At 38.1% G+C, this 144,179-nt stretch overlaps 1 protein-coding gene and 1 pseudogene across 1 annotated transcript; both read left to right on the forward strand.

Moving 5' to 3' along the window:
• Positions 1 to 1,522: 1,522 nt before the first annotated feature.
• Positions 1,523 to 54,278, forward strand: LOC128579387 (ankyrin repeat domain-containing protein 26-like). Its single transcript, XM_053581513.1, has 12 exons — positions 1,523 to 1,606; positions 10,201 to 10,244; positions 16,639 to 16,819; positions 17,951 to 18,868; positions 19,767 to 19,919; positions 27,218 to 27,285; positions 27,633 to 27,726; positions 28,841 to 28,914; positions 29,248 to 29,332; positions 41,807 to 42,009; positions 43,308 to 43,394; positions 54,186 to 54,278. The coding sequence occupies exons 3-11, from the start codon at positions 16,655 to 16,657 to the stop codon at positions 43,372 to 43,374; spliced, it is 1,827 nt and encodes a 608-aa protein (XP_053437488.1). The 5' UTR covers positions 1,523 to 1,606; positions 10,201 to 10,244; positions 16,639 to 16,654; the 3' UTR covers positions 43,375 to 43,394; positions 54,186 to 54,278.
• A 6,598-nt stretch (positions 54,279 to 60,876) lies between these two features.
• On the forward strand, positions 60,877 to 62,964 carry LOC128579377 (succinyl-CoA:3-ketoacid coenzyme A transferase 1, mitochondrial-like; annotated as a pseudogene).
• The last annotated feature ends 81,215 nt before the right edge of the window (positions 62,965 to 144,179 follow it).

Below are 144,179 nucleotides of genomic sequence, written 5' to 3' on the forward strand. Positions count from 1 at the left end.
GGGAAAATAACAATAGATGTCACAGAAATACAAGAGATTATCTCTGATTGCTACGAAAATTGCTATGCCCAGAAATTTAACATTGTGGAGGAAATGGACTAATACCTGGAATCATACTACCTACCTAGACTGAACCAGGAAGAATTAGAACTCTTGAACAGACCGATATCAAGCACAGTAATCGCAAAAATAAAGTAGCTTCTAATAACAACAAAAAGTCCTGGACCAGATGATTTTACACCAGAATTTAAACAAACATTCAAAGAAGAGCTCATACCTATGCTGCAGAATCCATTCAAAAACATTGAGAAGGAAAGAACACTCCCAATTCATCCTCTGGAGCAAAAATCTTCCTGATACCAAAACCATAAAAAGGACCCATTAAGAAAAACACACGCACACCCCCCAATTTCACTAATGAATACAATCCAACAATACTCAAAATCCTAGCAAATAGACTACAGGTGTGGGACGGCGCCAGCGCCCGGCGCGCTGCGGCGTTTGTCAACGGTCCCCACATCAGTCTCACCTCACCGGCTGCCGTGGTGACAACCGCTGCGGCTCCCCGGTGCCTGCCGCCTCGGCCTCCAGCAGCCCCGCGTCGCAGCCAAGTCTCCGCCTCCGTCATCCCCGGTGCCTCGCCGCCTCGGCCTCCAGCAGCCCCGCGTCGCAGCCAAGTCTCCGCCTCCGTCATCCCCGGTGCCTCGCCGCCTCGGCCTCCAGCAGCCCCGCGTCGCAGCCAAGTCTCTGCCTCCGTCATCCCCGGTGCCTCGCCGCCTCGGCCTCCAGCGCCCCGCGTCGCAGCCAAGTCTCCGCCTCCGTCAGCCGCGGCGCCAGCCCGACTGCGCGCCACGTGACCGCGTCACGTGACCCAGCGCTGTGAGCTGTGCGTCTGGGACCCGTCCAGCCGGCCTGACCGCGCGCGACGACCGTTCCTGGCGCAGCATCCATCCCCCGCGCCACGCGCTGCCGGCCCGATAGTTTGGCCTCCTCCTCCCGGTGGACCTTCAGTTCCCGAGCCCTCCCGCGAAGCCTCAGCTGGCGGCGCCGGACCCTCCAGCCTCCGCCGCGCCTCGTCCAGATAGGCGGCCTGGGTCAGCGGCTGCAGTCGCTTGGCCTGCTGTAGCCGTGCGCCCGGCCTCCCGCAGGGCCTGGCTCAGGCCGCGCAGCCGCCACACCAGGCACAGTACCGCGCGCACCCGCGCGCGCACTTCGCCTAAGCTGGGCCTGGCGTGAGTGCGCTGCAGCACCCGGCAGGCTCGTCGCGGGGTCCGAACACCGCCTCCAGCCACTGCCGGTCGCGCAGTCTCTGGAGGACCACGTTGGCGTCGGTCCCCGGGAAGGGCCGGCACTGGGGCTGCGGCGAGCACCGCCTCCTGGCCCAGGGCCACTGTGGAGCCCGCGCTGGCTTGAGGCGCCTCGGCCGTCCGACGTGCGCGGTGACGCAGTCTTCCAGCGCCGGGTCACGTGATGCGGTCACGTTGTGCGCAGTCGGGCAGGCGGCGGCTGACGGAGGCGGAGAGTTGGCCTGGACGCGGGGCTGCTGGAGGCAAAGGCGGCGAGGAACGGGGGAGCCGCAGCGGTTGTCACCACGGCAGCCGGTGAGGTGAGACTGACGAGGGGATCGTTGTCACCCGCCGCAGCGTGCTTGGGCGCTGGCGCCGTCCCACACCTGTATTCTATTTGTTAGGATTTTGAGTATTGTTGGATTGTATTCATTAGTGAAATTGGGGTGTGTTTGTGTGTGTGTTTTTCTTAATGGGTCCTTTTAACCAAATGGGTCCAAATAACCAAAGAAGTGGTTATTTGGGGTAAGTAAGTGTTACAGTCTTTCTTGATCAGCATCCATTTTATTGTTTTGTATATCACATGGGCTGTAATGTCCATTCCAACTCAAAAGTTCAAAGATTCCACGGCTAGAAAAGTCCCTGAAAAGAGAGGTATAGAGAGACACAGTGATGTGGTGGAAGGAGTTCAGCTTCGGCAGCAGGAAGACTTGTGTGCTTATCTTGCTCTGCCATTTATCAGCTGTACGCCTTCAGCAAGTTATTGATGCTTTCCAAGCCTCTGTTTCCTCATTTCTAATGTAGAAGTAATACTATTTATATTCCGGAGTTGTAATTATTAAACAAGATAAGAATATAAAGTAGCTGACACACAGTAGATGCTTACTTGAGAGTAGTTATTATCATCTGATACAATCGCCCAACTTGAGCTAGGATGACGTATTAGAGCTGTCCACCCCTGCCTGTTCATCCTATGTCTTGTCAATATGTGGCACACTTCAGGGGAAATTCCAGATTGTGTATGTTGACGAGGGTCACAGAAGTAGCGAAAACAATCAGTGCATCACCAAATAGGTATTATCAGAAAGTGCTTTGCAGCCAAAATAAAGATGTGACTTGCCTACAGTTATAGTTAATTAGTATACCTCCAATCCAACCAAACCTTTTTTTTTCAATTTCAGATTAACATGAGGGTATAGGCGATTAGGTGACAAGGTTTGCATTTGTTAGGTAAGATCACTGTTGTAATTGTGTCTCGCACCCGGGAGATGTGCTGTGTACCCTTACATTGTGCCCATTAGGTGGGAGCACACCAATCTCCCTCCCCCCACAACTTGATTACATTGAGTTTTTCTCATGTGGGCGTGTATTTGTTCATCTACTGGCTTCATATTAGTATTGAGTACATTGATTACTTGCTTTTCCATTTTCGTGATACTTTTTAAGAAGAATGTGTTCCAACTCTATCCAGGTTAGTACAAAGGATGTAAAGTCTCCATCTTCTTTTTTTTTTTATGGTTGAAAAGTATTCCATGGTATACATATACCACAGTTTGTTAATATATTCCTGGATTGATAGGCACTTGGATTGTTTCCACACCTTGGTGACTACAAATAAATTGAGCTGCAATAAACAATCTAGTGCAAATGTCCTTATGATAAAATGTTGTTGTTTTTTTTTCTTCTGGGTAGATGCTTAGTAATGGGATTTCATGATCAAATAGAAAGTCTATTTTGAGTTCTTTGAGGATTCTCCATACTTCTTTCCAAAGAGGCTGTATTAGTTTGCAATCCCACCAGTAGTGTAAAAGCGTTCCCTTTTTTTCCACATTTGCACCAGCTTCTGCAGTTTTGGGATTCTATGATGTGGGCTATTCTCACTGGGGTTAGGTGATGTCTTAGGAGTCCAATCAAAACTCTTGTTGGTTTAGCCACTAAATCAAACTTTACTGTTCCTAAATTGAGTATTTTTCTTTGGTCATAACCAAGGAAATTCACCAAAGTTTTGTGAGTTTAGGTGGTTGTCTAGGAAAGATGCTAAGATAAGTCAAAACAGACATCACTTTATTTTGTCAAATTCTATAATTTGTATGTCTACAACCCTATGTAAAATAATTTTTAAATACAAAACTCTTTCAGCTGAATTAGAACTGAGAGAGATTGATTCTGATGGTAAACCCAGTTTGCCAGGCCCTCAGGGACTGACTGGAGAGATGTGAGTTCACAAGTGTTAGGTGGTGAACTGAAGGTTAGTGTATTTACACTGAAAATGATACTTCTCAAGATAAGGCACTGGCTGGCCAGTGCGTTCTGTCTGTCCCTCTTAGCAAAGGTTATATGGGTAGTCAAGTGACTATTAGTAGATTATTTGGAAACATGGAGTTAGATGATCTCAATGGTAGATTCCAGAATTTGTGGAAGTTTCTCCATCCATCTCCTGTCAGCTGATTTGGTTGGCATCTTCTTACCCAGATAGTGTTGGTAAAAGATTGCCCTGTTTCCACACTCCCTGATGTCTTCTGTTGTGTCATGTATTGATTGTCATCACTGGGACTCCGGTTCTTACTGACTTCGTTCAGGTGGACTGTGTCCAAGCATGCACCTCCTGGCTCCCTTGCAGCTCTGTGAAATTCAGTGATACGAAGGGGAGGTCTGTTGGTTAAGGAAGGTTTTTGATAAATCTTGATAGCAGGGGCTTTCAAGCAAAGACTAGGCAGGCATTTGCTTTTTTCCCTATTCATTCCCATTTCTTTTAGCTAGGAGGTGATACAGCTGTCTTGTGACCTTGAAGGTAATGACCACATGCTAAGTTTGGTGGATTAGAAGTTTAAAGGGAGCCTGGATCCTTATTTATTTTCTTAGGTAGCAATACTATCCCTTGAATAATGTGTAGACTTCTTGTATTGTAAGGAAAATTACTCCTGGTAAGTCATGTTTCTGTAGTCCTAATTGATACATGTTTCATTGAAACACACAGATGGCCCATTTAATGTTCACTTTGACATCTGTCCCAGTTCTGTCTAGCTCTGAACTGTTCTGGTCCTTTCACTGAGTTGCTTTAGGTAACCTTGATGTTTCCTAAGACATATTTTCAAAATACCCCTTACATGTGCTGCTTTTTCAGGTGGTGAAGATAGTGGACTTTATGTTAACTTATCTCGTTATGCTTTGAGCAGGCAAACTGTGCCTGACCGCCAGTTTTTGGAGTTTTTTATATGACAGTGATTTTCAACCTCTGCTCCATGGCACACTGTGAGAGGATCTTAGGTGTGCCATGAAACTTTCAAAGATCATCAATTCCATTGTTTTTGAAAGAAGTTCAAGCACAGTAAATATATTCTTTTTTTTTTTTTTTTACTCTTTTACTCTTTTTGATCAGCAATTTAAGTATTCTGCGGAAGTTTAAGTATAGGTTCAAGTGTGCTGTGAGATAAAAAAGGTTGAAAAACACTGTTATATATTCACAATTTATGCTTGTTAGTTTCCCTCACTGAACTTTATTTCCTGGCACTCCTATCTCTTAAAATGCAGAGTCACCATATGTAAATCCTGTTGACATTTAAAATACCTAGATGTGTGTTCTGATGGTGAATGTGAGCTCTGCTCCAACCTTAACCTTGTTTGTTATGTCTGGCTCAGCATCCAGGACCACATCCAAGCTTGTCGTTTCTTTTGCTTGTTACATGTTGACAGAGGAAACAGACTCCCCAGTCGTTTACCTTCAGGAACATGTAATCTTTTAGCTTAGGCCACATTTGTGATGAATGTTGAGATATCCCATGATCACTGCTCCAGTTTTTTTCCACACTTCCTTTTCTTGCATAAACACTTCCTGCATTCTCATCCTGCAAAAAAACATTACATGTTCAGTGTTTGTGATGGAAGACTACAAGGAAATTAACTGGTGCTAGGCTTTTAGGAAAAGTGGGTTCGCATTCCCATTCTGAACACGGGTACTACCTGAAAAAAGGCAACCTGAGGACTTGTGAGTAAATGAATTACAATTACAGCCACAGTAGCAAACCCTAAAGTAGCCCTTGATAGGTGCCGGGCACTGATGTAAATGTTTTACACGTACTCATGTAATTCCACAAAAATTCATGAGGAAGGTACTCTTGTCCCACGTTTAGGGGTGCAGAAACCACGTCACAGGGAGGTTAAGAGTTTTGCTCAGGATGTTAAGGCTGCTGTGCGCTAGTTCTGTCTGTCTTGCTCCGGAATCCATACATTTAACCGTGCATTTATTTTTAGAAATGACGATTATTTCAGGAATGGAAAAATAATAACTAATAAAGGTCATTTTAAGAGAGAGAAATTAAGGATAAATACAAGCTAATTTTGTTATTTAGAATAAAGACTGCAAAATCACAACAGAAAGCTGATGTCAGCAAGGCTAGAATTTCACAGGGCCGAGTCCATAATTCTTCATCTCGACCCTGTCTTCCACAAGAAGCCCAAAGATACCTGGCACACTACTGACCTGGAAAAGTTAACGTGCCTTCACAATATGATGACAATTAAAAATACAAAAAATGATAAATTTTATTCAGATGTATTTTTGACATATCAGTAATATAATTTTTATGAAGATTTCGAAGAAAATGGTAAATTTGTTTTTTTACTGATAGAACCAAGTAGGAGGAGGAGGGGAATTCAAAATTTAGGTGGAGAGGGACATTTTAAAAGATACATATAATTGTGGAAATTCATCTGTGTAATATATCCCTTTCATTGGGAAATTACTGTGTTACCAGCCTGCAGGTACAACCTGCGGAATTGAGTGATGTGGTTCACAATGAAAGTCCTTAGTGATAACACAGAGCTTTCTGCAGTCTGACCTCACTGCTCAAAGTCCTGATCTTAAGTGATCTCAAAACCAATGGGATAACTTGTGTACTTGCCTTTGTGGAGTTGTTTTCATTACATAGAACGTATCTTTATTACAAAAGTCACATCCTATGGAGAATGAGAGAAAAAGAGCAACCGGTAAGCATCCTCTCTCCTCTTGCCCCAATAATTCCCCTCCTGCATGGAGGATGGGATTTAGGTCTGTATGTGATGGCAGGATTCAGGCAGCCAGGTGAGGAGTGAAGCAGTGGGTGGGGGGCTGTCAGCATCTGGTGGGGAGTGTGCCCTTGTCTCATGCTCTGTCAGGGTACAAATGTTTCCTGATTCGTAACTCTCATAGTTTATTCCAAAGTTCACCATCAATTCTAAGTGAAGATCCACTGACCTGTGATAGGAGTGAAATCAGGGAGCAGAGGACAGTCTGGCTGGGAGCTTCCTGTTGGGTTATCAGAGGGTCTGACAGTAAGCTCATGTTTTCTCTCACTAGGAGAGAAAAATTCGCCTTGTTGGACTTCAACAACTCAAATGACAGTAGCCTTTATAAACATGTAGCAAAAAAATGTAGGGAAGTTCCACATACAGATGTTTTCTTTTCTCAGGCCTAATAAACCTGATCCTTTCTCCCTTTAGCAGTCTCCGCTGGGCTGTGCGAGGCTGACGCTCAAATGAGTAAATCTGTGAGCCTGAAGGGTGGGTGAAGTAGGAAGTCATACGACTGCTTCCCTGGTGGTCTGCCCTGATGCAGGTATTAACATTTTTAGGATATTTCTCACGAATATACATGGTTTATGCTTGACTGTCACCAGAAACTGAAGCAGATACTTCAACTCGAAACAAATTATGAAATACTTTAGACATACAGAAAACTATAAGTGAAGATTCAACATTGGTATCACTGATGAGTACCAGAGAGATAGTCTTCTGTATTCATTGAAATAAAGTACAGACGCAGGGGAGATCAAGCTCTTCACAATTGTTGAAATAATGCTCATTGATTTGACTTGCATCGCTCAATGATTTTTGCTTATCTAAGCAGGTCTGCCGTGTTCTGGCTTACCAGTCATTCTCAAGTGTTTCTGCAGCATAGTGAGCAACACAGAAACCCCACAAGCATCTAGGAATAGGAAACCCTGAATGAAGTGCAGGCTTGGTTGTCATCCTGTGGAAACAGTTATTAATGGAATATTATTTGGCCTTTAAAAAGAAGGAAATCTTGTCATTTGTGACAACATGGATGAGCCCGGAGGACACTAGACTACATGATTATGCTCACGTGTGGAATCAAAAAAATTTGAACTCGCATAAGTAGAGAGTAGAATTGTGGTTATCATTGGCTGGGGAAGTGTAGATCAAAAGATACAAAATCTCATTTAAATAGGAGGAATAAATTGAAGAGATCTGTTGTATAACATGGTGACTGTAGTTAGTAACTGTATTTTATGCTTGGTATAAATTATTTTTTTAATTTTAAGAAGAGATGTTGGTTACTTTCATTAATTAAAGACAAATAATTTTTTTTTTATTTGAATAGTCCTAGTGTTTCCCTTTGGAAATGTTTCTCAGTGAAAGAAATATTTGTAATCAGAATTTAAGGATTGTTATTAATAATCTTTTATTTTGCCATGGTCTTAGACTCTAAATTTTTAGTTTTACTGAACATGGAAAATTTACCTAACTTGGAAAATGATAACTTTTATTAGCTATCAGTTTGGAGAGTGGCAGGTATGCCAGGGTACTCTGGTTGCCGGCAACAGAATCCAGCTCTGGTTAACTTGTACTGATAGAATTTATTATACATTAGAAGGTGATGGGTTAGGATTAATGTTTGGAAGGCAAGTCCAAACATTAGACTCAAAGAGGAGGTGTTTCAAAGAGGAGGGAGTGGACCATTGCTAAAGGAATCTTGGTGATAGAAACCAGTGTTCTCTTTTTTTTTTTTTTTTTTTCTGTAGAGACAGAGTTTCACTTTATGGCCCTCGGTAGAGTGCCGTGGCCTCACACAGCTCACAGTAACCTCCAACTCATGGGCTTAAGCGATTCTCTTGCCTCAGCCTCCCAAGTAGCTGGGACTACAGGCGCCCGCCACAACGCCTGGCTATTTTCTGGTTGTTTTGCATTTTGGCCAGGGCCGGTTTGAACCCGCCACCCTTGGTATATGGGGCCGGCGCCTTACCGACTGAGCCACAGGCGCCACCCCAGTGTTCTCTTTTTGATCCAAGTCCAGAGTTGGACATCCGTGACCCTCAGCAAGGCCTTCCCTGACCATGACCCCTGTTTTCCGAGGACCCAGTTCCCCTTTGAATACTTTATTTTTCCTCACTTCTGACATCATCATGTCTATATTTTGCTGTTTACCTTGTTCCCTTTCTGTTTTCACGAGCATTTCTAACAGTGGCTCAAAGCAGGTGATGGCAGAGGTTACTGTAAGAACACAGAGTGCGGCTCTGCACCCGTAGTTCAGTGGTTAGGGTGCCGAGATACTGCATGTAAGTACAATGCAAAGTATAAATGCCTTACAGCCGCCCAAGGCAGTGGTTTCTGTCTGTTTTGTTTGCTGCCAGTGCTGAGAATGGTGCCTGGCACTCAGAAGGAAGGTGCTTAAACATTTTTATTTAATGAATCAATGACCAAAAATAGCCATTGGGATTCCTGTCTGATATCAGTTATAGATGAAATTGTCTGAAAGTGGTAGTCCAAAATAGTTAAGGTAAACAAGAGGATCATTTATAAAGATAGATTTGCTAGTACAATTTCTGAATTTTTCTTGAAGGCATAATAGTGTTTTCTAAAAAAAATCTGAAAACTGTGTTTCTACTTTCCCACCCTCCAACTTACAAAATTCTCATGTCTTCTGTGAGGCTATGCAAGACTATTTATAGTACTTTGTTGGTTCAGCTTTACTTTAGCTATATGTCAGCATAGCCAAAAAAAGTTCTCATAGCAATTAGTGACTATAATTATTAATAGAAACTATAATCACTTTTAAGTTCTTTTCCCAGAAACGTCTCTGCACCATAAATAAATTTGAAGCAATCTCAATGAATGGGTAGCTAGTTTGTATTTAAATTTTCATCTGAATGGGAATAAGTAATGGGAAGGACAGAGACCAAAATAGCTTGGCTCTTTGCTCCACAGATAGGTGATAACCTTACCGAAAACACACAAAAATGGAATGACAGGGTTAGAGGTTCCAAACTGTGGATAGCAGCATGAATGTTTCCAGGAGTTGTTAATGAGAAGTGCTCAAATTTTATAAAGAAGATAGAAAAAAACTCACTCTATTCACAACATATTTGGTTACTTGAATTTATGAGCCTTTGAATCAGAGGATTTGTGGTGATGGATAGCACACAAGCTCAGGAAACAGCCTGGCTGAGTTTATTTTCAGACTTTGCATTTTTAAGCTATGTGGCTTTGGATAAGTGACCTCACCTCTGTGTGGCTCAGCTGGCTTTTGTGAGAAATTGGAGTGATGATACATGAGGTTGTTTTGAGCGTTCAGTGAGATACTGCATGTAAAGTACAATGCAAAGCCTGGCACAGAACATAATGTCAAATATTATCATTATTGTTACATACATTTTGATGTTTTTTCTGTAAGTAAACGATCTCTATAATGACAGGATTTATAATCTTTTTTTCTCTGCATTTTACAGGCTTGTGATGTTGTCGTTTTTCAAAAATATATTTTTAGAGGCTGCATAATGTTCTTTTGTATGACTGTGGCATCATTTAAAAATTTTTAACTGTTTGACATTTTAGGTGTTTTCATTTACAAACAGTATGATGAGTATCTTTGAATGCGTTTCAAAGTCTGATAAAATTATAAGTTTTGTTGTTTTTTACCCTGAATTTTTATATGCATATCAAGTTAATTTATGAACAGGTATATCTTTGCTTCTTTGTTCTATCAGACTGCTTTTCTGTTCAGAGTCTTAATCAGATACTAGGTAAATTTTCACATAAATATTTTCCCTATCTCATATTTTAAATTGTGGATTATAATAACTCATGAGCACTGTTGATCGGCTGATCTCAATTTGTTTATGTTTCTTTTCTCTTGCAGCAAGGGGTTCCCGTAGGACCACACTGGCTCTCTGTGTTCATACAGTAAGCTCTGCTATTACCTGCTTTGTCTGAGCCGCTGTTGGAAATGCTGTTGAAACAACTGTTTGATGCACCATATGGACTGATTATTCCTACTGATTGCTGTGGTTGCCAGGCGCCTTTACTTAAGCCTTCAGGGGACCTTTGCCTCCTTCAACAGGTTTATACTCTTGCACAGAATTCTTTTTGGGATTCTAATATTCGCAAAATTGTAAAACCCAGCTGGATCAGAGTAACTGCTGACATCATGAACGTACTCTTTTGCCGAAGATACCTCTTTTGTGGTGTCAATCATAAAAGCATTTCTGTCTAATCTTGTGGCATACACACATCAGCTGTGTGTAAAGCATCTATGTTGTTATTAAAGAAAATATTAACAAGCAGAAAGGAAACACGTAGGAAATGCGAACCAGGCAGTTTTTCCTAATTGAGCTCTCAAGCTATGCTGTTCTGAGTTCTCATCTTATTTTTTCCTGAGAGCCTCTGTCTAAGAGTGATGCTGTATCTCATCCTGGTGTTCTCTTTTCCTAAGTCTAGTGATGTCGAACTTCAGGAATCCTCAACAGATGATGGTCCCTCTATTCCAGACAGAAACCAGGTGACCAATACCAGTGTGATCAGCTCATACCTGGGCTGCATTCCAGCCCTGTCTGTGCTGTGCAGAGGGTCGGTGCCATACCTCTTTGCTCTGTAATTCTAAGAAATACTGTAGATTTTGTTTGGAAGATTCTAGAAGTTATGAGATCCAGTGAAATGTTCCGATACAGTCCTCAGGACTGAGCCCTTCCAATGCGAGGGAGGAAACCAATCTCTAAATCTAATCTCTTACTTGTGAGCAGTCTGTGTTTTTATGTGCACACGTACATGCTGACGTGAGTGTAATGAACTATTCAAACTGCCGCAGTTGGCTTTCCTCACTTTGCTATGTCTTCAGTGTCTTTCCTGGCCAATAAATGCAGAGCAACATCTTCACTTAGTGTTATTATACAGTGTATGGATGTACACAGATGGACTTAATCCCTCTAGTATTCAAGTTTTGGATAATATATTCAATATTGCAAGACATTTAAAAATTTATGTTCATTATTCATTTATCGATGCCCAAATACATTCATAGGATAAACTCCTAGAACTGAAATTCCCATTTCAAAATTTATTACTACATTAAGGCTATTGATAAGGCTATTGATTAAGGCCACATTGTCCTTGAAAAAGGTTACATTAGTTTACATTTTGTACAGCAGCATGTTTGCACGTACACAACGAAATTCTGGGCAATATCATTCTTTTTAGTTTTTGATATATCTGTAGTTTTTTATGAGGTATTTTATAACTTTTATTTTTACTGTATTGGTTACTGGAGAGGTTGACTACTTGTGTCTCATTACTGATTTTGTGTGTGTTTATAAATTTTCGGTTCAATCCTTTACTTACAGTTGTCATTGTTGTTTAGCTGGCCAGGGCTGGGTTCGAACCCACCAGTCTCAGTGTATGTGGCTGGCTCCCTACCCCCTGAGCTCCGGGTGCCAGCTGGGAATGCTATTGATTTTTACATATTTTGTATGTAGACATCTTATTGAACTCTCTGGATGTTTTCAAAAATAATATGGGGGGTTAATTTTCTATATTTTTAATAAGTATTTTTAAGGCACAAAATGAATAGGGCAGGAGGGAGAAAAGGGCAGATTGTATACAAACCAGAAAGGGGCCACAACAACTTACTTTTACGTCTTTTTTCTTTTTTTAGAGACAGAGTCTCACTTTGTCACCTTTGGTAGAGTGCTGTGGCATCACAGCTCACAGCAACCTCTAGCTCTTGGGCTTAGGCGATTCTCTTGCCTCAGTCTCCCGAGTAGCTGGGACTACAGGCGCCCACCACAACGCCTGGCTATATCTTTTTGAATAAAATCTTTTTCTAGCAGGTCATAATGGCAAGAAATTTTAGAATAGCTTAACTGGTGGAGTTAAAACCCCCACTAAGGGCTCGGTGTGGTGGCTCGCTCCCATAATCCCAATACTTGGGGAGTTCTGAGTCAGGAGGATGACATGAGCCCAGGAGTTTGAGACCAGCTTGAACAACATAGACCCCATCTCTACAAAATAAGAATTTCAAAAAAACCCTCACCCCAGCTTATTTATCTTGAAAGCGTATCTTTTGTGAATGCAGAAATGCCCTCCATTTTATGGAGAGGAATGCAAAGATGGTAGGAATACTCATTACAGACGTGGTATAACAGCGGCTCAGTTTCTGGTGATTGAGCTTTCACCATGTGTTGGCCCTATCTTTTAACTTCTAAACCCTTTGTGGAATTAACTCATTTTGGGGAGAAACTTGTGAGGGAGGTGTTAGCATTATACTGTCTTTTTGACAGAGTGAGACCATGCCTCACTCTGTCACTCAGGCTGGAGTGCAATGGTGCAATCATAGCTTACTGCAGCTTCGAACTCTTGGGCTCAAGGATCCTTCTGTTTCAGCCTCCTGAGTTGCTGGGAGCATTTACCACCACACTAGGATAATTGTTTTTCATTCTTTTAGAGATGAGAGTCTCATTACGTTGCCCAGGTTGATCTTGAATGCCTGGCCTCAAGTGATCCTCCCAGCTTGGCCTCCCAGAGTGCTAAGATTACAGGTGGGAGCTGCTGCTCAGCCCATATCAAATTCTTTTAAATGTTTTAAAGTTGTATTTATAATTTTTTTGGTGATTATTAGGCAGGGTTAAAAATTTAACATCCTTGAGTATTTTTGCATGATCATTAAAAAAGATACCATTTTTTGTGGGGTGGGGGGACGACAGAGCCATCTCTCACTTGAGCCCAAGAGTTTGATTTTGTGTGAGCTATGATGCCAGGGCACCTTTTGCCTCAGCCTCTCAGGTAGCTGGGACTGTAGGTTCCTTCCACAAAGCCCAGCTATTTTTAGAGACCAGGACTTGCTCTGGCTCAGGCTGATCTTGAACTTAAGAGTTCAGACAGTCCACCCACTTCTGCCTCCCAGAGTGCTAGAATTACCGGTGTGGGCAACTGCACTCGACCATAAAAAGACATCTTTTCATGGGTTCTGTTTCTATCTTTTCTAACTGGCTCCTAGTAGTCTAGTGCCTCTCATTTTTATTTGCAAATAGATTGTAGGAATAGCTCAGAGACAAGAATTGCGAGATGGTTAGATTAGATTTGAATAAGGAGGCAGTAATAGCCTTTGTCTTGTTGGATCTTAAAGAGATTTCTTTTTTGTTCGGGTCTAGGTTTGAACCTACCACCTCCAGCATATGGGGCTGGTGCCCTACTCCTTTGAGCCACAGGCGCTGCCCAAGAGATTTCAGTCTTCATTGAGAAGATTTCATTTCTTTTTCATACTTACCTTTTAAAATTTCTTTCATGCTTTTAGTTTCCCTTTTTTCCCTCTCCTCTCTTCATTATATATTTATTTTAAAGGTGATTCTTCAACTTTTCCTTGTTTTCCATCTTAATAAAACATACAATTTTGGATTAACCGTATTAAGAAAGAAAACTCTATAGATGTAGAGACTTTGTCCAAGTCATCCTATGGCAGTGGTTCCATCTCATCTTGAAGAGCTTTGATTAGTTGTATGAGGAATGTGTTTTTGGTGGCTCTGCCTGCACTGGTTCTCTGCTTGAACTTCTGAGAGTGGGACCATTTGCTCGTTGCTGTCACATTACGGGTTCCTCTGGTCCTCCTTAGTCCTGTCTCACAGGCCATCAACTAGTCTTCAGACTTGGACGTCAAACCAGTTGCTGCAAGGGCACTCAGATTTCCTGGTGTATCTCTGAGATAATCCAATATACTCTTCTTCCAGTTCTATTGTTTCTGAGTTCAAGTTAAATGGAATTTTCTTGTTAATTCATTGGCACAAAACTATAAACGATTTAAAGGAGGGGATAAATTCAACAGTTTTGTTTTTCCATCCTTCATTATGAGAATGGACACTTCCTGGCACTATATGAGCACCGGGCTTGGTTTACCTTGATGTTGTTTAGATAATTTTTCTCTTAGTCTCAAATAATTCCTAGCACACATGCACAGTTGACTACTCTGATAAATACCTGAGAGGGGAATCTCCACACATCTCCAGGATTCTTTCACTATACTGCTTTCTCCTCTTCAGTTGCTATCCTGTGATCACTGTCTGCTTTGGTCTTTTCAGACTCTCCTTACTCAACAACAATTAGGGGAGTCTGGTAGCGTGTAGGTCAGGCTTTTTCTTTTTTTTATTTTTTTTCTCCAGGTGTGCTTTCCTGAAAACTCTGTTAAGGCAGGGATCTAGGGCATTCCCAAGGCTTCCTTCTCTTGTTTTCTATTTTTCAAAGATCTTTGCCTTTGTTGCCTAAATTCTACTGTCTGAATAATAACTATTTAATGTGTTTTGGCTGGGTTTTTTGGGGGGGGGTAAGGGGGAAGATGGAAAATTAACACCTGTTCCTCTGTCTTGGCTAGAAGGAGATTGCAGTAGAACTTCAGCACATGCTATGGACTGGCCAGCATGCTTTTATTCTTGCTTTACTTTACTGCTTGCTTCTCATCCTTCATTTGTCAGTATGGCCATCTCTTCCTCAGAGAAATCTTCCCTGGGCCCAGTATAGATTAAATTCTCTTACATAACAGACTAATTTTCCTACAGAATCTATCTGAATTAATAATTGTCACTGTTTTATCTTTTTTTTTTTTCACTTTACTTCAAGCTAAATAAGAGCAGAGGTCCTGTCTAGTCTGCAGAGCTCAGTATCACATGTCAGCCACTGTACCCACTGGGTTATACATGTATAATGTGTGAGTGAGTGACTGTGAGAATGTGAAGCCCTTTATATATAAAAACTGTTCCTGTATTCTCTTTCTTTTTTTTCATACTGACATAGATTCTTTTAACCAATTGGAAATTCAAAACACAGCTCTTCCCTGTAAGAGCCATGCAGAACGTAATAAAAATTATTATAAAAAACTTACAGATAATATCAAAGCACTGGAAACTATGATTATTTTTCTAAAAATGAAGCTATCTAAAACGAAAGGAATAAACTTACAGTTATACCATCAAAGATGTGAATGGGAACAAAAACTCCACAGTTTGAGGCATGAAATCCTAGCTTTAAAGAAACATTTGAACTATTTATTTAGAACTATTTATTTGAAATATTTATTTATTTATATGTTGGAGAATTTTTGACATTGCTGATATATCATCTGGTATTTAATAGGAGAGAAGTCATCTTAGTCTTCTGCGGTATAAAATTCTTGGAAATAATAAAATAAGTTCTTAATTGTAATTACAATTACTGATAATTAAATGTATATTCTTTTAAATCATAATTCTAATAACTATATTAGAAGTTCACCTTAGGGAAAACTCCTTTTATTTAACAAATTGAATTTGGAATTTTAAATATTTGTATTATAATTAATACTGTTATGAACATTTTTACACAAGTCTTAATTTTCAAATTATATGCCTTTAACATATTCTTCAATATAGAATTCTTGGGTTAAAGTAATCCAATGAAAATGGCTTTGATCAATATTTTGAAATGGTTCTCAGGAATGTTTATGCAAATTTATAACTCAACCAACAGAGTTTCAATTGGCCTTTTTCAACCCAGAAGAAGTTTCTTAAGGAAATTACATACTTTGTTTTCATAATGCAGGGAATGAAAAGGAAAATAGAAAGTGACTACTGATTCGCTTGTTCAACATCTCTCCTACACAGATAAAATTAATTTAAACTTTTGTGTTGAAAACATATATTATTCTTCATTGTTTAATTAAATATTAGACCTTGTCTTTCCCCAAAAGGAATTTCAGAATTGTTTATAATATATACCAGCATCAACAAGTACCTTGAAATTATCACTCAAAACAGAAACACAGAACACGTGGGTAGCAAATATAAAAATAGCAGTCTGCAATTATATGTTGTGTGAGAGACATCGGAATGAGTTCTCTTACACTGCCAGTGACTTTCAGGAATGCTTGTGTTGTTTTGTGGAGATGAACATTTCCCTCCAGTGAATTCATAAACTTATTTATAAATGGTAAATTTTGGTTAGTTTACACTCCATGATCTGTCCCAGTTTGGGAGTAATTATGACTATGTAAAAAAGTAATTTTCAACTTATACATTTGAAAATTTTCAATATCCTTTTCAATAGTAACTAAACTAACAGAAACTTACCAATTAGGAGAATGTTCTTTCACATCTACTTTTCATGTGTACATGTCTTTTGGGAGAAAATGAAGTGAGATATTCAAAACCTTAGAACTAGAAAAAACAAATATTCAAGAAAACAGACATTTTATTAGATAATCAATGAATAGATGAAGAGTCAGGTCTCAAAATGAACTTTTCGCTAACAAAATGAATTTTAAGATAAGTATATTTAACTGCAGATTCACACTAAAAGAAATGGAAGAGATGAGAAAAAATGATTCTATAGCATTTGAACAAATTAAGGAAAAGTTAACAAGAGAAATAGAGCAACATAGAAAAGAAGTTGCGATAAAAGAAGAATTGGAACACAGACTGAGAGCCCAAAATGTGGAGTTGGGGACCCTTAGAAATAATCTGGAGGTAAATTAATCTTTGGTTAACATCACATTTATTATTTTACTTCATCACTATTAGTTGTGATGTCTCTTTGATTCAATGCTTATTGTTTAGTTATAAAACAAACCAAAATCTTGCCTTAAAAATTAACTATGATATTTATAGCTAAAGTTGTTTATTATAAATCTTGGCATCCAAGTAGTATCTTATTTCAATACAAAGAATTTTTTAAAATAATATACCATAATATATACTTAATGATGACTTATTAGGTGTTTTGTTCCTAGTAAAATAGTTCAGTGATTTTTCCCCTATTTCACATTTATTACAACTTCAAACATTATGAAGAGGAAAGAAACAAAATGTATTGTAATCTAAAGTAATCTCATGATTTTCTAAGAAGACCTCTGCAAATTTTATCTTATTTGTCATTTGTGTTTTGAAATATAAGGCTTATTTTGCATTTATCTATTTATTCCAGAGAGGTAACTGTGATTTGGTAGATGAGCCTCATGGGTTAGGATCAGAAGACTGAGGAAAATCCTACAAGGGGCTTATACGTTTAATCTCTCCTTTTCAGAATTGTGATCAGTAACTGAGTTAATTGATATATAGAGAAATGCTTTGCACAGTGCCTAGATTTGTCATTTATCAATAGATATAATTGTAATAACTTGGGATAAAAATGTTAGAAGAGTAGAATATCTATAGAATGCTCTCAGAAAAAAAAAAACTTAAAGAACGTTGGCAAATTTTGCCTGTTCTAGTGTACGCAGAGCTGAGGCTCCTACTATAGAGGGGGATGTAGTTTAGACACCAGAGTGTACACCCAACTTTCTAGTGTGTCACAGTTATTAGAGTTTTGTGCATTTGGATTTGTTGTCATTCAAAGAAAGCCTTTTCCAATTTGGAGATTCATAAAAATTCTTTACTGATTTCATTTTTGCTTTCACAGATTCATTGCATTCATGTAAATTTTTCAACTTTCAGGAATTTATGCTCTATAAGGTTTGAGGTTTGGATCCAGCTTCTTTGCCCAGTTAGCTGCTTTTTACAACCCTTTCATTTCGTAAATGTGCATGTTATTATTTACTTTCTGGGGAAATCGTGATATTTTATTGAGTGATAGATAAAAGTTTCCTTTCTTTTACTTAGAATTGTCAAAGGCATGAACATGAAAGAGATCTCCTGAACAAAGAAATTGTCAGACTAAGATTGAAAGTAGAAAGAATGAAAATGAACAATGAGGAGATAGACAAGAAACACTTGCGGGACTTGGAAATCATCAAAGACAAGACTGATGATCTTCAAAATGCTGTAAAGCTCAGTGAAGAAAGGTTAATGAAAGTAACAGCCCAGTATAATGGCCAGCTCAACATACTACGAGACGAGAATAAAGTGCTACAAGCCAAACTGAAGGAAGCGAAAGAAAACCAGGAAAAACTAGAAGCAGAACTTGAATCCCACCGTCTCAGACTGGCAGATGCTAACCATGAGCGTCACCAAAGTCAGGTCTCCCAAAGAGACCTTGCCTTCATTGTCCAGAGAACAAAAGAAGAATGGTCTGGTACACTGGAGTATATGAACTCTCGTGCCGAAACCCTTTTCCAACAACTCTGTGATGCAGAAGAGAAATTCAGTTGCCTGCAAGCTGAGTTTTGTCACATGAAAGATGCTCTTCGAGAGAAGAGTTTTGCTCTAGAAGGTGCACAGAGAGACCTGATGGAAGCACAGTTTGAAAAGCAGAACATTCAACTGAAGTATCAAAGTGAACAAAGAACAGTGAGTATGTACATTGTAAAGCAGGAGTCTTTAGAGCAGAGACTGTCCGGACTGCAGTGTAAAACTATGTCACTTCAACAACAGCTGGATGATATTCACAAGGATTCTGCAGATAAAGAGAAGGCAAAACACAGCAGAGACAGCCCGTGTGCTGCAGTGGTGAAGGCTCTTGAAGTAGGGCATGAAAGGTACAGTCTGCTTTTGGAAGAGGAAAACAAGAAGTTGCTTGATGAATGCAATCACTTAAAAGAAAGGCAGTACCAATATAAAAAAGAGAAAGTGAAAAGAGAAGTAAGTATCAAGAAATAAACATTTTTCAAACTTCCAAAAAGAAAAGTGAAGTGGTATTTGGTAGTGACTAAGCATCGTATCTGGTTGAATGTGAGACTATCTAGATCTATATTTGTGATATCAGCCTAGAAACATACCTTGTTTCCAGCAAATAAAAGTTAGTGCTGAGAGATGTTTTACCTTGAGTAAAGACAGTGTGTCACTTACAACATTTTAAGAGTTTAAGTTATAAATTGTTAATAGACATAGAGTAAAAATGCTGAAATCATAATTTTAGTGTCTTTATGTTGCCTCATTTTAAGACAGAGCCGAAGCAGAAAAAAGTGAGTAGGAAGCTGAGTAGGGGTAGGACTTGCAGGAGTTGAGATTAGGGAGGGAGGTAGAGGCCAGCTTACTTAGGGCCTGCAGGAGCCATTGGAATTTTACTTTTATTCTAAAATAGGGATTATTGGGAGAGTTTGAGCAGAGGACTGAATTTGTGAGAAACTTTGAGGCTGATCTGAGCTTCTAATCAAAAAGAAAGAAACCATTTTACAGGGTAGAATTTGCCACCACTATCCCATCCACATGCATATGATCTTTTGTTATGCATTTCACATTCCTTTTAAGCCTTCAGTTGGTCCTTATGCATTTCACATTCATGAGGGGAGGAATGAATAGAGGACTGAATCTGTTGTCTGAGCAGTAGAATACTGACTTGGCGGGGAGGTAGCACTTTCCTTAGTGTCCTTAGCCAAATTTAGTGGTCAACAGGAATGTGTACACAGGAGGAAAAGAAGGTGAGTCAATGCAATGTATGTGATGATAATCTTCAAGGTATATATGTTAAAGTTAAATATTATTAACACATCCTAATAATAAAGTGTTTATAATATTTGCAACAAAAATATCTTACCAGGCAGTTTTGAGACAACTTCGCCAAGAACTGTGTGATACCATGCAAAAACTATCCAGATCGGAGACGTTACTAGAAACTACATCACGTTGTCACATTCATTTAGAAGATGAGACCCAACATTCAATGAGAAAAATAAGTCAGATGACAAACCAAGTATGTACATAATTAACATGCCACCCGTTAATCTAGAGCTGATCCAATAAAATAAAGTGTTTTAGAACACTAGCAGCAGGTGACAGCTTTCTTTTTATATTTTCATTATGAGTAGTTTTGTACAATTTTATTATCTTTATCATGTACTTATTTCTTAAATTCTGACTTTCATTCTTCCACTTTTCCTTAAAATTACTTAGAAATATACCATATTTTCTTATAATATATGCCCTTAGGAAAGTCGAGGATTATGCATCATTTTTCACAGAAGTTGTGAGACATTTTTCCTGTTAAGCAGTAGTTTTCAGTGATTTCTCTATTGCCATTGTGAGGCAAGCCAGATTAAATCAGGGTAATGTCTAATGAAATGTTCCAGAACATATCTTCAATTTTGTGAATGGATACAAAATCTGTGTATACTTATTTCACGGATTTCAGGTTAACTCATAGAGAAAGGCCTTTATATTCTTGTCTAAAATGAAAATGCTGCTCGGGAGGCTGAGGCAAGAGAATCGCTTAAGTCCAGAAGTTGGAGGTTGCTGTGAGCTGTGTGAGGCCACAGCACTCTACAGAGGGCCATAAAGTGAGACTCTGTCTCTAAAAAAAAAATAATAAATAAATAAATAAAATGAAAATGTTTTAGGTTAATTTATAAACTCTTTGCAAAGTTAATTGCCTTCATTTCCATTTCACTTTAATTATATTGTAAAAGCACAGAAATATTCAGGTCTTGGATAGGAGGTACATCCAAAATAAAGAATTAAGAAAATTATCCAGATCCTGCCATTGGATTTTTAAAAGCAAATGTATTGAGGTCTCATTCACATACCATGCAGTTCACCACTTAATGTCTCTTAGTATATTCACAGGGTTGTGGAACCATCATCACAATCAATTTCAGAACATTTGCATCAATGTGAAAAGAAACCCCACATCTTATAACCATAACCTCCACCCTAATCTTATCCCTCCACTTTCCCCAGGCCTGGGCAACCACCATCTACCTTTATCTCCATAGATTTGCTTATCTAGACAGTTCATTTTTGGGGTGGCGGGGTGGCGGTGTGGGGGGGGGAAGGAGACTTTATCAATCAAATTTTATTTTATTTTTTTCCAAGGGACATATTATACATCCTCACAATGTGCACAATAGGTGAGATCTTGCCTCGTGCCCTCCCTCACTCTGCCAAACGTTCCCCACCCCGCTTCACTCTACCCACAAACTGGACTATAAGAGTGTTTTATTGTTCTTATGAGCATGTAATTGTTTACATATTGATTTCATATAGGTATGGAGGTATGGATTTCATATTGGATATTTATTTTTCTATTCTTATGGTACTTTACTAAAAAGAATGTATTTCAATTCCATCCAGGTAAATGTAAAAGATGTAAAGTCTCCATCTTTTTAATGGCTGAATAATATCCCATGGTATACATATACCACAGTTTGTTGATCCATTCATAGGTTGATGGACACTTAGGTTGCTCCCATGACTGGGCAATTATGAATTGAGTCACAGTAAACACTCTAGCGCAAATGTCTTTGTGGTAAAATGATTTTTGTTATTCTTGATAGATACCTAGTAATGGGATTGCAGCGTCAAAATGGTAGGTCTACTTTTAGATTTTTGAGGATCCTCCATACTTCTCTCCAAAAAGGCTGTATTATTTTGCAATCCCACCAGCATGGTAGAAGCGTCCCTTCTCTCCATATCCACAATAGCATCTGTAGTTCTGGGATTGCTGGGGTTAGGTGATATCTTAGAGTGGTTTTGATTTGCATTTCACTGGTGATTAAAAGACAATGAGCATTTTTTCAAGTGTTTGATGGACATTCGTCTGTCATCCTCAGAGAAGTTTCTGTTCAAATCTCTTGCCCACTTATAGAGAGGGTTGTTTATACTTTCTTATGGTTCAATTTGAGTTCTGTGTACGTTCTAGTTATCAGGCCTTTGTCAGATTCATAACATGCAAAAACTTTCTCCCATTTGAAGGCTGGCTGTTGGTTTCATTTGCGATAGCCTTAGGTGTGCAAAAGCTTTTAAGCTCGATCAAGTCCCAGGTATTGATTTTTGGTGTTGCTGTAATTGCTAAGAGGGTCTGTCTCACAAAGTTTTTTCCCAGGCCAATGTATTCAAGTGTTTTCCCCCACTCTTTCCTAGAATTTTTATTGTTTTGTGTCTTATAATTAAATCTTTCATCTACGAAGAATCAATTTTTTGTCAATGGTGAGAGGTGCAGGTCCAGTTTCAGTCTTCTACATGTGGATAACCAGTTCTTCCAGCACCATTTGTTAAATAAGGATCTTTTTCCTCATTGCATGCTCTTTGTAGGCTTTTCGAAGATTAAATGGCGATATGTGGCTAGGTTCATCTCTAAACTCTCTATCCAATTTCATAGATCTACATCTTTATTTTTGTGCCAGTACCATGCTGTTTTGTAGACAGTTCTTATAAATGGAGCCATATACTACTTAGTCCTTTGTGACTGGATTCTTTCACAAAGCGTGTTTTCAGGATGAATCCATGTTGTAGTTTGGATCAATACTTCATTTCTTTTCATGGTCTGGTACTGTTCTATTGTGTGGTCCTACTGGTGATCGATTCTTCACTTGCTGGACCTTTAGGTTTGTTTCTACTTTTTGCCACCAATGCATCATAGTCCCATGAACATTAATTTAAATGATATCAAGCGGACGTGTTTTTATTTCCCTGCCATTGACTATCATCCTCAGTTAGTTAGCAGATTTGACCATCTCTCTGCCTTGCTCATGCTGTGCTTCCCGCTTTTTTAGCTTCTGATCATCTAACCTCCTTCAGACCTGAGCACAATTTTTCCTTCTTCATGAAACTTTCTCTGAGTGTTCTGACTTTCGTTGACTTTATTCTTTAGTACTTGTTATCTAATCTGTGCAGAATAAGTTAATCCTTCATTTTGCATTGCTTTTTTTAATTTTTTTATTATTAAATCATAGCTGTGTACATTTGTGCAATCAAGGGGTACAATGTGCTGGTTTCATATACAATCTGAAATATTCTCATCAAACTGTTCAACATAGCCTTCATCGCATTTTCATGCTTATTGTATGTAGACATTTGTATTCTACCTTTAGTAAGTTTCTCCTGTACCCATTCTAAGATGCACCGTGATGTGGCCCCAGCCCTTACCCTCCATCCACCATAACCTCCCCTCTCCCTTCCCTTCCCTTGGTCCTTTCCCCATATTCTTGAGCTATAGTTAGGTTATAGCCTTCATATGAAAGCTATAAATTAGCTTTATAGTAGGGATGAGTACATTGGATACTTTTTCTTCCATTCTTGAGATACTTTGCTAAGAAGAATATGTTCCAGCTCCATCCATGTAAACATGAAAGAGGTAAAGTCTCCATCTTTCTTTAAGGCTGCATAATGTTCCATGTTATACATGTACCACAATTTGCTAGTCCATTCGTGGGTTGATGGGCACTTGGGCTTCTTCCATGACTTAGCAATTATGAATTGGGCTGCAATAAACATCCTGGTACAGATGTTTTTGTTATATTGTCATTTTTGGTCTTCTGGGTATATACCTAGTAAAGGAATTATAGGATCGAATGGCAGGTCTATTTTTAGATCTCTAAGTATTCTCCAAACATCCTTCCAAAGGGAACATATTAGTGTGTATTCCCACCAGCAGTGTAGAATTGTGCTCTTTTCTCCACATCCATGCGAAGATCTCTGGTTTGGGGATTTTGTTATGTGGGCTACTCTTACTCAGGTTAGGTGATATCTCAAAGTAGTTTTGATTGGCATTTCTCTGATGATTAAGAATGATGAGCTTTTCTTCATGTGTCTGTATTCCGTGTGTCTGTCTTCTTTAGAGAAGTTTCTCTTCAAGTTCTTTGCCTACCCTGTGGTTGGATCACTTGTTCTTTTCTTGCTAATACGTTTGAGTTCTCTGTGGATTCTGGTTATTAAACCTTTATCGGAGGTATAACCTGCAAATATTTTCTCCCATTCTGAGGGCTTTTATTTTTTCATGAAGAGTCATCTTGTTCAATTATAAATTTGCTTAAGGTGAGAATAATATCTAAGTTGTATATAAAACGAGCACATTGTACCCTATAATTGCATTAATGTACACAGCTATGATTTAATAGCAAAAGTTGATACGCCTATAAGTTATCCTTATATAAATTGAAAATGTTTTAGATTAACATTTGTTAGAATATAATTAAATACTTTATACTATACTGATAATTGATATAATAAAATTTTATTCTAAATATATTTTAAGCAATAAAATATAAAATTGGAACTTTTTTATTAAAAAAACAGAAAAAAACTCTTTCTTGCTATTGTTACTAATTTTCTCTATTTGGGATATATATTTCAGTGACTTTTCCCAAGTTATTTTATAATTAATAGATGGTATTTAACAGAATTTAGTGAAAAGTATTTTGTAAATATGTCTAGCTGTGATTTATCCATTGCAATATCTTCCCAATGAAGTTTGTAATTGGGGAATTAAGGAAATTATATGGAAAGAAGGTGAAGGGGAGTCTCAGGGAAACTTGCCCTTTTCCCCTAGGTTGATGTGCTGAAAAGATCAACTCACAGTTAGAGTAGATTAATAAGAGAAAGGTTTATTTCCAAATACCATGCACATGGGGGGTATGAATGATTGCCCAATGTTTCAGTGATAGTCAGTGGCTTTTAAAGATGCCTTTTAGAAGTGGGGGGGAGATAAACTGGAAAATATATGTGTAGCAAGTGGTTGCGAGGGATGATGGGTAGATGGAGGGAAACAGACTGAGTTGCAGTTTAACCTGAGAGACAGGTCTCAGTGCTTCAAAGGACATTAGGGCCAGGCCTATGTGATAAGGACTCCAGCAGCCCCTTTTCTGATTCTAAATCAAGTTATTCAGGTTTTATAGAGGAGAGACTAGTGCATTCTAATCAAAAATGGCCTTTACATTGAAAATATTCTCTATACCAAGGAATTATATTTTGATTTCCTTATCTCCTTCAAAGATATACATCTGGAAAGTACTCTATGTCTTTGCTTATCTCCTCATGTAATCTTATTTAATATTGATAAAGTTTGAAATATTTCCTGTAGTTCTTTCTTATTGTTCTTTGCTGTTTCAACAGTAGCAAGAAAATATTTTTCTGTTTTTTTGTTTGTTTCTTTGTTTGTTTTAATGAGTTAGGGCCAAACCAGTCTGCTTCTTTCCTGATAATACTAATTTAATTTCCAAGGAAAGTGTTCAACCAAATAAATAAGTGAATGTAGATGCAACCAGCAGGAAAAAAAATATATTCGTATCATTCTCACTATAGAAAAAAAAATTAAATTAGTACTCCTTCATTACAAAGTCAGAATTGGGACTTGTAGATTGATAATTGCCTTTCCAACTGAAAAGCTCTGGCCTTTCTGATCTACCACAGCACATGACCTTAACTTGATCATCAGAGTGCTTGCTAGTGCAGCCCATCATATCCAGTTGCTGGGAATGAAGTGATCAAGGCACCTTGATTTATCAATGGAGTCCAGTGTTTTCAGGTTGAGGCTATTGCCTGGGGTCATGTAAGTTCCATACAACTCACTCCAGAAGATGCTCTGTGCACTGCAGTGCATGGTCATCCATCCCACTGATTGCTATGGAGACAAGTAAGCCATGAATTCTTATGAGTGGACGAAAACACTGCTGGCTACTGGAGTTGGTGACTGTTATCTACAGAATTTGGGACTGTTGTGGGCATCATGCTATGCATTTATTGCCCATTTCAGTAGTGTGGAGATCAGTTGAGTGCAGCTGTCGGGGACCATTTTCATTGGCATGTCACCTGCCTAAACTATAAAATTAGAACATAAAATACAACAAGATGTTAATAGTAAATATTATATGCCACTCACCATGTGCCTCACGTTTTTCTAAGTGCATTACGTGTATTCCCCAGTTCAGTCTTCCCAACATCCACATGAGGAAATCAGTGCTATTCTGTCCATGTTGTAGATGAAGAAACCAAGTTGCTAATTTGCTAAAGGTCACACAGCTATTACTGGTGGAGCCAGTACTCAAACCCAGATCTTTTGGCCTCTGTAAATGTCCACATCTCAAACTATTCCATGAGACATCTGGTTGTCATCTGAAGCATACACACCACTGAGATGTGAGAGAAAATGGAAAACCTGGTCCCCTTGCTCTGTGGGAAGCTGAAGGGTGCTGTCCCCCGTGTAGCAGTGCACAAAGTTCTAGCCTTTTCTCTATTTTCCCTGTAAATTGGCTCAGAGACTACAATGTGTCTATGAATATGGACAGTTAGTATTTACCAACTTGTGCCTGTCTACTTGCTCATGTTCACAAAAAGAAAAAAAATAAAATAAACATCTGGTCACGATGGTTAGTAAAACATAGCTTTGACGTGACTGGGTAGGTTAAGTGGTAATTTTAACATCATGGCCTCTCCTTTGTCATGTTTAATTGCAAAGTTTAATAGTCATCCTCACAGTTTAAGGCGACACATTTAGATTAAATTCTCTCCTAGTGAAAACTTAAGCCTTGCGACTTAACTTTGGGGTTGACATTCTCTGTTGTACTTTTCTTCCCATTTATTTTTAAAAGTCCTTTTCCTTTTCCTAAAAGAAAAGATGATGGTGAGTGTTAGATGCTGAAAGTATATAAGTTGCCTTGTTACAATAAAATTAAATGTGAATAAAATAAAATAATAAAAGTTGATGTTGTGATCTTAGAATACAAAATATACATGCTTATCATAATGTAATCTTCTCTTTCCCCATTTTATCAATTTTATAAATTTGAGTATCTCATACAATATAGTTTGTAAAATTAAGAATAATGTATTTATTGAGTATTTAATAGTATTTATGTAATACAATATAATTTGTAAAATTAATAATAATACAATATAATTTGTAAAAGCAAGAATAATGTTGTGTTTTCATCCTATAACAGGAGTAGATAACCTTCTCTGTGAAGGGCCAAATAGTATATTTTAGGTTTTATGATCCAGAAGATTCCTGTTGCAACAGCTCCACTGTGCAGTGATGGCAGAAAAGTATCTATAAATAATATGCAGAATGAAGGGGTGTGTCAGGGTTCCAATGAAATTTAGCTAAAAAATCTCTTCAGGTGATGAGCAGATTTGTACCAGATCATTATTATTTTTAATGCAAATAGTGTGTTTGTCTAAAAACCTTGTTTTCTATATGCTACATTTTTTAGCTGTCCATCCAGTGAGGGAAATGTGGGTCATTTCCAAGTGTAAACATTTTTCTAATCTTTGTTTTAGTTTCAAGAAGTAGAGGATCAACTCAGAGGAAGGACACCGTGCCGAGAAGATGCTAGACCAATGGAAAAGTATGCTTTCAAGCAGCAAAAAAGAAAAATAAAAAGACTTGAGTATTATAAAGAAAATGAGTGTTACAGTTTGAGACTAGTGCTAGTTGTAATAGTAACTATATCTGTGTGAATCTTAGGAAAATTTTCAGCTTTAAGCTGTTTTGAAATGCATATTTTTTTTTACTTTGTTTCTAAATTTTGCACATTAAGCATGGACATTGCTAGAAAAATGATATAGTTGTTTAATCATCTACTTTTCAAATATCTAAGGATTCACATAAACATACCTTCAAGTGTTTGTTCAAAAATTGCATGATATTTAAAAAAATTATCTGACATTAATTATTTTAAAAATTATATTTTAGGATCAAAATGGCAAATTCCGAATTAAAACTTACTGTCAAAGACCAAGCCGAAAAACTCAACCAGTATGAGAAAGACTTGTCAAGTGCAAGTTTCGTAAGTTAATCTCTTATTTTAGTTCTGTGGCAGAAGAGGCCGAGTGTATCTTACTCAAAATGCTTTGGACTAGAAATGTTTTGGATTGTGGAATATTTGTACATGCATGTTGAAATATCTTGGGAAGGGAATTCAAGTCTAAACCCAAATTTATTTGTAATATATACACCATATTCACACACCCTGAAGATAATTTTATGTAATGTTCTATAATTTTGTGCATGAAGCAAAGATGTTTTCACTGCAACATGGCACATGAAGTCAGATGTCAAATTTTCCATTTGGAATGTCATTTTGACCCTAAAAGTGATTAGGATTTGGGGGCATTTTGGATTTTAGGTTCTAATATTAAGATGCTCAACCTGTAGTACAGATGCTCACTGACTTTCAATGGGGTTATATCCCAATAAACCCATCCTCACTTAGCCTAGCCTACCTGGAACATGTTCAGAGCACTTACATTAGCCTTCAGTTGAAAAAATAATCTAGTTGGGCGGCGCCTGTGGCTCAAGGAGTAGGGCGCCGGTCCCATATGCCTGAGGTGGTGGGTTCAAACCCAGCCCCGGCCAAAAAAAAAAAAAAGAAAAGAAAAAATAATCTAGTATATGTCTGTCTATAATAAAGCGTTGTATGTCCCTCATACCACATATTGCTAGCCTGGAAAGGATCATGAATCAAAATTCAACATACATTGAAATTGGGGTGTTTCATATCATTTTAAAGTCAAAAAAATTAAGGTGGCCATCATCATTATGTCAAACTTGCAAGGGCTTCACATCATTATGGAGTCAAACAATAGGAAGTTGGAGGATCCCAAGTCAGGGACAACCTGCATAAAAGAATATGGTAGACAATATGAAAAACGTCTCTGATAAAAATATCTATCCCCTTCATAGTGATAGTACTTATTGCAAGTAGTGCCTGTCCCCTTGACTTTACAAAAGAAATTGACTTAATTCCTAAAATTAATGATTTGGGTAGTAAGATTTTAATAAAAACATTGTCATAGCCCAAGAATAATATTTTTATGTATACCACATTTCATTTATCCATTAATCCATTGGTGGACATTTTGTTTTTCCAAGTGTAAATTATTTTTAATCTTTTGTTTTAGGTGCAGAAATCTCTGGAAGATCAGTTAGCAGAGACTATAAAATGTAAAAGGATGATGGAAGACCGCATGCAAAGGTACAGTTAAAAGCAGCACACAAAATAACTTGAGTATTCATAAAGCAAATAGCAGTGTAATATGAGATTGTATCTGTTCAGATAATAAGTATGTTTGTGTGAAGCCAAGGACAGTTTCAACTTTAAGCTATTTTGAAATGCATGTCTTTGTATATTTTTTCAAAATTTTATACATTTTCCAAAAATACACCTAGAAAAATACCTTTGCCAAATCATCTGCTTTGTTAATCTTTGAGAAATTCTCTAATTATGCCTTTAGATATTTGTTCACAAGCTTTATGGCATTTTAAAAATTTATCTGTGATAAGAATTATTTTATAATATGTATTTTAGCCTTGAAAAAGAAAATTCAAAAATGAAAGTAAACTTTGGAAAGGCACTGGACTGCATTGAGAAGTACGTGTCATCTGCAAGTTCAGTAAGTCAATCTCTTACTTTCTATCATACTTAAAAGGAACTTTTTTTCTCTACTAGTACAGGCTGTACATTCTGCACCCCAAATGCCCAGAAGTATTTCAGATTTTAGAATATTTATATATACACAATAAAATATCTTGAGGATGGGATCCAAGTCTAAACACAATATTCATTAATGCGTCATGAGCAACTTATGCACAAAGCCCGAATGTAACTTGATATAATATTTTTAAGTACTAAATTTTGCATGAAACAAAGATGTGTGTTTTCAATGAAACCTGTCACATGAATTCAGATGTGTAATTTTCCACTTGTGCTGTCATCTTTATATGTAAGATGAATAACATTTTGAAGCATTTTGGATTTCAGGTTTTGGAGATTTCAGGATAGATGCTCATCCAGGAGCACAGGGAAGGGCCTAGTCAGTGCCTGCAGGTGGTGCCATCCAGGAGCACAGGGAAGGGCCTAGTCAGTGCCTGCAGGTGGTGCTGAGAGGTAAAGCAAACTAAAACTCAAAGATATGGCCTCGATGACCCTCTTTTTTAATTGGAAGTGTAGGATTGTAAAAGATTTTAGTTTAAAAAAGTGATGAAAAATAGATCTCTGGATGAGACCTTGTATTAAGGAATATTAATACACAGACATGCCATGGAATCCCAGCACTTTATGAGGCCAAAGTAAAAAGGCCAAGGCCAAAAGATCACCTGAAGCCTGGGCCTATCTCTACAAAAACTATAAACCAATTAGCCCATCATGGTGAACTGTAGTCCTAGCTCCTTGGAGGCCCAGTCAGGTGAATCACTTGAGCCCAGGAATTAGAGACTTCATCAAGCTGTGATGGTAGCACTGTACTTGATCTTGGGTGACAAAGTTATACCTAGTCTCAAAAAAAAAAAAAAATAGAGTTCAAAGCAAGGGGAGAAACAGGATGATAGAAAAGCTGTAAGAGGTGATTCATGCCTGTAATCTAAGCACTGAAGAAGGCTTGAAACAAGGAGCTGTAGACAAGCCTAGGTAATGTGAGAACAAAAAGAAAGAAAGAGAGAGAAGAAAGAAAGAGAAGAAAGAAATGAAGAAAGAAAGGTAGGAAGGATGGAAGGAAGAAAGGGAGGGAGGGAAGGGAAAGAGAGAAAATGAAAAAAAGAAAAGAAAAAAGAGAGAGAGGAGAGAGAGACATAGGAAGAAAGGTTGGGAGGGAAGGAAGGAAGGAAAGAAGAAAGGAAGTAAGGAGGAAGGAAGGAAGGAGGGAGGGAGGGAAGGAAGGAAGGAGAGAAGGAAGGAAGGAAGGACGTGCAGGTGGTGCTGAGAGGTAAAGCTAACTAAGACTGAAAGATATGGCCTTGATGACCCTCTTTTTTAATTGAGGAAGGAAGGGAGGGAGAGAGGGAGTAAGGAAGGAAAAGGAAAGAAAGAAAGAAAAAATAATTATCCAGGTGTGGGTGTGGTGATGCTTCCCTATAGTCCCAGCTATTCAAGAGGCTGCAGTGAGAAAGTAACATGAGCCTTCATATTAGAGGTTGCAATGAGCTGTGATCATGGCATTGTACTGAGTCAGAGCAAGACCCTGGCTCAAATAAAAGAAAGTTTAAAACAGAAATAAATAAAATTTAAAATAGAAAGTAAAAATAAAAATAAATGAAAAGCTGCAAGAAACAGGGAAAAGGCATGTTTATTATAGAGAAGTCTTAAACTTTGTGGGGGTTTGTTTTGTTTTGTTTTTGAGTTTGTTAGGGAAAGTCCCTATTAGAATTGTTTCTCACTCTGGGGAGATGTGCCCTATGTTCTTACATGTGCCCATTAGGTGGGACCACACTGATCCCCTTCTCTTCTCCCCCTTTTTCCTCCCCCGTTAGCTCAACTGGAGTTAAATTGACTTTTTGTTTTGTGGGGGCATGTATTAGTTGGTCTACCAGCTTCATATTACTGTTGAATCCATTGGATACTTGCTTTTCCATTCTTGTGATACTTTACTAAAAAGAATGTTTTCTAACTATCCAGATGTACATTCTCCATCTTTTTATGGCTAAGTAGTATTTCATAGTATACATATACCACAGTTTGTTAATCTATTCATGAGTTGGTGGGCACTTGAGTAGTTTCCACATCTTGGTGATTGTAAACCTGAGCAGCAATAATCAAATGCAGATGTCTTTATGATAAGGTGCCATTTTTTTCTTCTGGGTAGATGCCTAGTAGTGGCATTGTGGGATCAAATGGGAGGTATAATTTGAGTTCTTTGAGGACTCTCCCTACTTATTTCCAAAGAGACTCTATTAGTTTGCAATCTCAACAACAGTGTAAAGATGTTCACTTTTCTCCACATTTGCACAAGCATCTCATTTGGGACCCTGTGATGTAAGCTATTCTGAGTGGGGTTAAGTGATATCTAAAAATGATTTTGATTCTATTTCTGTGATGATTAAGACCATTTTTTTCATGTTTGTTAGCCATTCATTTGTCTTCTTCATAGGTTGTGTTCATGACTCTTGCCCAGTGATAGATGGGATTGTTTATTCTTTTTATGTTGATTAATCTGAATTCCCTGTGGATTCTAATTATCAACCCTTTGTCAGATTAATAACCTGCAAATATCTTTTCCCATTCCAAAGGTTCTTTATTTGCTTTAGTTTTTTTTTATTTTTATTAAATCATAGCTGTGTACATTAGTATGATCATGGGGCACCATAAACTTGGTTCATAGACCGTTTGACACATTTTCATTACACTAGTTAACATAGCTTTTGTGGCATTCTCTTAGTTATTTGGCTAAGACCTTTACATTCCACTTTTACTAGGATTCACATATTCCCTTGAAGATTACTCAATCTGTTCCAAAAGGTAGAAAAAGAAGGAAGACTACCCAACACGTTCTATGAAGCAAACATCACCCTGATCCCCAAACCAGGAAAAGACCCAACAAGAAAAGAAAATTGTAGACCAATATCACTAATGAATATAGATGCAAAAATATTCAACAAGATTCTAACAAACAGAATCCAGCAACATATCAAACAAATCATACATCATGACCAAATCGGTTTTATCCCAGGGTCTCAAGGCTGGTTCAATATACGTAAATCTATAAATGTAATTCAGCACATAAACAAATTAAAAAACAAAGACCATATGATTCTCTCAGTCAATGCAGAAAAAGCTTTTGATAACATCCAACATCCCTTCATGATCAGAACACTTGAGAAAATTGGTATAGAAGGGACATTTCTTAAACTAATAGAGGCCATATACAGCAAACCCACAGCCAATATCATTTTGAATGGAGTTAAATTGGAATAATTTCCACTCAGATCTGGAACCAGACAAGGCTGCCCATTGTCTCCATTGCTCTTTAACATTGTAATGGAAGTAGGCTCAGTGCCTGTGGCTCAAGCGGCTAAGGTGCCAGCCACATACACCTGAGCTGGCAGGTTCAAATCCAAAGCAGAGGCCCACCAAACAACAATGACAACTACAACCAAAAAATAGCCAGGTGTTGTGGCCAGCACCTGTGGTCCCAGCTACTTGGGAGGCAGAGGCAGGAGAATAGCTTAAACCCAGGAGTTAGAGGTTGCTGTGAGCTGTGATGCCACTACACTCTACCCAGGGCGACAGCTTAAGACTCCATCTCAAAAAAAAAAAAAAAATTGTAATGGAAGTTTTAGCCAGCAAAATTAGGGAAGAAAAGGCGATCAAGGGTATCCACATAGGGTCAGAAGAGATCAAACTTTCAATCTTCGCAGATGATATGATTGTATATCTGGAAAATACTAGGGACTCTACTACAAAACTCTTAGAGGTGATCAAGGAATACAGCAGCATCTCATGTTACAAAATCAACATTCATAAATCAGTAGCCTTTATATATACCTACAATCGTCAAGTTGAAAAAACAATTAAAGACTCTATTCCATTCACAGTAGTGCCAAAGAAGATGAAATACTTTGGAGTTTATCTAACAAAGGACGTGAAAGATCTATATAAAAAGAATTATGAAACTCTAAGAAAAGAGATAGCTGAGAATGTTAACAAATGGAAAAATATACCATGCCATGGTTGGGAAGAATCAACATTGTTAAAATGTCCATACTACCCAAAGCAATATATAATTTCAACGCAATCCCCATTAAAGCTCCACTGTCATACTTTAAAGATCTTGAAAAAACAATACTTAGTTTTATATGGAATCAGAAAAAACCTCGAATAGCCAAGACATTACTCAGAAATAAAAACAAAGCAGGAGGAATCACTCTACCAGACCTCAGACTATACTACAAATCAATAGTGATCAAAACAGCATGCTGGGCAGTGCCTGTGGCTCAAGGGGATAGGGCGCTGGTCCCATATGCGAGAGGTGGTGGGTTCAAACCCAGTCCTGGCCAAAAACCACAAAAACAAACAAACAAACAAAAAAACCAGCATGGTACTGGCACAAAAAAGAGAAGTAGACGTCTGGAACAGAATAGAGAACCAAGAGATGAATCCAGCTATTTACCGTTATTTAATGTTTGACAAGCCAATTAAAAACATTCAATGGGGAAAAGATTCCCTATTTAACAAATGGTGCTGGGTGAACTGGCTGACAACCTGTAGAAGACTGAAACTGGACCCACACCTCTCAACATTAACCAATATAGCCTCTCACTGGATTAAAGATTTAAATCTAAGACATGAAACTATAAAAATACTAGAAGAGAGTGCAGGGAAAACCCTTGAAGAAATTGGGTTGGGCGAGTTTTTCATGAGAAGGATCCCCCAGGCAATTGAAGCTGCTTGAAAAATACACTACTGGGACTTGATCAAACTAAAAAGCTTCTGCACAGCCAAGAACACAGGAAGTAAAGCAAGCAAACAGCCCTCAGAATGGGAAAAGATATTTGCAGGTTATGTCTCTGACAAAGATTTAATAACCAGAATCCACAGAGAACTCAAACGCATTAGCAAGAAAAGAACAAGGGATCCCATCACAGGCTGGGCAAAGGACTTGAAGAGAAACTTCTCTGAAGAAGACAGGCACATGGCCTTCAGACGTATGAAAAAATGCTCATCATCTTTAATCATCAGATAAATGCAAATCAAAACTACTTTGAGATATCATCTAACTCCAGTGGGACTAGCCTACATCACAAAATCCGAAAACCAGAGATGTTGGCGTGGATGTGGAGAAAAGGGAACACTTTTGCACTGCCGGTGGGAATGTAAATTAATACATTCCTTTTGGAAAGAGATATGGAGAACACTTGAAGATCTAAAAATAGATCTGCCATTCAATCCTGTAATCCCTCTACTGGGCATATACCCAGAAGACCAAAAATCACATCGTAACAAAGATATTTGTATTAGAGTATTTATTGCAGCCCTATTCATAATTGCTAAGTCATGGAAAAAGCCCAAGTGCCCATTGATCCATGAATGGATTAATAAATTGTGGTATATGTACACCATGGAATATTATGCAGCCTTAAAAAAGATGGAGACTTTACCTCTTTCATGTTTACATGGATGGAGCTGGAACATATTTTTCTTAGTAAAATGTCTCAAGAATGGAAGAAAAAGTACCCAATGTACTCACCCTTATTATGAAACTAATGTAGGACCTTCACATGAAAGCTATAACCCAGTTACAATGTAATAATAGGGAGAAGGGGGAAAGAGGAGGGAGGGAGCAGGGAGGGAGGTGGAGGGTGGGGGATTAATGGCATCTTGCTTTAGTTTTTATGTCCTTACCTGTGCAGAGACTTTCCAGCTTAATTAAGTCCCATTTGTTTAATTTTGGTATTGTCGTGGATTGCCAACAGAGTCTTCATAAAATCTTTCCCCGGGTCTACATCATCAAGTTTTCCCCTGCACTTTCTTCTAAGACTTTTATCATTTCATGTCTTAGATTTAAACTTTTATCCATCTTGAATTCAATTTTTGCAAGTTGACGAAAAGTGCAGGTCCACTTTCAGTTTTTATGTGAATTATCCAGTTCTGCCAGTACCATTTATTGAATAGTGATTATTTGTTTGGTTTATCAAAGATCAGATAGCAATAAGAAGCTGGTTTCATCTCGTTTTCTATTCTGTTCTATATGCCTGTATTTCTATTTTTGTGCCTGTACCATGCTGTTCTGATAACTGTGGATTTACAATATAATGTAAAGTCTGGTAGAGTGATACTTCTGGATTTGTTTTTATTATTAATAATTTCCTTGGCTTTATGGTTTTTTTTATTGTTTCCATACAACATGCAGAACTCTTTTCTTCCATTTCTTCAAAGTATGATGTTGGTATTTTAATGGTAATTACATCGAATCCATACATTACTTTGGGTTTTATAAACATTGTAACAATGCAAATCTTCCCAGTCGTGTACATGACATATTCTTCCATATATTCATGTCTCCTGCTATTTCTTTTCTTAGGGTTTCATTATTCTCTTTGTAAAGATCTTTCATGTCCTTGGTTAATTATATTCCCAGGTATTTCACTTTCTTTGAAGCTGCTCTGAAGGGTATTGTGTCCCTGTTTGCCTCTCATCTTAATTGTTATTTGCATGCACAAAGGCTCCTGATTTGAGCACATTGATTTTATACTCCACACCATTACTGTATATCTTGATCACTCCCAGGAGTCGTGTAGTTGAATCAGTTGGGTTCTCTAAGTATAAAATGATAACATTGGCAAAGAGTGAAAGTTTGACCTCCTCGGCCATCATTTGTATCCACTTAATGTCCTTCTCTTTCCTGATTGCATTAGTTAAAACTTCCAGAGCTATGTGGAATACCAGTGGTGATGGTGTACATCCTGTCTAGTTTCAGTTCTAAGTGGAAAACTTTATTCAGTGTGAAATTGGCTGTGAGTTTGTCCCAGAAGGCTTCAACCAATTAAGAAATGTGTCATCTCTGCCTATTTTCTTAAGTGTTCTTGTTAGAAAAAGATGCTGAATATTGCCAAATGCTTTTTCTGCATCTATTGAGAGGATTTTATGGTCTTTGTTTTGACTTCTATTGGTATGGTGAATTATGTTTATGGACTTGTGTAGGTTAAACTAGCTTCATCTTAGCATCCCTGGGATGAAGCCAATTTGATTATGACATATAATTTTTTAAATGTATAGATAAAATCTATTTTCTAGGATTTTGTTGAGTATATTTCTGTCAATATTCATTAGTGAAATTGGTCTGTTGTTCTCTTTTTAGTTTGGTCTTTTCTTGGTATTGGTATCAGGGTGATATTTTCTTCAGAGAACATGCTAGGGAAGGTTTCTTTCTTCTCAGTGTTTTGGAATTCATTCTGCATGGTAGGTATAAGCTCTTCATTGAAGATTTGATCAAATTCTCGTGAAGCCATGTGGTTTAGGGATTTTCTTTTTGTTGTTGGAAGATTTTTTATTGTTATTTAAATTTCAGTGCTTGATATTTGTCTGTTCTAGAGCTCTATTTCTCCCTGGTTAAGTCTAGGGACACAGTGTGATTCCAGGTATTGGTCCATTTCGTCCACATTGTCAAATTTCTGGGCATAGAGTTGCTTGTAGTAGACAGAGATAATCTCTTGTATCTCTGTTGTATCTGTAGTTATTTCCCCTTTTTTGTTACTGATTGAGGCTTTAGAGATTTTAATGCTATCTTTCTATTTAATCTGGCCAAAGGTTTATTGATTTTATTTATCTTTTCAAAGAACGAACTTTCCATTTTATTGATTTTCTGAATGATTCTTTTGTTTACAACTTCATTTATTTCTAATTTAATTTTGGTTATTTCTTTTCTTCTGCTAGGTTTGCAATTGGATTACTCTTCCTTCTCCATTTCTTTGAGATGATTCATTAGGCTGCTGATGTGCTCTCTTTCTATATTTCTTATGTTGGTATCTAATGCAAGAAATTTCCTCTTATGACATCTTTTTCAGTATCCCACAGGTTTTGGGAATCTGTGGCTTCATTGTCATGCTGTTCATGAAATCTAATAATTTCCTTCTTTTATCCTCCTTGATTCAACTGTCGTGTAGCATAAAGTTTGTAGTTTCCAGGACTTTGTGTGTGGATGAAGGTTTTTGTTGCAATCGATTTCTATCTTTATTCCCTGGTGGACTGAAAAGATGCAAAGTATTATTTAAAATTTTCAAAAAAAATTGTTGAGGTTTGATTTGTGTCTGTGGGCTGGAGTATGATCCATGGGCTGATAGAAGAACATATTCTCATTGGCTTTGGGGTTGTGTGTTCTATATATGTCTATTAAGCATACTGATCTAGGGTAGCATTCAAGTTCCTTGTTTCTATGTGTAGTTTCTGTTTAGTGGCTCTGTCCAGTTCTCTTGGAGGAATGTTAAAGTCCCTAGCTACTGTGGTGTTGTAGGATATTATATTGTTCAGACAATTAGTGTTTGCTTCATAAATCTGGGACCATGTAAGTTGGGTGTTATATACTTTTAGAATTGAAATGTCCTCTTGTTCTATTTTTCCCTTGATCCGGGGCGGCGCATGTGGCTCAGTGAGTAGGGTGCTGGCCCCATATACCGAGGGTAGCAGGTTCAAACCCAGCCCCGGCCAAACTGCAACAACAACAACAACAAAAAAAAAAAACAGCATTTTATTTTTCCTTTGATCAGTATATAGTGACCCTCTTTGTTATTACTTACTTTTTTGCTTTAAATACAATTGTCTCTGAAAATAAACTGGCAACCCCTCCTTTTCTGATTTCCTTTTGATTTTTAATATTTTAAATATATTATCCTTCATTAAATCATAACTGTGTACCTTAATGCATTTATGGGGTATAATGTGGTGATTGTACATGTTGAAGGATAAAACAAGACTCAGGATGAAGGACTGGAAAACAATAATTCAGGCAAATGGTAATCATCTCCTCGCTTACTTAACTGCTGGTTCACCCTGAGTCTTCTTTTGTCCTTCAACATTAGGTGTGTTTCTAGAGACAGCATATAGATGGATTGTGCTTTTTTATCCAGTCACCCAGTCTGTGCCTTGTCAGTGGGGAATCCAAGCCATTCATTGAGAGAATTGTTAAGTATTGTGGAGTTCTATTCACCTTATTTTGTGAAGGTCCATTGCTTAATTTTATTTTTTGCACCAATGTGGAAGCTATGTTTTGTTCTTCAGTTTCTGGTGTCTACTTTTCTTGGAGGTCCATTGTGATGGTCAGTATGGAGAATGGGTCTGAGTATTTCTGCAGAGCTGGACGTGTAGTGGCAGATTTCATCAATGTTTGCATGTCAATAAAAGATTTGATTTCTCTGTCAAATTTAAAACCTAGTATACAGAATCCTGGGCTGAAAATTGTTGTATTCAAGAAAGTTAAATGTCAATGACCACCTTCTTCTGGATTACAAAGTTTCAGCTGAAAGGTCCACTGTCACCCTAATGGATTGGCTCTTATAATTCAATTGGTGCTTACTCTTGGTTGCGTGCAGAATTTTCCCTTTAATTTTGACCTTGGACAGGTTCATTACAATGTGTCTGTTGAGATGAACCAGAGTTTGATATGCATCTAAGAGGACTGTGTCAGAATCTTGGTGATGCTTGGGAAATTTTCATTTACAATATGCTCTGGAAGGGCTTCTATACATTTGGGTTATTTTCCTTTCCCCTCAGGGATCACTTTAATTTGTGTATTTGTATGCTTCATGAATTTCCATAATTCTCTAAGCTCTGCTTTTACTCTTTTCTGCCTCTTTAAATGCCTGAGTTAGCTCAAGAGACATATCCCCTAGCTCTGAGATTCTTCTTTCTCCATGGTCTAATCTGTTATTTGTACTTTCTACTGCATCTTCAACTTCCCTGGGTGACTCCTTTATTTCTTTAAGGTCTAGTACCTCTTTCCTATCTTTTATTCACTTCTTAAGTCAATTTTTGGATTTCCCTTCAGTGATTATCCACTTTCCCTTCAATACCCTTCATCATTTTTGCCATCCATACTCTAAATTCCCTTTATGTTACTTCCATAATTTCCTTCTAGGTAGGATCCTCTATGGTAGCTGCCTCATGGTCCCTTGAGTTTAGGGGTGATCTTTTGGTTTTTCGTGTTGCCAAATTTTTTTTCTTGTTGGTTTTTCCTCATATGTGCTTTCTTCTTTATCCATATCCTTCCCCTACTTTTTCCTCTCACGTCCTTCTTCTTAAATGTTCTTGTCTCTGTGCTTGAATGTTGGAGTGGCCTTTTGGTACAGGGACAAAAGGAAGAAAAGAGAAATGAATGAGAAGGGAGAAAAGAAACAGAAAATAAGGGTGAAAGAAAAAGAAAAGAAAGGACAGGAAGAGAAATACGGGAGTAATAGTGGTGTTCAACAGGGTGCATTGACCCATACATGCAATTTCAGGACTCTGAGGGGCCAAGGAAGTTGGGTTCTCCACAGTCAAGAGCTCCTTATCAGCCTGACCAAAAGCAAGACCTTCCCTCCACCATATACAAAAGGAAAACATTTTTGTGTCACTGGGGGGACCTACTAATACTGTCCTTTGGAAGTCTAAAGTGAGAAGGACACCCAAGCCCAGGTTTTAAGGCCTCCTTGAGCCATGCCAATGCCATGGACCCCCAGCCTAGGCCCCAGAGCAAGGCTCTGTCCCATAAATAAAATACAGAATGAAAGAGAACAAAACAGATGAGAATAAAATTAAGAAAATAAATATAATTATAAACTTTGGGGGGAAAAGGAGGGATGGAGGGATACCTTACTTTTCATTTGAAAAATTTATGAAGGAAAGATGAGAAAAATCTAGAAAAAGGAAGGAAAGAAAAAATAGAAAAGTAAGTTTAAAAAGCAAAGAAATGCTAACACAAAATGGAATCCTTATTATACAAGAAATTAAAAATGAAAAAATAAAACACAAGGAAAGAAAAACTTAAAAAAATTAGAAGGAAAAAATTTTAAATATACATACAGATAGCAATATATTACCTGGAATTCAGGTGGCACTCTGGGGGTTGGAGATGCAAAACAAACATGCTGATTCTGCTATATAAGATGGATGTGGGAAGCCACTGTCTAGTTGCTGAGGAAAGCCGCTTCCTTCTTTCTGACTTATTATCCCTCAGTCAGGGCCTGGTGGTTTCATTAACATTCAGGCATAGCAGGGTGGGGGCCTGAAGCTTTTACCAGACTTTTTAGGATACACACCTCAACTTTCCAAACAGTGCCCCTTGGCCACAAAGTGGCTTTTCTGGGATGTGAGAACCATCCACCTCACCCCAAGGATGGCTACCCAGCTCATCAGGTGCACCACAGCCAGTCACGTGCAGGGACCCTGCAGGCTGTTTCTTCCCAGTGGCCCTCCCACAATGACAGCCCTCTGATGCAGCCAACCTAATCAAAGTTACACCCTGCCTGGTAGTTCAATCCCTGCCACTGGGCACCATTCAAGTTCACTCTCTCACTCAGGCTCTCCCAAGGCAGCTGTGGTGAGCACCCAAGTCCAAAAAATCTGCAGGACAGTACTTCCCTATCTTTACCCCTCTGCCAGAGGGTCGGCCAGCCTCTGCAAGCAGGCACCTGCTTTCCATGCTGGTCCTACACTGCTCCTGACCTCCTTGTGAATGTGTAGGTGATTATATACTGATTTCATACTAGTATTGAATACACTGGATACTTTTTTTCCCCATTTTTGAGATACTTTACTAAGAAGAATAACCTAATGTGCATAATGCAATGAGACATTTCTAAACTATTAAGAAAAGCATATGAATGCCCTACCACATCAAATAAGTAAGCGAGGAGATGGTTCTGTTAATCATTTCAATGTAAGCATTCCACATTGTCTATCAAATCACATTTTACTTCATAAATGCATTAGTGTACACAGTTACTATTTGATAAATAAAACAAAAAGAAAATCATTTGATTATTAAGAGAAGTTAACATAGATCTACAGGAAAGAAAAAGCTGTGATTTAGAAATTAGACCACACTCTTGAATTGTTCTTAAGATAAATTATTTAACATTTTTAAAATTTAAATTGATTCTAATATTCTTTGAATTATCATATTACATGAGTTCTAACATAATGATTCCTTTTGTAGAATTATATTTAATATTGAATTATATTAACAGCTTATTTTTTTTGTTGTTTTTATTTTTGAGACAGAGTCTCACTCAATAGAGTAACCTTGTGTCACAGCTCACAGCAACCTCAGACTCTTGGGCTTAAGCAATTCTCTTGCTTTAGCTTCCCAAGTAGCTGGGACCACAGGCACCCACCACAGTGCCCAGCTATTTTTGTGTGTGTGTGTGTTATAGTTGTCCTTGTTTGGCAGGCCTGGGCTGGGTTCAAACTCACCAGCCCCAATGTATGTGGCCAGCACCCTAGCTGCTGAGCTATTGGTGCTTTGCCAACTTAGTTGATCTTGATGATGAACATTTGCAATGTATGCTTTCTCCCCATGTTTATACTTACTCAGGGCATCACTGACTCGACACATTAAAAAAGAAATATACAATAACTATTCATATTATAATTCTTTAAAATGTATCCTTTCAATTTGTTTTAGACTGGAGCATCATCTCAAGGAAAATTAGAGCATATTGTTTCAGCAGGAGCTCAGATGAAATCCTGTATTGCATATCTGGAATCTGAAATCTCTGTAACAGAAACTTCTCAAGAAGAAATCAATGAAACCACATTTCGGAAATACAAGCAACTCTATCTAAAAGAATTGAAAATTAGAAAATTGTCATACAAAAAACTAAGAGAGTAGGTCAAAACACAAAATCATAGAAAATAAATTAAGTTCATTAATTTTCCTCAATGCATAATTTTTTAGGGAGGGAAGCTCATGAAATTATTTGGAAATAAAAACAGGTCTTAGTGAACTTAATTTTGAAATATTCATTCAGAGCAGTTTGTTTTTCTCCCTTTTTATGATTTTATATGAAATGTTTTCATATGAATTATTATAGTGAACCTGATCTCTTATTCCTTCAGCTAGATATTTTTGTAGCTTTATAATTTAGACAGTGATATTGTTAGAAATTTCTTGCCACCATTCCACTAGGTAAAAATATTAATGAGTTTCATTAATCTAATGAAGATTACAACTTAAACCCAAATAGTCAAGTACTACAACTATTCTTTCAGCATCTTCTGGCACCTGGAAAATTAACTTTTCTTGGCTGTGATCTTTGGTCTTGGCACTAGTGGGCACCTTGAGAAAAAATTTCTGGTATAGTTTTTCCACTCAACACAAAGGCATATTTGCAAAACTTGCATACTTGATTAACACAGAGATAAAGGATGGATAACTCACGAAGTTCTTAAAAATAATGCCATGGTCAGCCTGAGGTTTGGAAGACACACAAAAAGGTTAGGCCCCACCACTCATGCCTTGGTAACAGTGTTAGCAGCTAATTTCCACCGGTGCTTGCTGAAGTTCTTCTTGATCACCAACTCAGCCATCTCATTCTCACCGAGAAGTTGTTGCTCTGAATTATCTCTCAGTGCCCAATACTTAACTTTCCCCATATAGTGGGTGAAATGTAAAAGGGTGGCAAAAGCAAGTGCTTGAAGAGGTCTTTGAGGAACTTTTTTTTTTTTTTTTAATCTTTGTACTGGCTTAAGAGAATAAGTTTTTTTCTAACTTTTTTGTTGTGGAATGTTTATTATAGTCAAGCAAATTGATATATTCCCTATTGCACATAGTTGCTCTCTAAACATAAGTATTTCTAATGATACCCTCAAGTGTTTATTATAAAGAGAGCCATTACAGAAGGCAGCGAGCATACCCTGTTGATCTTTGCATCATTGACAGCCATTCCTCTCCCCTTTGCACTTGAACTATTTTCTTATTAGAAACTATTTTCTTATTTAGAATGCTTTTATAACTGGAGTTGCACAGAGTAGGCCTGCCCTGACACATTTTCAGTTACAAAACACTGTTTAAATGGAAATTTTATTTACACTTATGCCAACTTCTTAATATTAAATTGTAAGCCACTTAGGAATGCTTTAGGAAAAATGAAATACTAACCACTCATCTTTTGCAATCTTCATAGAATTCATCAGAATCTAACAGAAGACACTGCTGATTTGCTTGATGAAGAAAAGAGTAACAGATCTTGATGTATCACTCCTGCCATAAGGTCAGTTCTAGATTCACTTGTATTGAAAATATTTAAAAAGTGTACTTTTCAACAGAAAGTTTATTTCAAGGGAACCTTGGTGATCTTCTGCCTCAAGCTCAGAGATTTCAGATAACAGCCTAGTGAACTACCTAACCAAAGTTAGTTATGTTATCTTTTTTTCTTTTGAGTTTCAAATTTCTGACGTAACTCTTCTTTTTAATTTGTTGAAATGCTGAGTTGTTTAATTGACTTAACATGTTAAGCAAAGATCATAATTATCTACCTTAATTAAGAAAAGAAACAGAAATTTTATTTTAAGTCCCTGGTGCTCTCATTTTCAACAGATACCCATTTGTTACCTTGATGGGATAAATATAACTAAACTGATGCATTTTACATTTTTTATTTTTTAATTTTTTATTAAATCATAAAGAGATAGATCTTAACCTGTATGATGTAAGCATTCCAAATTGTGTATGAAATCAGCACACTGTACCCCATAAATGCATTACTGTATGCATTTTACATTTTCTAAAAAGCTACATTTAAGTTACATTTAGGGCATTGAACATTATTGCCTAATAATCGAATGAATACCCATAGGTGCTCTGAGTTACTTTGTAATTGATTTCACTGTGACTGTGTTTCATAACACTTCAAGGTTTCCTGCACCATCTAAAGTGTTCCACCCCTAATCACAAGGGAATGATTGCCATCCAAAACTTTAACCACATTGGATGTTTACTACCTATAGGAATCCAACATAGACACTTTTTATGAATTAAATAAGCCTGTAATACAAAGAAATATTAATTTCTGTTTCTAATTAATTTCTTTTTTTTTTTTTACTTTATTACATAACCATATGTCCTTAATTACCATTGAACTTATGGCGGTTTTGTATCAAGTTTCATAAAATGTATAGATTTCTGGGCAATTTTATTATACTTTTTAAATAGTGAAATCAAGCAACTAATTGAGCTTTTAAAATGAAGTTTACTCATGCCTCTCTATTTGACCATTGCTTGAATGATCGAAGACCAAGATGGCAAAAGTATCAAAGATGTGTAAATAGCAATGACAACCAAAGAGAATCAATTAATTCCTCATACTCAGAATTTCTTGTAAAGGAACACATGGTTCCCATTTCTCTTGGAGATGTAACAAGAACCTGGTATTACAGCCATTTTATTTTATTCATAGTAAGAATTCATTTCTGCAAATCTCAAAATGGATCCGATGATGACAAGCTGTATCAATTGTAGAGGCCATAAAGAAAAAGTTACTTCAACTGTCTTGTCCCAATTTAAATTGCTTATCTAATGTTTGGCCATTTTTACTCTGGGGGACATTACAAAGGCCATTCACAGGAACACATTCCTGTGGGAGTCTGAGGCAGGATGAGCTCTAGAGCCCAAGCAGTTCAAGCTGTGGCGTGCGGTGATCATCCCTGTGTATAGCCACTGCACTCCAACCTGAGCAATATAGCATGGCCCTGTCTCAAAAAGAATTTACAAAAAAACATAAAACATTTGTTTGAACAAAAACAAATAGCAACTAATTTTCATGATGATTTTAATACTTAAATGGCAAAATACTAGCTTACAAATTTTTCTTCATTATTTGGCTTACTTAGTGTTTGTTTTTTTAGAAAAAAAACATGAGATGATCAGGGTCTATGTACTTCCGAGTCATGAAATTGAACTACTGGATATAAAAAGAAAATGAGTGTTAAATACTCTGCAAATAAAAAATGTCCTCATTGGCTCTTACCAGGAAAGTCAGATAATGTATCATTTTATAGAATAATGAGGAAAGAATGTATAAGTACAGATGCAGTGAAAGGGAAGATTTTGGAGGAAATATTCTCTCATAATTTTTCAGAAGGAAAGGAATGTTTATTTTAAATGTGTATAATCCTTGCATTTTCTCTGAGTTATATTTAAAAATCTGTGTGGTTTTATCAATGTGCAGAAAGTAGCTGAAAAAGAACTCCACGTTCAAGAAGGTGACCTAAAGCCCATTCCCTTGCTGAAGCTAATTTCCTTTTTGACTTTAGACAAACTACAATCTCTCTGACCCAGTGTTGCCTCTAATATGAATTTAGGGGGTTGATTACATTAATGAGTTTTATGGGTTTTTGGAATTTTTTTACAAATATAAAGTTTCTTTAAAAAATGCATGAAACCATATTATACAAAACAGAAACACAGTCGTCTGGCTAAAGGAGGCATGGTGCCTCTCTAGGTGTGACTTCCTTGACTCTTAATCCTACAGTGTTCTCTCTGGACACTTAGATTTCCCTGGGACATCGATTGTAAGTTACCAGTTATGAGAGAATCTTCTTAATTAGCTAAAATTTGCTGATACATTTGTGTTCTGTATATAATATTACAATATTCCTATATTTAAGAATGAAAAATTAGAAACAAAGTTGCAAATGTGCTCCTCATATTAATATTGGACTTCAAGCTACCCCTGCCACCTGAAACCTAATCTCCACCTGCAAATAAACAGAAAGAACATGGAGATAGGGGCAGTGCTTTTCCTACAAATAATTGGTGCATTGTACTCCATAGGCAGCTAAGATAGCTTTTGACTTAGTATTATGTATGAAAATATTAGCAGTTCATTAAGCTTTTTTATTTCCTCTGGCAGTCATCAGTTTTTCCTAAGATATTGCTCCACTCACTTCACAAACCATTGGTGGTACCTTGTCAGTGATCAATGTCACCGAGATATTTTTCTCCCCCTTTTGCTTTTGTCATCTGTACCAGGCACTGTATTAAATAATTCACATGGGGACAATGATTCTGCATTTCTATTAAGAGAAGTATGAGGAAAAATACATGACTTAATAGGAACATAAATATAAAGTTAGAGAGGGCAGCGCCTGTGGCTCAGTGAGTAAGGCGCCAGCCCCATATACCGAGGGTGGTGGGTTCAAACCCAGCCCCAGCCAAACAGCAACCAAAAATAGCCGGGTGTTGTGGCGGGCGCCTGTAGTCCCAGCTGCTCGGGAGGCTGAGGCAAGAGAATCGCTTAAGCCCAAGAGCTAGAGGTTGCTGTGAGTCCTGTGGTGTCATGGCACTCTACTGAGGGCGGTACAGTGAGACTCTGTCTCTACAAAAAAATAAATAAATAAATAAATTGAGAGAGACTTTTTAAAAGTCCTTTAATATTTGACAATTTTCACTTGTGAATACAGACAAAATAACTGCAGCCTCCCATCATCTAGTGCAAGACTGGAGTCATCATAGATCAAGATCTTATTCCATAACGTACATATACCACAATTTGTTAATCTGTTCCTGGGTTAATGGGCATTTGGGTTGCTTCCATGACTTGGAAATTATGAATTGGACTGACAATTTATAATTGAGGTGATGGTTATGTTAATCAGTATGATGTAAGCATTCCATATTTTTATATCAAATTAGCACACTGTGCCCCATAAATGTACATAGTTATGATTTAATAAAAAAATAAATAAAATATGAAAAAATCAAGATCTTTCTTGAAGCTTTTAGTTGCCCTCCCAGAGATGCTCCTTCCCTTTGGCCTGGGTCTGTCTCTTTCCCTGTGAGCTCTCACATCTGACCTGGTGTCTCTTTCCCAAGGACAGTTGCCCTTGCCATCACTTATGTGGGAAAGTATTCAAAAGCCAATGAGAGGCAGGAAGAGAACTGATTCCAGGGTTGGAATAAGAGCAACTACTTCGACCACGTGCTAAGAGTTAGGAGGAAAGATGACCTCTCCTTAAATATGTTATATAAAAAGTATTCTCCATCTAGAGAAAACACTCCTTTAGCACAGAAGTAAGCAATCTGTTGAGAAGAGTATTTCATTTTTATATGAGTAAAATGTATATAAAACAGTTTGTGAATCAGGCATAAAGGAGTTAAAAAAAAAATCCACACATAAGTAGTGAATATTTAAAAGAAGAGCTCCCTGGGGAAAGATAATAAGATTACACTAGTAGTTCCTTAATTCAAGTCATGTAAGGATGTACATTTTACATAGTATTTATTGATGGTAATGTGAGTATTCATTCTGTAAAAGCTTCTCTTTATATTTGGTATTAAAGTTTTACTTTTATAAGACCTAGTTAGTATGGTTTGATTATGTATTTTATAATCCTGTCAATATTATCACAGAAATGTTATAGAAAACAATCTATGAAAATATTAGGAAACCATTTTAACTTATCTCGTGTGGGCAAAGTGGCCTGTGATTCCAACACTTTTGGAAGCCAAGGTGGGTTGATCACTTGAGGCCAGGAGATTGAGTCTAGTTTGCGCAAGATAGTGAGACCCCCAATCTCTACAAAATGTTTTATAACATTTCAAAAAAATTGACTTTATATCTATAATTTATAAATCCCTTGGATATTATGTTATCAACACAAAACCTATATTCAGTAGAGTATTTGAGATCCTATTTTTGGCACTTAGTAAGAGAACACATTTTATACAAGAGTTAAATAAGAATACTCAAGATGGAGACACTTGCAATATAGTTTGTTTCACACATTTAATAATTTACCTAACAACTGTAATAAATCTAATATTAAAAAATGGTAGTTATTTCTGAAAAAACCAAAGTTATGATTAACAAGTTATTTATACTTTTGCGTCTAATCCTGTTACACAAAGTCTTGAATCAAAGAAACTAAGTTTGAAAATGAGCTTTAACCTGTAATTATTCTTTTCTTCAAGCAAATTTTTTGAAGTGTTTTTATCTGTATGAATAAGGAAAGGTTAATAATAGCACAGATGGCATAATATTTACACTTAATCTTTTGTCAGTAGAATTTGGATAGGACATTACGACAATGCCACTTCATGTGTATGTTTAAGATTCTGAGATGAAAAGTTATTAGCTTTGAACATACCTAAAAATTCTAATTTTCTAAAACTGGAGAGTGCAAAGATCATTTTTAAGAGAAAATCAACTAAAGTGAAAAAACTGATTGAACTTTTATAAATAACAGAGTTTTGCTCAGAATTAACAAAAAAAAATACATAGATTACAAAATATGACTTGAGTTGTTTGACCTTTATATTAATAAATAGAAAAATCAGGGCTCTGAAATGATGTATATTCAATAGTAAACCTATGGTAACTGTATTTTATCAGATTATTATAAATAGCATTACATTTTGATGTTCTCTAGTATGTAAACTTAAAATAAGCTGGAATTTATTTTCACTCATGTGATTATTCTTTTATTTAAAAATGCTAGTTAGATCTAGTTTCTAAATTTTTTGTTTAAAGGACGCATTTTGTAATAAATATGTCATTCCCATGATAATATCTCTTGTTTAAATTAAACATTATAAATAATATTTGTCTTATTTCAGATCTAGGATTTGTTGCCAAAATTTATGAATTAAGTTAAGATTAATTATTGATTTCTGAAATGAACTTGATAGAGCAAGTGGCACCACTCTTTATTGTGTGGTCAAAGGATACTACATTACATTTTTTTTTTTTTCTCACACACATCTACTGAAAACTGTGAACACATAGACACTCATCATGAAGAGTGTACACATGCTTCGTTTAATGCATCATGTTTCACAGCTTTAAACATCTCGGGAGGGAAGGCTATGCATCTTTTTCTCTGGCTCTACACTTCCTTCACTTCTGCCATTTCTGAGGGATTCTCAGCACACCGAAGCTATTCCTGGAAAGCAAAGGACTCACCAACTCAGGTTTTTTAAGGCCAAAGTCCCCAGACACATGTAGTAACACTTAGTCAAGCCATTATAGCTCATTAGCAGTCACTTGACAGGTGACATTTTCAATGTCTGGTCATTTACTTGTCATTAGTTTTCTTTTGCCCTTAGGAAAAGTACCAAATTCCTTAGCATGGGAATAAAAATACTTAAATCAATTTGGTTTATGTGAAGTTATTCAGCTTTATCTCTTAGGACTTACTGTGCTCTGCCCCTGTGTTCTAGCAACTGGCTCAACTAAACCACTTAGGATTCCCCATGTTCTTTCCCCACCCCATCAGCTGCGTGCGTTAGCTTCTTCCTCTCCCTTATCCTTCAGGCAACCTACATATTGTCTCCACCAAAAAGCCTGTGATGCTGACACAAAACTAGGATGGCTTCTGTGTGCATGTTTCAGTACTGTCCTGATTTGTGCCTGTCATGGTGTCTGTGACTCTGGAAATGGCCTGTCTCTTTTTTCAGGTTATTTATTGTAGACATTTGTTGAGGGATGGACTATATTATATCTTGTAATTTCAATGCTTGCCACAGTACCTTAGCATAGGACTATAGCACAGATGAATGAAGAATGAGAAAAGGAGAAACTGACAATTTAACCACTGTGATAATCAATTTATAATTAATATGTAGCATTAGGCATATTATTCTTAATAATTTTTCATTATTAACATAACTGTGCAGATATAGTTTTAATCCTCTGTAATATTGGATAACTTCTTAATTCTTCTTTACTGACTTATACTCAGTTAATTATGAAATCTTTTAGTCAAAAATTCTTTTTTATTTCCTAGCTGCTTCTGAATATGCATCTGGATTCGACATATCTTCTCCTTTAATCATATGATGTGTTAAATGTAAACCAAGTTCTAGTTGGAAAAGCACATGAGAATATATACATATTTTACAGAAAAAAGTTCCATAATCAGAAAGATAATAAAATGTTCTTACTGGGCTGTTTAAATGGTGTACTGTTTTTCATTCAATGTATCACATGGGAGAATCTTTGCGAAAAGAAAATAATTAATACCATATCTTTATAATAAAAATTTATTTATGCTTTAAATAATGTTTCTTGGCCTATTAACTATTCTGTGAATTTTGCCGTTGAAGCCAGTATTATTGCTGCGTTTCCATATACAAACTGCCCTCATGCCAGCTGCTTAGCAACCAAACCACCAAGTTGTCATTGATATTTCAATGGAGTTGAGAGTTAGGTTATTTGTATTTTATAGCTAGTATAATAATATGTAGTAATAGATTCAAATTTATTTTTTTTAATTCTTTATTAAATCATAACTGTCTACATTAATGCATTTACAGGGTACATTGTGCTGATTTGATATACAATTTGGAATGCTTACATCTAACTGATTAACATAACTGTCTCCTTGCTTACTTATTTGTTGTGGCAAAAACATTCATACTCTATTCTTAATAGTATAGAAATGTATCATTGCTTTATGCACATTAGGTTGGATCCCCCAAAAACCCTTCTTCCTCCCAGCCTCCTCACCCCTCCCCTCTCTTTCCTCTTCCCTCCTTCTTTCTGGACTATAGTTATGTTTTACCAATCCTACATGTTGGAGCCCAAGATGCCGTGTCTTCATCCCAACCTAGGGCTTCATAGAAGCCGGGACCCTAGGTCTCTGGCCAGCCCACTTCAGTGTCTGGATGTGGGTTGCTGTGCCAGTTTACTCACGGTAGGTCTTGTTCAGGTCTCGAGTGCCAAAGCACCTTAGAAGTCACAGTCAATATTAGCAGAAGTGAGCATCTCAGTAGCAGTCTTAGTAGGAGAGCACCGATCAGCCATCCTCTGAGCAAGAATAGGAGCCAAAGGACGAGCCCTTGCTAACTTCTCCTGAAGCTATTTATAGAAGTAATCCTATGGTCGCCTATGCACATCTAACCAATGATGTGCATTCTTTCATGCTCTCGTGCATCTCACTAATGAGACCCAATGATGTTAAATCCTTCCCCAATCTCTTATTGCCAAAGTATTTCTCACAGGTGCCTTCTATATCTATGAATGTGTAGGTTATTATATATTGATTTCATAGTAATATTGAATACATTGGATACCTTTTTTCCATTCTTGAGATACTTTAGTAAGATGAGTATGTTCCAGCTCCATCAGGTAAACATAAAACATGTGATGTCTCCATCTTTTTATGGCTGCATGGTATTCCATGGCCAAATGTTTATTGCAGCCCAATTCATAATTGCCAAGTCAAGGGAGTAACCAAGTGCCCATGATAGATTCAAATTTAAACAGACATTATTTTGGTTTACCAGTACTGTGGCCATTGTCGATGTTTTGATTTATTACAATCATTACAGTATCATCAAACAAATATATATATATTTTTTATTTTATGCACTGACTTATATAGCTCTTCCTACTGGAAGAGCTGGAAAAGACTGTTAGTAGGATTATTACCTCATTTCACAATTTATGTTTATGAATAGATTTTTGATATCTGAAGTCCTTTATGAAACAATGTTAATTATGAGATATATAGCATGAAGGAAGAAATAATAATGTATCATGAGCAGGGTTTGGATGATAACCCTTTGACTCCAGGGTTCCAAATGGAGAAAATAATTCCAGTGATATCAGTTGAGAAATTATGACTGGTATGTATCCATTTTCTTATTAATCCTTATAATAACCTGGTCCGTTATGAATTAGATATCCATTTAACATGTTATATCAATAATATTCAGAAGGTGTATATAACAAAGTTTCATGTTAGACAGTAACAGACCTAGAATATAAACTTAGCTCTATCATCCCAAAATTTCAGATCCACACTCACACATTTTAGGGAACAGATACTGAGTAGATGTATGACCTGAATGTGTCCCTTCTGAAATGAACCATCAGAGACCCTGTCTCATCAATACATCATCACATGGTCACTCCTGATGCCCATGTGCCCCGCCAGAGTAGTGTCTCCACCACTCTCACATTACCCCCAGCTCTGCTCAGGTTCACATGCATCTGACATACACGTAGAAGAACAAAATTATCCTGCCTCTCCAATTTTCACCATTTCCAGTGATTAGGATTCCAGTCCCAACTGACTCCAAATGTCACCCTTCCCATGGCTGTGTCACAGAACATCATTAGAATGTCAGCCAGTTTTAGTTATAGCATCACAAGTCACCCAATGGCCTTTAAACTTATTTGGTGTCCTAACATGTCTTGTTATCTTCATAAAAATTTCAGATGTTGCCCCAAGACTTTTGAATCTTGTAAATTCTCACATTCCCCATGAATTTTTTTTAAATGGATTCACCTCTTACTACCCTAGTGATTTAAAGAAATGCTTCAAGTTACTGTCACAAAGTCAACAAATATCATTGGATTAAATCCCACGAGGGACAAATCTGTTTAAGTTGAAAACTTCTCTCTTTTATTTTGTCCAACTATATTCCCCTCTTTCCTGCTCTGTAGGAAAATATTACTGATTGTGTCATCTTTCCTAGCCCCTCACTGCTACTTTCCCATCCAATCCCTTTAACTTGATGTCTTTATTTTTAAAATGAAACCTCCCTGCAGTGCATCTTACAAGGGTATATGTGAAACTTAGTAAATGTGGAATGTAAATGTCTTAGCACAATAACTAAGAAAATGCCAGGAAGGCTATGTTAACCAGTGTGATGAAAAAATGTCAAACGGTCTATGAAACTAGTGTATGGTGCCCCATGATCACATTAATGTACACAGCTATGATTTAATAAAAAAATAAAAACAAAAAAATTAAATTAAATTAAACCTCCCCTAAGATGGCTTTCCTGTAGTTCCTGCCCTGTGTCTTTTTTGGTGGTGTTGTTGTTTGTTTGTTTCCTTTTCAAAATGAAGGCAAATGAACAATACACATTTAGTTACATTCTCCTCACTCCCCCACACCTTGGAGTTACTAAGATCTCCAGGATAGCATCTGGCAGGAGGCTGAGCCAGAGCTGACTCCTGGTGGCTGTGTGGTGTATCTGACTCTCACCCAAAGAGATTCTGTGGGTGATGGTGACCCTCTAGTCAGCTCCTGGACAGTCTCCTGCCTGGAGCTGTGCAAGCACAATGACCTGCAGCTGGTCCAGGAGGCATGACGGTGACAGCCCTGTCTGCCGGTATTTCTCCTTCTTCCTTCTTCTTCCTTCTTTCTTCTTCTTCTTCTTCCCTTTTTTTTTCATTCCTGCTCCTTCTGCACATGTTACCCTTTGCTCTGCAGATCACAGACAGATTTGAGTCTGTACTGATCTCCAACCCAGAATGAAGGAAGATAAGACTTTGAGGGCTCAGGAAGAGCATTAGGGCTGAAGAGCAGCACCCAGCACCCCTACATGCCAGCCATGACTGGGCATGAGCATGATGGGCCACCAGGGCCCTAACCCCAACTGCCCATTCACACCTAGGACCAGCGACCCCTATGGCCACTTCTTCTCGCAGGAAAATGTGATGGGACTTCCCAGGTGAGATCAGAGAGGTGGTCTCATCTGTCCTGGCCTGCCCTGGGCCATCCTGTGTTATCTTGGGCCCTTCCTGCCAAAATATCTGAGATGTCAGAGGTGAGAGCTGAGCCACGACCTTCAGTGTTAGAAAAGACTCCCATCAGGGCTTCCCGATCCCAGGGCTTTGGGCAGTCAGGAAAGAACAGGAGCATCCCTTGGACAACTCCTGCCAAAGGAGCTGGGAGGGAGCTGTCTCTGGAATGTGAGTTTCAGGTTCCCAGGTTTGCAGGTTCTGCTGGGGTCTATTGCCTAGGAAGTGACATCACCTCTAGGGGTCCATTTCCTGGGCTTCCTTTTCAGAAAATCCTTCCGAAAGGTTTCTGGGCTGCTGATTGCTCAGCCTCCACCCCTATGATGAGGCATAGCTCCCCCACAGTGCCTGGGACAGGCCTGTGCAAAGCCAGGGTCCAGCTTAAGGAGACAGAGCTTGGTGAGTCAACCCAATTTCTTCTTCTGTCCAGTTGTACAGACCTTAGTTGGCCTCTCAGGGCCTTCCCAATCTCCCTTTTAGCACAATGGTAATTTTAATTCTAAAATGTGTTATTTCTTTTTTCAGTTTTAAGATAGGATTTATTATATAGAAGAGAATACAGAGTACATTGGATACCTTTTCTTCCATTCTTGAGATGCTTTACTAAGAAGAATATGTTCCAGCTCCATCCATGTAAACATGAAAGAGGTAAAGTCTCCATCTTTCTTTAAAGCTGCATAATATTCCATGGTGTACATATACCACAATTTATTGATCCATTCGTAGATCCATGGGAACTTGGGCTTTTTCCATAACTTAACAATTGTGAATCGGGCTGCAGTAAACATTCTGGTACAAATATCTTTGTTACAATGTGATTTTTGGTCTTCTGGATATATACCTAGTAGAAGAATTATAGGATTGAATGGCAGATCTATTTTTAGATCTCTAAGTGTTCTCCAAACATCTTTCCAAAAGGAATGTATTAATTTGCATTCCTACCAGCAGTGTAGAAGTGTTCCCTTTTCTCCACATCCACGCCAACATCTATGTTAACCAGTGTGATGAAAATGAGTCGAACTGTTTATAAAACCAGTGTATGGTGCCCCATGATCGTATTACTGTACACTGCTATGATCTAATACTAATAAAAAAAAAAGAAGGAATACAGAAGGAATACAAAGCACTGGAGCTTCCAGCAGAGGGGGAGGAACCACGTTTGCAATGTGTTATTTTTAAACAAAATAATCTTAAAAACAATACAGATTTGAGATTTATTAGTTAATTTTAAATTAAAGTGTCTAGATCTTGTTGAAAGAACAATTATATCTGAATCAAGACTCATGTTTTTTTAATAATTGCCTTTTGTATTCTCCCTTTCTATCCTCATCTTAGAATGATATTTCTCATTTAAATCTGAAAATTATCTTAGTAGTCCTCATGTTATTAGAAGAGTATTACTATAGTACTTATTTACTGTATTTTAGATTTTCTGGTGGTCTTAAAGTTTTCTTTTTGCTTTTGCTGGTTTCAAGGGGCAGTTAAACATGAAAACATTGAGCTTTCTAGATAGGTCTAGAAGAGTAAATAAGTAAAGTGATTATGGAACATGAGACACGAAGGCTAACACAATTCTATTTTTGTGTGTTGAATGCCTGGTACATAGTACTAATTCTCTTCCCTTCAAAATATAAATATTACAGTGCTTGAATTTATCTATGTCCACCAATCCTAAATGGGCCTGTTCCATTAATAATTTTAAACTACCTATGAGTGTTTGTAGGGCTCACTCAAATACATGTTTGTTTATATATACTGTATTCTAGAAAGAATAATTTTAGGTCTGATCAGGTAGTAGCTGTAATAAGAAAAACATGTGCTTAAATCATTGTCATTCATTTTAAAATCTAAAATTATTAAATTATAATGATATCCACATGGAGCGAAATATCAAATTATCATTAGATTATAACCAAAATTCAGATTAATACTGAATTAGTAGAATTTTATAGTAATATAAAAAGCAGATTGTCGTGTATCCATTGCTGACAGTAGACGCTTAAATACTTATATAAGTTTTTCCCTAGTATGTATGTGCATGTATAAGGAAAAAATATGTAAGTATATATATATGTGTGTGTGTGTATATATATATATATATGGAGATACATATATATATATATATCCACACACATACACACTTTTTGTCTTCACTCAGAGCATTTATTGAACACTCTGGCAAAGACGCTGTGGTAGATAATGGAGTTATAGAGATGAATCAAGCACTGGCCTGGCCTTGACAGAACTGAAGTCTTTCTCTTCTACTCTGAAATGTTGCCCAGACAAGAGGCGGAATGAAGTGTAGGATAATTCTTCAAATTATCATTTTATATTAAGAGAAAATACTACATTTGGAATTCAACATCTTTGGTTGAGATGTGTTGTCTTTTTTTCTTGTTTTGATAGAGATGGAGTTAAGTGAAAGGAGCTTGTTTTTCTGTTGTGTCTTTAAATCTTTTATTTTTAATTTACTCCCATTCAATTATTGTTACATTGACATTCACTTCTGTATTTGATGACTTCACTCAATAATTTTGCTCTTTCAGAACTAGAAATAAACCTTTATTAATGTTTAAAATGTTAGCTATCAAAGTTCTTTATTTAGTCTGTGGATTCCTTTTAATAAAGGCATTGAAAACTGAGATCTGCATAGAAAATTCTTAGTTTTTTCTTTAAAAAGTAAAAGAAATATTATGTATATGTATATATGTATATTTGAAGCCTTTATTTCTCAGCCTGCTTACTGAGAAAGCCAAAGATAAATGAAATCATGGTATAATCATAGAAACAAATTTTAATACCATTTTACAGTAAAAATATCAATATACCATTTCTACATGTAACATACAAAAAAAAAAAACCTCTACAAATGTGAAGTTGATTATAAGTGGCCTTATATAAAAGAGTACTTCCTGTAACTCAACTTATGTAAAGTTTCAAAATAGGCAAAGATAATTTATGGCAATAGAAGTAATGTAAAATGTTTAAAGTTTAGAAAGGGGATAATGACCACATGCAGACATATGAGACAGTAGTAAAGGGTTTTCTGAATGTTTTCTTTTAAAAATTCACTGTTTTATATTTATAAATTATGCACACTTGTGTGTGATATACTTAAGTTAAATACATGTTAAATTATCAAGTTACTAGCTCAAAAATCATTTTGAAAGCCATCCATTTTTATTTTTGCCTTGTATCTGGAAACAAAAAAAGAGCTAATGTCCAAATATGTCAACCTCCATCATCTTCTACTCAGAAATTTTGAAAGGCAGATGTGTATGCTGCCATTACTTTGTTTGTAATGTGAAAAGAAATTAAGACCATGTCTATACACATACTCATATGGTCTCGTATGAGAGAGATGAATGTACACAATGACCAGCAAATTGGAATCATACTAAAAGATCATGTTTTTGAGGTTAGAAGGAAATAAATTCCAACCATTGGGAATCTGATAAAAGATGTAAGGCATGAGGGCAGTGTCTGTGGCTCAAAGGAGTAGGGTGCGGCCCCCATGTATGCGAGAGGTGGTGGGTTCAAACCTGGCCCTGGCCAAAAATACAAGGTATGAAGTTTTATTTTTAATAATTGGGAGTCTTCAGAAAGTCTTAATTCACAATCAGTGAAACCATTGGTGTATGTGTTCAGGGCAGTAAAATCTTTGAGCTCAATAATAATATCTTTATCTTTTTTGGTAACCCACATAGTGACTTTGAGGTTCATTGAAGGGTGCAAGAAAAGTGGAAGCATGATTCTAAAGTTGCAAAACATCTAGGAAATGGAAATAGAAATAACTCAAGATTTTTAAAAAATATACAAATATGGCCATGCTAGTACATGTAGTAGAAAAACATGTTATACAAATAACTAATTTGAAAGTATGTATGTGCATAAATCATCATAGTAATATGAATTATAATTATGATTTGGAGTAGAGGAAAACATCTGAGGATCAGAATTTTATTCTTACTGCTTGGAGTTCTAGACTTCCTTATCTATTGCAAACCTGAATATTTTTTGACTTGTAGTCACATTTTCTGTCTATATATATGCTCTCAGGTAAGAGACTCATAGTTTAACCGCATGGTTATTTCATCTATTTTTTTTCCAACTGACAACACTCATTTTTGAGACTCGACAAATTTAAACCCCGTTAGACCTTCTTTCAGGTTAGGATTTTATTGCACCTAAGTCTGGAATATTGCCTGCCTGAGGGAATAAGGACAAGGAAACTCCACTTCAGGGAGGTGTGCACAATGGGAAGCACAAGGGGAGCAGCCATATAGGTAATTTATAACATCTGGCTAAAGGGACTTGGCAAACACTGTCGGAAACATACTAATTTCAAATGCAAGAAGGAGAGCACTCACTAATCAACTTACAAAGATCTGCATAGAGCTCTTTATCTTCTATTGAGGCTTTTTTCCTTGGATTTATGCTAGAATTGACATTTTGCTCAGGATACTGATTCTGACGGCTTTAGGCCTATCTCACCTATGGTGAGTATAGAACTGAAGAAGTCAGTATGTCTTCTTTTTCAATTTTACTGTATTTTTAACTCTTTCCCACTTATTGTTATTTGTATGTATTCATGGGGTATAAGTACAATTGTGTTACATAGATATAATGCATTGTGGTGAAGTCAGGGCTTTCCCTATACATGTCACTGAAGCAATGCACATTGTACCCACTAAGCAACCTCCTATCCTCCACCTTCCTCCCCCTTCCAAAATCCATTGTTCCACACTCTGCTCCTGTGTACATGTATTATTCAGCTCTCACTTAACAAGTGAGAACATACAGGATTTGTCTTTCTGTGTCTGAGTTGTTTCACTTAAGGTAATGGCCTGCATTTCATCTATATGGCTGAAAAAGACATGATTTCATTTTTTTTTTTTACATCTCAATAGTATTCCATTGTTTATATACCCCACATATTCTTTATCCAATCTGCCATTGATGCACACTCTAGTTGATTCCATATTTTTGCTACTATAATGGCAATATGTTGGATAAACATATTAGTGCAGGTGTCCTTTTAATGTATTGGTTTCTTTTTCTTTGGGAAGACACCCAAAAGTGGATTATGGTATATGTATACCAGGGAATATTATGCAGCCATTAAAAAGATGGAGGCTTTACCAGGTTTATGTTTATAGGGATGGATCTGGATCATATTCTTCTCAGTAAAATATCTCAAGAATGGACCAAAAACAAACAAACAAACAAACAAAAAAACCAATGTACTCAATACTATAATGAAATCAATATATAATCACCCACACTTTCATACAAAAGATAAAACACAATTGTGGTCCAGAAAGAAGGAGAGAAGAGGAGGGCGAGGGTAGGTGGTGGGGTGGATAGGTGACAGGAGGTAATTGGTGGGACCTCACATACTGTGCATATTGCAAGGGTACATGCCAAATATATTAATAGTAAAGTATAAATGTCTAATCACAAAAATTAAATAAGTGAGGTGAACTCTGTTAACCAGTTTGATGTAAATATTCCAAACGATATATAAAATCAGCACATTGTACCCCATAAATGCAGTAATGTACACAGTTATGATCTAATAAAAAGACAAAGGAACCCAAAAGTGGGATTGCTGTATCATACAGTAGTTCTAATTTGGTTCCTTGTGAAATCTCCATACTGTTTTCCATAAAGGTTACAATAATTTTCATTCCCACCAATGGTGTATAAGAGTTCTTTTTACTCTAAATTTTCCCTGGCATTTTAATCTTTTGTATTTTTTATTTATTATTTTTTTAATTTTTTTTGCAGTTTTTGGCCAGGGCTGGGTTTAAATGGGGGTAACAGTTTTCTGTTGTTGTTGAGTTGTTCGAGTTCCTTGTATATTCTGGATATTTGTTCACTATCAGATGTATAGTTTGCAAATGTTTTCTTCTATTCTGTAGGTTTTATGTTAATTGGATTGATCATTCATCGTTTCATTAAGTCTCACTTTAAAATTTTTGTTTATTGCCTGTGCTTTTGAGGTCTTAATCATGAATTATTTGCCTAGACTAACATCCAGAAGAGTTTTCCCAGGTTTTATTCTCCCATTTTTATAATTTCATGTCTCCCATTCAAGTGTTTAATTCATTTATTTTTGTATATGGTGGGGACATAGGTCTAATGTCATTCTTTTCCATATGAGAATTCAATCTTCCTACACCATTTGTTGAAAGAGTGTCAAATTTTCCTTAGTGTTTCTTCTTGTCAATTTTGTCAGAGATCAGTTAGCTGTATGTGGCTTAATTTCTGAGTTCACCATGATGTTTCATTGATCTACATGACTATTTTTATATGCACTAGTCCCATAGTGTTTTGGCCACTATATCCTTCTAGTATAATTTGAAGTCAGGCAATGTGATGCCTCCAAATTTTTTTCTTTTTGTTGAAGATCGCTTTGTCTTTTCTGTCTTTTTTGGTTCCTTATGAACTTAAGAATTGCTTTTTCTAAGGACATTGATATTTTTATAGGGATTGCTTTGAACATGTAAATTCCTTCAGGCAGTGTGTTCACTTTAACTACTATAGAACCTTTGTAAGTTGACCAGCCAAGGGACTATAGCAAACTGGGCAGCATATAGAGATGGTCAACATAAGGCACTTGGCCTACTGTGCCAGTATGTCCATGTGGTACATGTCCAGTCTATAGAAATTAGGTCAACTTGAGAATTGAAACTGCTGCACTGGCATGGGAAGAAAAGCATGCTCCCTCCTCAGCTCACACATTCACAGCACAATGGCTTGGAAAAGTAGCAAGCCCCTCAGGACACCCCCACCCCATCCCTGGAGGACACTGAACCCCAGGCCAAGGATCATTGCTGACCTAGTGGAAGATGGCCATTTGCACCCCATCAAAGCTGAAAGGCTGGCCTAGGGGCTGCAGGGCCAAGGGCACTTCAGCACAGCTGCCTCAAACACATCAAGATCCAGGAGAGTAACCGCCCACTATGAGGCCATGAACCTTTGCAACCAGCCCACACTGTCACAAGAGCCTCCACTCCACAGTGAGGACCCCTCCCAGCCTCACTTATTTATAAACCAGCAGCAGGCAGTGTGTGGCTGGCCCTTTGTATGGGCAGCCTCAAGGATGTTACTGGATGCACATTCAAGCACCTGGTAAGCGGTTCCTTCCCAGTGACTTGGCCGCAGCCCGGGCCAGGCACACTGACATACTCAGACGTGCTCCAGCTCACAGATGGCTGCCTTCAAACTACTCTCCTGTGGGCTGTGGTTCTGTGCCTCTTCCCATGCCTCTGGGGTGCCTGGTCCCAGGGAGGTGTTTGCAATTTTTCTACCAGTACTCCAGTGGAAGCTGTAAAACACAAACCCAATGGTGCAACAGTTCTGATTGGTGGTTTTGGTCTGTGTGGAATTCCAGAGAACCTTACTGGAGTAAAAGGACTAGCTGCAGTTAGCAACCATGCAAAGGTTGACAACTTCGGACTTCAATACAAGCAGATAAAATGTATGGTCTCATCCAGTGGGGAGAAAACGCAGAATTGGAATGACAGTACTTATCTGGTGAATTAGAAGTAGAGCTGACACCTCAGGATGCAGTTGCAGGGAGGATTCCTGCAGGTGGGGCTGGGGTTTCTGCATTTAACACCAGCACAGAGTATGGGATCCTGGTATAAGAAGGAGGATTCCAATCAAATACAAAAAAGTTTTCAGCATCATCACTGCCAGCACGTCAAGAGAGGTGAAGGAGTTCAGTGGTCAATGCTTTACTGTGGAGGAAGCAATTACAGGGGCTTTAGCTTTGGTGAAAGCCTGGAAGGCAGAACGAGCAGGAAATGTAATTTTCAGGAAAATCAGGAGGAATTTCAATTTTCCAATGAGCAAAGCTGCAGAAATAACAGTGGTAGAGGTTGGAGAAATTGTGGATATTGGCACATTTGCTCCAGAAGACATTCATATTCCTCAGATTTATGTATCTCACCTTATAAAGGGAGAAAACGATGAGAAAATAATTGAGTGTTTATCAATTCACAAAGATGTAAATGGAAAAGCCAAATTTGGGAAACCTGGAGATGATATAAGGGAACATATCATTGAGTGGGCAGCTCTTGAGTTTGAGGATGGCATGGTCCATATCCAATACAACATGAAGCCAATGAAGATCTAATCAATGCAGGCAGGGAAACAGCTGTTATTTTTTTTTATTTATTTTTACATAATATACATGTGTTTATTAGGTTTCCATTTTTTTGCCTTCACAAAATTAAAAAGGCTTAAAATTTAATAACAATAACAATGTTTAAGATAAGGGATAGACACAAAAACCTCGTAAAGAATGAATCAACATAAATACATTCAGAAAAGAAATCAGACAATTGCTACATCAAAATATTAAGCAATAATGATAATAATGCAAAGAAAGTAACATTCACATTGTCAAATAAGAGTATGTCTATAATAGAATGCTTTGACTCAGATTCAGGATGGAATCATTAGTTAACTTCTTCTTATTTTTTTTAAGTCTCAAAAAATAGACAACTGATATTTATAAATAAAAGTAAAAGATAATTTCGAAAAACAGATCATGCCAAATCTTATAGATGATAGAAAAAGAAAAAATACTTTAAGATCATTCTACTTGATCTGCGTACACGTGATATTAAAATTGGAGAAAATATACTATTATAAGGGGGAAATTACAAACATATGTCACTTATCAATGAGGATGCAAAATCCTAAACAGCATATTAACATGTCTTTTTTCTCCAGCCATGAATCATTTGCAATGATTAGAGGGGGACATGTCAATCTAACAATGATAGGAACAATGCAGGTTTCCAGTTAAAGTGACCTGGCTAACTGGACAATTTCTGGGAAGATGGTAAAAGGAATGGTGGTGCTATGGATTTAGCATACAGTGCCAAAACCAAAGTGGTGGTCACCAAAGAGCATTCAGAAAAAGAAAATGTACATAAAAACATGAAGAAATGTACCTTACCACTGACTGGAAAGCAGTGTGTCAACCGCATTATTACTGAAAAGTAATATCACCCAGGTTATCTGTGAATCCATCAAACAATCCAAGAATGCAAGTTCATTGGTCCCAGTGATGTCTTTTTCCTGGAGGAAAGCATCAATCAACTGAAGACCGTCATTATTTTAAGGCTTAAATCTGGATTCACACACAAGCTGTGTTCCATGAGGACAAGAAGAAAGGGCTAACTCAGGGCTCTAGGAAGGCCTGACGGGAAGACACACAGAAGAGCACCAGGTATGACTTTCACTTTCACCAAAACTCCTGCCAGTGAAACAGATCACAAACTGAAATGTGGACACTTGTCCCAGGCTGGATGTTTTTCATTTTAAACCCTTTGTATTGAAGGTTTCAACTGCTCCAGACAGCCTAGAGGAAGAAGGCTAAAAAACCAGAAAGGACATTAGTCATCATTACTGTATACTAACAAGCAGTACCTGATTAGTTTTCTTCTAATATTTCAGGCTTTATGCAGCCATTTAGAATTTATTCTCTTAAAAGTACTCGACAGAGGTGGGCAGGAAGATGGCCCACTAGGGGCAAGTTTCCCGAGAGGCTCCTGACCAGAAGGGGAGATTCTGGACAGATTTGGCCTCTGAAACTGAAAGAGGGGAGCTGAGAAAGGAAAAAAGATAGACAAGCACAGATCCTAGCAGCTGTGTCAACCTGTGACTCCAAGAAAGAGGTGCTAATGAACAAATTCCAGGTAGAAAGCCTGTTGCCAGGAGAAAAAGAGTCCCCTCCCCAAAGCAGGAGGCATGCTGCATTGTTTTCTCTGCAAGTGAGCAGGGGACAAAAGACCTCTCATTTTACCCCATGAGTGAGAGTGAGAGCTGCTAAATGCTGGGCCTCTTCCTCCTCCAGAGTGCCCCCCACCCCCCCACCCCCGTAAGCCTAGGCATTATCGTGCTCAGCATGAAAATAAATACTCTTCCTGCAATTCTGAACTTTCATTCCAGGCTTTTCCCCTTGTCTGGCAGTCTGAAGGTCTACCTCCTGCAGAGCTCAGAGTGTGTGGCCATTCCCTTGGTGGTCTGGGCATTCATTATATGGATAGAAGCTGGGAAACAGTGACTTCAGTAGAGGCAGAGAGGAATGGGAAGAGAGGGACATTTGGGAGAAAGAAATGCATGCGACATTGCACTGAGGGCAGTAGCACTAACCTCTTTTCAGACTTTAAGGGTGGAGCCACTGATGCTGGTGCAGAGGTACTGACCCCTGTTAAGACAGAGCCATTACTACCTAATTGGGACTTTATTTATTTTAAATTTTCCCCTTCTTTATTTTTATTAAATCATAACTGTATACATTAATGCATTAATGGGATATAATGTGCTGATTTTATATACAATTTAGAATCCTTACATAAAACTTGTTAACAAAGCCTTCACTTCACTTAATTATTGTGGTAAGACATTTATGCTCTACACTTAATGGATTTGATATGTACCCTTGCAATATGCATGATAGATGAGGTCTCACTGTTTAAACTCCCACCATCCAACCACCTTTTCCCTTCCCCTCCTTCATTCTGGGCTATATTTCTGTTTTGTCTTTCATATGAAAATGTGCGTGATTATAAATTGGTTTCATAATAGTACTGAGTACATTGGATACTTTTTTTTTTACATTCTTGAGGTACTTTACTAAGAAGAATATGTTCCAGCTCCATCCATGTAAACATAAAAGGGGTAAAGTCTCCATCTTTTTAAAGGTTGCATAATATTCCAGGGTATACATATACCACAATTTATTAATCCATTCAAAGGCACTTGGGCTTCTTCCGTGAGTTGCCAATTATGAATTGAGCCACAGTAAACAATCTGATGCAAATATCTTTGTTGTAAAATTACTTTTAGTCTTTTGGATATATACCTAGTAGAGGAACTGCAGGATGGAATGGCAGGTCTACTTTTAGTTCCTTAAGTGTTCTCCAAACTTCTTTCCAAAAGTAACATATTAGCCTCCATTCCCACCAGCAATGCAGAAGTGTTCCCTTCTTTCCACATCCACACTAACGTGTAGTTTGTTGATTTTGCGATGTGGGCTACTCTTACTGGAGTTAGATGATATCTCAAAGGGGTTTTGATTTTCATTTCTCTGATGATTAAAGATGATGAGCAGATTTTCATGTGTCTGTAGGCCACGTGCTTCTCTTCTTCAGAGAAGCTTCTGTTCAATTCTCTTGCCCACAATGAAATGGGATCGCTTGTTCTTTTCTTGTTAATAATTTTAAGTTCTTTGTGGATTCTGGTTATTAAGCCTTTGTCAGATAAATAACCTGCAAATATCTTCTCTCATTCTGAGGGCTGTCTGCTTGCTTTACTTACTGTGTTCATAGCTGTGCAGAAGCTCAGAGATCAAACTTTCACTCTTCACAGATAATATGATTTTATACCTGGAAAACCCCAGGGACTCAACTGCAAAACTCTTAGAAGTGATCAAGGAATATAACAGTGTCTCAGTGTAACAAAATCCATGCTCACAAATCAGTAGCTTTTATATATACCAGTAATAGTCAAGCTGAAAAAAAAAACAGTCAAGGACTCTATTCCTTTTACAGTAGTGCCAAAGATGAAATATTTGGGAATTCATAACAAAGGATTTGAAAGATCTCTATAAAGAGAACTATGAAACTCTGAGAAAAGAACTAACTGAAGACATTAACAAATGGAAAAACATTTGCTCATGGCTTGGAAGAATCAACTTTGTTAAAATGTACATTTTACCCAAAGCAATATACAAATTTAATGCAATCCCTGTTAAAGCACCACTTTCATACGTTAAAGATCTGGAAAAATAGTACCTAATTTTATACGGAATCAGAAAAAAAAAATCTAATAGCCAAGACACTATTCAGAAATAAAAACAAATCAGGAGGAATCATGCTATCATATTTCAGACTATACTATAAATCTATAGTGATCAAAACAGCATAGTACTGGCACAAAAATGGAGAGGTAGCTATATAGAACAGAATAGAGAACCAAGAAATGAACCCAGATACTATTGTTATTTGATCTTTGATAAGGTTATTAAAAATTTAAATTGGGGCAAAGATTCCCTATTTAACAAATGGTGCTGGGAATTGGCTGGCAACATGTAGAAGACTAAAACTGGATCCACACCTTTCACCATTAACAAAAATTGACTCTTACTAGGTAAAAGATTTTTTTTTTAACCATAACTGTTTATTAAAGTAGATACAGAACACTTATTTGCTCAAATTTTAATACTGTTTTACATGTTTTCTGTTTGTGAAACAACTCCTATTATGTTTATAACCCCAAATTTCAATTGTTAACAGATTAACTTAATATTCACTTGTCAAACACAGTTGATAATCTTCAGGGGAAATACATCAAAGGCATATATACAATTATAGAAGTTCTTACTATACATGTAGCATGGAAGATACATTTTATTACTTTTTACATATTCTAAAAGACATTCAAATGAAGATAAATAGATTCAAACTGGCTGACACACTGTTCTGTTGGTTGAGGTCCTTCATTTTATTTTTTGTGATAAGAAAATCCAAAATTATTAACATTGAATTTCTCATCATACATTCATCTAAAAACAGTTAAACTTGTAAAGGAAGATTATAGATTAACTGGTTAATTTAGGTTTTTTATAGTGGCTTATTATTAAATTAATTTATTGCTGGGGATATCTGCTAGAGAAGGAAAAATGTTTTGGAGAAACTTCTTCCAGTTATTAGAATTTGGTAAAGAAACAAAATGAAAACAAAAGGAAAAAATAATTGCAAAGCCTTATGATGCTATTTTTTGGACTAGTCTTTTATGTTCAGATGATCGTTTTAAGTGTTTTCTTTTTCATAAAGGTAAATACCTGAAAAGAAAGACACATTGTATATGGTTTTTCCCAAAATATAGCTTTTAAAAAATATATACATATAATATCTATAAGCTAAAATTATGCAAAACCAATAAACAAAAGACAGTATAGAAAGTGGATGCAGCATATAGATTATAAAATGTCCCCACAGCAGTTGGAGGCTTCCCCCTCCCTTTACCTGTTTCATGATTTTATAATCACACCTAAGTATTATCAAGCCTGAAATAAAGGCACTACTGATAACAGGTAGTGCAAAAAAGCTCAGATATTTCTTTGAATAAAATACTTTTAAATGAGTAGATTAAAATGCAAAATGGCACATTTTTTCAACTCATTTCAGGGTCAAAGCTTAACCAAAAACCTAAATATACAAATGCAGCCTGGAAACATTTTAGTGCAAATAGGAAAAGTAACGGCATAATTTAGTTACTTTAAGTAAGGTATTGTATGGGTAGGGATTTTTTTATGAGGGACAAAGAATGTAATGGCATCTGGTGAGCAATGTCTTCAAACTTAAGAAAACAAAATAAGAGGTGAAAACTCACCTAATTATTTAATTTATCAATCTAACTTATAAGGGGAGACTAAAGTGTGATTTGTGAAGATCAAAATACTTTCTTAGATTTGTTGATGGCAGCAAAAAATAACATATGAGTTCTCCTGAAGTCTGTACACAGAAGTCAGCATTGCAAGAAGAGAACATTAAACTTGCCGAGGAGAAGCAGAGACGAAGTCACAAGTCATCGAAAGCTGGAAGAGGAAAGATCTGTGCTCAATAATCAGTTGTTAGAAATGAAAAAGAATCCAAGTACATAAAAGATGCAGATGAAGAAAAAGCCTCCTTGCAAAAATCCATCAGTATAACTAGTGCCTTACTCACAGAAAAGGATGCAGAGCTGGAAAAACTGAGAAATGAGGTCACAGTGCTCAGGAGAGAAAACGCCTCTGCCAAGTCCTTGCATTCAGTTGTTCAGTCTCTAGAGCCCGATAAGGTGAAGCTTGAGCTCAAGGTAAAGAACTTGGAGCTTCAACTCAAAGAAAACAAGAGGCAGCTCAACAGCTCCTCAGGTAATACTGATACTCAGGCAGAAGAGGATGAAAGAGCCCAGGAGAGTCAGATTGATTTCCTAAATTCAGTAATAGTGGACCTTCAAAGGAAGAATCAAGATCTCAAGATGAAGGTAGAGATGATGTCAGAAGCAGCCCTCAATTGGAATGGGGATGAGCTCAACAATTATGACAGTGATGACCAGGAGAAACAGTCTAAAAAGTCTTTCCTCTTCTGTGACATTTGTGACTGCTTTGACCTGCATGACACAGAGGATTGTCCTACCCAGACACAGATGTCTGATGACCCTCCCCACTCTACACACCATGGCAGTCGGAGAGAGGAACGCCCATACTGTGAGATCTGAGAGATGTTTGGCCACTGGGCAGCCAACTGCAATGACGACAAGACCTTCTGATGAAGCCTCAAGTCAAGAACTTGGCTTTTTCAGGCGTGCTAGTGTTTAAGCAATTTAACACCAGCCTTGTGTGTACAACTTCAATTTTTGATGCCATCAACAAATCTAGGTAAAAGATTTAAACGTAAGATATCACACTATAAAGATACTTCGAGAAAGTGCAGGGCAAACCCTTGAAGAAATTCACCTGTCAGTATCCTTTATGAGGGGACCCCTCCAGGCAATTGAAGCAACACCAAAAATACATTACTTGGATATTATCAAAGTAAAAATCTTCAGATTGAGAATTTAATGGGTGGGGGTGCTGACCGTGATTTGGACACTCAAGGGTGAAGCCACTGACTCCTGGTTGGGACTTTTGCCTGTGGGAGTGTGGACTCTCAAAGGGTGCAGTCATTGATGCCTGGTTTGGACTTTAAAGGGCTGGGCACTGACACCATGTTCGGACTTTGAAGGGTAAATGAACTGATTTCCAGTTCAGACTTACAAGGCTGGAGGTGCTGATGCCTTAGTCCTAACTGTGGCTAGTGATCTTTTCAGAATTGGTCATACACAGGAGGGGGCAGTCTCCATCCTCTTGTGTATGTTGGCTGTAACTGTGGATTTCTACTATCTAGGAATTAAGAGACCCTTTGATCTCTCCCTACCAGGCAGTGATTGTAATGTCCAGGTCAATCTGCTGAGAACTCTAGACATGGGCTGTCCACCTGGGGTCTCTCTGAGGTTGAGCTGTGGTTGTTTTGAAGTGGGAAGGAACTGAATATCCTTCACCATCTGTCACTTATCAAAGAAAAAATGACAATGTGGCTGGGTTCCTTTATAGATACTCTATGCTAGTCCATATATCTACATCTCTATTTTTCTGCCAGTACCACGCTGTTTTAATCACGATAGACTTAGAGTATAAACTAAAATTTGGCAATGTGATGCCTCCAGATTTCTTTTCATTTCTAAGAATTTTATTTACTATTAGGGTTTTCTGGTTCCATATGAATTGACGTACTATTTTTTCAAGATCTTAAAGGTCTGACATTGGTGCTTTGATGTGTATTGCATTGAATCTATAGATTTCTTTGGGTATTGTGGACATTTTAACAATGTTGATTCTTCCCAGCCATGGGCATGGTATGTTCTTCCATTTGTTAACATCTTCGGCTAGTTCTTTTCTCAAGGTTTCATAGTTCTCTTTACAGATATGTTTCACATCTTTTGCTAGATATATTTCCAAGTATTTCATCTTCTTTGGCACTACTGGAAAAGGAATAGAGTCCTTGACCATATTTTTGGCTTGACTATTGTTGGTATATATAAAAGCTACTAATTCACAGGTATTGATTTTGTATCCCGAGACACTGCTATATTCCTTGATCACTTCTAAGTGCTTCATATTTGAGTCCCTGGGGTTTTCCAGGTATAAGATTATCTGAAAAAGTGAGAGTTTGACCTCTTCTGTCCTTATTTGAATAACCTTGATCCCCTTCTCTTGCCTGATTGAGAAGTCTAGGACTTCTAGTACTGTGTTGAATAACAGTGGTGACAGTGGGCATCCTTGTCTAGTTCCAGATATGAGTGGAAATGTTTTCAATTTTACACCATTAAATATACTATTGGCTTTGGGTTTGCTGTAGATGTCTTCTATCAGTGTAAGAAATAGCCCCTCTAAGCCTATTTCTTAAGTATGCTAATCATGAAAGGATATTATCAAAATCCTTTTCTGTATCAATGGATAGAATTATATGGTTTTTGATTTTATTTATATGGCATATTATAATTATAGGTTTATATATGTTGAGCTAAACTGGTAACCCTAGAATAAAACCAACTTGAACGTAGTGTATAACTTTTTTAATATGTTGTTGAATTCTTTTTTATAGGATCTTATTGAATATATTTGCATCAATATTCATTAATGGTATTATACTATAATTATCTTTCTTTGTTGGGCCATTTCCTGGTTTGGGAATCAGGGTGGTATTTGCTTCATAGAATGTGTTGGGGAGGATTCCTTCCTTAACTTTGTTTTGGAAAATATCATGTAATGTAGGTACTAGTTCCTCTTTGAAGATTTGGTAGAATTCTGATGTGAAATCATCTGGTCCCAGGATTTTCTTTTTTTGGACAGTCTATATACTTGCTGCTATTTCAGTGCAGAATATAGGTCTATTTGAAATCTCTAATTCTTTCTGGTTGAATTTAGGAAGGTGGCGTACTTCCAGGTATTGGTCCATTTCCTCCACATTTTCATTTTTCTGAGAATAGAGTTTTATTATAGTAATAATTGAAGATTTTTTTTTTGAATTTCTGTGTTATCTGTTGTTATTTCCTTTTTTGTTTCTGATAGAAACAAATTCTGATAGACAGATTTTACTTTTCTGTTTATTGGTTAGTCTAGCCAGAGATTTATTGATTTTATTCACCTTTCCAAAGAACCAAATTTTTGTTTTGCTGATCTACTGAATGATTCTTTTGTTTTCAATTTCATTTAATTCTGCTTTAATTTTTGGTTATTTCTTTTCATATGGTGGGTTTGTAATTAGATTGTTCTTCTTTTTTCGAGTTTCTTGAGATGTCCTAATAAGTTGCTGACTTGCTCCCTTTCTGTTTTCTTGATGAAGGTATCTAATATTATGTATTTCCCTCTAAGGACTGCCTTTGCAGTATCCCACAGTTTCTGTCTTCATTATTATTTTGATTGCCAAATCTGATGATTTCTTTCTTAATCTCATATTTAATCCAGCTATCATTCTTTCCATGACTTTGCTTGAGTATGAAGATTTCTGCTACTGTTGAGTTCAATTTTTATTCTGTCATCACAGTCCAAGAAAGACAAGGAATCATTTCTATTCTTTTGAATTTGTTACAATTAGACTTGTGTCCTAAGATATGATCAACTTTGGAGGATGATTCATGGGATGATGAGAAGAATGTGTATTCAGTTTTATTAACATGAAATGTTCTGTAAATGTGTGTTAAGTACAATTTTCCCCAGGGTGAAGTTTAAATCCATTGTTTCCTTCTTTAGTTTCTTCGTGGAGGATCTATCCAGAACTGCCAAAGGGGTGTGAAAATCTCCAACTATTATACTGCAGGAAGATATCAAATTAGTCATGTCAGTTAGTCTTTCCTTTATAAATTGAGGAGCATTCAGGTAGGGTGTATAAGTGTTAATTATTGAAATCTCTTCACGGTGAGTGTTTCCCTTGACAAATATGTAGTATCTTCCTTGTTTTTTCTTATTTTAGTTGGCTTAAATCAAATTATATCTGCAAATAAGATGGCAACTCCTGCTTTTCTCTGCTTTTCATTTGCCTGTAAATGAATGACCCATCCTTTAATCCTGAGTCTTTCTTTATTCTTTGAGATAAGATGAGTCTCCTGTAGGCTACAGACATATGGTCTGAGTTTTTTTTTTTTTTTTTTATCCAGTCACCCAACCTGTGTTTCTTGGAGGAGAATTTAAGCCATTCACATTAGGAAGAATTGATAGGTATAGTAGTGTATTGGCTGTCATGTTTTTCAAAGGTCCAGTGTATATTTTTAATTATTTAACTGTTGCAGGAATACAAGGCCCAGTGTAGAGAAAGAGCAACCAAACACCACGTTTATAAGAGGAAGGGCTTTATTCACCAGCCGGGAGCTTACGGCATAGAAGAATTCCAAATGGTCATGCTCCCCAACTGTCTTGGTCTTTTTATTGACAGTCAAAAAGTTATACCCCACAGGTACCCTTCTCATTGGCCAGTTTGAATTAAGCAGGAGATGACATTCCCGCCCCTACAGAACTACAGGATTTCACAGAACATGGAAATTTCCAAGTTTCAGGAAGTTAAGTTTACATATACCCAAGAGCTGAGTCACCGTGGAGAGGACCCTGCATGTGTATCCTTGTGGTCTCCTTGAGAAGACCTGTTCTTCTAGATCTCACCATTCTTGGGTATCATCTCTCATTCCCCCTTTTTGAGACTCCAATATATTTTAATTTGGGGTCTCAATATCAGCTTGTTTCTGCAGGTGCAAATATTAATTACTTTTCAGCGCTGAGATTTTAGGGACTGTGACTCTTGGTGGGTTCTCTACTCAGGCCTTAATACTACCATGGTGGTGTGCTAATATACATACGAGTTTTTACTTTTCCCTGTGACATTTCCCCACTTTGCCCAAAGTTCAAAGTCCAATTAAGATAAGTCCCTCGAGGAGTTTCCTCAGGCTTCAGCCATGCATTGACCAGCCAGCTCCCAGTATGTGCCTGGAGCAGGGCATGTCGATTGTCTTAAAAGTTACCTTTACTTTCCAAGGGTCAGGGAAGCCCTATTCAGCCAGCTGTGATGACTCTAGATGAGGATTCTTTCCATCTTCACTGCTGTGTGTGTGGTCAGAATGATGGTGTAAAGTCCTTTCTACCTTGGTTTCAGGGGGGCCAAGTTCTGATTTCAGACCTAGACTTGGTCCCCTTGATCTTCCAGAGAGAAAAGATGTAAAGACGCAAATGACTAAACAGAACACAGTTAATTACCCTGGTGGAGATTTTCCTTGTTACTCTTTATAGGGTTTTTGTCTATTCAGTTCAGTCTTTCCAAGTTCTTTTAGGAGTTCCAGCTTAATTGCAGAAAATTGAGAGAGGCCTCTTTGAACAACACCAGTGGAAAGGCCTGCATCCAGTTAAGCTCTGCTTCCTGACAGAGTTTACCAATTTCTGCTCTTATGGTCCTGTTTATGCACTTTACCCTGTCTAAGCTTTGAGGCCTATAAATTATTCAAAGTTTTAACTTATTATTTGTACTAGTTCTGTTATGAAGGCTAGCCCATTGTCAAATTTAAAACAGTGGCGACCTAAACCATGGGACGATTTCTCTGGGAAATATTTTTACTACTTTAGGAGTCCTTTTTATTCTGATGGGGAAGGCTTTTACTTATTCCAAGTCTGATAGACCATCACCAGCCAGTACTTGTTCCCTCTAAACCTGGTCATTTCAGTAAAGTCCACCTGGAAGTCCTTGAAAGACATTGCTCCATACGAATGGATTTCTGGGGGTACCGCTGGTTCTTGGCACGAATTGAACTGGCCGCCGGTGACACACTGTAAACTGACAGTTTTGGCCAGGGCTGCCAGGTGGGAGATGTAGAAGTATTGGCCAAGCAACTTCATCAAATATTCCTGTCACCACGGTGGCTCCTAGAATCTGGGGACTGCTACTCATTCGTCTGGCATCTTTATTCATCCTCCCTCTGCTTCCTGGTTCCCCTCTGCTGCTAACCATTTCTTCTCCTCCCAGGAGTAGATAGGGGTGATCACAGGGACCCATGGGATGAGGGGAGCCACTTGTGACACCTGTTACATCTGGGAGGCAGCCCTCTTTGACTCAGTGTCAGCTCTGGTGCTCCCCTTAGTGATGGTGGAAGCATCTCTTTGAAGTTCAAGACAGTGCATAACTGCCACTTTCCGAGGTTTCCATACTGCCTCTAGCAACTGAAGTTATCTCCTGCTGATACTCAATGTCTTTTTTTTTCCCCGGAATTGAATAGTCCCTTCTCCTTTTACAATGTCCTGCATACTTGGAGAGTCAAAAAAGTATACTTAGTGTCTGTGTAAATATTTATACATTTTTCTTGGCTTAACTCTAAGGCTTGGGTCAAGGCAATTAACTCAGCCTTCTGAGCAGATGTCCCTTGAGGTAGAGGCTTAGCCTCCACAGTCTCTGTTAAGGTAACCAATGCATACTCAGCCCGCCACTCACCTTGCGCTGTCACATAACTACTTCCATCTACATAAAAGTTCCAGTCTGCATCTGTCCAAGGCTGGTCACACAAGTCAGTTCTTCTAGAGTACACATTATCTATAACTTCTGTACAGTCATGCTCAGTCTCTCTTCCACTGACTGGAAGGAGCGTGGCTTGGTTTCGAGTGTTGCATTAGAGAGCCAAAAGTGTCCCTCAGTGTCCACTAAATTGACCACAGAGTGCGGTACTTTCACTCTGAGATCGTGCCCTAGAGTCAGCGTATGAGCTTCTTGCACAATTAGAGCAGTAGCGGCTAGAGCCTGTAAATAGGGTGGCCAACCTTTTGCCACTCTATCCAACTGCTTAGAGAGGTAGGCTACAGGCCTTGGCAAGGACCTAAACAGCTGGGTTAATATACCCACAGCCATTTTATCACTCTCTGAGACATGCAGAGTAAAGGGCTTGGCCAAGTTTGGCAGTCTCAATGCAGGTACAGCCATCAGCCTCATCTTTAGCTGGGAGAAGGCATGTTCCTGTTTTCCTCCCCACTCCAAGGGCACTCTTTCCTCTCCTTTAGTTGCCTCATACAAGGGCTTAGCTAAAACGGCAAAGTTAGGGATCCAAAGATGACAGAAGCCAACCGGGCCTAAGCATTTTTAAATCTGTTTTTGGCTCGTGGGGTTAAGGAAGCAATTAATGACCTGCCTCCATTTCATGACTAGATACCTCTACCCCTGCTGGATAGTAAATCTTCGATAATGAACTGGCTGCTGGCAAATCTGGGCCTTCCGTTTGGATAATTTATAGCCACATACCTCTAGATGTCATAACAGACAGTCCATGACTCGGGCGCAGGCCTCCTGGGTAGGACGTCCTGAAAGGAGGTCATCAACATATTGGAACAGCACACATTCTAATTCCTCAGCCTGGAATTTCTGGAGGTCACAAGCCAGCCCTTCTCCCAAAATTGTGGGTGTTTTGAACCCCTGTGGCAACCTGGTCAATGTGTACTGTTTCCATGTCTGGACTCTCCCACTGAAAAACAAACAGCCTCTGGCTTACCAGAGCCAGCCTTATACTGAAAAAGGGTTCTTTTAAGTTCAGACAAGTGGGCCACTTGGCTTCTGCTGGCAGCAGATTCAGCAGAGTAGGATGCAGTGCTTACAATTACACCATTTACTCGGAAATTCTAGATAACATTTAATACTGCACAAGTTTTCCAGTGTAGCCAACAGGTGAACTTTGTGGAGTCTTAAGGCTTCAGAGTAAATATAACTACTGCCTGTAATTCTATACTCTTTGGCCAGTCTCTTAGTCCCATTTAACAGATCAATTTAGTAAAACAGGTCTCATTTTATGAGTTGACAGTACAGACAAGGCTGGGATCTAAATACATGTGGACCACAGCCTCTTTTTCCCCCTTTTAAACTATTTTTATCTCTCCAATTTCTCTTTTTACTAAAGGCAAATTATAGTAGAACTAACTTATTTGCCAAAATAAACTGTACCTTCAGTATACGGGGTCTAATTATTTGCATAAAGTGCAGTAAGAATAATTAATTATTAGACATCTAGGATCTTCTTTTCTTTTTTTTCTTTTTTTGGAGAGACAGAGTCTCACTTTATGGCCCTCAGTAGAGTGCCGTGGCCTCACACAGCTCACAGCAACCTCCAACTCCTGGGCTCAAGCGATTCTCTTGCCTCAGCCTCCCGAGTAGCTGGGACTACAGGCTCCTGCCACAACGCTCAGCTAATTATTTTCTTTAAAATTGACTTTGCTGGAACCTTTTATAAGGAATCTCAGGCTGGACTTTTTGAAATCCTTTCAGAACCCAGGTTTCAACTGTGCCTTTAGATACCTGTATGCATTGGGTAAATTCCTCTTCTCTTGAGGTCCCCAAGCACATTTCTATTCCCAGACCCGTTAGCAAGTGACTGTCATTACGTACCACAGATCAGGAAATCTTACTGATGGGTATCTGGCCAGTTTTCCAAAGGGCTTTTTTATTGGCCTTATAAAGTCAACCTTAATTCTTTAATGCAGTCTGGACACCTCTGAAAATGCTATTCCAGCCAAAGCTTTGGTAAAATAGCCAGTGCCTTCATCATGTCCTATAGAACAAAACAGATTCTTATTGAACTTATGCAAATAACTGTATTGTCAGAAAGTAAGAGTACTTACAAATGGCTTTCAAATTCCAGAGAAATCAAGGAGAGAGAAAAATACATGTTTCAAACTCTGCTCATAAGTATATACATTTCTTGAAAAGCTAAAAATAGCTCAAAAGACAAAAAAATGTTTTCTTGACTTCTGAAAAACAGAACACAGAGAGAATCATTCATACAAAAAGCCATTACAAACTAGCCAAGTTCCATGTAAGTGATTTCTGTTCTTTTGAAGTTAGGTTAGCAATACTCATAGACATGTTAACTATCCAAGGAAAGTTCTAAAAATCGGCTTTTTAGTCCAAAGGTATTCAATTTCCAAAGACATCAGAAATTTGAATTTGAGAGAATTCATCAGCTTCTCTTAATATTTCTTTTTCTTTTTAGGATGAACTTTGGATTCAGCCAGTTACATAAGAAATATTTTTTTAGATGAATTAAAATTATTACCAACCATATATGTTAGGACAGAGCAATGTTTTATACATTAGGACAGACCAATGCTTTATACATTAGGACAGACAAATGCTTTATAATTTTGGAACATATATATATATATATAAAACCATAATCCACATAAAATTCATCACCATTTCATATTTGACAATGTTTCCTATATATTTTTAATAAATCAAATAAGTTTAATTTGTTTTACCGTGACTTTCAGTGGTCTTAATATATCAAGAAGACCATATTTATAGTTGTTTTTTGTTGTTGTTTGTTTGTTTGTTTGTTGGCCTGGGCAAGTTTGAACCCGCCAGTCTCAGTGCATGTGGCCAGCATTGCAACTACTGCCCTACAGGCGCCAAGCCACAGATTTAGTGTTTTTATTTTGGAAGATTCCTCAAATATCAAAGGCCTAAAACATTTCTTTAAACAAAATTACAAGCCAAAAGATTTAAAAGGAAATGCGTAGTCAACTGGGTCACATGTAAATTCTTTCACAAATTCTCTTTTATGAGCTTTTTTAACCTGCACAGACCATCTACAAGAATTTTAAACTTTATTTAACGTTTGCCCTGCCTTCCACTTTCTTACACAACCATTCTGTTTTAGGACAAAATTTATCACGCAAGATTCTTTCTTTACACAATACCATTCTCCTTTCTGTCTAATTTCTCTTACTCTCAAAAACTCACTTCCCACAAAACAGGATCCCAATTTACCATGAAGTTACCCATTCACTCAGCCAAACTGATAACTAGAAGGTTTAAAAGGCAAAAATCTTATCCTTTGACAAAGAGTCAGTTTCCCCAATAATTTAAACAAAAAAATTATTACATTTTACAAATGAGAGACATTTTATGAGATGTAACATTGATACAGAATTTTCCCACTCAGGGCTGGACAGGGAACCACCATTTTTCAGGCTCAGGTGAGCTTAGACATCAGACTCCCATCTCCAGGCACAAACCCTCTGAGTCCCAGCAAGGTCATGGACAAATCAGCCTGAAACCTTTTGGACAGCTCCACCTTGACTAAGGTGCACACACCCTAATCCCCTCCCCAGACAAAAACTACAGCAAAGACCTAATAACCTTGTCCAAGGTGAGGCACTTCATTCATTCATTTGCTAGAACACCCCTTCAGTTTGTAAAGGTATTTTTCCATCTACCAAATCCTGGCCAAATTATCTCTCAGGGCCAATTATTTACCCATAGAAAAAGGACTTATGCAGGAAACCTCTGATCTGGGCCTCCTCCTCCCTTTCAGGGGCTATTCACCTTGGAGACCTGTTGCTTATATGGATACAGCCTTGTCCAGCACGAGATTTACACTCTCTTCCCCAGATTTTCAAGGGCCATCCAGAGCTCACTGGACTTCTTGAACCACAACACTTTTCAAGGCACAACCCTTCTGCCAATAGCTCTGGTACCCCCCACTCTCTCTGCATGCCCCTCAATCCAACAAAATGCCATTTTATCACTGATCTGTGGCCCGTGGGCTCAATTCTCAAATCCCTGAGACCAAACACTCACTGAAGAAATTCCATTAACAAAACTACACCAACATCCTTTCTAATGTCTTTTCATTTTTTCCCAAGTCCCACATGGCCACGTGGCCACCACCAAAGACAGAAAGCTGAAAACCTGGAACTTCAGTTTATCTCAGAACAGCCAGGGGACAAAGTTGGAGCAGGGAAGAAGGGCACACTCACACATTCCTTTCACCTCATGAATGGCGGGGGATGGGGGTGGGGAACCCCATCTATTGTTACCCATCTCAGTCATTCTCAAAGCACTCACATACACACAATTCCAACTCACTTCTTAAACTGGGCTGCCTCAATTTCCCACTGAAGCTGCCACTTAGCCATAGGAGGCAAACCAACACTCCTCTAGGCCCTGTGAAGGGAGTCCAACTCCACCCTTGGAGTTCTCTCAGTCACACCACATTCCACACATGTGGTGGGATTCCCAGATCGATCATACCTTGCTTTAGATGTCTCCCTGTGTAGGTACCCATTCCTGCATGCCAGTTCCTCATAGTGTTTGACTCCTTGAAGACACGCTGACAGGGTCCTTTCTCAGCCCAGCCGCGGTGTCCACACAGAGAGGCCAAACTGTCTCACTGGCACGCTCAGTGGTTCATGTCACCCAGGCCGATTAGGGGCCCCCACGTGGGGGTCCAGAGGATTGGCGGCAACTACCAGGTGCCTGTTGTCTCCAGGGGTGATCTCGCTTCCCAGTCAGGGAACCAAAAATGTTGCAGGAAGACAAGGCCCAACACAGAGAAAGAGCACCCAAACACCACGTTTATAAGAGGAAGGGCTTTATTCACCAGCCGGGAGCTTATGGCATAGAAGAATTCCAAATGGCCATGCTCCCCAATTGTCTTGGTTTTTCCCTTTTTATTGACAGTCATAAAGTTCCACCCCACAGGTACGTTTCTCATTGGCCAGTTTGAATCAAGCAGGAGATGGCATTCCCGCCCCTACAGAACTGCAGGTTTTCACAGAACTTGGAAATTTCCAAGTTTCAGGAAGTTAAGTTTACAAATTCCCAATAGCTGAGTCACCATGGAGAGGACTCTGCATGTGTATCCTTGTGGTCTCCTTGAGAAGACCCGTTCTTCTAGACCTCACCCTTCTTGGGTACCCTTTCTCATCACCCCTGTGGAAGCTAGATTTTGTTGTTCAAATCTGGGTATGTTTATTTTGGGGTAGAACATTGTACTGTTCATTATGGAAAATGGATCTGAGTATTTTCTGGAGAGCTGGTCTAGGAATTGCAAATGTCCTCAACATGTGGACATCAGTAAGTATTTGATTTCTCCATCACAAATGAAACTCAGTTTAGCTGAACACAGGGTCCTTAGCTAAATGTTGTTTTGTTTTAGAAGATTGAAGGTTGAAGTCCCTCCTCTTCTGGCTTGAAAATTTTTGGCTAAATGATCTGCAGTCAACCTAATATTTTTCTCATTGTAGTTAAGACTTTTGTTATGACTGGCTGCTTGCAGGATTTTTTTAATTCATAGTAATTTTGGCATAGTTAATTACAATGTGTCTAGGAAATACTTTATTTAGATTGAGTCATTCTGGGATTCCAAAACTATGTGCTATCTAGATTTCTGTACCTCTTGCATTGCGTGGGAAATTCTCCTCTATAATATCTTGGAGTACAACATCTGTGCCTTTAGGATCATCCTATATTTCAGGAGTCCCTACAACTTGGATGTTTGAAATGATCACACAACTCTCTCATGGAACGTTCTGTTCTTGTTCTTCAGGAATCCCTACAACTTGGATGTTTGAAATGATCCCACAACTCTCTCATGGGATGTTCTGTTCTTGTTCTTCTTTTTTCAGCCTCTTTAAATGCTTGGGATCATTCAAAAGACTTGTCTTCGATTTCTGAGATCCTTTCTTCTGCCTGCTCAAATCTCACTTGGGGGTGGGTGGATGGAGGGGGATTGGTGGGATTACACCTGTGGTGCATCTTACAAGGGTATATGTGAAACTTAGTAAATGTAGAATGTAAATGTCTTAACACAATAACTAAGAAAATGCCAGGAAAGCTATGTTAACCAGTGTGATGAAAATGTGTCAAACAGTCTATAAAACCAGTTATGGTGTCCCATGATTGCATTAATGTATACAGCTATGATTTAATAATAAAAAAATTCTAATGACATTTTTCACAGAAATAAAAAAAAAATCCTAAAATTTCTATAGAATCACAAAATATCCCAAATAGTTCAAAACAACCTTGAGCAGAAAGAACAAAATTAAAAGTATCACATTACCCTATTTTAAACTACATTACAAAGGTAAATTTATTTTAATTAAAATAGTATGGTACTTACATAAAAACAAACATGTAGACCAAGTAGCAGAATAGAAGGCCCAGAAACAAATCCTGCCTTTATAATAAATCTGTCTTTGACAATGGTGCAAATAATACACGAGTGAGTTGTAGCCTCATTAAAAAATGGTGTTGAGAAAACTGGATATATACATGCATAAAAGTAAAATTGAAACTTTATTTCATAATAATAAGCTCAAAATGAATTAAAGATCTAAATGCAAGACCTAAAAACATAAAACTTCTAGAAGAAAACATGGGAGAAATTTTTTTGACTCTGGTTTTGACAATATTTTTTTGGAATTGACACCAGAAGCATAGGCAGCAAAAGTACAAATAGACAAAAGGACTATGTAAAACTAAAAAACTTCTGTATGGCAAAGGAGACAGTAGAGAGGAGTGCGGTTGCATCAAATTAAAAACCTCTGCTTAGCAGGAATATCAACATAGTGAAGAGACAACTTACAGATTGGTAAGAGGTTGATATCCAAACTATATAAGGAACTCATATAACTCCAGAGGACCCAAAGAGATTCTTTTCTAAAAAGATACAATACAGATGGCCAACAGGTATATAAAAAGATGCTCAACAACACTATCTTAATAAATGCAAATCAAAACCAAAAGGAGATGTCACTTCATACCTGTTAGGATGGGTATTATTAAAAGTTAAAGGACAACTAATGTTGGGGAGGATGTGGAGAAAAGGAAACCCCTGTATATATTTGGTGGGAATGTAAATTGGCACAGCCATTGGGGAAAACAGTATGGAAGTTCCTCAAATAATTAAAAAACGGACCTACCACAAGTTGCAGCAATTCCACTTCTGGGTATGTTGCAGGGAAATAAGGTCCAATGGAGAGAAAGAATCACCCACACACAGTGTTTAAATTTTTCTTTTTCTTTTTCTTTTTTTTTTTTTTGCAGTTTTTAGCCAAGGCAGGGTTTGAACCTATCACCTCTGGTGTGTGGGGCTAGTGCCCCACTCCTTGAGCCACAGGCAACACATTGTTTAAAAGAGGAAAGGCTTTATTTAAGCCAGCAGAGCTACAGTGGACCAAAGTCCAAAAATGGCCAACCTCTCTAATCAGCTCTGTCTCTGTCCTTTTATTGGACAAGTAGACAAATGAATTAACATATTCCAGCCCCTCAATGGAGGTCCAGTCCAGCCCCTCAATAGGGGTGTCAAAGCATGTGCAGGTTTACAGAAGCAGAAGCAGAAGCAGATGCAAGTGTTAGTTTTAAAAACCCAGGAAGCTAATGTTGCAGTTTCCCTGTGGAAACTATAGTTTCTCTGAGAAAGTGGCTCACAGGACACTGATGATCAGTACATGCTGCAAGGAGAGAGGCTCACCATCACTCCACAGAGAGCTAGACCCTGAGCACCCACAGGGTTTTTATTAGAAAATATTACAAGGCTTTTGTCAACAAGTAACATTTCTTACAAGTAGCAGTTATCACAAGTGACAGTTCTCATCCATTTGTAGGTTCTTTCCTCAACAACTTTTTTCCAACAACTTTGTTGGTTTCTAATCTATACATAAACATTTCTTTGGCAGCTTCCTGACCCTGCCTGTGAGAACACAGAGCTGCTCAGTAGCATGCCACCAAGCTCCTGTTCTTGCATCAGGAACTTTGAACATTCTCACGTCTTCCACAGCCTGAATCAGGTCATGGACTGAGGAAAAGTCACAGACTGAGAAAAAGTCCATCTGCAAGCTAAGTTTTTACAACTTTTTAAGAGCTGAATTACCACAGAGAGAACTTTGCAGGTGTGTCCTTTGGGTTTCTGTGAGAAGGCTTTTGTTCTTCCAGACTTTACTTTTCCCCAGTATCCTCCCTCAGGTATATATATCCAAAAATGAATACAATCACTATCTCAAAGAGATACCTGCATTTCTTATTCACTGCAACATTATTGACACAGCCAAGGTATGGAAACATCCTAACTGTCCACTGCCAGATAAAATAAAAAGTTAACTGTGTGTGTGTGTGTATGTAAACATATGGAATATATGTATATATAAAAAGTAGCATCCAACTTTACAAAGGAAGGAAATTTTGTTATTTGTGACATGGATGAAATGGAGGACATTACAGTATGTTAAATAAACCAGCACAGAAAGACAAAAAATACTGGAAGATTTCACTTATATGCAGAATCTTAAAAAGAGTAAGAGTCAGGGTAATAGTAAACTGATGTTTACCAGGGGCTGGGGGTGAGGAAAAAAGGAAATGTTCATCAAAGGATACAAACTTGCATTTAAAAGAGGAGTAAATTCTGGAGGCCTAGCACACAACATGTTGAGAAAAGTCAATGTAATACGTACTCACATACTTGGAACTTGCTGAGAGAGATCTCCAGTATTCTCACCACACACAAAATAAAAAGGTAACTAGCTAAAATAATGAATATGTTTAACTGTGGTAGTTATCACTTTACAATCTATGTATATTAAAACATGCTGTTTACCTTAAATGTATGAATTTATGTTAATCATACCTCAACGAAGTTGGCAAAAAAATCTTGCACATATTGTCTTGACCCATTTTCTTCTTATATTTGTCAGAATAGACAATCCCTTGTATTTACAGGAGTCTGGAAAATCATGGCATACCCAGAAGCCTGAAATGGGCCGGGACAAACTAAGTTAGTGCCCTTAAGTCCTTAGGGCAAAAGTGGGACTGGGGTCTAAGGCATATGGGGGAGTCTGGTCTGGAGCAGCTACTTGTGGTATCTCTAGTGTGGGCTCTCTCTCTCTCTCTGAATGTGGTTTTCTGGGATTGAGTGCAGTGGATCAGGCTTATAATCCCAGCACTCTGGGAGGCTAAAGCGGGTGGATTGCTTAATCTCTGGAGTTGGAGACCAGCCTGAAGTAAGAGTGAGACCCCATGTCTAATAATAGCTGGGTCTTGCAGCAGGTACCTGTAGTCCCAGTTACTCAGGAGGCTGAGGTAAGAGGATTGCTTAAGATTAAGAGTTTGAGGTTGCTATGAGCTGTGATGCCACAGCGCTCTACCGGGGGTGACGAAATGAGACTCTGTCTCAAAAAAAAAAAAAATTTGTATTGTGTGGCCAGAAAGAAAGAACATGCCTCTCTTACCCACCCTTCCACTATGGAACCCTGCAAACCATACAGAAGAGGGGTTTGGAGTGCTATAGGACATTCCTCTATGATAACATCCTACATCCCTCACTGCAGAAACACAGATTTCACTCAGGCTTTCATGTGGTAAATTCACCTTTATGGTCCATATGGGCTTTAAAGTATCATGTACACCCCTGCTAGCTGGTCTTAATGTTTTCATGCAGCTTTCATGGGAATTTGGTTCTCTTTGGCAGCAGTGTCTGGAATGTGCATGATCACAAGCCCATCTTCTGCGTCTCCCCTCCATCTACAGCCCCATTTCCTTTAGCTACTATCACCTGCAAGTCAAGATTTTATCAAAATTTGGACCTATATCTTTTCATTTATATTTCCTGCTGTATTTTCTCTATTGTTTATTTTTAATATCTATGTTGGATATAGTTATTTTTAACATTTAAAAATTGTATCTGATATATATAATTATTTTATTAAACCATTTCTGTCATTTTATGCTTTTTCATACTTCTTTATAATAATTTGTTCTCTCCTTTTGCACCTCCCATTTTATAGATCAAATGTTCTTCTGTTTATTTGAAATTCAGAAATTGTAAATATTGTCATGGTGATTATATCATCATTTATGTTAACTTTCTCCTCAATTTCCTACATGCGTCAATATTAACATCTTTTCAGCAAACCGGACATGCACCCTTGCCTCTTGCTGCCTCTGGTTTTGCTCCCTCCACCAGGACTTCCCTGAGTCAGCGATGTCCCCAGTCCAAGGGGTACTTTCTGAAACTTCATTCAGGTTCTTTGAGATATACTGTTTTCAAGTATTTCTTAGGGCGCAATAAACACCACTACCATTAATTCTTGATTCTAGAAAGCTAATAGCATTTCTTTACGTTTATTTTTCTTTTAGAGTATTTCCTCTAGGAATCATTTCAAAGGTATTTATGTGAAATAAAACTTTCAGTACTTCATTTTATGATAACATCTTTTTTTTTCTATGTATTCATATTTAAAAGAGTTTTGGCTCCTCATCATTCAATGATTAAAATGTGTTTCCTTCTGATGCTTTAAAAATGTTTCCCCAGGGCAGCGCCTGTGGCTCAAGGGAGTGAAGTGCCAGCCCCATATGCTGGAAGTGGCGGGTTCAAACCCAGCCACAGCCAAAAACTGCAAAAAAAAAAGAAAAAATGTTACTCCATTTTATTATTATTACCAACATTGCTGCTGGGAAGCCTGATGTAATTCAAAATCCACTTTTCCTTTAACTATGATCTGATTTCTCATCATTTTGAGAGAATGAATATTTTAAAAGAAAGAAGTCCTCAATGTTCTGAATGTAAATCACTTTGCAACTCTCAAATTACCTTAATCATTAATGCAGTTTGAAAGTAACTAATGCCTTCTTGAGACATGTAAGGGCAAGAAAGTTAACTATAATGCATTTATTTGGGAAAAAGTGTAAATTAAATGTAATGAAAAAATGAGGTTTGTAGCACTTTTTCAATGGATGAGTTCATGAATTTACTTGTCAGACCTTGTAAGTCTATTCTTTGCCCTATGCATGTGTGTGGCACTTTTCCATGATGAAACAGTAGCTGGTCTCTAGCCAGGCTACAGCAGCTGCTCTAAGCATCAGAGGACCCTAAAACTCTATTGAAAGTCTGAAGAATCATAACTGACACTAGCCAAGATGTTCCAGTAAACATAGGAAGGCTGAAGTTGGGGTGAATCCAGGCCAATTCAGCCTGGTCAGAGATAACAAACACCGGGCATGCATGTGTAAGCTAGAAGTGGTCCTGCCCAGGGGATGCAACAGCTATGAGAGAAAGCTAAGGAATTGATATACACGTTTGTGTTATTTTTCTTATTTAGTTATAATAAAATCATTCTAAGCTTGTTTATTTAAAATATTATGTACCTTTTTACTTAAAATTTACTAAAATTACAAAGATGATATGTATTTGTATTGTGTGGCTATTGGAATCACAGTCTTTGCAATTCAGGAAATAATTGTGTGAAATGCCTGATTAAGAAACTGACAAAAAAAAAAAAATGAAAGAAAAAAAGACAGAAACTGACCACAGAGGGACTGAGCAGTTCCCTTTGATCAGTGGCTAAGCTGGGACAGAGACCATGTTTTGTGATTCTCAGCCTATGTTCTTTCCCCTTCATTTTAATGTCCTTAACCTAACATATTTAAAGGATCCAGGTAAACATGGCATGTTCTACATTATTTAGTGTTTTTTCCACATTGAATGCCAGGTGAGATAACTTTATTTATGATAGTTTTATGAAACTGTGAAAGCTCATCCAGTGTCTCAGGTTGCTTTGCAGTTGTCTTTGAATCATTATTCAGCCAGGACAGTAAATTCATGAGCTTCACCAATCTGAACCACAGTGGATTTGTGCCAGGTTGTACAGTATTCTCTGCCGTAAATAAAGACATGCTGATCTTGGTATTTATTCATGGTAGAGGCACCTGTGGTCCCATTAGCTCTTAAATTTCACATTCTTAGAGTAAGAATATAGAAGGTGACTTAGGATGCAATGAAATTAAGACAGATTTGCAAGATTTGTAGAACTTCTGCTTTCCTTCTATTCATCTTTTATGGGCTGTTTTTGCTGCAAACATTTCACATCTCTCTACCTTGCTGGGTGATGAAGGCTAAGCCAGGATGCTAAAATCTGACTTTGTTAAGTATATTGTTTAACATGCTAAAGGTTTCTATATATTCTTGTTTTCTTCTCTGAAATGTTTAAAAGTAGCAAAATACATTAATAAATTAAATGTTTATTATAAGACTAAAAGAATAATTTGTATCATCAACTGAAGTTATTACCAATAATAATGACATTTACTGTAAAGTTAGTACATATTAACAGAGAAAATAAACCTTGCCAGGAATTTCTGAAGCACAACATCTCATAGGAGAAATAGGCGAAATAATACCATGTGAAGAGTCAGCTGGGTAAGCTCGGCTGTTCACAGAAGGCTGTGATTACTATTATTTGCAACTTAATGATTACTTCTAACAGTCTTTGAGGAAACTATAACTGCCTTTTGAAGAAACAAGAATCTCATAAAAGAATCACAAAGAGCATTTCACAAGTAGAAAATGTGAAACCCATGAGTAATCATGTCACTTGAGCTTTGGAATTGCTCATGGGGAACTGTGGGGATATTACACACTGCCCCATCCCATGTCAGACTCTAAGAGGGATTTTTTCCCTTTAGTAAAGGGAATGGCCTATCACTTAGCAAAGAGTTTTCAGTGAACCCTGCTCTCTGGTCCACTTGCTGAGTTGCAGCCAATCTGTGGCAGAGGGTGAATCATCTGTGGGATGCTGTTACTTGGTGCAAACCAGCTCTCACAACACAGCGACAGAGTTTGACAAATCTGTTCTAAAGGTGACCTCACCTGCTTCCTGTAATCAGCTGCCGTGCACACTCAACTCTTTCCTTAGTCTCTAAAGTTTAGGTTACTACTTCAGATGACTTTTAGTCATTGTGTCTGTTAGAAATTCCTTACCTGTAGAGCCAGATGTCAATTTGTGTATCTTGTAAGATACATTGTATTGCTCTTTGTTGGTAAAAGTAAGAAATACATGTGAATATTCTATCTAAATTTTTATGAAGTGAGATATCTCTCTCAATATTTCACTTTTTAAAAGTACATTTTCAATTAGATTTATAAAGTATATGCAAACTTCAGTTTAAAGTTTTACTATCACAGAAGTTTCTATTGTTTTTTGTCAGGGTTTTATTTTTATTTCTATGTATACTTTCATTGTGAAATCTAAACTGACTATTACTCTGCTGAATTTAAAACCTGGTAAAAAGTACTTTATCTTTATGATTTCTTTAGATTTGTTCAAACATTTCTATTTGCATGGCATTAGCTATTTTCATAAATAACTAGTGTATATTTTGTTGTACAGTATTCATAAACTTTAGAATGTAATTAACTTGCCTCTAAGCTCTTTTGTTTTGTTTTGTTTTGGTCTCAGGGGTTACCCTTTTGATTTCCAAAAGTTTGGGGCAAAATCAGGGTGTAGATAATACCACTTCATAGTTTTGGATCATTTGTTATGAGGGATGGCTGTGCTGTTGTCTTTTATATTTTCAGTGTCTGTATTTTTCCCCCTATATCTTGCCTGCCTTAAGCATGAAAAAGAAACACATTTTTGGGTTTCTTAGAAAAAAAATTATAAAAAATGTACATTTTCAGATGCTGATTTTAACTGCCCCCTAGATGCAGATAATTCTGGAGACAGTATTACAGAAATGCATTCGACCAGAAAAACTCTCAGACTCTGCCCTACACGAACTAGTCCTGCTCTCCAGGGATCCCACTGCAAGTTGAAAAATATCAGGATGTCATGGTGCTCTGAAAAAGAGAGACCTGCAAACAGGCGGCTACAACACAATGTGCTGAGTGCACTGGTGGCTGCTTTCACGAGCAGAGATGATAACTCAGACCAGACTGAGTTCTGAGGATCACAGAAGGCAGCTGAGTGAGGAGGCAGGAGGGAGTCTCAGCCAGAAGAAAAGGCTGAAACAGAGCACATTGGGAATAGTGATTAGAAAAGTGCTGACATAATCCCACCCATCCCCCAGCAGTGCATCTTACAAGGGTATATGTGAAACTTGGTAAACGGTCTGTGAAGCTAGTGAATGATGCCCCATGATTATATCAATGTTCACAGCTATGATTTTCTTTTTTTTTTATTGTTGGGGATTCATTGAGGGTACAATAAGCCAGTTACACTGATTGCAATTGTTAGGTAAAGTCCCTCTTGCAATCATATCTTGCCCCCATAAAGTGTGACACACACTAAGGCTCCACCCCCCTCCCTCCTTCCCTCTTTCTGCTTCCCCCCCATAACCTTAATTGGCATTAATTGTCCTCATATCAACATTGAGTACATAGGATTCATGCTTCTCCATTCTTGTGATGCTTTACTAAGAATAATGTCTTCCACTTCCATCCAGGTTAATACGAAGGATGTAAAGTCTCCATTTTTTTTTAATGTCTGAATAGTATTCCATGGTATACATATACCACAGCTTGTTAATCCATTCCTGGGTTGGTGGGCATTTAGGTTGTTTCCACATTTTGGTGATTGTAAATTGAGCTGCAATGAACAGTCTAGTACAAGTGTCCTTATGATAAAAGGATTTCTTTCCTCCTGGGTAGATGCCCAGTAATGGGATTGCAGGATCAAATGGGAGGTCTAGGTTGAGTGCTTTGAGGTTTCTCCATACTTCCTTCCAGAAAGGTTGTACTACTTTGCAGTCCCACCAGCAGTGTAAAAGTGTTCCCTTCTCTCCACATCCACGCCAGCATCTGCAGTTTTGAGATTTTGTGATGTGGGCCATTCTCACTGGGGTTAGATGATATCTCAGGGATGTTTTGATTTGCATTTCTCTAATATATAGAGATGATGAACATTTTTTCATGTGTTTGTTAGCCATTCGTCTGTCGTCTTTAGAGAAAGTTCTATTCATGTCTCTTGCCCATTGATATAAGGGATTGTTGGCTTTTTTCATGTGGATTAATTTGAGTTCTCTATAGATCCTGGTTATCAAGCTTTTGTCTGATTGAAAATATGCAAATATCCTTTCCCATTGTGTAGGTTGTCTCTTTGCTTTGGTTATTGTCTCCTTAGCTGTACAGAAGCTTTTCAGTTCAATGAAGTCCCATTTGTTTATTTTTGTTGTTGTTGCAATTGCCGTGGCAGTCTTCTTCATGAAGTCTTCCCCCAGGCCAATATCTTCCAGTGTTTTTCCTATGCTTTCTTTGAGGATTTTTATTGTTTCATGCCTTAAATTTAAGTCCTTTATCCATCTTGAATCAATTTTTGTGAGTGGGGAAAGGTGTGGGTCCAGTTTCATTCTTTTACATGTAGACATCCAATTCTCCCAACACCATTTATTGAATAGGGAGTCTTTCCCCCAAGGTAAGTTCTTGTTTGGTTTATAGAAGATTAGGTGGTTGTAAGATGTTAGTTTCATTTCTTGGTTTTCAATTCGAATCCAAGTGTCTATGTCTCTGTTTTTGTGCCAGTACCATGCTGTCTTGACCACTATGGCTTTTTAGTACAGACTAAAATCTGGTATGCTGATGCCCCCAGCTTTTTTTTTGTTACTAAGAACTGCCTTAGCTATACGGGGCTTTTTCCAGTTCCATACAAAACGCAGAATCATTTTTTCCAAATCTTGAAAGTACGATGTAGGTACTTTGATAGGAATGGCATTGAATAGGTAGATTGCTTTGGGAAGTATAGACATTTTAACAATGTTGATTCTTCCCATCCATGAGCATGGTATGTTCTTCCATTTGTTAATATCCTCTGCTATTTCCTTTCTGAGGAGTTCATAGTTTTCTTTATAGAGGTCCTTCACCTCCTTCGTTAGGTATATTCCTAGGTATTTCATTTTCTTTGAGACTATGGTGAAGGGAGTTGTGTCCTTAATTAGCTTCTCATCTTGACTGTTATTGGTGTACACAAAGGCTACTGACTTGTGAACATTGATTTTATATCCTGAAACATTACTGTATTTTTTGATGACTTCTAGGAGTCTTGTGGTTGAGTCTTTGGGGTTCTCTAAGTATAAGATCATGTCGTCAGCAAAGAGGGAGAGTTTGACCTCCTCTGCTCCCATTTGGATTCCCTTTATTTCCTAGTCTTGCCTAATTGTATTGGCTAGAACATCCAGCACTACATTGAATAGTAAAGGTGACAGAGGACAACCTTGTCTGCTTCCAGTTCTAAGAGGAAAATCTTTCAGCTTTACTCCATTCAGTAAAATATTGGCTGTGGGTTTGTCATAGATAGCTTCAATCAGTTTTAGAAATGTGCCACCTATGCCTATACTCTTCAGAGTTCTAATTAGAAAAGGATGCTGGATTTTATCAAATGCTTTTTCTGCATCTATGGAGAGGATCATGTGATCTTTATTTCTGCCTCTGTTAATATGGTGGATAACGTTTATGGACTTGCGTATGTTAAACCAGCCTTGCATCCCTGGGATGAAGCCTACTTGATCATGATGAATGACTTTTTTGATGATAAGCTGTAATCTATTGGCTAGGATTTTGTTTGAGAATTTTTGCATCTATATTCATGAGTGAGATTGGTCTGAAATTCTCCTTTTTGTTTGGGTCTTTTCCTGGTTTTGGTATCAGGGTGATGTTTGCTTCATAGAATTTGTTGGGGAAGATTCCTTCTTCCTCAGTTTTTTGGAATAATTTTTACAGTACAGGAATAAGCTCTTCCTTGAAGGTTTGATAGAATTTTGGAGTGAAGCCATCTGGACCAGGGCATTTTTTAGTTGGAAGCTTTTTTATTGTTTCTTTGATCTCAGGGCTTGAAATTGGTCTGTTCAGGAGCTCTATTTCTTCCTGGCTAAGTCTAGGGAGAGGGTGTGATTCCAAATATTGATCCATTTCCTTCACATTGTCAAATTTCTGGGCATAGAGTTTCTGGTAGTATTCAGAGATGATCTCTTGTATCTGTGTGGGATCAGTTGTTATTTCCCCTTTATTGTTTCTGATTGAGGTTAGTAGAGATTTTACTTTTCTATTTCTAGTTAGTCTGGCCAATGGTTTATCTATTTTATTTATTTTTTCAAAAAACCAACTCCTTGTTTCATTAATTTTCTGAATGATTCTTTTGTTTTCAATTTCATTGATCTCTGATTTGATTTTGGATATTTCTTTTCTTCTACTGAGTTTAGGCTTAGATTGTTCTTCTTTTTCCAATTTCATAAGATCTCTTGTGAGATTGTTGATGTGCTCTCTTTCTGTTTTTCGAATGTAGGCATCTGAAGCGATGAATTTTCCTCTCAAAACTGCTTTTGCAGTATCCCACAGGTTTTGGTAGCTTGTGTCTTCATTGTTGTTATGCTCAAGGAAGTTAATGATTTCCTGTTTTATTTCTTCCTGCACCCATCTGTTATTCAACAGAAGATTGTTTAATTTCCATGCCTTTGGGTGGGGTCGAGCATTTTTGTTAGAGTTGAGTTTCACCTTTAGTGCCTTATGGTCTGAAAAGATACAAGGTAAAATTTCAATTCTTTTGATTCTGTTGATATTTGTTTTGTGTCCCAGGATATGATCAATTTTGGAGAATGTTCCATGGGGTGATGAGAAGAATGTATATTCTTTATCTTTGGGGTGGAGTGTTCTATATGCGTCTATCAAGCAGAGTTGTTCTAGGGTCTCATTTAAATCTCTTACATCTTTGTTAAATTTCTGTTTAGAGGATCTGTCCAGCTCTGTAAGAGGTGTGTTAAAGTCCCCTGTTATGATGGTATTATCAGATATCATATTGCTCAGACTGAGTAAGGTCTGTTTCAAGAATCTGGGAGCATTTAAATTGGGTGCATAAATATTTAGAATTGAAATGTCTTCTTGTTGTAGTTTTCCCTTGACCAATATAAAGTGACCATCTTTGTCTTTTTTGACTTTAGTTGCTTTAAATCCACATGTATCTGAAAATAAGATTGCAACTCCTCTTTTCTTCTGAATTCCATTTGCCTGAAAAATTGTCTTCCAACCCTTGACTCGGAGCTTTAATTTATCTTTTGAAGCCAGGTGTGTTTCTTGCAGACAGCAAATGGATGGCTTGTGTTTATTAATCCAGTCAGCCAATCTATGTCTCTTCAGTGGGGAATTCAAGCCATTAACATTTATTGAGATAATTGATAAGTGTGGTAGTATTCTATTCGTCTTATTTGGTGAGAGTCCATTGCTTAGTTTTATCTTTTGCATCAGTGTGGAGGTTAGGTTCTGTCCTTTGATTTCTGAGTTCTTACTTTGCTGCTGATCCATTGTGGTGGTCAGTGTGCAGAACAGGTTGAAGTATTTCCTGTAGAGCGGGTCTTGTTGTGGCGAATTTCCTCAATGTTTGTATATCCGTAAATGATTTGATTTCTCCGTCAATTTTGAAGCTTAGCTTTGCAGGGTACAGAATTCTGGGCTGAAAATTGTTCTGTTTAAGTAGATTAAAGGTAGATGACCATTGTCTTCTTGCTTGGAAAGTTTCATTAGAGAAGTCTGCAGTCCCTCTGATGGATTTGCCCCTGTAGGTCAACTGGCGCTTACTCCTGGCAGCTTGCAGAATCTTTTCTTTTGTCTTGACTTTGTACAGGTTCATCACAATGTGTCTGGGAGAAGCTCGGTTAGAGTTGAGGCGACCTGGGGTCCGATATCCCTCCGAAAGCAGTGTGTCAGAATCTTTGGTCATGTTTGGGAAATTTTCTTTTATAATATTCTCTAGTATGGCTTCCATTCCTCTGGGGCATTCTTCTTCCCCTTCTGGAATTCCTATAACTCATATGTTGGAATGCTTCATAAAGTCCCATAATTCTGACAGTGAACGTTCTGCTTTCTCTCTCTTCTTTTCTGCCTCTTTTACTATCTGAGTTATCTAAAAAACTTTGTCTTCTACCTCTGAAATTCTTTCTTCTGCATGGTCTAACCTGTTGCTGATACTTTCCATTGCATATTTAAGTTCCCTGATTGCCTGTTTCAGTTCCTTCAGCTCTGCTATATCCTTTTTATATTCTTCATATCGTTCATCTCTGATTTGATTCTGTTTTTGGATTTCCTTTTGGTTATTTTCCACTTTATTAGCAGTTTCCTTCATTGTTTCCATCATTTCTTTCATTGTTTTCAACATGTGTTTTCTAAATTCCCTTTCTGTCATTCCTAACATTTCTGTATAGGTGGAATCCTCTGCAGTAGCTACCTCATGGTCCCTTGGTGGGGTTGTTCTGGACTGGTTCTTCATGTTGCCTGGAGTTTTCTGCTGATTCTTCCTCATGAGTGATTTCTTTTATCTGTTTCCTTGCCCTAATTTTCCTTTCACTTCCTCTTGCTCTTTAAGTTCTTGTGCCTGTGGACTAAGGTTTACAGGACCAGAAGGGTGAGAAGGTTGAGGAGCAAAAAAGGGATGAAAGAAAGGAGGACAGACTGATAAGAAAAAAAAGAAAGATAGAGAAAGGAGAGGGGGTGGGGATAAGGAATATTGACAAAAAGAAGAGAGGCACAGACAGAGGGAGACAGGGCAATATAGGTGTACAGTAGGGTACTTTGACACAACCTTAAAAAACCCCACCTTCTGGGGGTGCCCAGTTGTTTGGTTCCCTTTAGGTCAGCAGCTCTTTGCTAACCTGATCAGACACAGAACCCCACCTCCACAAAGTAGAAAGGAAAGACAAAAATGCTATAAATCAAACCAAAAGAAGCAAACAGAAAACTTTACGGGGATAAAATTGGGTGAAAAACCAAATGATAGCGGTAGAAACACTAGCAAAAATGAAGTTGTAGTTATTAAAAAAGGCAGCAATGGGAAATTATAATTAAACTAGAAAAATTGAGAAAGAAAAAGGGATCTGTATGGAAATGATTGAAATTAAAAAACAAAAGAACATCAACAACGTCAAAACAAACAAACAAACAAAAAAAACAACCAAACCAAAAAAAAAAAAGAAAAAAATACACAACCAAAAACAAAGCAGTTTGTATATGCTATTGAATATTGTCTGGGCAACACGTGGTCTTCTGGGGTATGAGATGTTAGTCACAGTTCTGATACGACTGGAGGCTGCTGATTTCTCAAACCCCAGAAGGTAGACACCCTGAATCTCTCTTCAGCCCACTTAAAAGGCACTTTGAACTTGTAAACTTGCTGAGCAGAAGCTTTCCCAGCTTTCTCGCTGGAATCACTGCTGAAGTGGCTATCCACTTACCCAGTGTGCCAAAACCGGTCTCACTCTGCCCCTGAGGGTTAGGGCTGCAAGGCGGCTCAGACCCCACCCTTAGGCTACTTGGTCGCTGGGTTACCAGCTCCCACCCGTTTCTAGCTCTGCGACTCTGAGGGCGGAGCTTGCCGGGGTAGATCACTGACAATGGTTCCGTGTGACCCACCGCGAAACACTATTAGCTCCGTCTGGCTCAGCGGCTCAGACTGGGGCCCTAGACAACGGCCAAAGTTCTCCGCACTCCCACTCAGGCCTTCCCCAAGGCAGTTCAACTCAGTGCCAAGTCCAAGGACATCAAAACAGTTCACAGGTAAGGCCTTTCTGGTTTGCAGTCTCGCTGCTACTGAACTTACAGTTGTGGGCAGGTTTAGACGGATTGAACACACGTGACCTCTTGCCGGTTTTCCACTGTTTTAGTCCTCCTCTTGGGGTCCAGAAGTCTCTCTCTGACTCCCTGTATCCTCATAGGAGTGATGATAGGCAGTTCCCACCAGCCAGAGATGCCTGGAGTCCTATCTCCCCAGACTCACAGTGCCCAGATGCAAGGAAGCTGTTACTCGGCTGCCATCTTGCTCCGCCTACCCCACAGCTATGATTTAATAAAAAAAAAAAAAAGAAAGAAAGAAAAGTGCTGACTATTGGAGCAGCACAGCTTACTCCTAACACTACCCATGTCCTTTCCCTCTTCCTCAAGGTCACCAGACATCACTAGTGGTGGGCTTTTGTAATTAGCCTCATGGGTTGCCTCTTTCCCAGGTTCATAACATTTCTATGTGGCCTTTTAAAGCATAGCACAACTTCCATTCCAGGCCCATTCAAATCTGTTGAGTATGAATCTTCTCATGAATTGGGATATCAACATTCATTATGTCCCCAGAAGACCTCTCCCCTTCACACTTATGTCCCCTAATAAGTTTGTTTGACTTCCCCAAGTATTTTTCTCTCCTTTGACCTGGTGCTTATCTGACTGAAAATGTAAATCAACTGTTAGACACTGAATTTCCTCTTCCTTGTGGATAGAAAGTTCCACAGATAATGGGTTCATGAGGGATGCAGGGATCCTATAGGTGGAAATAGATCCCTCTATGTCCTCTTTAGGATTCCACAATTTCACTTAAAACCAAAGGATTTCAGGGGTTATGGCCAATACAGAATTTGTTAGATAAGAATTTTTAATCCTACTTGCAGCCTGTGGAGATTCCACTTCTTCCAAAATAATTTGAGATCTGACAATAAATTTGCCATCCAAGATTTCCTTTGGTATATAATCCTTCCTGTCTACTGTCCCTTCAAATACTGGGACATCAGTTGGCATTCAGACATTTGTAGTGTCCCTTTCATAAGGAATCCTGGTACTTGCTTGCCTTCACCTAGGACTCTTATGCCCCAAGGATTTATAGAAGCCCCAGCCTACTTCTTATGAACCCTAAAGACCAATTTGAAAGAGACTTAACTCCCAGGAGACTCCACTTTAATTTGTGTACGGCCTCCTCCTGACCTGACAGCTAAGACAGCTCCCCTCCAGATACTGAACACCTTCTTAAGTAATTAGCAAAAAAGGGTTGTGGGTGTCCAGAAAGAAAGCTCTATTATATTTTCTGTGTCTGATATTCATGTTATGTGATCTTGGCAATAGGAAAAACTATGTCCCCAGACTGAGCCTCTACCATTCAAAAAATTTCTCTCCCTAAAACAAAACAGGTGGACATTGTATTGTAGAATGTGAAGACCTAATTTTTCTGTGATTGCCTTGCCCTCTGGGGAGCAGGCTATGGCCAACAGGGCCCCCACAGCCTGGAAAATGCTCAGGGAGTGACCCCCAACCACTTCTCCTCCCTTAATGGCAGATTGTTTTAATCTGCCAAAAGTCACATAGCCCAGGCATACTTTCCTCATTATCAGCCAGCACACAGTTTTTCCTTTTAAGGTTGATCTCTATCCCACGTACTAATATTTATGCAATATTGTTAAGATGCTATATAAATAAAGCTGTTTCTCTGGTTCAGGGGCTGGCTGCAGTCATCGCTGCATCAGCCCTCCTGATGCCAGCCTAGCTTTTGGGTCCTGTCTTTCTTTTTGTCCCTCTACCTGTCTTTCTGGCTTTGTATTTCTTCATTTCCAACCATTTCCACTCATGTCAACTCTCCCTCCTTGTGCTGGGTTGTGAGAGGTTCCCCTCTCATGCCAGTAGTCCAAATTGCCCCTCTGTGACATTAGTGGAGGAATCATCCCCAGATTCATTAGTCTGGATCCCACACTCAAGGATGGTTTTAAAAATCTCATGGGCACATCTCAGGAGGGTAGGCAAGATGGCTGACTGAAGCCAGCTTTCAGAAGAAACTCCCATCCAAAGGGAGAAATAATGGCCAGAAACAACCCAATGAAGTGGAAGTCCAGGAGTTGAGTTGAGAGAGAGGATTGATAGATTCGCATTTCCCCTGCTGAGGCAAGCTGGGATGCCAAGGAAACAAATTTCAAGTATAAAACCCATCCCAAGGAGGATGGGAATACTTCCCCTCCACCCTCCATGATAGTGGCTTGAGATGAGCAGAGATCACAGGACCTTTTATTTCACCAAAGGGGAGAGAATGACTGAGGGCTGGGACTCTCTCCACAGAGAGATACTGCTGCAAGCCCAGGCACTCTCTTGCTTGGGCCAAAAGTTGATCAAATATTCTCCCTACCATCCTTAAATCCCAATCCACCCCTCACCCCTCTCTTGGCAGTCTGGAAGTCTAATCCCTGCAAAATCTGAAGTGTCTGGCATATTTTTGCTAGGGCGGGGCATCTCAGCTGTGGGGCAATTGTACTGAAACTATAACTTTAATAGAGGTGGGGAGTGAGAAGGGGAAAGGGAACTTGCCCCATGTTGGAAAGAGCATAGTGGGGACCCGAGCCACCTACCACCAGGGACTCACACCCCACCCACTTCTGCTACCCCGCTCCTCACCTGGCTCCTGTGACCCATGCAGCTCACTGACTGGTGACTCCACCAAGCTCCTGTGACCCATGGCCTCAAGGCCAGTGACTCTGCCCTCCAGCTTCCCATCAAGCTCCTTCAGCCTAAACCTGGGGTCAGCAGCTCTGCCCTCCAGTTCCCCACCTGACTCCTGTGACCTGCACACAGTGGTACCCTATACCAGTGGCACCACCACTGACAGTGGCAGCAACACGCCTGACAGTGTTGGCAGATCCATGGTACCTCCCACTGGGGTCAAATTTGGAAGATAAACTTCCCCAATCCTGTGGAAAAGGGAGGGAACCTTATCTGACCTGCAGGAGTTCCAGAGGTGGAGTGTGGCCAAGGCAGAGGTGAGGTTCCTGAGGGAGAGAATCACACTCCTCCACAGTAACCCATGGCTGGGTACAGATGCAGGTGGAACACTCTCCAGTTTCCAATGTTCACCAGAGGGAACCAGGCCTGAACTAGTCCCGCCTCCAGGTCACACAGTGAGATGGCTCAGTTGGGGAGGCATTGTCTCCTCTTTGACTTAGGTGCAAATCCTTAGAGTACTTGAGTATTAGAGGGAGCTTGGCTACAGGCCTGAGGGGTAATCAGTGACTAGGAGTGATGGTGATGCAAAGTGGGAAAAGAGGCCCAGCCCCCCTGGAATAATTCTTTTGCTAGGTGGGTTTTTCTGACTCCACGGACCACCAGAGCAAGTCACACTTGAGCTGCCAGTGGACCCCTGCTGTCCAATTTCTGGAGACCTTTTGAACTCTCCCACTTGATCTGTGTTTGTGCTGCCCAGGACAATTGGTTTGGAAGTATTGAGCTTGGCCGATCATCGGGGAACTGCCCCAAGGTTATATCCTTCTTGTGTGGTGGAGGGAGGGTCTGATTCTCCTCTCCCAGTTATTGCCAGTGGGGTTAAGGTGTCTTAATTGCTTGTATTTCACCACAGCTGAGATTTCAACCCAAAGTCACTGATCCACTAGAATTGGACAGAGTCTAGCTAAATACAAGACAAACCGACCTAGCCCCATCATACCAAGCAGGTCCCAGAGTCTCAGTCGGTAGTACTGAACAGGACCTTGGTAAAGCCATAGGGGAAAAGCTGCAGTCACCAGTCCCAGAACTCTGGTAAAGGGCTGATTAATTACATCTCCAGGAGCCCTCAATTTAATTCCACCTTACCAGCCTCTCTAAACAAATGGTGAAAAATAACCATGGGGCAGAATCGCAGAAAACCTCGGGCAACATGAATAAGCAGAGTAGATCAACTCCCCCAAGGTATGACAAAGGAGATGCAACAGAAGATCCTATTCATAAACAAATGGCTGAAATGTCAGAAAGTGAGTTCAGAATTTGGATAGCAAATAAGATTAACAGAATTGAAGTAAAATTGGAGTTAGAAGTTCAAAGAGTAATTCAAAAGTTGGCTCAAGAATTCAATGAATTCAAAGATAAAATCACCAACGATTTTGACAATTTGAGACAAGAATTTGCATCCTTCAAAGACATGAGAAAGAATTTGCATCCTTCAAAGACATGAGGTAGAATACCTCAGTAATAGGATGAAAAAGGCAGAAGAAAGGATCTCAGACATTGAAGTCAAAGCTTTTGAATGCTCCCAAATGCTCAAAGATGAAGAGAAATGGAGAGCAAAGATAGATCGTCCCCTGAGAGAGTTGTGGGACTACTCCAAAAAAGCAAACATTTGCCTTATTGGAATTCCTGAAGGTAATGAGAATCATAAGAAAAGCACAGATGCTCTACTCCAAGAGATTTTAGAGGAAAACTTTCCAAACATGTCAAGAGATACTGAAATTCAGATAGCAGACAGTTTCAGAACCCCAGCACAACTCAATCCAAATAAATCATCCCCTAGACACACTGTAATTAACTTCACCAAAGTTGATTTGAAAGAGAAAATCCTGCAAACAGCCAGATGTAAGTATCTTAAGAATGGAAGAAAAATTATTCAATGTACTCATCCCTACTATGAAACTAATTTATAGCTTTCATATGAAAGCTATAACTCAATTATAACCTAAGAATATGAGGAAAGGGGAAAGGGAGGGGAAGGGAGGAGGGAGGATGGGCGGAGGGAGGGTAGTTGGTGGGGCCACACCTATGGTGCATATTACAAAGATACATGTGAAACTTACTAAGTGTAGAATATTAAGTTTTAACACAATAACTAAGAAAATGCCAGGAAGGCTACGTTAACCAGTGTGCTGAAAATATGTCAAATGGTATATAAAACCAGTGTATAGTGCCCCATGATTGCATTAATGTACACAGCTATGATTTAATGAAAAGAAAGAAAATCATAACCTAAAAGGGAAAGAATATTAGAATGACTGCAGATATTTCTGCTTAAATTTTTCAAGCCAGAAGAGGATGGTTATCAACATTCAATCTCCTAAAACAAAACAACTTTCATCCCAGGATCCTATATCTAGCTAAACTGAATTTCATATATTATGGAGAACTCAAATATTTTAATGACATTCATATGTTGAAGAAATTTGCCATAACTGAAGCAGCTCTTCAAGATATTCTCAGACCCATTCTTGATAATGACCACCACAATGCTCGACCACCAAAGTAAACTCACTCAGAAATTATTGATCAAAACTCAGCCTCCACAGTGGTGAAAGAATTAAAAACATCCATTGGTCTTTCAAAAAACTTGACACCCAAAATGCTACCGGGCTTATCAATACTCTCAATTAACATGAATGGCTTAAATTGTCCACTAAAGAGGCATAGGTTGGTTGACTGGATACAAAGCTCAGGCCAGATATCTGCTGCATACAAGAATCTCATCTTATCTTAAAGGATAAATATAGACTCAGGGTGAAGGGATGGAAAACTATAATCCAGACAAATGGAAAAGAGAAAAAAACAGGGGTTTCAATTTTAGTTGCAGACACATGTGGCTTTAAACCAACAAAAGTAAGTAAACACAAGGATAGTCACTTCATGTTTGTTAGGGGAAACACTCAACATGATGAGATAACAATTATTAACATTTATGCGCCCATCACAAATGCTCCTCGATTCATAAGCAAGACCCTAGTAGACATGAACAATTTGATATTTTTGAGCACCATAATAGTCAGATACTGTAACACCCCTTTGGCAGTGTTGGATAGATCCTCCAAGAAGAAACTAAGCAAATCATTTCTGGACTTAAACTTCACCATGCAACAATTGAATTTAATAGACATCTACAGAACATTTCCTCCTAACAAAATTGAATACATGTTCTTCTCATCAGCCCATGGAACATTCTCCAAAACTGATCACATCTTAGGTCACAAGGCTAACCTCTGCAAATTTAAAAGAATAAAAATTATTCCTGTATTTTCGCAGATCACCATGGAATAAAAGTTGAACTCATCAATAGCAGGAATCTGCATACTCATACAAAGACATGGAAACTAAATAACTTTATGCTGAAAGATAGCTGGATCAAAGAGGAGATTAAGAAGAAAATTACCAAGTTTTTGGAACATAATGATAATGAATATAGAAATTATCATAACTTCTGGGATACTACGAAGGCAGTCATAAGAGAAAAATTTATAGTGCTGCAAGTCTTCCTCCAGAGAACAGAAAGAGAGGAAGTTGATAACTTAATGGGACATATCAAGCAACTGTAAAAGGAAGAACACTTCAACCCCAAACCCAGCAGAAAAAAAGAAATAACCATAATTAGAGCTGAATTAATGAAATCAAAAACAAAAGAATTATTCAAAAGATCAATGAATCAAAACATTGGTTTTTTGAAAGTTTAACAAAATTGATAAACCCTTGGCTAGCCTAACCAGAAATATAAAATTAAAATCCCTAATTTAATTCATAATTGCTAAGTCATGGAAGAAGCACAAGTGCCCATAGACCCACAAATGGACTAGCAAATTGTGGTACATGTATACCATGGGATATTATACAGCCTTAAAGAAAGATGGAGACTTTACCTCTTTCATGTTTACATGGATGGACAAGGAACATATTCTTCTTAGCAAAGTATCTCAAGAATGGAAGAAAAAGTATCTAATGTACTCAGCTCTAATGTGAAGCTAATTTATAGCTTTCATATGAAGGCTATAACCCAACTATAGCTAAAGAATATGGGGAAAGGTCCAAGGGAAGGGAAGGGAGGGAGGTTAGTGTGGAGGGAGGGTAATGGTTGGGGCCACATGTGTGGTGCATCTTAGAATGGGTTCAGGTGAAACCTACTAAATGCAGAATACAAATGTCTACATACAATAATTAAGAAAATGCCATGAAGGCTATGTTGAACAGTTTGATGAGAATATTTCAGATTGTATATGAAACCAGCACATTGTATCCCTTGATTGCACTAATGGAAACAGCTATGATATAACAATAAAAAAATAAAATTATCCCTAATTTCATCAATTATAAATTCAAAGGTAAAATAACAACATACACCTCAGAAATTCAAAAAATTCTCAATGAATACTACAAAAAAACACTATTCTCAGAAATACAGAAATCTGAAAGAAATTGACCAATACTTGGAAGCACACCACCTTCCTAGACTTACCCAGAAAGAATTAGAAATGTTGAATAGACTTCTATCAAGTATGAAATAGCATCAGCTATAGAAATTTTCCAAAAAAGAAGAGTCCAGAACCAGATGCCTTCACATAGGAATTCTACCAAACCTTTAAAGAGGAACTAGCACCTATAGTACATAAAATTTTCCAAAGCATAGAAAAGGAAGGAATACTTCCCAACACATTCTATAAAGTAAATATCACCCTGGTCCCCAAACCAGGAAAAGACCCAACAAGAAAAGAAAATTATAGACCAATATCTTTAATGAATATAGATTCAAAAATATTCAATAAGGTCCTACCAGACAGAATCCAGCAATACATCAAACAAATTATACTCCATGACCAAATTGGTTTTATCCCAGGGTCTCAAGGATGGTTCAATATACGTAAATCTACAAATGCAATAAATCACATAAACAAACAAACAAACAAATAAAAGTCCATATGATTCTCTAAATCAATGTAGAAAAAGCTTTTGATAATATCCAGCATCCTTTTATGATCAGAACACCTGAGAAAATAGGTACAGAAGAGGTATTTCTTAAACAGATAGAGGCCATTTACAGCAAACCAACAGCCAATATCATATTGAATGGAGTTAAATTGAAATCATTTCTACTCAGATCAGGAACCAGGCAAGGTTGCTCATTGTTTCCACTACTATTTAACATTGTAATGGAAGTCTTAGCCATTGCAATCAGGCAAGAAAAGGCGATCAAATATATCCATATGAGGTCAGAGGAGATCAAACTGTCACTCTTCATAGATGATATGATTGTATATCTCAAAAACCAGGGATTCAACTACAAAACTCTTAGAAGTGATCAAGTAATGCAGCAGCATCTCAGGTTACAAAATCAACACTCGTAAATCTGTAGCCTTTATATATACCAACAATAGTCATGCTGAAAAAACAGGCAAGAACTCTTATTTCTTTTACAGTAGTGCCAAAGAAGATGAAATATTTGGGAGTTTACCTAACAAAGAAAGTGAAAGATCTCTGTAAAGAGTACACGAAACTCTAAGAAAAGAAATAGTTGAAGATGTTAACAAATGGAAAAACATACCATGCTCATGGCTGGGAAGAATCAACATTGTTAAAATGTCCATACTACCCAAAGCAATATACAATTTTAATGCAATCCCTATTAAAGGACCACTATCATACTTTAAAGACCTCAAAAAAATAATACTTTGTTTTATATGGAATCAGAAAAAAACTCAAACAGCCAAGACTTACTCAGAAATAAAAACAAAGCAGGAGAAATCATGCTAACAGATCTCAGTCTATACTATAAATGGATAGTGATCAAAACAGCATAGTTCTGGTGCAGAAACAGAGAGGTAGATGTCTGGAACAGAATAGAGAACCAAGAGATGAACCCAGCTATTTATCGTCATTTGATCTTTGATAAGCCAATGTTATCTTTGATAACATTAAGTGGGTGAAAAGACTCCCTATTTAACAAATGGTGCCGGGTGAATTGGTTGGTGACCTGTAGAAGACTGAAACTGGGCCCACACCTTTCACCATTAACAAAGATAGACTCTCACTTGATAAAATATTTAAACTTAAGTCATGAAACTATAAAAATATTAGAAGAAAGGGCAGGGAAAACACTTGAAGAAATCGGCTTCAGAGAATATTTTATGAGGAGGAACCCCCCAGGCAGTTGAAACAACATGAAAAATATATTACTGGGGTCTGATTAAAATAAAAAGCTTCTGCACAGCCAAGAACACATACATAAAGCAAGAAGACAGCCCTCAGAATGGAAGAAGATACTTGCAGATTATGTCTCTGACAAAGGTTTAACAACCAGAATCCACAGAGAATGCAAATGTATTAGCAAGAAAAGAACAGGTAATCCCGTCTCAGGTGGGCAAGGGACTTGAACAGAAACTTTTCTTTTTTTTTTTCTTTTTTTTTTTTTTTTTGTAGAGACAGAGTCTCACCTTATGGCCCTTGGTAGAGTGCCATGGCATCACACAGCTCACAGCAACCTCCAACTCCTGGGCTTAAGCGATTCTCTTGCCTCAGCCTCCCGAGTAGCTGGGACTACAGGCACCTGCCACAACACCGGGCTATGTTTTTGTTGCAGTTCGGCCGGGGCCGGGTTTGAACCCGCCAACCTCGGTATATGGGGCCGGCGCCTTACCGACTGAGTCACAGGCGCCGCCCTGAACAGAAACTTTTCTAAAGAAGACCTTTGGCACACAGCCTACAGACACATGAAAAAATGTTCATCATCCTTAATCATCAGAGAAATGCAAATCAAAACTACTTTAAGATATCATCTAACTCCAGTATGATTAGCCCACATCACAAAATCCCATAACCATAGATGTTGGTGTGGATGTGGAGAAAAGGGAACACGTTTTTTTCCTTTATTATTCCTACATGCCAATATTATAGGAAATAATTTGATCCAGGATAAGTATTTTGGTGGACTGAAATATCATGCAAAGAAATTACTGGCTAAATGGTACCAAAATAACCAATCATTTAGAAGCTGATGGTTATGGCCATCCCTTTGGAGTTCACACCCAGTTACACTCTTCAAGGCACTGTTTCAACCACGAGAGGCAACAACAAATACCACCATGCGTTAAGGGATATTATCTCACATATGATTGCCATAAAACATAACGAGTGCTTCTAGCCCATTGGACTAGCTTCTGCTTTATGGCTTATGCTGTCTCTCAAATGGATATTTATACAACATATCCCAAAGGGAAAAGTGAAAACAAGAGGGCTCCTGCAGTCACTGAGTTTCCAGGACACAGGGGGCTTCAGGCAGGTCCTCATGAGTGCTCTTTCTGATATTCCTTCCTTTACTGGCAGGTGGCAGATCCTGTGCAGGAAGATATACCCTAAAATTATAAATCATGTTATGAAAAGTACCCTTAGAATTAGAAGAGTCCATCTCAAATGTATAGAAATATCTTGTTTCATTAACCCAATAGGTGGTTGAACTTCATGAAATGACTTTAAGAAACAAGCTGGCCTTAGACTATATACCAGATTTTTAAGAAGGCATGTATACACTGGTGTGTTCTCAGTATTGTACATTCATGGTAATAGAGAAAAAAATTATTAAAAAGTAGAAGCACATGCCTGAGAAGCATCCAACCTCACAGCACAGCTCACACACCTGCAGGGACTGGTTTGATACTCTAAAGAGAAAGTTGTTTCTTCAGCTTGCTGATGGCTTAGGAGACTCCTCCAGACACTTGGATTATTAGTACTGACCTTAATGATACTGGTTTTGTCTCTTGTGCATCTCCATTCTGATGGGACAACTGTGCTACCACTGGTGAGACTTCCAATGAACCTCCTTGGCTGCTGCATCTGACACTTTGACTCTTCCTGAACTGCTCAGTGGTTGGAAAGAAGGGCTGGATTTCACTGAAGCCTTTGGAGGGTAATAACCATTTTTGTTCCATGAGAAAGAATCCATTCTTTCTCTTCAATTATAGGAGAAACTGTGAACTTCCCTGCAGCACACAGTGTTTATCTGAATACTGTGCAGAGAGACTTGACCAAACTTTCATCTGATTCCAACTTGCACTAGGTCATGTCCCCAAAGATAATCCCAGGCCCTGCGTTGAGTCTTTGCTCAAGAAAATACAATGCTGCCATACCATGAAATATATCTTGTCCCCACCTCTACTGCCAAACCATGTTCAGTAATTCTCCACTTCCCCTTCCATAACTCTCCCTTTCCTTGTTGCCCCTGGTCCCTTCTCTGTCCCCTCTTTTCCACTTTTCCATAGCCTTATTTTCTTATTTTATATCTGTTCTTAAGTTTGTTGCACATAGTTGGAGCTGAGCTTAGTTTATGCTAGAGTCAGTCTCTGCTTCTGCAGTAACCAGAATAAAGTATATCTTGCTGCCTTTAGCAGGTAACCAGCACTATTCTTTCTTTGGCAATTTCTAGGCTGCCTCAAAGGAAGTTGGGGCAGAGGTCATTACAAGGCAGAAACAGAAAGATTAGGACTGAAACTCATCCCAAATTCATCTAGGGGAGTTCCTTTTTCATCTTCCTGTTGTATTGAGGCTTTGCTAGAGAGTGTGTTGGACTGAGAAAAGTAAAAACAATGATCAGACTTCTGACATTAGTTACACTTCCACTCTGCACTGTACACAAACATGAGGACTCTCAAGGTTGTAAATCAGATCATGTTGCAAAGATAGATTTAGATTCCTTCCTGGAAACCATTTTACTTAGAGGTAATGAATAAAGTGTTAGTCTCAAGGAAACAAAGTGAAATAAATGTTCTGAGGTCTTTTCCATGAATCTGTAACTCAGTGGTCAGCTTTTTACCAAGTTGCTTTTCTTCCTGCTCTTCAGTGATTTCATTAATTTTGCTTCTAGGAAAGAAAATCAGTGATCTCAAAGGCACCTGGCTGGTGTCTTCCCACATAAAGAATTTGTTATATTTATTTTTGCCAAACTTTGACAATCATCCACAATGAAAGTGGTGATTATTCTGTTTCTGCTATTTTTTTTTTTTTTTGCTACTTGAAGGTGTACCCCACCCATGATGAAGGCATATGTGTTTCTGCTGTGATGAACATGTTCTCAGTGTGAACGATATGGCACATTACTCCTGAATTTACTTTGAGATTTATTCAATTATAAGAATTTATTTATATTCAAGTATCTCAAATACACTTTTAATATTAAGTATATTCAACATTACATGTAACACTGACTTGTAGTGTATTTACTATTAACAATTCCAAGATATATCAAAAATTATTTTAATCTTGCAAGCATGAACATTTAATTTTTTCACAATATAAAAATTATGTCTGATATTTTGGAAGCCTATTAGAGGTAGAAGGAAAATATTATACAAACACATGTATGGATATAAGTTTTACGGCTTATAGAACAAAGAATCATCTTTTTTAGTAAATTGAATGATTGTCTACTATTGTTTAATCTTTTTGATATCCCAAAACAACAGATGTTGGCATGTATGCGGAGAGAAGGGAACATTTTTGCACTGCTGGTGGGTATGCAAGATAATATGTTCCTTTTGGAAAGAAGTTTGGAGAACACTTAGGGAGCTAAATAAAAATGGACCTGCTGTTCAATACTGCAATTCTTCTACTAGATATATATCCAGATGACCAAAAATCTTGATATATAAGATATATAAGTAATTTCTTTGCAACAAAGATATTTGTACCAGAATGTTTATTGCAGCCCAGTTCATAATTGCCATTTCATGGAAGCAGCCCAAGTGCCCATACTAACCATGAATGCATTAACAAATTGTGGTATATGTATTCCATGGAATATTATGCAGCCATAAAAGATGGAGACTTTACCTCTTTTATGTTTACATGAATGGAGCTGGAACATATTCTTCTTAGTAAAGTATTTCAAGGATGGAAGAAAAAGTATCCAATGTACTCAATACTATTATGAAACCAATATATAATCTCCCACACTTTCATATGAATGATAAAACACAACTATAGCCCAGAATGAAGAAGGAAGGTGAAGGGTGATGGGAGGGAAGAGGGAAGGCTGGGTGGAGCAAGGGTAATTGGTGGGACCTCACCTATTGTGCATAATGCAAGGATACATGTCAAAACTATTATGAGTAGTATATAAATGTCTTAACGCAACAATTAAGTAGGAGAGGTGAAGGTATATTAATCAGTTTGATGTAGGCATTACAAATTATATATAAAATAAGCACATTGTACCCCATAAATACATTAACATACTCAGTCATGATTTAATAAAAAAGACATTGAAATGAAATTCCTGAAGAAAATAGCAAACTTCACTCACAACCATTATAATTCTAATAGTTAATATTTTTTAAGTACTTGACACTGTCTAAAACATTTCACTTGTGTAATCATGACAATAATGTTAATTTTGTTGCCCTGATATGACCGATGAGTAAAGAGATGCAGAGAAGGGTTAATTAAGGTGCATAAATGACCCAGACAATGTGTTCTTTTATTATATTGGTTATTTGTATTATAGCACTACATACACAAAGTCCTTACATTGAAAATAGTTCCTAGGAATCATAGATCTTTGGTGCTTTCCTCAACTCCTAGCTTAGGTTTTAAATTCTGAATGATTTCCCTCTTTAGTGAAGTTTTAACACAATTCAAAAACAGTGTAAAACATAAAAAATAGTTTCATATTTACTAATAATTGTAAATATACATAAACGTTTAAAGTGTACCTATAGCCACTGAAACAAAATAATATATAAGCTTAATTAAGTTTTCATTGAGTTAATATTATTTTTATTATTTAAATTATACATATTATTGTAGCCACAGGCCTGTAGTGATAATTTTTCTCCCAAATAAATGAAAAGATGAATTTATTTTTCTCAAAGTACCATTATGGGAATGAAAGATCATAAAATCCTACAAGGGGCAGCCAAAGAGCCTGAAATAACATTATTGTTATAAATTAGCTGTTACAAAACAGCCTCAGGAAATCCCAGTGTGCCACAGACTTCATGTGGTTGAAAGCCATCATTATCATCAAGGCTGACCTCTGCCAATTCAAAGATCAGTATCATTATTACTCACAAGTATCTAAGAATAGTGCATAATCCCCAAACATTATGGACCAAATAAGAAATGGAGAAGAGATGGTATCTTTGTGAATGTTATATTGGTACTGCCTGGACCAGGACTTTAAGCTATTTCAGGACCATGATTTTTCCTCTATTTTCTTTGTGTTGATAAACATCAGGACATCAGTAATGTTATTAATTAATTTTCTGACAAAGAGGAAATTGCACATTTAATTATATTTGCTCTGAGTATGTGACCTTCAGAAGATACTGATTTTTTGAGACCTATATTGCATAATTTTTAATATTTTCATAGTAATCTCTGTTTGCTTGATTTTATATGGCAAACACACTTTTTTAATAAATGGCTAATGAAATGTTTTATTTGTATTTGAGTATATTTCATAATACATGGAAATAACAAAAAGTGCCTTTAATGTCAAATTCCTAAGAAGTATAGGCAAAAAGGGGTTGTGTCTTTAAAAGTACTTAAAGAAGTGAATGTTGTAGTCTCTACTTTGTACGCTAGCTGTGATACAAAAAAAAAAATATATATATATATAATATATATACACACATGACATTTGTTTAGATTGATTTTATGATTTATCCAGTTGCTTAGATTGATTTTATGATTTATCCAGCAATATACATCAGTTTACACAGTAATCTAAAATGTCAAATGTGTTCATATTTCTCCAAGGAAATGTTAGGGAGCCACGCTTACCCAACCCTTTCACACTCCAGGGAACTCCTGTGCACACATGACAGGCCTCCTGCCAAGCACTGTGAAGACCATCCTGCTGCTTGGAATATGTGTCAGCAGCTCAGAAAGAAAGACACCAGGACATTTGCACAATTGGCTTGAAATCTTCAACTTTTATTTTATATGTACAATATATATTTCTAATATATATTTATGCTTTTCTACAAAACAAAAGTGAAATCATCTTTCTAAAAGACTTTGCTAAACAAATAATGAAGAAAATAAGAAAAAATATAAATACAATTACAAACAACAGACCTAATCATAGTTTTTTTTTTTTCTTGTGGACTGTAGTAGATGTGAATTTAATCTAAAAATACAACATAAAAGGAAACAAGAAATAATCTTTGAGTGTTACTAAAATAAAAATGTTTGAAGATACACTTCAAACATATACATAGCACACATGTATCAAAGATGTTACTCTCCACGAATTTCTGTAAGGTCAGTTTAATTATTAATGGCACATTTTAAAATCGTAGGATTAATGCATAAATATAGTAAAACAAAAAAAAATATGACACAACACAGAATTATATGAAATAAAAAATAAAAATATTCCTTTGTCCTTGTCTCTATACATTTTCCAGCATTAAGCATATCTTTCTTACCATTATTGTACAAAATTTAAAGCATATACTAAAGGACAAAAGTAGCATAATGTTTTAAATGAATAGTGTAATTAAGGCATGTCTGTGATACCTGCTTCAGTTCTTGGACAGTCTTCCTCCGCTGACTCTGGTTTCCCAACATAAATTAATTAAAGCATATTTCTGACATCCTATCATTTTATCCATAAATATTTTAGCAAATATCTCTAAAGAGAGCCCCTGTTTATAAACAATACATCTAAAACTTAACCAGAATTACTTACTTTAAACCAAAATCCATTCCATGATTATCTTACAAGGAACATTTTTCACACTATTAAAAAAAAAATCATATGCCTGGCAATGTTCACACATTACAATTGATTGGTGCGTCTCTGAAGTATATCTATTCTTCCCCTCCCATCTTTTGTCTTTTCATGCAATTTATTTGTTGAAGACAATGGGACATTTTCCATAATCTGTTTTTTTTTTGGGGGGGGCAACATTTATTCCTGTTCCAGCTGTTATAATAAAACTAGGTGGAAGAGAATGGATTTAGCAGTTGGGGGAAAAAAAAAAGTACAAATCTGGGGTTTGGCCATTAAAACTTATTTACAAAAATGGGAGAAAAAATACAGCAAAAAGTTGCTTCACCTTACAGATTCCCCCCTAAGCCTAATACTTGATTACTAAGTCAAAAAAGAGAGGCAGTTGATTCAGCAGCCCCAGGTTTGAGCTTGAGGCAGACATTTATAGAAGGCGAGACGGGGCAGCAAGCTCACTAGGCACAGCACCAAAGACTAAAAACTGAACAGGGGGAAAGGCTGGACACTCAAGATTTGGGCCAACAAGCACCCCACCGCTGGCTCAGGGATTTTGGAAGTTGGGTAAACAAGACATACTTGGAAAAGAACTGGAGAAGAAAACCGACAATTGCCTTCTGTAGGGGTGGGGCAGGGAGAGAGGGAAAGAGGGGGGCCAGAGACAGGAGCATTTCACATCACTAATCTAACTTGGGAATATGTAAGGGAACACCTTCAACTGGCTTTAAGAGGATGACCAGGTTGATGGGAGACTCCCAGGGAGGGAAAGGAGGAGAGGGGAATGTGGCTGGGAGGGGCCAACAGCCCCTTTCTGGGCAGAGACAGCCAGCCAGGGTATCAGGCCCAAGTGGTGACCTCGAAAGAACAGCACAGATTTTGCAGCTTAGGGCTCACCCACCTGCCCCTGCAGAGCTACTTGTTGTTCTCAGCCCTGGACAGTGTAGGCCACTCTCCAGTTCCTTAGAGGTGGATGGCTTTGCAGCCTGGGGCCCTGCCTCTTCTTCTGTGTCTCCCCCTTGGAGACAACACCAGCCTCTTCCCTCTTGGCCTGGGGCTCCTGGGTCTTGGGAGCGTGTGTGAGGGTTGCAACAACCTTCTCTTTCTGGGCACTGTCCTCATCACTCTGATCGCTCCCCGCTCCTGCTCTTCCTCTGTGGGTGAGGAGGCACAAGAGTCACCCCTACCGCCCCTCCGATTTCTCTTGAAAGACAGGCTGTTCAGTTTGAAAGCCTTTTAGAAAGATAATTCTTTCTTCTTAGAGGTCTCCTTGGGAAGCTCCCTTGGACTCAGCGCCCTGCTAGGGGGTACTGGCTCACTGGCATCGCGGGTGTCCCCAGCTGCCTAATTATTCCCTACCCAGGGTGGGGGAGATGCATTCCCCTTATCCTTGGGGGTCAGTCTCCACTGCTTTCCATGTGGCCATTCTCCCATCCGTTGGCCTTCGCAGGGTAGGGAAGCATCAGCTGCCTCCTCATCGTCTGGTGCCCCGGGAAGTCTTGGAGCTCTGGACATAAAAATGTCCTTATGATATGCCGCACCCTCGGCATCAGGCCGCAGCGAGGTGGCGCTGTCCACGCTGTAAGTGACGGAGTGGAGGTTAGTGCTCCCCGGAGCTGGGCCCCCAGCACCCCCTGTGTGCGACAGCGGCAGAAATGCTGCCTAGCACAGTTTTCCGCATTCCTAATAGGTGAAGGCACTAGTAGAAGGAGAGTGTATGTGATTATTGATTTGTGTCTTATGTCTGTTTGTTCCCGATAAGCAACCAAGAAGTTTCAACAAAATAAACTCAAAGATTACTGATCCAGATATAGCCCACAAGGAAACTTGCGACTGCAATTCTTTTCCATCATAAATGTCAGTAAACTAAGACAATGAGCCACGGGGCAAACAGCATGTCTTAACACAATACACACAATCACTATTCACAATAACCATTTATTCGAAAAACACCTAAAGCCACTAAGTTTATAATCAATAGATACACAGTAGAAAACACAAACATGATTAAAAATATGAATATAAGAATTAATCTAATTAAAATTAAAGTAGTAAAAGAAATATATAATAGAATTTAAAAGCAGACTATACTATTACTAAACACTAACATATATAGTTACTAATAAGAATAAAAATATATAGAAAATATATATAGAAGTAATCAAACATTATACAGAAAGGAATATGTCAAGCTATTTTAAAAAGAAAAAGATTATAAGAAACTGAAAAGAGTTGCAAAACTGAGAGGAGTTATAAGCCTTGACATTCCTAAAGAGGGAGTAAGCAGGTGTTACTGATAAACCTCCCTCCGGAGAGCAAAACCTTGAAAACATGTAATACATGATAAACCGCATATGCAGACACAAAGATAATTTACAAGCATAAGCAGAATGAAGATTGCATTGTTTGAACCTTGAAAAGAAAATGTATAAATACCAACATATACCCTCAGTAAATTTTGCAGCTACATACTCCAACCTGTGAAGTGTGTCAGTCTGTCTTTCCTGCGTCGCCCCTTTAACCCTCCTCGTCTCTTCTCCCTGAATTCCCTCGGACTGGAAGCCACCGACCGGGCGGTCCGCGGCAATGATATATATATATTCTTTTCTTCTGAGTACATACCCAGTAATGGGATTGCAGGATCAAATGGGAGCTCTAGTTTGAGTTCTTTGAGGGTTCTCCAAACTTCCTTCCAAAAAGGTCGTATTAGTTTGCAGTCCCACCAGCAGTGTAAAAGTGTTCCCTTTTCTGCACATCCACACCAACATCTGAGCTTTGAGACTTTGTGATGTGGGCCATTCTCACAGGAGTTAGGAGATTTCTCAGGGTGGTTTTGATTTGCATTTCTATGATGATTAGGGATGATGAGCATTTTTTTCATATGCTTATTAGCCATTCCTCTGTTCTTCTTTAGAGAAGGGTCTATTCATGTCTCTTGCCCAGTGATTTATGAGATTGATGGCTCTTTTTTTGTTGTTAATTAATTTGAGTTCTCTGTAGATACTAGTTATCAAGCTTTTGTTTGATATGCAAATATTTTTTTCCCATTCTGAAAGTTGTCTGTTTGTTTTGATTATTGTTTCCTTAGCTGTACAGAAGCTATTCAGTCTAATTAAGTCCCGTTTGTTTTTGTTGTTGCTGTTGTTGCATTGCCATGGAAGTCTTCATAAAATCTTTACCCAGGCTGATATCTTCAAGTGCTTTCCCCATATTTTCTTGGAGGATTTTTATTGTTTCATGCCTTAGATTTAAATATTTTATCCATCTTGGATGAATTTTTGTTAAGTATCACGTGAAAGATGCAGGTCCAGTTTGAGATTTTTTTTTTTTTTTTGCAGTTTTTGGCCAGGGCTGGGTTTGAACCCTCCACCTCTGCGTATGGGGCCAGTGCCCTATCCCTTTGAGCCACAGGCACCGCCTCAGTTTGAGCTTTAACATGTGGTTATCCAATTCTCTCAGCATCATTTATTAAATAGGGGTTATTTTCCCCAGTGTATGTTCTTGTTTGGATTATTAAAGATCAGGTGGTTGTAGGGTGTTAGTTTCATCTCATGGTTTTCTATTCAGTTCCAAATATCTATGTCTTTATTTTTTGTGCCAATACCATGGTTTTTAATGTCACAAAGTCTGGATGAATTAGAAAGCCAGACAACAAATGCAGTTGCTGAATGGAATGTTTAGAGAATCTTGTGGTGACTGCTTTTTTTCAAAAATGAAATATACCATGACGGGTATCATGCAGTATATATCACATATAAAGAATTATACAAACCCAGCCCACTGGAATCCAAACAAGATTGTATGAGCAGTCTGAGGTAGCTAAAGGAGCAATGAATTTGGAGTTTGAAGGAAAGTACTACCAAATCCAAAAGGGGGGGGACCAGATATGTAGCAGCACCCCTCGCTCCCTACCATAAGAATGTGACCTTTTGTAACTGTCCTAGGAAATAGCCCCGAGCTGAAGCAGATAATCGGTAACTGGTTCTGAAAGAAAAAAGCTAAGCAAATGTTTAACTGCTAATCTTGTCTTAAGACAGATGAGTAATGAACCAGAGTTCTTCTTATCTGGAAAAGCCCCTATGTCTGCTACCCCTCCCTAAAGCCCCTGCTATGTCTGCTACCCCTCCCTACTTTGTGGTTTTTGCCTTTATAAGCTTGTAAAACCTGCTGTTCAGGGCTTGACTCCTCAGCTCCTAAAATAGTTGCGAGTCAAGCCCCAGCATGCTGGAATAAAATCCTCTTGCTGTTTGCATCAAGCGCGGTCTCTTGTGGTTGATTGGGGTCGTCATCGCTCAGGGCAGAGTGGGGGGGTCCTGCCCCAAGTCTTTCAAGTTGACTAGATTTGGGTGTGCCAACCACCTCTGTTACTTACCAGCTCTGTGACTGTAGGTGAAAACTCACCAATAAATAGCATGACAGCTGTGTAAGATTGGACAGGTTGGCTACTGCAACAAAAGTACCTGACCAAGAAGGTGGGCTCACAAATGTAGCCTGTACCCTACTCACCTAGCTGTGTGACTGACAAGACTGTGACTCCCTAGAGAAAGGGACACTGTTTCCTAATCAGTCCTCTGAAAGGAGGCATGTCTCTGTGATCCCTCCACCCAGAGGGTGCCACTTAGTGTTCTGCACAGGGGATACAGGTGTGCTGACAGCAGTCTGCCTTCCCTTACCTTTGCAGGCTCCAGTGCTTTCCCTTGTGAGGTGGAATTGAGCTAGAAGGAGTTCAGAGACTCAGCCTTAATAATGTTTGTAGCAATAGTGTTTGAGACAGGGAAAAGTTGGAAAACAGCCTAAAAAGAGCCAACGAAAGGGAATGGACAAGTATATGCTCATGTATGAGAGCAAGAGAACCATTAAAATTATGTTCCAAGGAACTTTTAATGATGTAGGAAAATACCATAGAATCATCAGTAATATTAATAAAAGAAGGAGAAAGATAGGTGTGTGAAATTACATGTGATTATGTGTATCACAGTATTGATAATTACCTCTAGATTACAGGAATATGTATAATTTATACTTTACGTATTTCATGGTTTTTATATTTTCCAAATTTTAAAATAACAATATTCATTTTATAAAATAAAATTTGCAATAAAAAATTCAAACAAAAATGTTCATGTGTTTTAGCCTGTGCCTTTTACTTAAAGAGAGAAATCAGAGAAATCGGAGAAATCAGAAACAGCCAGGAATCAACTCTAAACGTACATAAAACTGAAAAATAGGCAACGATCTAGAAAGAGAAATGGTCAAGAAACTTGCAGTTCCTAGAGTTGTAACCTTAAAGTGATATTTACACTGCTATTTTCTTCTCAGTCTTATTTCATACTCGCAGTGCCTGTGGAGAGCACATGTGTACTGTCTTGGACATAAGAGTGGCTTCTTTGTCCAGTTCTCAGTGTCAGTTAGTTGATCAGCACTATTGTTTTATTTTTAGCAATATTTCCTGAGAATGAAATGTGACAATCTAAAAATAATGAAAGAAAAACAGAATACAAAAATTAATATGCTCCAATATCTCAGCTACACAAATACAGGAATATTTAGGTATACAACTGGTGTTCAAAGACAAAATCTGGAAGGAAAACACAAAAATATTGCAATGGTTATCTCTGTGATGGAATCATGGGCAATATTAATTTTCTTCTTTATAGTCTTTTCTGTATTATCAAACTGTTCTACAATTAGCACATATTGGTTTAATTATGGAAGGAGTCTGTTTTTAAAACAAAACACAAAAAAATATAAAACAAAACACCATTTATGATTTGTCTGACTTAGTTACATTATTGCAATCTTTTCCCAAAACATCTCACTGGGTGACAGTGTACAGATGTAAACTGATTATGTTGTTTGAGGATTATAGGGTATTCCTTTGAGGAGTTAGGGAAAACTATAGAATTTTATCAAACCAAACTGCAAGTTGTGCTTATTCCATGTAATTCCCCTTACTCAAACCTTTCCCCTCTGTTCCTATGCATCCTAATTGTATCACACATCTTCTGTTTGTAGACCAACACACTGGAAAGATGAGCCCTTAGAAAAGGGGAGTATTCCATGGATGCAGAAGGCAGATCTTATCCCCTCGCTGCACTCAGAGTCGATCCCCTAAAAGAAGGTCACATGTCCTGTGGAGGTGCATCCTCAGCAGCCCAGGTCCCTGTGGGTGAACATATAGGGAGCTGGTCACCCTCAAATACACCCTGCAGGTCTAGCCTAGGAGCTCTAAGACTGGGGGGACAGGATGGGGGAAGGGTTCCCCAGATTGACAGATACTGTATGTCTTACCTAACCTGCTGAGTGGGAGCTCAAGCTGTATTTAATTTGCTATATTTAAAAAAAATAGAACTGTTAAATTTTTATACCTAGAGTATCATGAGAAATTTTATGCCTGTCTTAATAGATAAAAAGGCATTGAATAAAATAAAATTATTTCTAATCCATAATTAGTAACCATAGTGAAAAAAATAAGTTTCTGAAAACCTTGGTCAAAGGGTTAGGCTGAATCATTAAAATCATGATGGCAGCTGAATGCATGCTTTCCCCTGCCAAACCAGAGTTTAGCATAATTGAATTCTCCCCCAGGGCTGGGTTGTGCTATGCAAAGTGATCCTAGCCAAAGCCTCACTCCTCCTACCATTCAGTATAGGCTGGTGTTTTAGGGGGTCAGGGTTTTCTTACTGAAAATTTCATTAAAATTTCAAAGATCATGACCTTCCCAAATCCATTCTCATGTCCTGTCCTTCAAAGGTCCAGGTCCCAGATGTATATCTCTAAACTTTTCCTGTTCACTGATCTTCAGATTTCTATAGATTCCATAGATTCTTAGAAAAATCCTGGAGCAGAGGAAAGGAAATATGCTTCAACATGGGGACTTTAGAAAAGCAATTGGTGCAGGTGGCATGTTGCATCCCCAGTGGAGTCTAGGACATCACCATAGAATCAAACATATCAGTAAGCTCTGCTATGCACGTGGGAACATTCCCAGAGGGATAAGTTTGTTAAGAGCCGCATTTAAGTTCAGGTCATATTTCGCAATCAAACATCTGTAAAAAAAAATTATCATTTCTTGGACATTTATGGATTCTTGAATTATGGATAAGTAATTATGGACCTGAATCTAATCTGTTTACTCATAACATCAGCCTGAATGCTAACTCATATCACAAAATTAACATATCTAAAATAATTCTCCTGAACTTCATTCCTAAAATCCCTTTCTCTTCTAACTCTTTGGTCCCTTTGCCAGCCAGGTTGCTAAAGCCAGAACCTTTCCTTCTCTCCTCCCTTATGTTGACATCACCAGCCAGTCACACTAGTTCAGCTTCCAAGATATTCCTTGCAGTCTCTCTCCACTGCCACCACATGATTGGTGCCACTATCCTTACTAATTGGGCTAGAGGAGTTTCCTAATTAGAATTTCACCCACTGTTTCCCCAGCACTCCTCCCACCTTGGGTCAGAGATGGAGGAATCTTTATAACTGTCTCATGTCACTGCCCAGCTCTCACTTGTTCCCTGCTTCCCATTGCTCACAAGCCGCACCCGATGTCCCAAGCCCTGCGCCACCCCACCCCATGCCCTGTCCAGCCCCACCTTACTGCACTCTCTGTCCCTTACTGCACTCCAGCCACACTACTCTCTTTCTCTTGCTTACTCTGCCATGCTCTGTCCCTCCCGGTGGCTCCTCCATGTCCTTCCAGCCTCAGCTCCAATGGTATCTCCTGCAAAAAGACTCTTCTCTAGATTCTGTAACTGCCCCTACACCTACACTGCTCTCTGTGATGTGGAAACCTCTGCACTGCCAGGGCACCTTCTCTGCATATCCCTGATGATTTCAGAACTGTCACTCCCCTTGCTCCACTGCAGTGTCCCTCCTGTGAGGGACTCATTCACCACTCACACTTGTCCAGGGCCCGGCTTATGGTGGATGTACAATAAAACTTATGAATGAATGATGGGGAAATTAGAGCTAGTTCATGTAAAGTATCTCACACAGTACCTAGCACAGAGCAAATATTCCCTAATTGTATATCAATGTTATTATACAATTATTATTGTTGTAACCATTGTCAAGAGGTAAGGAACCTTGAGTTTGTGGTATGGATATTGGGCTCAACAGGTGGAAATAAGGGTGAGGCCTCTGATCTGTGAGCACCCACATTAAAATTCTAAATAGGCTTACCCAGAAGGTACTGGTCCCACCTTCTGCTTGTCTTCAGTGCACAGCTTCCATCAGGGATTATGATCTATGGGTAATGTGGCTTCCTCCAAGAACACTAGGGACTTTTAAGTGGGCAACTAAATCTTGAGAGATTGATCTTGGTCATTTCATTCAGCTCAAAAAATATTATATTCATTGATATTCACCATACGGACCCAAGAAAGGGAATTCATTGCTTAATGATTAAGCTTCATATATGTTTTATATGTTACTGATTAAATTTCACATATGTTGCAGATTAAAGTCAATATAGTCCATGAAATATTTTGATAACACATTTTCTAATTTTTTGGCTACTTGAGCTCACATTTCTTTGTTGAAATCAGATTAGTTATCATCTTGACTACTATGTTATCTATTCATCGTTGTTTTTTTTTTTTTAATTTGCTCTAGTAGAAAAGGCCAAAAATGTCTTGTGCACCTGAAATGATAACTGCTTATTTCACTTAAAGTAGAAGAGAATTATTTCAGATATTTTTATGCAACAGAAAGTTAAATGGATCACTGTGCTTATGTAAACAAACAAAAAAACCATATACTTAAACAAAGAAAAGACATTTCTAGAGAAGAACGTTATTATATGCATTAATTTGAAACATATACAAAAAGTGCTTTCCTCTAACATAAAGGGTACAGGCATTTAAAAATGAAAGGACATGAAAGACACACTTTTCACACCATTTACAGAAATTTTGATAGAACAAACCCCCTCAGATTATTTGTATGTGATGTTGCTGGAAGCCACTCACCCTGACTTCTGCTTCTGTGGTTGCTTTAGGGTTAAGTATATTGTGAACATTCATCTGATGTGAATAGTCATAGCTGACCATCTGGCTCTATTTCAATGTGATCTTCACATTTTTTTTCTCTAGGAAAAAAAATACAAGAAAGTATGTTTATCAATGCACTTGAGATTCGATGAGGGATGGATGGAGTTAACTGCATTTATTTCAAGAAAAGCTATAAAAAATTTCTTTTACCACAATTATATAGCAAAAGAAATAGTAAAGATTTCAAATGAATTTAATAATCATCTGAAAGGTTCTCTAGGTAGCCCTTTCACCTTATTAAATGAATAAAACTTATTCAGAATTTATAACAATTATGGCTTAATTGGGCTACAGCCTCCCACATTTTCAGTTTTTTAAAATGATTTCAATAAAATGTTACTATAATTAAGTTTCCAAGTAATTTTCAAACACTCATAGTACATTTTTGCATTCTATTCACCATGATCATCAATACCACCGTGTCTGGGATGCCAGGGCCACTATTCTTACAGAAGAGAAAAACAGGTTCAAATAGATTAACTTGCCTAGTATCAAATGCCTAAAAAGAGACATGATATTACTCCAGCCTGCCTATGATACATGTACTTAATTTTTATGTATCAACTTGACTAGGCTAAGAGATGTCCCCATAGGTCCTGGTAGTAGTAATTTGGGGTGTGTCTGTGAGGATATTTCTGGCAGATATTAGCATTGACTCAGTAGATGAGTAAAGAACATTTACCTTTATCAGTGTGGGTGGGCATTAACCAGTCCACTGAGGGCCAGAATCAAGCATATGTGGAGGAAGGGTGAATTCTGTCTCTTTCTCTTTCTCTCTTAATGGCTGAATTGGGTGAGAGCCTCCTATGTTTTCAGTGATCTATACTTTTCTCTGTTTCTCTCTCCTTGATCTGGGACCCATCTTCTGCTCTTAGACATCAGAACTCTTGGGTCTCAGACTTTCAGGCATGAACTGAACTATACTGCTGGCTTTTCCAGCTGTCCAACTTATAAACAGCATATCATGGGACTTCTCAGCCTCACAATTGCATTAGCCAATTCCTGGAATAAATCTCCTGTTACACATCTATGTATATCCTAATGATTCTGTTTCTCTAGAGAATACTGACTAATGTGCTGCCCTACAGTGTTTTAAATAAAATTGTGTTATTACTTAGAGAGTTTAATAAGATCATTGAAAAACTTAAACCATTAGAATCCAGCCCCAAGTTTTAACTCCACTTCTAGTTACAAAGTCCTTGAAACTTAACTGTGTGGGTAGAACCATCCTGTTCACTAACAGTGGTATTACCATTTAAAGGCCATCGTTCTCATGAGATTTGCCCTCACACATCTGCTAGTAGCTGCAAATAGGCCAAATCTCTGGCTGTCACAGCCCTGTGACACTTTTCCAGTCTTCTAGCTTCCTCACACTACTTCTAACTTATAGAAATATATCCCAATGAAGCAAATAACTAATGGCGTCCACTCACTTCCTTGGTTCAAACAATCCTGTCTAGCATCCTACAATTGGCCATTCAGTCTGGTTCAATGTATTTCAAAAATAGACAATGTGAGGAGTTAATACAACAGAGCTTTTGGTCTCTTCCCACTGCTTTCATAGACTTTATGTATACACTTTCATTGAAGTGAAGGTGATTTTAGAAGGAAGAGTTGACTCATCAAATATCCATAAATCCCATAAATCCATTATATAGCAAAAGAAATAGTAAAGATTTCAAATGAATTTAATGATCATCTGAAATGTTCTCTAGGTATCCCCTTCACCTTATTAAATGAATAAAACTTATTCAGAATTTATAACAATTATGGCTTGATTGAGATAGAGCCTCCTATATTTTCAGTTTTTTAAAATGATTTCAATAAAATGGTACTATAATTAATTCACATACTACAATTCACATCACAAGCCAGCTGCACATTGATACATGAGCACCTCTATAGCACGTCCCACTTATGGCTCAACCAACAATGTAAAGATCATTGGATCATCAGGAATCCAAACTGCCTTCAAACTGAAAAGCACTACCCCCCACCAGGTAAACAACTCACAAGATTTTTCACAACTGATTTTTTTCTAAAAGATGTAAATTTTGATCTCAAGTATCATGCAAAGCAATAAAAAGACATTTTCAGAGCAGCGTCCAAAATAGCAGAAGAGACAAAATGGATTTTGTGTACACCCCACTGTCCAAGCTCCAAGAGCACAGAACCTGATAAAAAGCCAGGATGTGGTGCAGACCAGCTAAGTCCTCTTGAATGAGGAAAGCCAAAAAATCTGAAATCTGCACACTATGTGGCATTACTGAATCACATATAATGTCAAGAATTAAACCAAATAACACTTGGGCAGCCTTATAACCATGTTATGTTCTCATTGTTATGATAAAGCCTTTGAGAAGGACATAAAACATAATTGGTCATTGAATCACTAATTAAATCAGTAAATACTTCTTCCTTTTATTGCCCACTGCTAGAAAACACAGTGGGGCATTCTTTTCCTAGATGGATGGCATGAAATCTCTATCAACCATTCAGAAACTTTGTAGCACCCCTGGTGCCAGGACACAGGGCAAAAATTCTGATCTTACATGCCTTGTCTAGAGAAGAAAAAACATCAAAACAGGAATTTCAAATTGCCTCTGTATTTTTGGTGTCTCTGACACATGGCGAGGGCAGGAGTTCTTTCCTCTGCAGCTTCTAAGGTATTTCCTTGAGTGAGAGGTAATTTACACGAGCCGTTTATCTGGTTTTATCCTGTGGTGCTTCTGTAGCTCCTGTTTTCTTGGACTCCAATCAGTTCTAATAGTGGACAAAACCCTGGGTTTCTAGGTGAGAGGGCAGGACCACTAATGTGGGTTTAGGTTGGATCAGTGTCCCTCACTAATGTCCCTCACTATTACCACAATTGTGAAACCATGGTTAGGTCATTTAGGGTTAGAAAAAGATGCTGGGGTGCCAAGATATGGATGGAATGGGTGGTGGTGGCTGAAGGTGAGGCCACCTCTTAGGGTGCTGTAGGGCCTCCTCTGGGTTTGCTCCATATTGTCCTTGAATGCACAGGATGTGTGTCCCAGTAATTCACTGTTGTGTAATTAACAACCTCAGAAGTTAGCGTCTTCTGGTGACAATGTCTGACTTTTTTTTTGTATTTGTAGGTTGGATAGAATGTCTCTGATCCACTGGGGTGGCTGGGGATAGAAGACCCACTTGCACTGTAATTTCTTCATTCACTTGTTTAATAGTCTTTCTCACACTTGGGTTTCTCACAGCATGGTGGTTTCAGTGTCCTTTGACTTCATTCATGATTGCTGGCTTGCCCAGAGGGCCCAAAAGGAGGTGAAAATCTTCTGGTGACCAGCCACAAAAGTAGCCGAACATCATGTCCATTGAATTTTACTGGTCAAGCCCTGGCTCAAGGGAGGAGTAAGACTCCACCTCTGAAAGGTTGCAGGGGCAAAGACTCCTTGCCCACCTATAATCTAGCACAATATTTGTTTAAGAAATGAAATCCTGAAGAATCTCGCCACATATGGCAGGGAACCTATCTGTTATGCTCACCTAGTATAAAGCTGGAAAAGTGGTTAAACAGGTCTTTCTGCTCCATGGTACAGAGTTTGGAATCAGATGATACTGTCTACTACTCTTTACAACATTGCTTTTTCACAGCCTCAGGTTCTCTGTCAGTGAAATAGGAACACTGATACACAACAACCTAATAATAGTTTGTTACTAGAATAAAATGATACCTTATGCAAAAACACTTTTCAAATAGTTAAGAGCAAAACATGTAAGGGAAATATCTTGTTCTAGGGGGTTCCCTGGAAAAATATGGGTTTTCTAATGAGATGAACCTGGGTTCAAATCTCTGCAAGGAGTATGACCAGGGCCAACTGTCTTCTAAGCTTAGATCCTTCATTTAAAACATGAAGAGGAAGATACTGACACCAAAGCATGTGTGTAGGGACTAGATACGATCTCACATGTGCATTCCAGGGTGCCAGGCAGGGCTGGATACAGTTAGTTCACTTTCCTCCCCACGCAGTCAGGGAGTGCTCATCAGTGGTGATGATGGCTCAGCCCCTGCTGCACATCGGGAAAAGTGATGGCATCATCCAGGTAGGGGTGGTAGAATCTAAATGAGCACAGGGACCTGCATAGAAGGCAAACCTATGGCCCTCTGGAACCTCCCCTCCTGCCAATTCTGCTGCCCAATCCCCCTTGTTCAGGACAAAATGAAAAGACTATTTAAAGGGAGCTCTGAATTTCAAACAATTGCCATCAGTTGACAAGCTCACACAGACCGGGAAGAGGGGGTTACTACTTCTTGCTGTTTTAATAAACCCCACAAGGTTCAGAGGCTGAAGCTAGGTATTAGCCTACCTAATAGACATGTCTTGACCTTTCCCAACTGTTGGAAAGTGGTTGGTTTCTCAGGAAAGCATGTGTTTTGTTGCTGTGATCTCTCCAGAAGTGACTTCCCTGTTACCAAGCGTGGCAGGAACGGCCTCATACTAGGACCCTGAGGGCTGATCTTCAAGGCAACTCTCCCGCAAAGGCTGCACTGGCCTGCAGCAGAACAATGAAAGCTCCACTCCTCCCCAGGGGCTCAGTCACAGCATCTAGGTACTGTTCAAAGTCACTTGCTCACTCACCCAAAGTAACTCAACCAAGTGCCCAAGTCAAAAATAAATAAATAAATAAATAAATACGCTCAGGGAAGGCTTTCGCTGTCTGCAAACTCTCACTGCCATTGCACCTGTCATGGCTCACTGGCCTCTGCCACTCTGCCCAATCCAAATACTTGCCACTTCTCCTATGCTTTTGTTCTCCTCTTGGGGTCCTGAAGTCTCCTGATGCTTCCTTTTTTTTTTTTTTTTTTTTTTGTGGAGACAGAGTCTCACTGTACCGCCCTCGGTAGAGTGCTGTGGCGTCACACAGCTCACAGCAACCTCTAACTCTTGGGCTTACGCGATTCTCCTGCCTCAGCCTCCCGAGCAGCTGGGACTACAGGCACCCGCCACAACGCCCGGCTATTTTTTTTGTTGTTGCAGTTTGGGCGGGGCTGGGTTTGAACCTGCCACCCTCGGCATATGGGGCCGGCGCCCTACTCACTGAGCCACAGGCGCCGCCTCCTGATGCTTCCTTATGCCCCTGAAGAGATGTTTCCAGACAAAACCCACAGGCCAGAGGTTTTTGGAGTCTTGTCTCCTCAAACTCAGCATGCTTGGGTTCAAGAAAGCTGTCTCTAATTTGCCATCTTGTCAATCAGAACATTTTTATTGCATGACTTAATAAATAAATGGATGAGACAAAACCACATTATTAATTTCCTATCCCCTACAAATGATCTTCTTCCACTGTTCTGTCTCTAATGAGAGCTCTGTTTTTGTCAGTCATCTCAACACGGACATCTCTCAATTTCATTTGCTGTGTTTCAAATAATTCCACTCTCTCCAACTCTATAGTCATGTACCCATGCTCTTTCTTTCTCCTCCTGGGCTTCTTTGTAGGTGCTGGCAACAGTAAACTCACATTTGCTCACATTATTATCAATTTATTTTCTATAATGTTGTAAGAGTGGTCTTATCAAAGGATAAATCTGATGTTTTCCATTGCTCTTATAACTGGGACCAAAACTATTAACATTATCAATAAGATTTTCAGCTGTCTGAGAACTGCCTGAGTATCCTGATCATCTCCAGACTGGGAACTTTTACTTAGTGATTTGCTGGATCCTACATCCTTGAGCCTCTCCTATTGCCTCACTTTAATAAACTAACACCCACTCATTCTCCCCAGTTTTTCAGAAGCAGTCCATCCTCCCACTAAAACTAAGTTGCCTGACATATGTGATTTATTTGTGTGATAATTTAATGAATAGTTTTCTTTACCACTTGACTATAAACTCCATAAAGTTAGAGAGTATCTCTTCCTGTTTAATTTTATCCTTATTTCCTGTTACTATTTCTGCTCAATAAATATAACATTTTCCTGTATTATTGAAGCAATGTGTTGATGAGAAATTGATAAGGAAGAGCAACACCAAGACATAGGTTGACAAGGTACTTTAGCTTGAGAAATAAGAAAGAATACAACAACCATAAAAATAAGAAAAAATTATTAGTAAAGTAAAAAACCTTCCAGACTTGGTGCCTTAATATTCAGGAGCAATTTAAGCTAGAAAACTTTGTAATAATATGGTAAAGTTTGAGGGGAAGTACAAGATCAGCCAAAAATAAAATCTAGTAAAGATATTTTTCAGCATAAAAACAAGAGTTAGCCTTCTTAAATATGAGTTGACCAGAAACAGGATCATCATGCTCATTACACTCATCATTTCTGCTGATTTATTATGTGCCTCTACTATAGAAGGAAAAGGCAGAATGACCAGGGAAACTGAAAAACACACAGAAAAACAGAAAAGTAAATTGATAATCATAATCATTAACATGTCTTGCACCTTAGCAAACTTATAAAAGAAATCCAATGACAAAATAATAACTCTCAAGTTTAATCCCAAAATGAAGTCCAACACACCTGAAACTAAACTATTAGAAAAGTTTGCAAGCAAAAAGAAGGGAAAAGTGATCAAAGACATAAATGTATGACCTAAAGCTATAAAACTCATAGAAAAAAAAAAAAAAAACACGGTGAAAAATCAACACATTGAATGGTAGAAAATACATGAAAATTAAATATCTAATAGGAGATTAATACCCATAATACATAAAAACTCCCATCACATAATAACCAAATCTTATTTAAACTATAAGACAAGTACTTGACTAAACATTCCTCCAAAGAATAAGTACAAATAGCTGATAAGCAAAGATGCTCAACATCCCTAATCATTAGGAAATTTTAAGTCAAAACCATATCCATTAGGATAGCTGATATCAGAAAAACACAAAATAATAAGTGTTGACAAGGATATAGAAAAATTTAAGCCCTTGTACATTATTTGTGGGAATGTAAAATAATGCACTAGTATTGAAAACAGTATGCAGTTCTTTGGAAAATTAAAAATAAAATTTTCAGAGGGGAGGGGCAAGATGGCCGACTGAACGCAATTTCTGAAAGTGGCTCCTGTCCAAAAGGAAAGATAATGTCCAGAAACAGCCCAGTTAAGCTAAAGACTAGGAGCCCAGCCAAGAGAGAAATAATAACTGCAGGCCACCTCTGCTAAGGCAAGCTGCGACTCCAAGAAAGCAAGGTTCAGGTACAAAATTCATCTGAAAGGAAAATTGTCCATCCCCTCCCCCAAGAAAGCTGTGGGGTTTTTTTGTTTTTCTATCTCCTTTCTATTTTCTCTTCATTTGCTCCTGCACGTTTTCTACAGACAAGCGGTGAACCGTGGACCTCTTGTCTCACCCCATGGGTGAGTGCGGTGTGAAGTGGGGACTACTTAATCAGAAGAACTCTGCTGTGACAATGAACAATTTCTTGCTAGGCATAAAATTGAACTAAAGTCTTCCCTGCCATTGTGAACTTCCAGTACACCCTTCCACCCATACCTGATGAAGCAGAAGCCTAACCCGTGCTGAGACTGAGGGAGAAAGTTCTTGAGCAGTGCCCCACCTCCCGGTTGGCTGGACCAAGCGCCCTCCCCACAGCAAGAGACTCCAGAGGCCACGCCAAGCTTCCCCCACCAGGGACTCCAACAGCAACCGTGCACCCCATGTCCACCCCAACCAAGGAGTCCACTGGAAACTGTGCAGCCCCTTGTCCCATGCCCGCTGGGCCTCTGTACACCCACTTCAGCCAGGCACTCACTGGCAACCATGTGGCCCAGTGACCTGCACTGGCCCCGGCCAGGGACTCCACCAGCAACCACACAACCGGGGCCCCGGGCCGCTGGGCTTCCTTATGCCCGCTCTGGCCAGTGAATCTGGCAGCAACCACGTGGCTCAGTGACCCACCGTGCCCTGGCCAGGGACCCCAATAGCAACCGCACAGCCCAGCAACCCACACCCACAAGGCCCGTCCTGGCCAGGGACTCCACCAGCAACTGCATGGCTCAGAGAATGCACCGGCCCCAGCCAGGGAGACCACTGGCTACCACATGCCCTCACGCTCCATGCCCACCAGGCCTCCACACGCCCGCCTCGGCCAGAAACTCTGCCAGCAACCACATGGCACCGCACCCCGCACCCACCAGGCCTCTGTCTGCCCTGGCCAGGAACTCTGGGAGCTGTGCAACCTACATCCTACCTCCCATATATTCCCTGCCTCTGCACCAGCCCCCTCATCTTCCAGATTCCCTGGAAGTCCCGCAACACGCGCCCTCCCTCCAGAGCCCTCCCTGCCTCTGCATGGAGCCCTCCTACTGGCCAGAGACTGCTGCAGCCTTGGGCTGTCTGTGCCAAAGTCACCAGGCACCAGGCACTCCCAGAACCATGTGCACCACCCCCGACCCTGTTGCTGGATCTGGGTGCACCACACTCCGGAGCTGCTCCCACAGCCAGAACTTCCTGATACACAGGGTCACTCCCTACAAATATACAGCAACAATAGTGATTGGCTGGGGTCTAATATTGGAGAGACACCTCCCCAACTCTGAGGACGGCCAGAGGCAGTGGTGAAAAACAATAATGAGGCGGAATCGATGGAAAAACTCTGGCAATATGAATAATGAGATTAGATCAACTCCCCCAAGGAACAACAAGGCAGACACAGAACAAGATCCCCTGCATAAACAAATGGCTGAGATGTCAGAAATCAAACTGAGAATCTGGATAGCAAATAAGATTGAATTAGAATTCCAAGCAGTAATCTAAAAGATGTCTCAAGAATTCAATGAATTAAAATACAAAATGACCAAAGATTTTGACACACAAAACTTTTGAACACTCCCAAACTGTCAAAGAGGAAGAGAAATGGAGGGCTAAAACAAATCAGTTTCTCAGAGAGCTCTGGAATAATTTGAAGAAAACCAATATTCACCTTATAGGGATCCCCAAAAATGATGAAGTGGCTTCACAAGGCACAGAGTCTCTTCTTCATGAAATTATGAAAGAGAACTTTCCAGACATGCCAAGAGATTCTGAAATTCAGACAGCAGACAGTTTCAGAACTCCAGCATGACTCAACCTGAATAAGACATCCCCCAGAGACATCATAATCAATTTCACGAAAGTTAATATGAAGGAGAAAACACTGAAATCAGCCAGATGTAACAAAACCATAACCTACAAGGGTAAGAATATTAGAATAACTGCAGATGTCTCTGCTGAAACCTTTCAAACTAGAAGAGGATGGTTATCGACTTTTAATCTCCTAAAACAAAATAACTTTCAACCCAGGATCCTCTATCCAGCCAAACCGAGTTTCATTTATGATGGAGAAATGAAATACTTTAATGATATTCACATGTTGATGAAATTTGCCATAACTAAACCAGCTCTCCAGGATATTCACAAACCTATCCTCCATAAAGACCAGCATAATCCTCCACCACAAAAGTAAACTCACCCAGAAACTTTTGATCAAATTCCAACTTCCACAGTTGCAAAAGGATTAAAAATGTCCACCAAACTTTCAAAAGACTTATCAATATTCTCAATTAATGTAAATGGTTTAAATTGTACTCTAAAGATGCACAGGTTGGCTGACTGGATACAAAAACTCAGGCCATATATCTGCTGCATACAAGAATCTCATCTTACCTTAACAGATAAATATAGATGCAAGGTGATGGGATGGTCATCTATATTCCAGGCAAATGGAAAGCAGAATAAAGCAGGTGCTGCAATCCTACTTGCAGATACAATAGGCTTTAAACCAACCAAAATAAGGAAGGATAAAAATGGACACATCATATTTATTAAGGGTAATACTCAATATGATGAGATTTCAATTATTAATATTTATGCACCCAATCAGAATGTGCCTCAATTTATAAGAGAAACTCTAACAGACATGAGCCAATTAAAATCATTCAGTGGCTCAAGAATGGAAGAAAAAGTACCCAATGTACTCACCCTTATTATGAAACTAATGTAGGACCTTCACATGAAAGCTATAACCCAGTTACAACCTAAGAATAGGGAGAAAGGGGAAAGGGAAGGGAGGGAGGGGGGAAGGAGGGGGAAGGAGGGGGATTAATGGGATTACACCTGCGGTGCATTTTACAAGGGTACATGTGAATCCTAGTAAATGTGGAATGTAAAGGTCTTAGCAAAATAACTAAGAAAATGCTACAAAAGCTATGTTAACTAATGTGATGAAAATGTGTCAAACGATCTATGAACCAAGTGTATGGTGCCCCATGATCATACTAATGTACACTGCTATGGTTTAATAAAAATAAATAAATAAATAAATAAATAAATAAAATAAAAGTACTCTTCTGAGCTCAAATAAAAAATCATTCAGTGGTCAAAAATTTCTCTATTTAACAAATGGTGCTGGGTGAACTGGCTGGCGATCTGTAGAAGACTGAAACTGGACCCATACATTTCACCATTAACTAAGATAGACTCTCACTGGATAAGAGATTTAAACTTAAGACATGAAACTAAAAATACTAGATGAACATATAGTTCATCTTTCAAGAAAACTCTTGAAAGAATCGGCCTGGGTGAATATTTTATGAGGAGGACTCCCCAGACAATTGATCCAGTATCAAAAATACACTACTGGGACCTGATCAAACTAAAAAGCTTCTGCACAGCCAAGAAGACAGTGGCAAGCAGAAAGCCCTCAGAATGGGAGAAACTATTTGCAGGTTATACCTCTGACAAATGTTTAATAACCAGAATCCACAGAGAACTCAAACATATTAGCAAGAAAAGAACAAGTGATCCCATCTCAGAGTGGGCAAAGGACTTGAAGAGAAACTTCTCTAAAGAAAACGGATGCACCCCCTACAGACACATGAAAAACTGCTCATCTTCCTTAATCATCAGAGAAATGCAAACCAAAAGTAATTTAAGATATCACCTAACTCCAGTAAGATTATCCCATATAACAAAATCCCAAAACCAGAGATGTTGGTGTGGATGTGGAAAAAAGGGCACACTTCTACACTTCTGGTGGGAATGCACACTAACACATTCCTTTTGGAAGGATGTTTGGAGAATACTTAGAGATCTAAAAATAGACCTGCCATTTGATATTATAATTCCTTTATTATGTATATACCCTGAAGACCAAAAAATCACAATATAACAAAGATATCTGTACCAGAATATTTATTGCAGCTCAATTCATAATTGCTAAGTCATGAAAGAAGCCCAAGTGCCCATTGACCTACGAATGGATTAATAAATTGTGGTACATGCATACCATGAAATATTATGCAGCCTTAAAGAAATATGGAGACTTTACCTCTTTCATGTTTACATGGATGCAGCTGGAACATATACTTCTTAGCAAAGTATCTCAAGAATGGAAGAAAAAGTATCCAATCTACTCAGCCCTACTATAAAGCTAATTTATAGCTTTCATATGAAGGCTATAACCCAACTATAGCACAAGAATATGGGGAAAGGGCCAAGGGAGAAGAGGGGAGGGGAGAGTTTGGGGTAGAGGTAAGGTAATTGGTGAAGCCATACCTACGGTGAATCTTAGAATGGGTACAGGCTAAACTTACTAAATGCAGAATACAAATGTCTTCATACAGTAACTAAGAAAATGTCATGAAGGCTATATTAAAGAGTTTGATGAAAATATTTCAGATTGTATATGCAACCAGCACATTGTACCCCTTGATTGCACTAATCTACACAGCTATAATTTAATAAAAATGAAATAAAATTATCATATGACTCAGTATTTCTATTTCTTGGTATATACCCAAAAGAATTGAAAGCAGAATTAAGGATATATTTGTACACTCATGTTCATAGCAACATTATTTGAAATATCCAAAATGTTCATTGGCAGATGATGGAATAACTAAAATGTGGTACATGCAGACAATGGTACTTTATTCAGCCTTAAAGAGAAGGAAATTCTGATATATGCTACAGTAGAAATGAACCTTGAGAACATTATACTCAGTGAAATAAGCCAGTCACAAAAGAACAAATACTCTGATTCATTCCTATGGGAGGCACCCAGATTAGTCAGATTCATAGAGACAGAAAGTATAATGATGGACATTGGGAATAGGGGGAGAGGAGAATGGGTAACTATTGTTTGATAGGTACAGAGTTTTAGTTTTGTAAGATGTAAAGAGTTCTGGAAATGGTGGTGATGGATGTTAACATGCCTAATTTCAGTAAACTGTATACTTGAAAATGGTTAGGATGATAAGTTTAAGTCTATTTTACCACAATTTTTTTTTTAAAGAAGGAAAAAGACACACCATGTTAGTTGGAAATAAAAAGAAATCAAAGGCCACAAAATGAGTGTCAGACAAATTTAAAGAAGATTCTTTAACCGAAAAGAGAAGCCTACTTTATAATCTTTGCACTGATAGTCACCTATAGCAGAGGTCCTCAAACTTTTGGATACTAGGAACTTGTTTCATGGATGACAATTTTTTCATAGACCAGGAGTGGGGGAATATTTTGGGGATGATTAAATTTATTATATGTCCACCTCAGATCATCAACCATTAACGTCCCCTAAGGAGTGTGAAACCCAGATCCTTCAAGTACACAGTTTTATAGTAGGGTTCACGCTCCTATGATAATCTAATGCCACTATTTATATGCTGGGAGGTGGAGCTCAGGTGCTGATAAGAGCAAGGGGGAGTGTCTATAAATACAGATGAAGCTTTGCTCTCTTCTCTGCCACTCACCTCCTGCTGTGTGGCCTGGTTCCTAACAGGCCATGGACAGTACCAGTCTCTGACCAGGGTTGGGGACCACAGCTCTACAGTGAAGAGAAAACTATCAGAAATTTCTATACAACAAGATCCTGATAAGAAAATACAGAAATAAAAGCTGCATGAATCAAAAGAAAAGGAGAAGTAGAATTAACTTTAAATCAGTAATGAGAATCTTTAGATACCATTTTAGTTCTTAGTAGACCAAGTAGATAAAATATAATGAGGGGATGGTTCTGGGGAAGATGACTGACTAGTAGCAGCATTTGGCAGATGCTCCTGACAAAAGGGAGAAAAACTGGTTAGAATTGGACTCTATGAAACCAAAGATGGGGAGCAGAGCCAAGAAAGAAGTTCTTCAAGGTGTGACTCCAAGGAAAAGCATTCAAGAAAACACATTACAGGTACAAAGCCTAGAAGTTTTTTCCCTCCCCCAAGTGGGAGGCTCACCACGGGCTCTTTACAAGTTCTCATAGGACAAAAGACTTCTCATTTAACCTCAGTAGAGACAGCCACTAAATATTGGGTCTCTTTCTCCAGGGAGGTCTCTTTCTTCATTAAGACTGAATACACCACCCTGCCTGGCATAAAACTGAACAAATACTTTTCCCCACAATTCTGAACTCTAAGTCCACCCTTCCCCCCCTTGCATGACAGTCTGAAGTTCTATTTCCTGCAGAGCCCAAAATGTTTGGTCTTTTCCTGAGAGACCAATGCATAGTGTAAACTGCTGAACATCAGCACGAAATCTGTGACTCATGGGGAAGAAGGAAGGCTCAGGAAGAAAGGGACACTTATAGGAGAAGGAGCAGTCCCCTGGTTATGACTTTGCTAGCAGTGGTGTTGACCCCTGGTTTGGGCCATGTCTGGCAGTAGGGGGTGCAGAACCCCCTGGCTCTAATGGTGCCCATAATCAGGAAAGTGGTCGCCTGGTGTAGACTGGGCCAGATGGAAGGGGAGAGGATCCCAGGCACCAATAAGGCCTGTGATCAGAGGCACATTGAGTGTGGACTGAGCCTGCAGTTGGGAGCATAATCCCCTGGCTCCAACTGAGCCAGTGAGCAGAGATGCAGATGTCTGTGTGGACTGAATCTCATGGATGGGGCATGGGCCCTGGCTCCAACTGAGCTGGCAAGCAGAGGTGTGGATTCCTGGTGCCAACTGAGCCTAGCAGGCGGAGTCTCAGACTTCTGGTTTTGATTATGCCAGGGGAAGAGGGGCACTGACACCCAGTTGGAACTTTGACAGGTAATTGGCAGCTCACCAGAGGGGACTGGGCTCTATACCCTCAGGGTTGTGGGTCAGAACTGACTATGGATTTCTATCTGTAGTTGCAAATTTGATTGCAACTCAACTTTGGGGCTGTTCACATGGGAACACTCTGAAGTTGACCTTCAAATTTCTGTACTGGAACTTAATGATGGGGGAAGGCTGCTGCAGCTGTCTGTATCTCCCCCTAGCTGAGATTTAAACCTTATACCGTGACTCCTTAGGATAGGGTAGAGGTTGGCTGATTTCAAAACAGAGCCAGATTATGCTATCAACAAGTAGGTCCCCAGAGTCTCTGACCAAAATTCTGCAAGGGCCCTTTGTAAGGTTGTAGGGGATAAGCCACAATTACAAGCCCTAGTGCTCTAGTAAGGGGCTGATTAACTCTACTACCTGGGACCCCCAGTTCAATCTCACCCTCTAATTTTACTAACCAAACAGTAGAAATAATCGTGGGGTGGAACCAGTGAAAGGACTCTGGCAACATGAATAAACAGAGTAGATCAACACCCACAAGGAACAACAAAGGAGATACATCTGTAGATGCCATGCATAGACAAATGTCTGAAATATCAGAAAATAATTCAGAATATGGATGACTAATGAGATGAATATATTGGAAGAAAAGTTAGAAATTGAAATCCAAAGAGTAGTTCTAAAGTTGTCTCAAGAAATTAATGAATTCAAAGACAAAGTCACCAAAGATATGAACACAATTAGAAAGGAGATAGCAGAGCTCAAGGCAATGAAAATTTATTCCAGGAGCTCTGAAATATAGTATAATTCCTCAGTAATAGAGTTGACAAGGAAGAAGAAAGGATTTCTGAAATTGAAGACACAGCTTTTGAACATTCTTAAAAGCTCAAAGAGGCAGACAAATTGAGAGCAAAACTGATTGATCATTCCCTGAGAGAGTTGTGGGAGCACTCCAAAAGATAAATTATTCATCTTATAGAAATTCCTGAAGTACAAGAGGGTGGTTGTAAAGGCACAGATGCTCTACTCCAAAAGATTATGGAGAAGGATTTCCCAAGCAGTGCAAGAGATACAGAAATTCAGATAGTAGTGAGTTTCAGAACCCCAGTGCAATCCAAATAAAGCATCTCCTGGATACATTGTGATTAACTTTGCCAAAGTTGAGATGAAGGAGAAAATTCTACAAGCATCCAGAGGTAAGAAAATCATAATCTACAAGGGGAAGAATATTAGAATGATTGTAAATCTCTCAGCTGAAATGTTTCAAACCTGAAGAGGATCGTCATCAACCTTCAATATCTTAAAACAAAACAACTTTTAGCCCAGTATCCTATATCCAGCTAAACTGAGTTTCATTTATGATGAAGAAATCAAATACTTTACTGACATACACGTGTTGAAGAAATTTGCCATAAATAAACCCGCTCTCTAGGATGTTCTCAGATGCATCCTCCACAATGACCTGCACAATGGTCTACAACCAAAGTAAATGCACCCCCAAATCCTTGAATAAAACCTACCATCCATAATGGTGAAAGGATTAAAAATATCCACTGGACATTTGAAAAACATCACACACAAAACTCTACCATGCTTATCAATTCTCAATAAAAAATGAATGGTTTAAATTCTCCTTTAAACAGGCAGGCATTGGCTAACTGGATACATAAACTCAGACCAGATAACTGCTGCATACAATAATATCTTCTTACCTTAAAGGATAAAAATAGACTCAGGGTGAAGGGATGCACATCTATAATACAGGAAAATGGAAATCAGGAAAAATCAGGGGTTGCAATTTTATTTTCAGATACAATTGGCTTTAAACCAACAAAGATAAAGAAAGATAAGAATAATCATTACATATTTGTCAAAGGAAACACCCTATATGAAGAAATTTTGATAATTAACATTTTTACACCCTACAAGAATGCTCCCCAATTTATAAAGCAAACCCTAATGGATATTAACAACTTGATATCTTCTTACACTATTAATAGCTGGATATTTTAACACCCCTTAGACAGTTTTGAATAGATCCTCCAAGAATAAAGTAAACAATGAAATTTTAGACTTAAACTTGACCCTAGAACAAAGGGACTTAAAAGACCTCTACAGAACATTTCATCCTAATAAAACTGAACATATTTTCTTCTCATCAGCCCATGGATCATTCTCCAAAAGTGATCACATCTTAGGACACACGTCTAACCTCAGCAAAATCAAAATAATATAAATTATTCCTTGTATCTTCTTGGACCATTACGGAATAAATTTGAACTCAAAAGCAACAGGAATCTTCATACTCAAAAAAAGTCATGGAAACCAAATAATCATAGGCTGAATGATAGCTGGGTCAAAGAGGAGATTCAGAAGGAAACCACCAAATTTTTGGAACAAAATTATAATAAAAACAAAAATTATCAAAACCTGTGGGGTACTGCAAAGGCAGTCATAAAAGGGAAATTTATAGTGTTAGAAGCCTTCATCAAGAAAACAGAAAGAGAGGGAGCCAAAAATTCAATGCATCACCTCAAGCATCTGGAAAAGGATGAATATTCCAACCCCCAAATTAGCAGCAGAAGAAAAATAACCAAAATTAGGGTAGAATTAAATGAAATTGAAAACACAAGAATCATTCAGAAGATTAATTAAACAAAAAGTAAGTTTTTGGAAAAGATTTTAAAAATTGATAAACCTTTGGCTAACTTAACCAGAAACAGAAAAGTTTCTAATATTATTAATCATAAATGATAAAGGAGAAATAACAACTGACACCTAAGAAATTCAAAAATTCTTCAATGTTTACTACAAACAACTCTATTCTCAGAAATATGAAAATCAGAAGGAAATGAACCAATACCTGGAAGCACACCACCTTCCTAGACTCAACCAGAAAGAATTAGAAATCTTGAATAGACCTATGTCAATTACTAAAACATCAACTATATGAAATGTCCCAAAAAAGAAAAGTCTGGGACCAGATGGCTTCTCATCAGAATTCTACCAAACCTTTAAAGAGGAACTAATGCCTAGATAACAAAACCTTTTCCAAAACAGAAAAGGAAGAAATACGTCCCACATGTTCAATGAAATAAATATCACCCTGATTTCCCAAACCAGAAAAGAATCCAACAAAGAAAGAAAATTATAGACCAATATCATTAATGAATATTGATGCAAGAATATTCAATAAGATCTGAGCAAATACAATTCAACAACACATCAAACAAATTATACACCATGATTAAGTTGGTTTTATTCCAGGGTTAAAAGACTGGTTTGACATACACAAATCTATAATTATAATACATCACATAAATAAAACGAAAAACAAAGAACATATGATTCTTTCAATTGATTCAGAAAAAGCTTTTGATAATATCTAGCATCCTTTCATTATCAGAACATTTAAGAAAATAGGCTTAGATGGGTTATTTCTTCAACTGATAGATGTCATCTGCAGCAAACCCACAGCCAATATCATATTGAATGAAGTAAAGCTGAAAACATTTTCACTGATATCAGGAACTAATCAAAGATACATTGTCTCCACTGCCATTCAACATAGTAATGGAAGTCTTAGCCATCACAATCAGGCAAGAGAAAGTGATCAGGATATCCAAATGGGGTCAGAAGAAATTAAGCTCTCATTCTTCACAGATGCTATGTCTTATACCTGGAAAATCCCAGTGACTCAACTACAAAACTCTTAGAAGTGATCAAGAAATATAGCAGTGTCTCAGGATACAAAATCAATGCTTACAAATTAGCAGCTTTTATATATATATCAACAATAGTCAAGCTGAAAATATAGTAAAAGACTCTTCCTTTTACAGTAGTCCAAAAGAAGATGAAAAATCTGAGTTTACTTAATAAAGGATGCAAAAGATTGCTATAAAGAGAATTATAAAACTCTGAGAAAAGAAATAGCTGGACATGTTAACAAATGCTCATTTCTAGGAAGAATCAACATTGCTAAAATATCTATACTACCCAAAGCAATCTACATATTTAATGCAAGCCCTATTAAAGCACCATTGTCATACTTTAAAGAGCTTTAAAAAAAAAGTGCTTCATTTAATATTGAATGAGAAAAAAAACCTCAAATAGCAAATACACTATTCACAAATGAAAACAAATCAGGAGGTATCACATTACCATACTTCAGGCTATACTATAAATCTGTAGTGATCAAAACAGCCTGCTATTGGCACAAAAACAGAGGGAAATTTATGGAAGAGACTAAAGAACCAAAAGATGAACCCAGCCTCTTATCATCATGTGATTTTTGATAAGCCTATCAAAAATATTCAATGGAGAAAACACTCCCTATTTAACAAATGATGATGGAAGAATTGGCTGCATTGGAATGGGGAAAAAAAACAAAACAAAACATTTCTTCCATTTTAAACTTCCAGATAGCAACTCAAGAGGGTGTCAGTTGCTCCACATCCTAAGAAAAAAATGATTCTCCCTGGATAAAAGATTTAAACTTAAGACATGAAAGCATAAAAATACCAGAAGAGAGTGCAGTATAAATGTTTGAAGAAATTCATCTGGGAGAATATTTTACGAGGAGGACTCCTCGGGCAATTGATGCAACATGAAAAATATATTACAGGGGTCTTATTGAACTAAAAGCTTCTGCTCATCCAAGAGCATGGTAAGAAAAGCAAAAAGACAGCCTTCAGAATGGGAAAAGATTTTTGAAAGGTTATGTTGTCAACAAAGGTCTGATAAGTAGAATCTACAGAAAACTCAAACTAATCAATAAGAAAAGAACAAAATAACCCAATTTCTTTGTGGTCAAGAGACTTGAATGGAAACTTCTCTAAAGACAGGCACATGGCCTACAAACACATAAAAAATGCTCATAATCTTTAATCATCAGAAAATGCAAATCAAAACCACTTTGAGATATCTAATTCCAGTAAGATTAGCACACATAACAAAATCACAAAACTATAGATGTTGGTGTGGATGCAGAGAGAAGGGGACACTTTTACACTGCTGGTGGTAATGTAAGCTAATACATGTACTTTGAAAAGAAGTTTGGAGAATTCTCAAGAAACTAAAAGTAGACCAACGTTCGATACTGTAATTCCTCTACTGGGTATATACCCAGATGATCAAAAATATTTTGCAACAAAGACATTTGCACCAGAATGTTTATTGCAGCCCAATTCATAATTGCCAAGACATACAAAGAGCCCAAGTGCCCATCGACTCATGAATGGATTAACAAATTTTGATATATGTACACCATGGAGTACTATGCAGCCATGAAAAATATGGAGGCTCCACATCTTTTATGTTTACCTGGATGGAGCTGGAACATATTCTTCTTAGTAAAGTATCTTAATAATGGGAAAAAAGGATTCAATTATACTCAATACTACCATGAAATCAATATATAATCACCTACACATTCATACAAATGATAAAACATAACTATAGTCTAGAAAGTAGGAGGAAAGAGGATGTAGAAAGGAGGAAGGGTGGCCAGAGGGAGGTGGCCTTCAGGGTAGGCCAGAAGGAGGTAGGGTATTTGGGGGGACCTAAACTAATGTGCATAATGCAATGGTACATTTCAAAACTATTAAGAGTATAATGTTGTGTCTTACAACAACAAATAAGTAACCAAGGTGATGGTTGTGTTAATCAGTTCTATATAAGCATTCCACATTCCACATGTAAGTAAATCTAATCTGTACACTGTACCCCATAAATGCATCAATGTATGCAAGTATGATTAAATTAATATATAATAAATGCTATTAAGGGCATATTTTTAATTAAATTGAGATATAGTTTACATACAGTAAAATGAATGATACATTTTGACTTATGAATATACTCATGTAACATTTAGCCAGGTGAAGAAACACCCAAAATTTCCCTGGATTTTTTTTTTTTGTATTAAATCATAGCTGTGTACATTAATGTGATCATGGGGCACAATACACTAGTTTCATACACCATTTGACACATTTTCATCACACTGGTTAACAAAGCATTCCTGGCATTTTCTTAGTTATTGTGTTAAGACATTTACATTGCACATTTACAAAGTTTCACATATACTCTCGTAAGATGCACCGCAGGTGTAATTCCACCAATCACCCTCCCTCTTACACCCACCCCCTCCCTCCCCTCCCATTCCCCCTTCCCCCTATTCTTAGGTTGTAACTCGGTTATAGCTTTCATGTGAAAGCCATAATTTAGTTTCATAGTATGGCTGAGTACATTGGATACTTTTTCTTCCATTCTTGAGATACTTTACTAAGAAGAATATGTTCCAGCTCCATCCATGTAAACATGAAAGAGGTAAAGTCTCCATCTTTCTTTAAGGCTGCATAATATTCCATGGTGTACATATACAACAATTTATTAATCCATTCATGGATTGATGGACACTTGGGCTTTTTCCATGTTTAACAATTATGAATAGGGCTGCAATAAACATTCTGGTACAAAAATCTTTGTTATGATGTGATTTTTGGTCTTCTGGGTATATGCCTAGTAGAAAAATTATAGGATTGAATGGCAGAACTATTTTTAGATCTCTAAGTGTTCTCCATGTATCTTTCCAAAAGGAATGTACTAATTTGCATCCCCACAAGCAGTGTAGAAGTGTTCCCTTTTCTCCACATCCACGCCAACATCTCTGGTCTTGGGATTTTGTGATATAGGCTAATCTTACTGGAGTTAGATGATATCTCAAAGTAGTTTTGATTTTCATTTCTCTGATGATTAAAGATGATGAGCATTTTTTCATATGTCTGTAGGCCACATGCCTGTCTTCTTCAGAGAAGTTTCTCTTCAAGTATCTTGCCCAGCCTGCGATGGGATCACTTGCTCTTTTCTTGCTAGTACGTTTGAGTTGTCTGTGGATTCTTGTTATAAAACCTTTGTTGGAGACATAACCAGCAAATATCTTCTCCCATTCTGAGGGCTGTTTGCTTGCTTTACTTACTGTGTTCTTGGCTGTGCAGAAGCTTTTTAGTTTGATCAGGTCCCAGTAGTGTATTTTTGAAGCTGCTTCAATTGCCCGGGGGGTCCTCCTCATAAAATATCGCCCAGACTGATTTCTTCAAGGGTTTTCCCTGCACTCTATTCTAGTATTTTTATAGTTTCATGTCCTAAGTTTAAATCTTTAATCCAGTGAAAGTCTATCTCAGTTTATAGAGAAAAGTATGGGTCCAGTTTCAGTCTTCTGCATTTTGCCAGCCAGTTCACACAGCACCATTTGTTATATAGGGAATCTTTTTCCCTGCTGAATGTTTTTAATTGGCTTGTCAAAGATTAAATAATTGTAAGTAGCTAGATTCATCTCTTGGTTCTCTTTTCTGTTCCAGACATCTACTTCTCTGTTTTTGTGCCAGTACCATGCTGTTTTGATCACTATCAATTTGTAGAATAGTCTGAGGTCTGGTAGTGTGATTCCTCCTGCTTTGTTTTTATTTCTGAGTAATGTCTTGGCTATTCGAGGTTTTTTCTGATTCCATATAAAATGAAATATTGTTTTTTTTCAAGATATTTAAAGTATGACAGTGGAGCTTTAATAGGGATTGCATTGAAATTATATATTGCTTTGGGTAGTATGGACATTTTAACAATGTTGATTCTTGCAAGCCATGAGCATGGTATGTTTTTCCATTTGTTAACATTTTCAGCTATTTCTTTTCTTAGAGTTTCATAGTTCTCATTATAGAGATATTTCACATCCTTTGTTAGATAAACTCCCAATTATTTCATCTTCTTTGGCACTACTGTGAATGGAATAGAGTCCTTAACTGTTTTTTTCAGCTTAATTATTGTTGGTATATATAAAGGCTACCAATTTATGAATGTTGATTTTGTAACCTGAGATGCTGCTGTATTCTTTGATCACTTCTTAGAGTTTTGTAGTAGAATCTCTAGTGTTTTACAGATACACAATCATATCATCTGCGAAGAGAAACAGTTTGATCTCTTCTGACCCTATGTGGATACCCTTGATTGCCTATTCTTCCCTATTTGCGGTGGCTAAAAATTCCAATACAATGTTAAAGAGTAATGGAGATAATGGGCAGCCTTGTCTGGTTCCTGATCTGAGTGGAAATGATTTCAATTTAACTCCATTCAATATGATATTGGCTGTGGGTTTGCTGTAGATGGCCTCTATCAGTTTAAGAAATGTCCCTTCGGGCGGCACCTGTGGCTCAAGGAGTAGGGCGCCTGTCCCATACGCTGGATGTGGCAGGTTCAAACCTAGCCCTGGCCAAAAACCACACACACAAAAAACAAAAAACAAAAAAAAAAAAGAAATGTCCCTTCTATACCAATTTCCTTAAGTGTTCTGATCATGAAGGGATGCTGGATATTATCAAAAGCTTTTTCTGCATTGATTGAGAGAATTATATAGTTGTTGTTTTTTAATTTATTATGTGCTGAGTTATACTTATAGATTTATGGATATTGCACCAGCCTTGAGACCCTGGGATAAATCTGACTTGGTCATGATGTATAATTTGTTTGATGTGTTGCTGGATTCTGTTTGTTAGGATCTTGTTGAATATTTTTGCATCTATATTCACTAGTGATATTGATCTATAATTTTCTTTTCTTGTTGGGTCTTTTCCTGGTATAAGGATCAGGATGATGTTTGCTTCATAGAATGTGTTTGGTAGTCTTTCTTCTTTTTCTACCTTTTGGAACAGGTTGAGTAATAAAGGTACTAATTCCTCTTTAAAGGTTTGGTAGAATTCTGACATGAACCCATCTGGTCACGGGCTTTTCTTTCTGGGAGGTTTTGTATGGTTGATGCTATTTCAGAACTTGATATGGGCCTGTTCAACATTTCCACTTGATTCTGGCTAAGTCTTGAAAGGTGATATGCTTCCAAGTATTGGTCAATTTTCTTCTGATTGTCATATTTCTGAGAATAAAGTTTCTTGTAGTATTCATTGAATATTTTTTGAATTTCTGAGGGGTCTGTTATTTCATCTTTGTCATTTCTGATTGATGAGATTAGAGATTTTACTTGTTTTTTCCTGATTAGGTTGGCCAAAAGTTTATCTATATTATTTATCTTTTCAGTAAACCAAGTTTTTGATTTATTGATGTGTATAATTCTTTTGTTTTTGATTTCATTTAATTCTGCTCTAATTTTGGTTATTTCTTTTCTTCTACTGGGTTTGGGGTTGGAAAGTTCTTCCTTTACCAGTTGCTTGAGATGTCCCATTAAGTTGTGGACTTCCTCTTTTTCCATTCTACTGAGGAAGGCTTGCAGTGCTATAAATTTCCCTCTTAGAACTGCCTTTGTGGTATCCCACAGGTTCTGATAATTCTTGTCTTTTTGTTATTTTGTTCCAAAAATTTGGCAATTCCCTTCTTGATCTCATCCCTGACCCAGCTATAATTCAGCATAAGGTTATTTAACTTCCATGTTTTTGTATGAGTATTCAGATTCCTGTTGTTTCTGAGCTCAACTTTTATTCCATGGTGGTCCGAGAAGATGCAAGGAATACTTTCTATTCCTTTAAATTTACTGAGGTTAGACTTGTGATCTAAGATGTGATCAATTTTGGAGTAAGTTCCGTGGGCTGATGAGAAGTATGTGTATTCACTTTTTTGGGGATGAAATTTTCTGTAGATGTCTGCTAAATCCATATGTTGGATGGTTAGGTTAAAATCTAAAATTTCTTTGCTCAGCTTCTTATTGGAGGATTGATCCATCACTGCCAAAGGAGTGTTGAAATCTCTGACTATTATGGAGCTGGAGGAAATCAAGTTGCTCATGTCTGTTAGAGTTTCTCTTATAAATTAAGGTGCATTCTGGTTGGATGCATAGATATTAATAATTGAAATCTCATCATATTGGGTATTACCCTTAACAAATATGAAGTGACCATTCTTATCCTTCCATACTTTTGTTGGTTTAATGCCTATTGTATCTGCAAATAAAATTGCAACACCTGCTTTTATCTGATTACCATTTGCCTGAAATATGGATGACCATCCTTTCACCCTGAGTCTGTATTTGTTTTTAAGTTAAGATGTGACTCTTGTATGCAACAAATATCTGGCTTGAGTTTTTGTATTCAGTCAGCTAACCTATGCCTCTTTAGAGGACAATTTAAGCCATTCACATTAATGGAGAATATTGATAAGTCTGATAAAATATTGGATATCGAGTTTTTCAAAAGTCCAGTAGACATTTTTAATCCTTTCACCAGTGTGGAAATTGGAGTTTGATCAAAAGTTTCTGATTGAGTTTACTTTTGTGGTAGAGTATTCAGTTGTTCATTATGCAGGATAGGTCTGAGAATATCCTGAAGAGCTGGTTTGGTTATGGCAAATTTCTTCAACATATGAACGTCATCAAAGTACTTACTTTCTACATCATAAATGAAACTCAGTTGAGCTGGATACAGGATCCAGGGTTGAAATTTATTTTGCTTTAGAAGATTTAAAGTTGATGACCACCCTCTTCTGGCTTGAAAAGTTTCAGCAGAGAGATCTGCAGTCATTCTAATATTCTTCCCTTTGTAGGTAATGACTTTCTTATTTCTAGCTGCTTTGAGAATTTTCTTCTTCATATTAACTTTAGTGAAGTTAATTATGATATGACTGGGGGATGTCTTATTGAGGTTGAGTCGTGCTGGGGTTCAAGCTGTCTGCTATCTGAATTTGAGGATCTCTAGACATGCCTGGAAAATTCTCTTTCATAATTTCATGTAGAAGGGCCTCTGTGCCTAGCGAGGCCACTTCATCAGTTTCAGGGATTCCAATAAGTCAGATATTAGCCTTCTTTGAGTTATCCCAGAGCTCTCTGAGAGAATGATCCATTTTTGCTCTCCATTTCTCTTCCTCTTTGAGAGTTTGGGAGTGTTCAAAGGCTTTATCTTCAATGTCAGAAATCCTTTCTTCTGCTTGCTCCACTCTGTTACTGAGAGATTCTACTGTATTTTTCAGATCTTTGAGGGCTGCAAATTCTTGCTTCAGTGTGTCCAAGTCTTTAGTGGTTTTGTCTTTAAATTCTTTAAATTCTTGAGACAACTTTTGAATTTCTCCTTGAATTCCTAATTCTATTTTATTAATCTTGTTTGCAATCCAAATTCTGAATTCTATTTCTGACATCTCAGCCAGTTGTTTATGAATGGGATCTTCAATTACATCTGCCATATCTTTCCTTGGGGGGGGGGTTGATCTATTCTGGTTATTCATGTTACCAGAGTTTTTCCACTGATTCTGCCTCATGATTCTTTTACTCCCTTTGATTGTTCCCCTGGAGCTTTGTCAGG

This window comes from Nycticebus coucang, unplaced genomic scaffold, assembly GCF_027406575.1.
Source record: "Nycticebus coucang isolate mNycCou1 unplaced genomic scaffold, mNycCou1.pri scaffold_49, whole genome shotgun sequence".
Taxonomy (NCBI): Eukaryota; Metazoa; Chordata; class Mammalia; order Primates; family Lorisidae; genus Nycticebus; species Nycticebus coucang.

Coding starts and splice junctions, on each gene's coding strand:
- LOC128579387 (XM_053581513.1), top strand. CDS start 16,655: ATGGAAGAGATGAGAAAAAATGATTCTATAGCATTTGAACAAATTAAG. Junction 16,820..17,950: donor CCCTTAGAAATAATCTGGAG/GTAAATTAATCT, acceptor TCTTTTACTTAG/AATTGTCAAAGGCATGAACA. Junction 18,869..19,766: donor AAGAGAAAGTGAAAAGAGAA/GTAAGTATCAAG, acceptor ATATCTTACCAG/GCAGTTTTGAGACAACTTCG.